A 137,545-nucleotide genomic window follows, 5' to 3' on the forward strand; every position below is an offset into this window, starting at 1 on the left:
TCACTTAATTTGAACATGAGTGATAAAGAATACAAAAAAAGCCTGAATAGTTTTCATTCTTGCAGCTCCATACAAATTCCTTTCTCCCTGGCATTCCTCACCAGAGACCTCAGGTGCCTTTGGAGTTTATAATGATCCTTCAACATTTGTAAGTATCCACTTAATCTTTGTTTTGTTCTCCTTAGTAAGAAATCAGATTCAAAGGGTGCTTCTGCTGAAACACCCATAGTGAAGTCAGTTGAGTCGTTGGTAGGTTAGAGAAGAAGCAGAGTCAGCTTTAAGGGAAAGCCGGCAGGGTTCTGTCGGCTTTCTGACTACCTTGGAGATGGCTGGGGAGTAGCAACACAGTCCTTCTGAAGCAACTTTTTGTTTTTAGAGGTCTTGTGATCTCGGAAGAGATGAAAAGCAACAGATAAAACTGCATTCCAGTTTCCCTGATTGCCTACAAGGCAAAGGTGGCTTCAATTTACATCTCAATATCTCACTTGGTCACAGGAATTGGGGAGTGATGAAAGGAACTGCCTTGCAAGAAAGAAGGAGGGGGGAGATCTATTATCACTTCTTCTTCAAGGTTGGGTTTTCTCAAATGCCTCAAATATTAATTTCCTGTGAGTTTTTCTCTTGAAGTTACATTTGTATGTGTGTAAAAAAATTTTTTTTTCTTTAATCTGTATTTTTTTTAAGAGCCTAAATACTGAATCATACATGAAATCAGCACTTGAAGCTTTAACCACTCTGTAGACTCGTGCACCTGAAAATGCGAGTGTCAATTAGCTAGATTCCTTAGTCTTCACTCAGTGTGTCAGATTTCTAGCGGACAGTCATTTCTGAGCACTGTAAAGTTTGTTCTAAAAGTTAACTTGGGGAAATGGGGAAGTATCATATTAACTTGCTAATATTGAAGTTTGCAGATGTAGAATCATTTTCACATCAAATTGGTGTTTCTCTAAAACTTAGTGAATGTTGATGATTTTTCTCCCTTGTGTTAAAAATGTTTCTTTACAAGTTTCACATGCAAGCAGTTACTGTTTCCTTGCTATCTTAAAAGTTTTTATTCTATCAAGCTGGATACTGCAAATCCTGTCTGTGTTGTAAGGTTCCACTCACTAAGACTGAATTTTTACTACCCATCCTTACTCTAGAGATCACAGTGAAGGCATTCTAAGAAAATTCTTAGAGGGCTTGGCGGAGCACTTCATATCCATTTGAATTTAAAGAAATAAAAGGCCAAAGTTTCTGTTTTCTAAAGGAAGTAGTAAAAAAGTTCAGAGAGGTATAAACCTTTAAGCCCCTGAGTGCACCTTTTGTGCTTCAGCAAGATGTTGCAAACAGTTGCAGAGCGTGAAAGAAAATCTGTTTGTCTGTCTCCTGTTCTCAGAGCAGGGCTGTCTAAAGGGCAAGTTGACATGCTGGAAAACATTTCTCATGATAAGGTTAGAGACTGCGAGGAATTATTTTTAAACTTAATAGCTACAAGCTGGACTTGATTAACATATCATGTGAGGGAAGGTTAAATAAAAGCTACTTACAGAAAAGAGAGAGGCAACTGAAGCAATCAAATACTGATTTAAACTTTGTTTTCCTTACAGTCAGCTATGAGGAAAAAGAAATGAGTTCACGTGCTTTTTGGGTAAGAACAAAGGTGACTCACAGTCGCTTCTATTCCCCCTTGACAAATGGGAAGAATGAGGGGAAAAACAAAGCAGTTCTACTGTTGGCAGTGAAGTAAAATGAATGACCCATAGATTTTTCACTCAAGGCTCTTCACAGAGGCATGTTAAATAATGATGTGTTCCTTTTTCTCATCTTAGGCTAATAATAATGCATGCAAATGTTAGCTCATTTTGGGTTTGCAAATAGATGCGGTACAAATGAATGCAATATGCATTGCCATGCTTGTCTCTGAGGTCCTGCTGAAGCAAGCTCAGCCAGTTGCACACCAGGATGCTGGTAACTTCTGCCAAATTGATGTAATCATTTCAAATATTTTAATCACCATTTCTGTAATCGTTCTTTAATCACTGTGTCCTCAACAAGCTACACCAGAACTTTTGCCGGACCTTTATGGTCACCAAAGATTTGTTTGATGGGAATCTCCTCAGTATCAATGGTGTAGAGTCTCCTCTGTCCTCGCTATCTTTGATGCACCCTCAGCCAGTGGTGCACGGCTAAACATACATCCTGAAACTTCAGGACAGCACAGCTGGAGGAAAGGGAAGTCTGTGCTGGTTCCTATAGAGGCTCTGGAAGTGAGTAAGCATGAAGGGCCATTCATCTGGATGTGAGATGAAGCTGAAAGAGTTTTAAAATAGTTTAGTTAGTGATTGGCATTAAAAAAGTAATGTCCTGATGACTCCGTGACAAGGCAATAGCACAGCCTTCACAGAGCAGAGAACTGAATTGCTGCTCCTCCTACTTGTCTCAATAGCAGCTATTAGCTCATGCAATTTCTTCTTGCTCCTTATGGAAACATTCACAGGGAGTTTTCTAGACATTACTGCTAGGCCTGCAGAGGAGAACAGTGAGTGGCTGACACAGTATTCATACAGTCAAATCTCGTGCCCACCACCAGTCTTTCTTTTCTCTCAAAAAAAGCAATTTCCTGATGCTTAGTTGTTCAGTGCTAGGAGAGTGGGCTTGCACAGGGTTATTGCTGTGGTGCCTATGGTTCCACATAGCTGTGCTGGACTGTTGCCCAGCTGTCTAAAATTTGAGCTTGCTCAAATATGCATTTCACCATTCATGTGCCAGCATCTTTTACTAGTAAATCTCTCCCTCCTCAGGCAGCATTTCTGGAAGCGAGGACCTCAACTGTCAACCAAGTAGACTGTTTTACACACTGACTTGCAATAAACTCATTACCTGCAATAGCCTTGATTTGATGCAAAAATCCAACCTTTGTGCATCACTGGTAAGAGGATTTTCCCAATACCATGTACCTGAGGTGGCTCCTGCCCCCATTCCCCTGACAGAGCCCCATATACTTCCCATTAGCATGCTGGGCAGACAGCTGAGCACACAGTGCAATCCAAACACAGTGCTGGCACTTCCCTGCTTAGCTTCTGTTAAGGAGTTTGGATTTGATTCAACAAACAACTGTTCAAAACACAAGATCTGTGTGAGTGACGCCAGCTTGGGCTACTTCAATTGACAAAGCCATGCTGTGGGGTCACAGAAGTGGAGGGGGGAAGAGTGTCCTCTCAGAATCACTGGGATTAGTTTGCCTGGCTACTCCAGCCACCACTTCTCTGCTCAGGGGTTTCCTGCGCTGCAGGCGCTGGCACTTTGCCCTGGCACTCAGATCCATAAATGGGTACGTGCACAGCACAGACTGACCACAAAAGGTTACTCCCCAAACTCTTAGATGAGAGAGTCAGGAAGGAAAGAGCTAACAAACTATCAAAGAATTTAGAAATCCAGAATTTGTCCATAAAATCTAATTTTGTGGCCATTTTTATTGTATGTCACATCTGAAAATTAATGATTTGCCATTTTTGCTGTTTATGATTTCCAGATGTAATTCTACACAAGATAATTAGAGCAAAGTCCTTTAAGAGTCATCATTTTGTCTAATTAATATAGCTTCCAGATGTACTGCTTATCTATGATAAATTCCTAAGTACTTGTGCCTGTATAACAAGAGCAGCATTCTCTAAATGGGGGCTCAAATTAAAAAAAACTAACCAATCAGTAAAAATTAGGTGAAAACTAGGTGTCCTTAGAAAACCTGTAGCCACACATAGACAAAATGAGAGGGGGGACATCTCTCCAAATGACCACTGAAGAACTCCGCATAAGCACAGAAGACTATGTTTGTGTAATCTTGTAACTGTAGTAATCTCATGAATATGTAATAGATAGATGTATCTTATGTATTAGCTAGATGTGTATTGAGAACTTTTGGATTATAAATAGCAGATAGTGAGATGACTCGGGCACACTTGATTTGTGAAGATAAGAACCTGGTGCCCTGCACAGAAATAAAGCATTGTCTCCTCTCCAAACACTTGACTTTTCTATGTGTTTCAGGAGATTCTGAAATTGACAACATACATACAATGGTAAAATATAAATGCAAATGCAAAAAACGTTTTTTAATCATTCTTTTTTTCCAAGCAAGAATAGTGTTTGTTGAATTATGTTTTCTTTGTGTTTTATTTTTGTTTTGTTTTGTTTTTTAGGCATGAATAATAAGTGTTTCATGAAATAGTGTATACATACATAACATTACAAACTTTGCTTTGTATTTTGTTCCATGTGCTGAATTTGCACTATCCTAAACCACTCACAGAATGCGTATGAAAATTATTAGAAAAAAAGGTAAGCCATTAGTGTAAAAACACATTTTAACAGCATTCTGTACTTAGTATACTAAAGATGATTTACATTAAAATATTCCTCCAAAATAGTATTAAAATTTCCACACCTTGAAACAGTTGAACTAAAACCTACCACGTTCTCTACCCAAATACCAGCATTAGACTTGGTTGATTTCTAATAATTAATAGGGGTGGCAAAATCTACCTGAGACAAGCCCACTCATCCTTCAGCACTTGTCAACGTTATAAACGGGCACAGGATGCCCACTGCCTGGTATTCATGCCTTCAGTTGCCTGCATTGTATGAAGGGGACTGAAAATTTTAATCAACTTATATAAAGCTACTACATCAAGCCTACTACACAGGCTGTCTTTAAAAAGTAGTTGAGGTAGTCCAGGCTCAGGCGGTTAGCCAGCATTCTGTGTTTGCTGTTTTTTGCTCTTTTGGTTGGTGTCCTTTGTGAAGGACACTACCTCTGCTGAGGGACACACACCTGAAGACCATAGGCTGCAGCAGGCCCTAGGCTTCCACATGGGAGGCTGCACACCTGCTGGACTGTCCCTGCCGAGCACACCAGACCAGGTCTGCAGCAGCCTGCTTCCACAGCACATCCCTTCTGCTGCCACCTTGCTGTGGCCTTGCGTGACGTGGCACATGTGTCATCAAAATGTTGCCTAAATTTTAGAGATGAATGCCAATTCTCAAACTGATTTTCTAATTTTTTTTAAAGATAAAATGTTAGTACCCTCTTTGAAGAAGGCTTGGAACTATTTCATGCAAAACACTGGAAACATTACAAGAGTTCCTCAGCTCAGTTCATAATTCACAAGCCCAGATCTAGTTCAGCAAACTGAATTCAGTACAGACCCTGGAGAAGGAGGAAGCAGCAGAACTGAAATGTGCAGGTCTATTGAAGTCTTGGCTGAGCTTCTGGTCTCCTAAAGCAGAGGATGTGGAAGACATTGGGTCCATGCCCTCACACAGTATGGCAAAGATACATCTGTACAGACCCATGTGCAGAGTGCAGTGTTTTTTTTTGTCATGATAAGACTGCAGATAGACAGACTTACAGACTTGGTTGGCTCTTAATAGGTGAGACACTTTTTTCCAGTAATGTTTTGCCCTCAAGTCCTTGGACAACCTTCTCATCCTCAGTTTTGTACTTGCAATTGTGTTCATGCATATCTTCCTCACCTGTGCTTTGCTGCTTTCTGTGCTTTAATTGCTCATCCCTCTCTCTGGTTCCAGGAACAGCCAGCATTACCTCACCTTACCTAAAGAGTTTTGAAGTTACTAGCACAAGTGTTTTTCTCACTGAGTTGAAAGAAAGTGTACCACAAACCAAGGACTTTTTATAAACAGAGAATGCAAGCAGAAATTCACCAATTCACCACAGTTAGCTTTTTCCATTTTCTTGTTTTGGAAGGACAAGAAAATACTCAGTCTCATGTGAATCACAGCAAAACACTCTGCTTTTTACATCCATATGTAGGCTTGATAAAGGCTGGTTTGTTTAGCAGTAGAGATCAGGAAATCATTTTAAGGGTCAATATATTAGTGTAACAAAAGGAATCAATGAGTGCTAGTTCTAAAAGTTTCCATTTCAACTTTGCTTGGTGTGTGAACAGCCTTTTGTTTTCTCAACGATTCTGCTTCACAGGGAGCACTGGAGTCAGATTACTTTTATCTTTGCATCACAGGTGCAAGGACTTTTTCCCTGGACTTCACATATATTGTTTTGGAAATTGCTCATTATGGCCTAACAAGCAATGGAAGTTTGCCTAATTGGGGAAAAACAGCTAGAATTTAGCCAAAAGTCTCTGTGATTAAGATGGTGATGGAAAAATGGGCAGAAAGTAAGTGGACATAGGACCACCTTAGATGCAGCTGTGCATGCCCACAGGGACACTAGCATATAATAATGAATTCTTGGAAAAGAATGAATATGTATGCCAGTGTTACTGCATATGTATGTCTTAACCATTTAAACGTAGAACTTGAACTCTGAGAGCACATGCTTGTTTTGTCTAATTGCCCAGTAGATATCATGAGGAATAAGGGAATGCCACTTCTTAACATCACATTGGAGTTAGAGAGTTTTCTTTCTGGATTTTGGATGACTGACTGAGCTCAAAGAGCAGCAGCATGAGTTTGATAGGTAGCCAGCACAAAATAAATTGTGAGATTCATGCTTGCCTTGCTTATGCTTCCTTCAATCAGATCACCAACACTTTCTGTTGTTCTTAATCTTGTTCTGCTAAGAATACGAGACCTAGGAGCTCAGATCATCTGTGTGCCTATTTCCATCCTTATGCTGTTGAGCAGAGTGGCCAGGAGAAGAGATCTCCATCTTGCCCTGAAGGTGAGAAGAAACCAAGAGAGAGCCTTCTCTGAGTGGAAGCCAGGCAGACAGCAGCTTTCACAACACAATGCTTGGCAGATACAATCACTCACCATCCAGACTACATGGCACAGCTCCCACTTGCTCAATGGGAATGGGAAGACATATAGGAAACAAAGGATTATGATATCCTAGGGAGGAACAGAGACAAAAGAGGGATCCAAAGATAATAAGAACTGTTCCCATCTGGCCTGCCATCTCTCATTATACAGAATCATGTTCTGCTTTCATTCATGTTGTCCAGAAGTCTTCTGGACTGGTTCTACAGCTGGTTCTGTAGCTGGTTCTACAGAATCAGAATCACAGAAACACCAAGGTTGGACCCACAAGATCATTCAGTCCAATCATCCACCTATCACCAATAGTTCTCACTAAACCACACCCCTCAACACAAAATCCAAACGAACGCCTCCAGGGTTGGTGACTCCACCACCTCCCTGGGCTCCCTGGGCAGTTTTCTCAATTACTTGCACAAGACTGTCTATAGCTACATCTTACTATTGCAGACAGATTCCTGAAACAATTCATTGTAGCTAGGAAGAACAAGAAAGACATACTCCTACTGGAACATCTCCTATAAGGAAACTCAACTGTATTGGCTAGGCAGAACAATCCTTTCCTTTGCAAGCTGGTAGTCTGTGGGGGGGGACAAAGACATCCTCAGTTATGCTTTTGTGCTTGTCTGGTTTTGACTTCTTGAAATCACTGTAAAGACTGAGCACCCTGTGACTGCCAGGTATGACACAACAATTGGTTCCCATCAGTAGCAGAAACCAATCAAGATAATGATATCAGTTGCTTTTTCAAAAAAAAATCAAACATCTTAGAGGAGTAGCTAGACTGAAATGATCAACACAAAAGAGCAACATGTTGGTTGAGGAATCACTTATTTAATACGGTTTTAAAAACAGGGCACTTTCTGTAGATGCCACTTCTAAGACATTTGACAAGACTCTCCAGCCATTTCAGCTCTGAAGGCAGTGACAGATCATGCCTCTGTTATCCACAGAGGTAATTTCCAGTAATTCTGCAAACTCACTCAAATCAATAAGCCATAAGTACATATTTAAATGTTTGCAAGGTCAAGAACTTAACACCTAACATACCTGCTTCAGAGGGATTGCAGAATTAGTCCTTTTTATTTAGGAACTAGCTGGTAAAACCAAGTATTTTATCCACTCTTAATATGGTATTTGATTGATTCTGTGTGATTCTTTACAGTGAGGTGACGGAGCACTGGAACAGGCTGCCCAGGGAGGCGGTGGAGTCTCCTTCTCTGGAGATGTTCAAGACCTGCCTGGATGCCTACCTGTGCGACCTGCTGTAGGGAACCTGCTTTGGCAGGGGGGTTGGACTCGATGATCTCTGGAGGTCCCTTCCAACCCCTTCAATTCTGTGATTCTGTGGTATCTCCATTTTTTTCAACTCTGTAGCACTAAATTTTCTTAAGACTATAACACGAAAAATGATAACAATTAGGTTATAGGCACACACCTCTAGTCTTACTGGAGAAATTATGTTTTGAACAGTGTATAAAGTAAGACAGTATTTTCCAGAGGAATAAATGGAGAGTACCTTGACATTTCTGTTATGGATGCACTGAACTTCAGACACCAGCAATTTATAAGGTTTTGTAAGCACTTTATATGCTATGGAGGCCCAATGAGACTGCTGAGAAGAACTGCTCCTTTTGCCCCAGCACTGCCATTAAGCCCATGCAGCAGTTTTTTGCAGGTGATATGCTCTCTGCAGTGTGCAAGGATCATTATGTTTTGTACTGACCTGCACAGCTATTGCAGCAATATTTCATAGTTCTGTGCAACCACTTTCCAAAAGATCCAAATTGAGGGCTTGAATTAGGTGCACCGATGGTGGTGCTGCTTGTGCACAATGGCACAACACTACATCTACATACCTTTTAAATCATCATCGAGCCTTTCCTTACGTACTTTCTTCTACAGCGTCTCTGGAGTTTTCTGTTGTCACCTGAAAAACTTAATCTTTTCTGAGTTTCCTCAGACTGGAATAAAAAGGTTTTTTTTCCTTCTTTGATTAAATAAAGCATTCCCAGTGCTGAGTGCTGGCAACATTACTGAGAATTCTTGCTACTCTTCTCAGGTTGATTCTCCTGTCAGAAAAGCTTAGCTATCTGTCAGTATGGAGAAGGTAACGGTAGGAGGAGATTCTCCTCTACTGGGCCTGAGTAGAAGTGGGTGAATTCATGCCTCTGGGCATGGATAGTTGCAGGAGCCAGAGTTCTCTCTGAAAGATGAAGAGCTTTTAGACACATTCCTGTTAAGCCGAGCATTTACAGAGATGTGCAGGTATGTTGAGTAGGGGCCCTGCTAGAGTGGTAGCACATGACATATTTGGCTTGCAGCTAAGGCGATTAAACAAACCTTGCCAGTAACTTGGGTTCCCATTAAATAGTTCACACATGCTTTTTTGATTGTACTTCTTACTATGGCTGGCAGATAACCTGAAGGCACAATATTGCAAAGGGGCAGTGATGAGAGATAGGTCCCTTCTGCCTTGGAGCTCGTGCTGCAGTGCCCTGCATGCTGCTACATAAGGGGAAGGGAGAGGGGCTGAGGCATGCTGCACTCTGCATTTCAGCAGCTGCAGGACCACATCTCAGGGCAGAGGCTGCAGCCCATGCAGCAGTGCATTTGGTGCCTGTGGCCTTCTTCCCCTGTGCCACCAGGACACATCACACACTGGCCATGCAGGAAATAGGATGTAATAAGTATGTGGTTGTGTTGTGAAAAGTCTCACCTTGTGCAATCGCCACATTTGTTTGTCCCATGAAATGGCCGGATGAGAGGTCCCTCACCTCTTTCCATAGGTGAATTGAACAGACTGTGCCTCCAGGGTGGCAGAGACAAACCCAGGCAGCCCCTCTCACCTTCCAGAGTCAAATACACTCCATGTAGTCGAGGAAGTGCTGGCTGCAAAGCAGCCAAACAAGGAACAAATGTTGCAAGAGGCATTTTGAAATAAACCTGTTTGTGACAAGCAGTGACTGTGGTGATATTTATGTGACAATTCATACTAAAGTGCAGCACCTGCAGGTTTAGTCTGGATGGCTTATAGGACAGAAACTGCAGCAAATACTCTTTTAACATCTGGGAATGAGAAAACGAGCATCGGTGCTCTAGGACTGCTATGAACTTAGTGTGGGAGGCAGCAGAAGCACCCCCGCCCACAGGGTGCAGCTGCTCGTGACTGATAGAGAGGGGTCCGTACTGTTGCTATGCTTCTCACTATCTCATCTCCTTGCAGCATCACTGCACCACATGAGAGCTACTGGATGCCCTCAGAAAACCCCTTGCAGCATCTCCTGCTTCTTCTCGGTGACAGATAGGGCTGGACATTCTTATCTGTGTTTGTTGGGCTACTGGTTACAGCGTCTGTCACTGTCTGTGGGCTGTGGGTGCCCATCAGCAGCCTCTTCACATCAACAAATGCTGGAAAGCACGTGTTATTTCCCCCACATTGCTGATAAGCAAACTGAGAGGGCACAGGGCTGCTGCCAGGTCAGTGCTGCCCTGGGACAGCTTGGGTGTCTATTTCCAGGGGCACATCAGCTTCTGGTGGGCAGCCAGGGGGGTTGAGAGTGGAACAACTCTGCAGAACACTGCAGACACCTCTGCAGTATCTTTGCAGACGTTTACAGAAACACAGCCTGGAGCACTCGGGCCAGAGGAGCTGCAGAGGCCCTCACTCCTTGTCCTGCAGTAAGGCCACCACTAAATGTCTTGGTGGTGAAAATTCCTGGTGAAAATGAGATTGAGAGAGGAAGCATCTACAGACTATTTCCTCCAGGAAGCAAAAAATATTAACATATTACCATCTCTGCATTCAGTCTTCAAGAATAAGCTTTTTTTTCCCTACAAGTGTTTAAAATACTTCAAACTGCAGTGGATAATCTTCACACACCCTTGTTGAGTGACTCCTCATCTTAGCCCTACATGTGCTCCTTTGCTGTTGTTTTCCTGTACTTGGCCACTGGAGCTAGTTTTTGAACAGTTTAAACAAAGCATGCTTACTTAAACACTTAGGTGAAAAAGAAAGAAAAAAAAGAGAGAAAAAAAATAATTTGATTACACAGACAATTGCCTGCCCAAAATCCAAGAAATTTTTGCTGTGGGGAACTTACTTGCCAGCATTTTTCCCTTCTCATCTGACTTCTTCTCTTTTAGAATTTTTTGTTTCTTTTTTCATTTCCATATCAGACAAGGAAAATGACCTTCTGTCTTCCAACACAAAATGTATATCAGATCCCAGCCAGCGATGTTTTTTTTGTTTTTTGTTTTAACCACTGATAATGTAAAGATTGTACCTCAACACTTTGGAAATGGATGTGAAAATCTGTTACACACAGCTGGAACAACAAAATTTCCCATATCTGTACCAAGCTCAATGGCTTTTCATAGAATCATAGATCATAAAGGTTGGAAAAGACCTCTAAGACCATCTAGTCCAACTGCTGACTCATCAGTACCATGCCTGCTAACCATGTCTCTCAGTGCCACATCCACACATTTCTTGAACACCTCCATGGATGGTGACTGCACCACCTCCCTGGGCAGCCTGTTCCAATGCCTCACCATATTTTCTGAGAAGAAATTTTTCCTAACATCCAATCTGAGCCTCCTCTGGCACAATTTGAGGCCATTTCTTCTTGTTCCATCACTGTTATCAGGTAGAAGCCGACTTTCACCTCATTACAATTTCCTTTCAGGAAGGTACAGAAAGCAGTAAGGTCTTCCTTGAGCCTTTTATTCTCCAGAATGGACAATTCCAGTTCTCTCAGCCACTCCTGGTGAGACTTGTGCTTCAGATCTTTCACAGCTTTGCTGTCCTTCTCTGGACACACTCCATGGCCTTGATGTCTTTTTGTAGTGAGAGGCCTAATACTCAAGGTGTGGCCTCACCAGTGCTCAGTACAGGGGGATGATCACCTCCCTAGTTCTTCTGACTACACTATTTCTGATACAAGCATGGATGCTGTTGGTCTTCTAGGCCACCTAGGCACAATGCTGGCTCATGTTCAGCCAGCTGTCAACTGATACCTTCAGATCCTTTTCCTCTCTGCATTCCAGCCATTCTGTTCCAGGCTTGCATTGCAAGCAAGCTGTTGTGACTGAAGTGAAGGAACCTGGCACTTGGTCTTGTTAAAACTCATACTATTGGCCACAGCTCATAAATCTAGTCCATTTGGATCCCTCTGAAGAGCTTTTACATCTTCAGGCAGTTCAACAATTCTTCCCAACTTGGTGTCATCTGCAAACTTACTTACGGTGGACTCAATCTTCTCATCCAAATCACCAATAGAGACATTAAACAGGGCTGGCCCCAGTAATGACCCATTAGGAATACCACTAGTGATCATTTGCCAGCTGGATTTAACTCTTTGGGCCTGGCCATCCAGCAGAGTATACACCTGTCCAAGCCACAGACTACCATCTTATAGGATAATGCTGTGGGCTTTATGGAAGTCTAGATAGAGACTCTCTCCACCTCCTGGACCGTGTCCATAGTCTTTCCTTCACTCACTTGAAAGATCTGCTGTCATTGAAGATCAGGTCAGTCAAGCAGGACCTGCTTTTCACAAGCCCACACTGATTAGGCCTGGTCCCACAGTTGTCCTGCCCATGCTGTGTGATCACACTCAGTATCATCTGCTCCATGACCTTCCCCAAAACTTAGGTCAGGCTGATAGGTATATAGATCCTCTCAACTCCAGATCCTGCTGACTCTTCTTGTAGACAGGCATCACACTGACAGGTCTCCAGTTGCTGACAAATGGTGGAAAGCAGGTCAGAAATCACTTTTGCCAGCACCCTTGGCATTAAATGAATCCCATTCGGCTTCATGGACTTAAGAGAGTCCAGGTGGAATAGAAGGTTACTAACTGTTTATTCCTGAAATGTGAGGGGTTTATTCTGCTCCCAATCAGAGGATAATTGGTCTGATTATTAAAGACAGAATTAAAGAAGGCACTGTGAAGCTCAACATTTTCTTCATCCCACAGCATAGGCCAGTGCTTCTCATTTATTTTGATGTTATATTTACTTTAGAAGGGAAGAGGAAAATATTTTGCAAGTACAGGCTCCAAAAGCTATACTACAGTAATATACCGAAAGATACAGTTTTGTTTGCATACATAACAGAGCAAATAAAAGATAAATCCTAAGGATGAAGAGAACCACAGTCATCTCTGTGCATTCTCCATTAGTATACATACTGATTATCTAGAGACACAGAGACTCCAGAAGCAGTACATCAGCTCTCCTCCACATGCAGAGTGACTGCCTCAATATGAAGAGTACAACCAGTGCCACTGCAGGGAACGTCATACCTCAAGCCTATTCCTGCCAGCAAAAGGAATGGTACTGCAACCTTTTCAGAGAGCCAATGTGGTCATCTCAGAGAAAATCTCTCCACCACCTGTGGTAATGGCTTGTCTCTGACACTGCCTGGAATTCAGTACCCAGCTACAATACCAAGGAAAAACCTGCCCTTGATTTGTGTTACAAAGCACCTAGCACTGTTTTTTGCTCTGGCTTTTTGGGTGGTCTTCTGGAGAAGGAAAATGCTAGGACAGCCTATACTGTACATCAGCCACTGTAGGGCAGTCTGGCCACCCTTGGAAAGAATGGGGACATTAAATGAAAACCCCACTTCAAAAGCAGGAACAGAGAACATCCTTTAAATTCAATGGGGTTTATCAAAATACTAGACAAAGAGCTTCCTGATTCACTTAAATATTTTTTGTTTAAAATTAATGCTGTTCCAGGCAGTGTGATCTAGACTTAGGTTAGAAACCCAGTGGTGATATTTGGTATGTAACAAATGGAAAATTGAGGCTCACTCTAGAAATCCAGAAATACTTTGATTTTTAATTAAATTTGCTCATCATGTATGTGTAAGAAGCAGCATTTGAATGGCTGCTGCATATCTATATAATTATTTATTTTTCTTCTTTTCTGACTGAAAGGAAAGCAACAAACCCAAATGAGAATAGATGAAGTAAACGGCTGCTGAGTATAACGAAAGAGGCAGGGGTCAGATGATTTGCAAACTAGTTTTATTCAGAAATGTTTGTGAGAAAGTAGCACCATATTTCTTCTTCGCCTTATGTGTCTCCAGCTGTACCACCAGGTAGCCCCCTCCTTCTACCTGTGATACAGGTTTAGAGCCCAGCCCTTTGAGCAGACAGTTTTGAACCACGTCTATATGGCCATGATGTTGCTGTGGGACTGTAGAGTGCCCTGTGATGTTCCTACAAGGGGGCAGAAAAGTATTCTAGGTGATGGTGAGGTTTTTTACGCATCTTCTCTGCCAAGGGCCACTAAAATCTGACCTCATGGCCTTTGAAAATCTTTCTAGCTCAAACAAATATTGAAGACCAATCCTGATGGGGCTGTTCCACTTTCAGCAATGATGTGGATAAAATTTTAATTTGAGGCAGAATGGAAACTGCTTATGAGTGTTTTCCCAAGGAGCTTAGCTTGATTTGGACCAGCATTACTGTTGAAAAGAGGCCACTTTGCCCTCTCCTTGCTGGCAGCCCCTTGGCTTCTAGCCATAGCAGTGAGCAAACAAAGCCAGAGGCCAGGCCTGAATGGCCAGCAGCAGTCTGTGATGCCTGGGCACATGGGCCCTGATACAAGGTTAACGAATGGGGCTGCAGTGGAAGATGGAGGGGTCAGGACCTCACTCTCAGCACAAGGCAGCTTTTGCCTTGCTTAGGGTATTTAGGCAAAAACACCTCAAAACCTTACAGTGTTGAGACTGGAGAGCTGACCTGAACTATGCAGGAAATTGTTCAGCACCATGCCAGACTGTGCAGGAGTTCAGACAGCCTGTCAGTAATTTTGCCTATCTGCATACACAAACACTCTCTTTAGCTCTCCCCACAGCTGCAAAAATATCCCAAATGAGAATAAATGTAAAAAGAATTAAAAACAAATTGGAAACACAGGTGTTACTGCAGTGGGGCACCTAACCTCCGTTGGCTGTCCTTACTATAGTTACAAACACACATGGACCTGTGCATAAACTGCCCAGCAAACATGAGGCATTAGCCTTGGACAAGTCTGCTGGTTGGCTGCCAGCAGTTTCCTGACTAAAAAGCGTGGACTGTGGATTGAAACTGTGGCAGTGACCCAGCAGAGCACCTGCTCCTTTCTCTCTGCCACAAACATATGCCTAGGCTGACTGCTGAAATACTTGATGTTGTTTACTGCTTCCCATCAACCTCTGCAGTGTGTCTGCAGGAAAGCTAAGGTGAGATGGAGCAGGATGCCTGCCAGGCCAGCAGAACAGGATGACCAGTTGACATAGCTGGCTCTGCCAGCACAAGATGTGCAGGGCTCTCCAGGAACTTGCACAAGCACACAGGCCCTCTCCTACTTAGAGAGACTGCCCCCATCGTACTTCTGTGGCCTGCCCAGTGTGTGTTGGCAGCTTGGCCACTCTGAGCCCCCCCTATGTCACAGTTTAAGGTGGGTAATCATAGACTCATAGAGTCCTTAGAGTTGGAAGGGACCTCTGAGGGCCATCTAGTTCAGCTCCCCTGCAATGAACACCACATCTAGATCAGGTTGCTCAGGGCTTTACTCAGACTCGCCTTGAAAGTCTCCAGGGATGGGTCATCAACAGCACTAGGTAATCAGTTCCAGTGCCTCATTACCTCCACTGTAAAAGATTTCTCTTTATATCTAACTTAAATTTATCCTTCCTGAGCCTGAAGCCACTTCCCCTTGTTCTATCAGCACACACCCTGCTAAAGAGCCTGCCCCCTTTCCTACAGCTGCCTTTTAGGTACTGAAAGACTGTGATCAGGTCACCTTGCAGCCTTCTCCTCTCCAACAGCCCCAGCTCTCCCAGCCTGCCCTCATAGGAGAGGTGTTCCATTCTGTGGATCATTTTTATGGCCGTCCTCTGGATGCACTCCACCAGGTCTACATCTCTCTGTCTCTCTTGGACACAGTACACCAGGTGAGGCCTCAGAGCAGAGAGGCAGGATCTCTCAACCTGCTGGCCACACTTCTTTTGGTATAGCCCTGGATATGGTTGGCTTTCTGGGTTGCAAGAACACATTGCTGGCTCATATCCACCTTATCATCCACCATTACCCACAGGTCTTTTTCGGCCAAAAAATAATGCAGAATGGGAAGCAGAGCAGTTTGTCTCTGCTTCCCAATGACATCTAAAACCACCTCTTCTCCCTACAGAAAGCAGTGTAGATGTCTCACAAAGGAGAGTTCCATCAACATGCCTTCTAGTCTGGCTATTTCAACACTTAATTATTATTGCATTCCTGGTGTCCAGAAGGTTTTATTTGCTTAGCTCCAGTCATCATAGAAAAGCCTCTGGCAGCAGAGGTTAGGAAAAGCATTATCTGGCTTCTTGAATTTGAAAATAGTTCCTGAAATTTGGACTAAGCTGGAAGGAAAGACTGCAGATATTTGTGATACAGGTAAAACCTGTCAAATCTGTTGGAGGTAGTCTCTATCAGTAGCTTCTATGAGTAGAAAAATGCTCCCAAGAGTTATATTTCTCTGTTGGGGAAAAAATTTATTTCAGAGATGTCATTCAAGTCACATTTCAGAAACAATGACTAGAAATAGAGATGGAAAACATATACTGAAAACTTTTTTCATAGAAACCAGTATTACTTTTGGGAGTGAAAAAGAAAATGTGGAGACCAAGAAGCACCATAATGTTTAGTATTTCCATTATTGCCTGATGCAGTAACGTGGCTGCATGCAGACGGACATGCAGGCCTGAATTTCTGAGACATCTCCATGTTCTTACACAGCCTGTTCCAGGGCTCTCTGAGAGAAAGTGAAAGATACTTTAAGTGAATTGCACTATGAAGAAAATAATTTAACTCTCCCCTCTCTTGTCTCCAAGAGACACGGTATTTTGCATTGTTATTAAAACCATGGGTGATCCAGGATGGACACATCCACCCCACACAACAGAGTTTTCTAGGACCAAAGAGGGTCTATGAGAAAGGGAAGATGTGTGAGGAGCAGCTGAGGTCCCTGGGTGCGTTCAGCTCAGAGCAGGGCAGGCTGTGGGAAGACCTAAGGGCGGCTGCAGCTCCTCACAGGGAGCGGAGGGGCAGCGCTGAGCTCTGCTCTGTGTGACAGCGGCAGGGCCGAGGGAACGGCATGGAGCTGTGTGAGGGGAGGGCAGCTGGGGGTTGGGGACAGTTCTGCACCACAGGGCGGTGGGCATGGGACGGGCTGCACAGGGCAGCATGCACGGCCCCAGGTGCCAGAGTTCAAGGAGCCTTTGGACACCACGCTCAGACATAGGGTTTGGATTTTGAATAGTCCTGAGTGGAGCCAGGTGTCTCTCCTGGTTTGGGATATTCTGTTGTTCTGCAACTGGGCCAGGTCTATCCGGGGATTGAGGCCCGCAGACTCACTGTGCCAGCAGCTAGTGGCCTCAGCAGCACCTCTGCGTCCACCTCATGCTGCAAGGTGCACATCGCACCAGCTGTGCAGCACCACTCTATATCTTCAAGCAGCTGTCCAGTAGGACAGCTGTGAAACCACCATACTTGTACAAATGTATGAGATTAGCAATTTAAATAACTGGATATCCTTAGCGCAGCTCAATGCATTAAAAACAAACAAACAAACAACAATTTCTCTTTGTCACATATGCGTTTCTTTAGTGGCTATAGGAGCTTCTGTAGCCACAGTAGTCAGAAACAAGATAATCCGAGCTGCATACTGCAGAATCGTGGCTGGGTAACCAGTTCTTGTTCTAGCACTCCTTGACTTTCCACTGTTCTTGAAAAGTTGCTCTTCTGTTAAGAACAAAAGAACATTGATACCTAGAGAGCTAATGAAGTGGTAACTGTGGCTTTGTGTGGCTGAGTCTGGTACTTACACCTGCCTCATATATCCATCCAAACCGCAGCCAGTTATGTTCATTTTCCTGTTTTCTCTAGCAGGCAGAAACCACTGCCTTAGCTAGATTGTACAACCTTGGATAAGAAGGCTGTACTCTGCATCTGGAAACCCCTCTCTTCCCAGCAGCACTTCCAAGCTCTGGGTCTTGTTCAGTTCTTGGAGCATGCACTAAAACTGCATTAATCCATGAGTTTAAGTGTTCACATGACTCCCTTAAGAATCTCTGTAAGCAGCCTGCTGCTGTACGTCCCTGCCTCAAACTTCCTCTGAAATCCTTACTACTACTTGACTGCCGGGTCTAAAAGCTGCAAGCAGTATTTCCTTCTGCCTATGAGCATCCAAGGAAATTAATCCCATCCTAATATAGTGCTAATTTGGTTGCAGAACTCATCCTATTTCACGATTTCCTAATTGTTACAACACTTTCCAGCTATCAATAGTCCCCAGAAGTCTGTAGAAATGTTTGACTCAAAACACATTAGTGCTACAGGGTGGGGGTTTAACTCAATAATGAAATAATCTAGCCCTTGCTATCAAATGGATGAAAATGCCTTGAAGCAATCTCTTTCTTGCATGTTCTGAAGATATGTGCCTTAGCAATGATGAAATCATCCACACAATGGGCTTAGAAAAGAAGGAGCTTGTTCTGTCCTGGATCTCATCTGGGTTTGTCTCCAGCTTTCACGTGCACAGACACTGCCTTTACCGCAACATTCAAGACCTATTGACCTGTGTTTTTCAGAGGAATGAAAGCTTTAGCTTCAGCAGTAGCTGACAGTGCTCAGCACTTTGCAGAGTAACTATTCTTTGCATTTAAATCAATAAAAAGTCAGAATTAAAAAATAGATATATAGATGCCAATGCTGTATAGCTGTAGGACTTTGAATGCAAATATAGAAATTACAGGATTTATTGATATCCCTTACTTCCCAGCAAGTGATCTTTCTCCTTGCACTCACTTTACTTATCTGATCCTCTCTGCTACAAACACATGGGCATGTAAACTGGCCCGCTGAGGGAATGCCCCTGTGAGACTCATTTATCTTTATGGGACAACAGACTACAACAATGAAAGTATTCTTTGTGGCTGTGCTAAACCAGCAGATTTTGCAATGGAAGGGGCAGCTGAAAAGTGAGACACACGGTGACTCAGAGAGTCACACACACTGCGCTAACTGCATCAGTGCGGGCTGACCCCCCTGACATGAAGCCCTTCTTTCCCATGCTTTCTTAGCACAGTTTTGAAAAGTGCAACTTCTTACTCCCTGCCACATACCACATGCTGGTGTCTTATGTCAGCCCTTACTCATTCACGCAAACATCACTGAAATGCAGCAGGAGCACCTCTGCTCTCCAGCACAGACATCCTGAGCTGCTTGGGCTGGTGAGGCCCAGCCGTGGCAGTGTACAGGGAAGGCACCTTTCAGCTTTGCCACGTGATACCCGTGCTGAAAGGAGCAAGCACATATTCCTGAACCCAGACATAGAGCTGCCAGAAGTGCCCCAGCACTTACAAGAAGTGCCCCATTTCTGTTGGAGAAGACAGCATGGCTCTGGCTTCCAACCTCTCTGGCAGCAAGCTGCAGAGTGTGTAGGCATTTTTTCAGCACCTTTGCCAGCCCCAAAGGACTGCCTTCAGTCTTCCTTTCTGCATAGGGATGTGAACACATGTTTGATGCATGGTGACCTGACACGGTGAGAGTAGGACTCAGAGAGCAGGTGGGGCGTTCTCAGTGCAGGGTGGTTGTTCTCCAGGTTTGCCCAGCTGAGTCAGCAACATGGCTGCATTTTCAAGAATGATTGTTAAATGGGCATAGTTTGGATTTGAACCTCATCTCAGGGCAATCTGGGTACTGCAGAAATGCTGTTCATTTGGTTAATGCAAACCAGGGCACAGGGACACTCATTCAGCTTAGAGGCAGCATTTCCCACTGGCCTGCTGTTCCAGTAAAGCTTATTAGGGCAAACTGTTGCTATGCAGCCTTATGTCTACATCTCCCCTGGCTGCTGGAGATCTCTCAGAAGCTAAGTTTGAGCCGCTTAGCCCTTTTAGAAAACAAGTTCCTCAGCATTGTTTTCTTCCTTTTTTTTTTCCTCCTACTTCGCCTTCCAAATCAGAGAAAGACTGAAAAGATGGAAATGAACCCATGTAATGTTATTTGTGAATTTTAACAAGCTAGTTACAGCAAAGTAGAAATATTTTAATTTGGTACCTAGTACAGTCAGGCCACCTTCAAAGAAGATGCTGCACTGCTCCGTCTGCTGAAAACCTAGACAGGTTTCAATGCACTGCATGCTCCATTTACTTTCTTTGGTGTTACAATTTGTGCATCATTCTTCAATTTCATTTGCAAAACTAAAACAGTGACATGATTCAAATCAAGGAATCTTTTTTAAACAATGCTCCAACACAGCTTCTTTGGAATACAAAAGCTGTAATACACCAACACATAACTTTGGCTAGGGTTGGAGAATGCAGCCAGTGCAGGATAAGTTTCACCACTACTCTAGAGAAACACAACCACTTACAAAGCAAGTTTCTGGCTCCTTTCTGAGCCTCCTGCCTCTTAGTCCCTTACACTGTAGAGTTGCTAAATCCCGTAGTTTCATAAGTCTTTCTCAATCATTTGAATCATAAGGTTTCTGAAACCTGTGGCTGTCTCTGGTTTACATTCTCTTAAGGTGAAAAGAGTAATTTATACCCATCTCCACCCACTGTCACCTCTAGATGCCCTTCTTGTCCCACCCTCAGTAATTTGCATGGAGACACTGATCTCACCAGCTGGTCTACAGCAAAACTTCCATGAGATATAAAATCAGCTCCTAATACACACAGCAACATGAAGTACTCCCCTATCCCATGCATAGTGCTACGTATCTGGGAAAAGATACTTGGAAAAACAATTTTTCAGAATTTAAGTTCAGATGTCAATAACAAATTTATGAACTGGAGAACAATCTATCATGTGTCTTGGTCTTGAGTAATTGCATTGCATTTTTGAATTTGTCTATATCACTGATGAACACTAGGACTAACCTCTATACCATCAAATCATGCAGCTGTGAAGAGGAGTCTAATGATCAGTATCCAACTTTACTTGTTTCACTATAAGCAGCTAAGTTTACATGGTTAGTATGTTTATGTCACAAACAAACAAAACTACCAGCCAAAGTTTTTTTTTTTTTTTTTTTAATCTTGTAAGATGCCACTGCCCATGTTTCCAGAGTGAGTCAGGGCTACTGCCTTTCAAACACACCCATAAAAACTGAGGAATGAAGCTCTGCTTTTTGTTGCATTAAAACAAAACAGGGAATCAGTAAAATTGAAGAGTGCTAAGAATGCCCACTTGTATCACTTTGCTAACCTTTTTCTGTTGAAATAATAATTTACAACTATGATTTTTTCTGGAATCTCAGTAATATGGCACATGACTTATAGGGACGCAATCCAAAGCTACCCTATGACAGTGATTCACTTTCCTGAACCTATTACCATAAAAGCTGGAAACGATGCATGCAGTAAGCATTTTCCACTACTCAGAGAACTGTTATAGCATCCACTACTCCCAGGACTGCATTTTACAGTAAATGGAAGCAGAGAATTGACAAGAATGTACTATTGGGAAGGGTAGAAAACCAGAACAAAATAAATTAAAAAAAAACAAAACAAACATAATACTCCCAAATTTGTAAGTCAAACATAGATCGGCAATGTCCTTAAAGCATCAGGGGAGGTAGGCATGTGAAGATCTACCTGTCTTTCCTCTCCACCATTTCACCACTGTACAATGGTGAATGAAGACTTAAAACAGCAGGCACTGCTGGCAGACCTGCACACCAAAAGCATCTTACAGCAGCCTGCACTCTCACACAGTTTCTTTAGCTGGTCCCAGCCCTCTGCAGCCATATAGTCTCAGCAAAGCTAACTCAGAGGCTGGACTCACCTTCAGATATGAGGCTGAGGATAAAGAAATGAGCTACACAGGAAGAATTACAAAACAAGCAAGACGCACATATCCACAGATCCAGGACTCTTCAGTGAGCAACTCACAGCAGACAGGGGAGGGAGAACCTCAGCTCTTTGTCAATGGTAGTAAAACACCAGAGCAGAGGTACCTGACGGTTGGACTGCTCATTAGGTACGGTTCTTAGTGCAGACTAGGCATTTTGGAAAAACATTCAACAAAGGAGCTCAGTGATATCAGGTGAAGGATGTAATGAAGACATGACAAAATACATATAGAAAGCAGTGGGAAACAGCAATTAGCTTTTTTAAGACCTAGTGCTGTTCTGCAGCATACACAGGGATGTCAAAATGAACGCACACCTACTCCACAGCAGAGGAGCCACCTAATAAAATATAAATACTTCCACAGCATACTGAGAGAGCTCCCTGGTGTGACACAGGAGGTGGTCGGAACGTCAGAAGTCAGGCACTGCCTCTGCAGGACTGTGGTTATAAGGAAAAGAGGAGGCTTGGTCCACTTAAGGTACAGGATACAGATAAAAGTGATGCAACAAGCAACAGTTTATTTGTAGAAAAATGCTTTAAAATTTTACTACATGGTAAGATTAAGGAAAAAATAGTATTAATATATATACATACAATATATATATACACAAACACATTGCACCATTAAAATTACATGCTTTTTAGAACAGAATGCGCTTTATCCCCTCATATCAATTTTAAAGTTCTCACTGCAGGAAATCTTGTGTCCTTTTGTTTTTATCCCCGTTAAAATTTTCAAGTACAAGAAGTAACTTAGGATCTAATAGCAGAAAACAATTTGGTATACACAAATTACAACTGACAGCCATACAGTATTATTCTGCGGTATCTAACACATGTATATCCTTTTTGAACTCCATAATGAACAAACTTTTACCTGAGGTAAATGGTAATAAAGAAGCATGGTAATTGGCAAGGTTAAGAGGTTTTCACATTATGATTTGACTGTAATCAAAGTTGACAGGTATCACACATCTGTACCCACAGTATTGGCACATGAACGCTCTGCATGAGTCATTACCAATGTCTTAGAAATAAGGGAAAAATTAAAAGGCAAGCACCACTTGCAATGATAAGCATGCAGACAATTTCAGTGAAACAGAGGTAGCATGTTCTTGTAACTCCAGCAGGGTCATTCAAACCAATGGAACCCCCCTCTTCTGCAAAAGGCACTCGCTTTTTCAGCTAAAAACAATGTGGTGTTATATTCAGGCAGACTAATCACCAATGTAGGTGGATTTCCCTCCTTAAAAAATATAAAAAAGTGTTAAACAGAGGACAGCATTTTAAAGAAAAAAATGGACATAAGAAATACACATTTCATGTACTATGTGCTATTCTTCTCCCCTTTCCTTTTACAGGGAGAATTACTTCATAAAACAGTTGTGATACATCCAGAGTTGAAAGACTTTCCAGTTAAAACATCAGTATTAAGCAGCACATTATGTATCTGTAATAACTTTTAACACATCAGAAGTACACCAGCCTTTAAGAGGTCAAATAAAAAGCAACAGTTCAGCCAGAAGTAGAAAGCTTAAGCACAAAAAGGTGCTGCTGAAGAAGGATAAAAATCCTTTGACGTAAAACCTCATAATTGAGAAGGTACAGAAACTCTCGCACTTTTATCTTTTCTGCAATTTGAAAACATATCTATGCAAAACACCTGTTTCTTACCGTGATACTACAGAGCTAATTGAATTATAAGATGTGCCACTGTTGCAACTTGAAGCATAAGCCTCTTGACCATTAGCATCAAAATTTATTTTGAATACAGAAGATGCCTTGAGTAAAAAGTCTGCTGCATCTCTGCGACCTAATTCCCTCAGCTTAGACATTAGGATTCCTACAGTGCTCTCTGGAGCATTACTCCACTCCTGCAGCAGGGCATGGACTGGGCTTGACAGAAAGTCATTTTGTGTTCCATTATTTGTATTGTACTTTGCAACCAGATCAGGGAGGCCCAGGTTCATGGCCAGAAGGCACCAATCTTTGCCCATGGGATCAGGTGGATCCAGAAGTCGGCTCAGTTTTCTCCTGGTGAGTAGATTCAGATCTGAAACATGAATATCCATTCCTAGGCTTCCTTGAGAGTAGACATCAAGACACCCAAAACACAGTATACTACTAAAGCTCTCTTTATATCCCCCCATGGTGTTAGTTAGTGATGTCTCCTTTTGACTCTGTGCACGGAAGAAGTCTCTAGGCTGATAGACCATTACTGGTTCATGATGTTCCCTCAGCTGCTGAGGACTAAGGTAGTATTTTACAGTCAAAAGGCCTGGTAAGGTTGTGGCTATTAAGTTATCAATGGTGCTGCATACAGAATCCAAAAGTAAACAGCACTTGATCTTCTCTGTTTCCAGTCCTCTAACTTGAACCTCTATGCCCTGACCATGGTTGACAAGCAGCACTAAAAGCTCAGCACCACGATTCATGATCTTTGATCCATTTACCCACAGACGTATATCAGCATCTCCCTCGGTGCTTTGTTGATGAATCCACCTGCAGAGATTCACCTGAACTTTATGAAAAATTCCACAAGGAAATGGGGTAAGATGTTCCACAGGAACAATTCTAACACCACCATAAATCAGTACCTCATCCTCTTCCTCTGTCCAAGACCTGTGGAGATTGTCAGTCTTGATGAGAGCAGGAATATCCACCATTGCTCCACTGCTAAGGTCTCTTGCACAAATATCCATAGCGTCCAAAATCTGTATCAGTTCTTCCACATCACTATCTGTTACCAGACGCTGTATGTCCTCTATAGTGTATCGACCTCTATAGTGATGGAGAGCTTTTGGGCTCTCTATTGACAGGATTTTTCCTAGGACATTTGAACAGAGCCAGCGAGGATCCAGAAGAACAACGTCTTGAACTGTTTCACTCTGCATAATGTTAATCTGTTTATAAATAGGAAAGCTATTATCGGTATTTTATGGAGAACAAGATGGTACTCCACATTCTGTCTCTCCTAACCTATTGACCAAATCACTTAAATAACACAGCTGACAGAGCCTGAACTGCATTTTAGTTTCTTGCAAATACTCAGAACTAAGAACTGACTCTTGGCTTCCATTAATAATAAAGCCATCAGAACCCAACAGCATTACAGCCTAGCCAATGCTCTGCAAGCTATTTATGCAAAGGTGTTTTCCTACAATTCAATTTCTAAGAGACAGACAAATTTCTCATCTCATTTCACTACCTAATTTCAAGATGCTAACAATAGCATATCCTATGTATTTTATGATGTTACAATTATAGCAATGAACTGCAGCTCTTTCTGTCTCATAGAAATAATGTTGAATAGAACACGTACACCAAAACAATAATGATAACAAAAAGCATTATTAACTAGTCTATTACTTATGATGTCTTGAAAGGACAAGTAGAAGGAAATAACTACAGACATTTACTTACATCCTATTAAGCAATATTCAACCAGAGAAGTACTTTGATAGTAAGAATACATAGTTTAGATAAAAAGCACTCACTTCTCCTATGCTATGCAACTGCTGTGCAATGTGCCGCAGGTCATCTTCATTTGCTAGGGGATTAAGCTGCTCCTGTACATCATACACAAACTGCTGCAAGGACATCAACTGGTTGGGTCCATTCATTTTTCTCCATGAAGGCAGCATGGAGATAATTTTTTCACACAGAAGAGTCATAGGTGGGCAAGTCTTACAAAAAGCACAGAAAACATCTTGTAACTGTACTCTGCTAACATTGAGGTCTAGTACGTACATGATATATATACACATGTCTAAAGGGTCCCCTTGTGATGGACTGTTACTCTACCACCTGTTACGAACTTAGGAGAAGATCTACTTTTTCTTAATGAAATATATTCCTGAAACAGCTGCGCAATTAACTGAAGTCCGTACTCACCACTGTCTGTTCTGGACATTTCAACAGGCGACACTGCAGAATATAAGATAATACATACAGATAGCATATTTATCTATTGACTGTTCTGGACATTACTGATGACTATGTCTTGCAGTCTCCAGCCACAGCACCCAATCAATCTGTATGCAATAAGGACCTCTCAAATTTCATCTAATGGAAACTGCTACAAAAAAAAAAGTTCTGTCAAAGAAAAACTTATTAAAATCAAGACACCGTTGAGAACATTAAATAGGCTACATTTTTTAACATTAAAAAAACCTTCTTCCTTGAATCTGAGAGTGAACTCAGCAACACTTACCTTTTATTTCATTGTTTCTTTTACACCTAACAGAAGCAGCCACAGAACGTTGTGTTGGCATGTCATACAGTTAAGAAGGACTTTAATATGAAGAATTTAAATGATAGACTTCAAAATTGGTCACCCTTAGTACTGAAGTTTGTGTAGATCCATGGTAATTACATACAGTTAGGGGCAATTTTACCCTTAGTTTCATACACAACTATGAAAAATCTAAGTACATAATTTTTCAATAAAAGAATCTATATATTATCTATATTATAAGTTTGCACACCAGTATGTAAAGTGTTCAACCCTGGTCTTTTTGAAAAACATCTGCATCAAATACATTCAATTTCTTTGTCATACTACTGTGTCACATAGTATAAAACAAACAATGGCACAAGCACTGGAGTCCAATCTCTGTCAACTCAAAATATGAAAATATAGCTTTAAACTGAGAATCCCAATAATTTCTTTCAAAGAAAGGCTATTTTTGGTATCTGTACAATATGCCAACAATTTTGGAACTGCTGACAGAATCCTTCATGTCAATAATTTGTTGTTTCATTTCTAATTCCTGAAATTAAGTAATAAGTTTACAGAAAAAAAAATTCCTGTCCTAGGTTTTCACATTTTGGCTGGCACAAACCAGACCATTGATATTACTTACAGAAATTATTTGGCTTCTTATTTCTTGTAAGTGATTTCGAAGAAGCTTCATATCTTTAGATCCAGATGCTCCAGCATCCAACACAAATAACTTCTCTGAAATCTGAAGATCATTTCCAAATCTTAAAGATAAAGAGAGACAGCATTGTTTACTCAGTCCCATATCTATTTTCTTAATCCAGTGGCATTCCTTTGAAGAGTAATGTGTATGTGCAGTACCAATTATGGTAAGATATTTTGTAAGGAAAGACAGAATAGTTGCTCTCTAGTTTTTTTGATCCTAAGCAGATAAATTGACAGTATATTATTATCTTTCCAACGGAAGAAGGCTGAGGAGTCCTAAGTGAAGTTTAACTCCATCCCAGCTCTTGTAATAACACATTTTACTAGATAACGGATAATAGGAATTCATTTTTAAAGGTCTTGAAATTTGCTGTTTAATTCCTACTCAATTAAAATAGTTTAGTTTCCATCAATACAGACACTAGCTCTATTTCTCACTTTTATTTAACTTTTCAATCGCACATACTTATTTTCTTAGCTCTGGAATGATCTGCATTTAAACGGATGTAAGCTTTGATGCTGAAATCTATATATATTGTGATAGTTCATTTCAATTGATTGAGACACCACATTATCCGTTTTGTGGGTAACACAAATATGTGAATACTCCTATAATACTCCTTAGTTTGTAGAAGTCTTCTGTTGTATGTTACTGACAATCAGACGTGCTCAAGAAGCTGAAAAGCTTTTCTGACTACTGAATACCTTTTGGTTGATCTTTTGTTGATCAAAAGATTTTATTGATTTTGTATGTACTCCACCATGTCCAGTTCTTCACAAACTGTGTATGGGTACTGCCTCCAGACTTGGCTTAATTTTTCTCCTACCAATCCTGAATCAATTCAGATTAAAAGGTGGCTGCCCTGTGAAACTTCCTCTTTCACTCCTGCAGGCTGCAGCTCAGAAAAACTGCCCACTTTTCTGAGACTGGTGCAAAACTGACACAAGAATGTTGACACTGGCTACTGGATCTAACCCATCTTCAAGGTGAGACTTCTGAGCCTCAGTCATATTATGCATTATTTGCTCATGTGAGCTCACTTAGGGCAGCTCACTCACTGAAAAACAGTATTGACAATTTTTTTCCACCTACTCCCTCACAGACTAAGCTTTCTGAATATTTTCATTAAAAAAAAGAAATCTTCAAAATAAGACACTTCTTTCTGTGCTAATATCAAAGCTTTAGCCAAATAAAAAACCTTTTCCATGTTCTCGTATATTTTAGTATACATTCTTTGAAACTCACACATACACCACTACCAATAAATATAATCCCTCCTTACCTGTTCCTGATTTCTTTCAAGAATGACGTATCCTTGTCATACCAAAACTCCCCCCCGGCAGGCCGAGGAAGATTGACTATATCAGCATGTGTGGCAACCAAAACAACACGCAGGGGAATTTTCAGCCTTCCGCCAAATGCTAAAAAGGAAACAAGAACACTTCCTTACTATGAGATATGTCCAGGAGGATGGGTGCCTTACAGAGCCGGGGAAGGAGCAGCACGCATTTTGTTCTTGATAACGCTCACTTCTGCAGTGGATTTATGAACTTCTAAGCACAGCTACGTCTATTCTATTCAACAAAACCACTGCTGTTCTGGCTGTTAGCCACTTACAAAGTCATAACATTCAATTGTAATAGCGGGAATCTTTGAATAGTATCAGAAATACTGGTATCACGTGACCTTACTGCTTTAACGAAACCATTAATTAATAACGCTACCAATATATCTATTAACTACAGTCTATAACAGTGTAAGGAAAAATAATTAAGAAAAATAAAAGCGTTTTTAATGGGTTTCTCATTACCTCAACACTACAGGTAAAGCTTAGGGAAATGCAGGTAGAACACAAAATGTCTACAACATTTATATGTTGGTATGAATGCTATTTTACAGTACTTACACAAACAGTGACCTCTCACCTAGGTGAGAGTTAAGTAGGAAAGCCTGGCAGATACCATGAAAAAGAATGAAAAAGAAAGAAAGATACAAATGGCATGAATGAGGAGACAGCATGGAACACAGAATTTTCTATCTCTTCTCAGACTGATCTTCCACAAAAGAGGAGACATTATTAGACAATTATTTCAGAAGAATGACAGAACATCCAGTTCTAGAGTTTTTGTCTGACAAAAACAAGTCAGAAGCACGTTTTCATTGATTAAGCTGCAGAATGTGGATTCATTCTTAAAAATAGCCATATTTTCCATCTTTGTAGCATTTCGAGATAAGACTTCTCCAGATTTAGATTTTTTTTTTGTTGAGCTCAAGAATTTAGAAGCTGTAAGTAATACCAGAAGTAAAACTTATTCACTAATGTCAAATACTACAAATAGACATAAATATCCAAATAGAGCTCATCAATATAAATACTGATTTAAGCAAAGTGCCTAAATAATGGTATTAACTCAGTCAAACTAAGTTTCCTTACTAGACCAAGACATGAAAAGCTTTTAAACACTGCAAGTTAACTATATTTTTAGCTTAAATGTTTTTCTGCATATTTCTGAGCTTTTAATTTCAGAAGTCATTGCAAGTCAATTATACCTAAATGGTTATATTCATAACGTTGTGTTGTGGCCTAAAATGCAATATGAAAGACAGGCAGGTGTCTGAGGTGAAAACTGAAGGTCAGCCCTTTAGCTCATCATTATCACCGGTTAGGCTGAGATCATACATACAGAAGAGAGCAGTAAGCAAAAAGAGAGGGGCAATACTCTGCACTATGTAAGCATACAGTATTTTTGTCTGGCTAGTCCCCAGCAATTTTTATAAACATCCATCAGTGCTGAGTTAGATCCTCTGGTGGGCATAATACTTTGTTAGTGAAACCAGTTCTTCCACAAAACTGCAGACCAGTGCTTAGCTACAATCATGATCAAACCTTACAGTGTACGTATGCCTTGACCTACAGAGCTTTTAAGGAAAAAAAACCCAAAAAATTAACTTAAAATCAGTTTGCCTGTTGCATAACTCTACGTTATGTAACTTATATGATTCTATGAACTTTTAACTCATTGAAGAGCTTGAATACAAAGTCATTTAACTTAAAACCCATGCAAAGTCTTAAAAAAATTGAAGTGAACCAGAAGTACTGGTTTCCGTATATTCTGATGTACCAGAAGTTAAAGCTAAAATACACCTCTAATTAAAGGTTAGAGTGGCATGTAATGAGAGGTAATGCCAGTCTACAATATCATTCTTGTTGGAGCAGGTCCAGAAGGGGGTCATGAAGATGATCAGAGTGCTAGAGCAGAGAGAACTGAGAGAACTGAGGCTGTTCAGCCTGGAGAAGAGAAGGAGGAAACTTCATAGCAGCCTCCCAGTACCTGAGGAAGTCCTACAGGAAAGCTGGGGAGGGACATTTTCTAAGGGCAGGTAGCAATAGGACAGGGCAAAATGGTTTTAAACTGGAAGAGGGTAGATTTAGACAAGATATTAAGAAATTCTTTACCGTGAGGGTGGTAAGACATTGGAACAGGTTGCCCAGTGAGGCTGTGAATGCCCCTTCCCTGGAAGTATTCAAGGCCAGGCTGGATGGGGCTTTGTGCATTGTGGTCTAGAGGGAGGTATCTCTGCCTATAGCAGGGGGGTTGGAACTAGATGGTCCCTTCCAACCCAAAACATTCTATGATTTTATGATTCCTGCTGACATTCACAAAATTAATTTACCCTGTAAAAACATTTAACTGGTGTCAGATTTAACTGCGTTTTAATCAACATGTCCAGAACTTGCCTTAAATGGTTTCAACACTCCTAAAACACTTTTCCAGAACACTTATCTGATATAAAACTTCATTTGCCACAAGAGCTTGTGCTGTACCTCATGACCTTTTTCAAGTGGATAACTGGTGCATGAAATTAATTCTTCAGGTTTGTCCCACAAATAGAACTGTCCACTGTTGAGAAACATTGATTCAGTTTTGCTTAAATAAAAGGGGATGAAAATGCTTAATATCAGTCAACATAGAGGATTTAAGAGCTGTAGAGAAATGCTTGTATTCCTGTGATATTTCATTAATAAGCAAAAGAACATACCTATTGGCTCCTCAACAGGGACTAATGATTTCAGGAAACTAAGCCAAAAGGTCACTTGGTTTAACTGGATTTCATAAGGCTCCTCAAGACTAAAAAGCACTATATGAATTGTGGTGGGATCATTTGCAGCAAAATAATCATAACAGCAGAAATACACAGGATTCCCAGAGAATTCCCAGATGCTGAAATCACCAACTCCTAAAAAACAGACAAACACACGTCAGTAAGCATGAAGCCTTACTCATCACGGAAAGACAACTCAAACAGTCTAACTTAAACTTTCTCAGAGGAAGTGCATGCAACTGAGAAGGCAGAACTGTAAATGCAATCATGAACAAAAGGAATGGTGAAGTTTCAGACCATCTCAGAGTTTGAGAACTTGGATCCTCACAATTTGTTCCTCTCTCACATTCACTTCTCTAAGTCATTCAGCTGGAGGTCACAGGGAAACACCTGCATTTTACATGCTCTGCAGCCTTACACATTAAACTGGCTTGTGTCTTGTATAGAAGTGATTACTTGCAAAATACAACTGTTCTTTTCTTGCTAATCCCAAAAAGCATTTTAATGATTTTTTTCTTTTGAAGGACAACTGCTGGTATTAAAAGCAACCCAAGAACATTCTCAAATAACCCACTTCACTTTACAGTATTGTGTTACTCAAACCACATTTGCAAGTCAGGACTGAAGAATCACTATATTAGGGGCAGAAATAGCACAACACTTGTTTCTATGATCTGCTTTATTTAGCTTTAGGTGAGAAAACCATTAGCATGTTGTACTGCATTGACACTTCCCAGACTCACTATCAGGTTAGTGTGAAATTAGATACAATTATACTACCTTTACTTAAATAAATGCTGATTGAGATGCACTTCAAATTTCCAGGAGGAAAAAAAGCCAGAGACCTGAAATTTACTGTTATGAGTACTGCTATTCAGAGTTCATTCATGTACACAATTTCCTTCAAGATCAAGATAATAGAAAGAAAAAAAATTGAAGAGTTTGTGGCACAACTATTTCACTGCAGAATTTGACCTGATTTCAAATTATAACGAAAGAAGAAATTAGCCCATACAAAGAACAAGCTTTAGTTACATGCCGAACTCTTCAGCATCTAGGACAAATGTTTTGTCACAGTATGTATTAGTGTACATAGCTAAATTTATAGATAGGTTTCTCTCTCCAAATTAAAAGCTTGATTAATTTGAACTCAATTGCAATCTGCTAAAGCATGCAGAACATCATCCTTACCACAGAGAGATCTTACCACCTCTATGATTATTAGTAAGGGTGTTGGTATTAGTAAGGGTGTTGGTATGCACCTTTTGTATGATCTTCACACTCAAAAGTGTTACACTAGGATCTATGTGTACTGAAGACAAAACACAGCTACTGGATGAAGACTACACATCTTTTGTTTTGGAAAAGTAGTGAGCGGTTCAAACATCTTCTAAGACAGACCTCTCTTCCTGCTAAATGGTTCCAATTGCAGAACACTTAACTTGCTTTCTGAAAAACTGAAACCAAAAGTCCCAGTCTGCTGCTCACCGGATGTGTTCCAGCCCCCTCAGGGGGTAAGAATGGTTAGGTCCTTCATAGAGATGGGAAACACACCTGGGCCTATGGGACTGAATTAAATCTGACAAAAATCTCTATCCTAAGTGTCAGAACCTTCAGATGGTGTCCTAACCCACTCCTATTCCAACAAACCTCTTCCTCCCACCCCACTTACTCGTCTCAAAAATATTCCTGTGTGATAAGTATCTGACACAAAAGATACTGCGTGTCTTACAAGCAGAGAATTTCACACCGACATACTTTCTACTTAAACACTCCCCACCCCCAATATTGAATTCTTAACCAGTCACTACCATACCAAGTCATATATAAGTCACATATATAAGTCATATATTATGTTTTTTACTTCTAAAAACAAGAAACAAGCAACATGGCATTACTTTCTCCACAGAAGTGAGGCATGCCAGCTCAGACCTCTGCTTACCATTCAAGTAGGCATTCTGAATGTCAATGGCCTTGGTGGACTGATCATCAGCAGAGAAATGAGACTGGTGAGCAGGTGAAACAAAAGCTTCTAATACCCCTTTTGTCAGGCCTGGCTCAAACATCATACTTCGGCTTCTCACACTGACATTCTCACAACCAGGATAAAGATTCGTAATGCTTACTGAAACTGAGTTGGAGAAAAGGAAAAAAAGATTAAAAATCATGGGAAAGTTACAATCATATGACTTCAAAATAAGTATGCCAGGCAAAAAGAAAAAAACTGATAAAAAATTTCAATTTTTCTTCAAAAAAAGATGATTACCAAGCTGTGTGTACACACAACATCTTTATTCTGAATGCTGAAAGGGAAAATTTAGAATGATCCCATTTGGTGCTTAGTGCACTGTAGCGCATATACTACTGGGAAGGAAGCTAGGAAAGGAATAATTTGGAAGTAAAAGACTTTAAGAGTTAAAGCTCTTCTACACCACAACAGTATACTTTTTTTATAGATAAGGGTTGTAATTTCATAGCATGGGCTACTTTTATTGGCATAAAAGTGCTACACATTTGAATAGTTAAATTCTGTAACTAAGGATAAAATTATTATAGAATCAGTAAGGTTGGAAAAGACCTACACAATCATCCAGTCTAACCATCCACCTGTTGCCAATAGTTCTCACTAAACCATGTCCCTCAATACAAAATCCAAACGTTCACTGTACACCTCCAAAGATGGTGACTCCACCACCTCCCTGGGCAGCCCATTCCAGTGCTTGAGCACTCTTACAGAAAAGTAGTCCAGCCTGAATCCACACTGGTGCAACTTGAGGCCATTATCTCTAGTCCTATCACTAGTTACATGAGTGAAGAGGCTGACCCCCAGCTCACTATAGCCTCTCTTCAGGTAGTTCTAGATATATATAGTTACAGTATATTAACTGGAGTGATTTGACTTATAAGCAATTTGTTTAGTTCACGCTCACTGCAGATTCCGTAAATGAAAAAGGGCTTTTTAATTAACTTGCACCATCTACTGGAGAAAGTAAATATTTCTTTCCCCTATTAGAAGCTGAATTCTAATACGAGTTAGAAGTATAATAAAAACTTTCATGTTTTAATCTTTTGGTAGACTATTTAAATCTTCAGGCTCACATGAATTAAATACAGTGAATTCAGACTTCTTTTTACTGAATTTTTTAAAACAAACATGTTGTCAAGTACCCTACAAACTGGACTGTTTTAAATGTCTCAGATCATAATGTTCCGTTCAGAACATTATTCATGACTTACATAATGATTTGCATCCAAAATGACCAGATACTGAAACATAAAGTGATGTCATAGTAGATTCACTTGAACAGTGCTGCTCAATTTTTAAATGTAAGTTCTAGAGAAGCTATTTTCAAGTGAATGCTTCAAATTCACCATTACTTTCATATTGATTTTTCAAGCAGCATGACAGACACATCATCTTTCAATTGATGATGGTATGACAGCATTTCGTTACTCTCTGATTCTTGTATCAAGTGATCTAAAAAGTGTCTTCAGTCAGAACCTTCATAGAATCATAGAATGGCTTGGGTTGGAAGGGACCTCAAAGATCATCTAGTTCTAACACCTTTGCTGCAGGCAGGGCTATCAACCGCTAAATCAACCACAAGATCAGGTTGCCAAAGGCACCATCCTGCCTGGCCTCAAACAACCCCAGGGATGGGACAGCCACAGGTTCTCTGGGCAGCCTCTTCCAATGTCTAACCACTCATTGAAAATTCTCCCTGAATGTAATCTAAATTTTCCCTCTTTTTTTAGTTTAAAATAATTCCTGCTTGTCCTATTACTATTTACCTGTGTAAGATATTCCCTCCTGTATGTAAGCTCCCTTTAAGTACTGGAAGACCACAGTGAAGTCTCCCCAGAGCATTCTCCAAGCTGAAAAAGCCCAACTCCTTCAACATTTCCTTCATAGGAGAGGTGCTCCAGCCCTCTGATCATCTTCATGGCACTCTTCTGATCTGCTTCAACAGCTCCACATCTTTGTTGTGCTAGGGGCCCCAGATCTGGATGCAGTACTCCAGCTAGGGCCTCACAAGGGCAGAGAAAAGGGGGACAATGACATCTCATGCTCTGCTGGCTACCACTCTTCTTATGCAGTCCAGGGCACAGGTGGACTTCCAGGCTGCAAGAGTACACTGCTGTCTCTCACTGCAGTTCAGCTTTTTGTCCACAGCGATCCCCAACTCCCTGAGAGCAGCTCTGCCAAGAAGGACTTCTTCCCCCAACCTATATACATCTGGGATTGCCCCAACCCAAGTGCAGCACCTCACACTTGGCTTTGTTGAACCTCATTAGGTTCATATGGGCCCACTCTTTGGGATCATTCAGGTTCTTTTTGATGGCATCTCTTTTTTCTGTCATATTAACTGCACCACTCAGCTTACTGTTACGCTCCTCTCTGCCTCCAGGAACCGATATTTGTGGTGTAGTTAGTCTCCCATCGAAAAACACAGTGAGTTAATAATCCAAGAACATCTGATTGACAGAATATTTACATATTCTCTCACCACCACAGGTATTAATGCCTTCTGATAAATGAACAGCAAATATAAATGAACGGTAAGTGTAGTAATCTGTGTTGGGTATCTTGACAAATCATAATAATTACCTTAGAGTTTCCAAAGATGACAGGAGAGAAAGTGGAGGTGAAATCTATTGCAAGCACTTGCTCTAGCATTATGTGGAAATAATAATACCTAAAACTGCAAGCAATACCCAAGGGTTTTTAAAGAGAAAGACAACACTGACCTCATCTGAAACTTAGGTAATAAGATTATTTCTGAGCAGCAATTTAAATTCAAGCTCTTCAAATTGCCTGATTAGCTTGGATACATTGCACAGTATTTCAATGTTACAGCAAACAGTCCTCTCTTTCTGGCATGCTACCACAACTACAGGCTCTTCCAGAATGAGGTGCATGTCGATGTGTAAATCTAACTAGTTTCTCCACATCCTGCAGCTCTTTCCATCTTACACAGGTTAACTTCATGAGCAAGGTTTCCTTACCATATGCATACTTCAGTTTAGAAAATCTCCTTTTTCATCTTGAGTAGAAACAGTTTTAGACACCACTTGGCTGATCCAAGTGCCTTACCAGAAAGCTTTTTCGTGTATCTGTGGTTATACTTAATGATTGTCAGAGGATGCAGCAACTTTTAGTTTTACACAGAATTTACACTTAAACAAAAAATGCTGACAAAACTTAAGTCCAAAACCATGATGGTAGAATCTCATTATGGCAGCAATATCTGCAGCTTACGACTTTTTTGTAAAAATAAATACAGTTTTCAAAGTACTGTCCTCTGCTCTCTCAAGCTCACATACTTACCACAGTAGTAAACAGAAGCTGAACTATTTTTCATTCTCCACAACTGCTGCTCCTCTAATTTCTTATTTTAGGCAACAGTTCGCATGCAGAGTAGTCAATACCATCTTTGCTTTGCTTTGATTCCTTACACACATAGGCTATTCTGTCTTTTACACCACAGTTAATAGGTGCTTGTTTGGACTTCTACAGATGAAAAATGAGTTACTATTTAAATGTTTATAATGTTAAAGCCATACCTGAAGGTTTGGAAGACAAAGGAGATGGTGGGAACCTGGTTGAGTTCGTGGAAGAGAGTCTAGGCCTACGTCTTCGGAAAAAGCTTCGGATTAGGCCACATTTGAGAGACTCCACAAGGGTTGTTTTTCCAGAGCCAGAGTGTCCAAACAGCTTCAGTTTAATCCGTGGCTGTGGGTTCTGTGTGTGTCGCAACTGCTGGATAAAAACTGCCCTGTGCGTATCCTAAAAATGAGTACAAACAAATCAGAGTGCATGGCAGAGAACTTCTGCCTTCCAACAAATGTAAAACCTAGGATTTAAGTAGAACTTCTTTGCCAGGTTAGTGTTCATCTGGATCAGTTCTCCCCCTGCTGCTCCATGCAAGTGATCAATCACTGGCAGAGGAGGAGGGATACGTAAACAAAACACAGCTAAATCACTGCTGTCCAGAAAGAATTTGAATTGTCATGAAAATCATGCATACTTTCGGGATCAACATCAGTGAACGGGATCATTCTGACACATAATTGAGGACGAATGAGAAAAGAATAGGTTCTTTTCACTCCCCTTTTCCTTACCCATCATTCTCAGTAGCGTAAGCATTACCTTTAAGCTTATATAATATATATGCAGGTCTGAAGAATTTTGCAATAACCACCATCTGAGCAATCTGAAAACTTGGCACGCTTCTCCATTCCTCTTTCTGTTATCTTTTTCTATAGTTGTTGTGCTTAGGAGAATTCTCTCCACCAAAAGCCTGTTTATTTTCACTTCACTTTTTTGCGAGCAAAATATTGCCTTACCCAGACCAATCTTACATCTCAATTCCCACAAAGTTCTTCTCTCCCATTAAAGACCTCTTCCAATCTTCGAAATTTCTATCCTTCTACTGCAAGCTTAAATCCTCTATACTTGTTTCCCTTTTTACTCCCAAGCCTCAATAAATCTGCTTCCCTACTTAACTGTCCTTTCATTGTTTGCCCTCTGAATGCATTCATTAGCACTTCCCCAGCTGCAGTCTCCTGCTCATATTTAGGCCTTCTTCAAACCTGATCACAGCTTCTGGAGAAGAGCTTTCCACTTCAAGCTTACCTTTCACGACTCTGTTTTGCAACAAGAATAACAGCCTAGGACAAACAAAACACATCTTGCTTTCTTCCTCCAGCAAAAAGCAATCAGACATAGATGCTCTACTCATGGGAGCTGAACTTTAAAATCAACCATCAAGACAAAGCAGTGGAAGACAGGAAAACCATTAAATGCCTCTCAGTAAAGAAATACCTGTTTTAAAATAACTGAAGGAGCAAAGGAATTTGATTTATGCTCCCTTCCTTCACTCACCCATTTGGAGCTGAGAGAGGCTCTGTTGTTCAGCATTTGTACTGGGAATTAAGGTGAATTAAAAGAGTACCCACTGCATCAATCCCTAAAATAAGAACATGCAGCAATTTCACTGAGAAATTGCTCAGAGATAGTAGTGTATTTAATTTATTTTCTTCCTCCCTAACAGGTATGTACAAAGTATGTTCATCACAATGCAAATTTTGCACCCCCTCATTGCTAATATTCAGTTATCTGTAAGAGCTACTAAAACAGGAAGTTCTTTATATGTGTGCTTTTAGGAACAAAATCCTCTAGAGGCATTGAAGACAGAAAAATGTCAGGTGCACTCAGCACTGCATAATATCACCCATTTTAAGTGGTTTGTTGTAGATTATTAATTTCAACTTATGAAGTTACCTATTGCAAGCTCTGATCAAATAATTACTATACATTTTCCCTACATATGTAGTCAGCCTCCAAGAACTAAGTATACTCCACTGTCAAAGAGCGTTAGATAAATCTCTTCTGAAAGAGATTTTAGTAGCTCTATCTTGTTCCTTTTGTTCTAGGTTGATTTGTACTAGTTCCATGTCTACATCAGAGATATTTTTCTACCTGCATGCAAAAACAGTCAAGAGTTTTTTTTTGTTTTGTTTGATTGCTTTCTTTTGAGAAATACTGTGCCATAGGGTAGATATATGTATATATATATATATATATATATATATATATATATACATACATATATACATATATATATATATACTATACTATGGATCTTGTTATGACAAGCGTACACAAAAGCAATCACTGCAAAGGAAGCCTCAATTTTGTACCTTTCTGTCATTTTCACTGATATATTTTACAATTCTAGCAGGTACAGATTTACTGGCAGGACATGATTCTACTTCCTCCTTGGCAATGCCTGGCACACATACATTTCCACTTCAAAATTATGTGGAAAGAAGAGCCTGATCATTTACTGTATATCTCCAAATATCATTGGCATAATTAAAACAGTACTCTTAACTGCTTTGGTTGTAGCCTGAAATCTCCAGAAAAGTGGCCTCTGTATCTTCACAGCATGATACTGCGTATTTGGAATAATCAATCTATATCAGACTTCTCAGGCTTACTCCCTTATGAGAAGCCTAGATCAGCTCTATGTTTTAAAAGGTAGAGGATTTTGAGCTACTGAAATTGCAGAATTAAATAAAGAAAACTTGCACTACTATTCCAACTGATATTATAGCTTCCAGAGAACTCCTCAAAGTCATAACTCGAATCTAAATAAAATGGTAATGAAAGCAAGTCCTCCGGTAGGATGTGCTAACTCTTGATAGTCTTTTAGTTTCTTATAAAATCCTTACAATATTTGGTAGGCATTGTTAGAGAGATAAGATGGAGTGTTGGTGTTGTCTATCTTGCAGCAAGGATATTTGTAATGAGTTTTCTAGAGTGACTTTTGTGAATGATCTTATAATTTCCTATATTCAAACTGCTTCTACCATCTTAAAAACACTCAGAAGAAGAGCTCAGTTAAAATTTACACATTCCCAACCTTTTTAAGTCTTGCAAGCAGATTGGCTACATGTTCATGCTGCTCTGCTCTGGCAAGATCTTCTGCTGTTTTCCCATCCTGTTGAAAGACAAATCATTAACTGCAGTTTCTTCCTTTTACCCACAATAAAAAGTTACGTGCAACACAGATCAATTCTGGTTAAGGCAATAACAGAATAATTACTGTCAGACATAGATGAGTCAGAGGGAAGAGAAAAAAAATAAATGAAGCAGTACGCCCACTGGAATTCCTGTTTTCTTAAGTAGTACAAAGATACACGCTGTGAAATACACCATAGTATTTCGTTTACAAATGAGCATCTGGCTGTCATTGTACAAACACACTTTGAATTCAGAGCCTTATAGTGATGCAGTACTCTCTTTCTGTATTCTTTTCTCACCAATTAGTAGATTATAGTAATTTCTATATGTATTTCTAACAGACACTATTTTCTAAACAGATTTCAAATGGTTCACAAAGAAGACATATTCACTTGCATGAATAGCAGGAGAATTTTGTTTGCTAATGGATGAAGAATGATGACAGCATATAAGTCAGTGGAGGTATAAAGAAAGCATGAACAGTAGAAAGGATGTGCTTTAAACTGCATCAGCGAATTCAAAAGGAGAAAAGCTAACTTCAGCATCCTATTCTTGACATTTAATTACTCATGTTTCATACATCAGCAGTTTAATATGAATAAGCTGAAAGAAAAAGTGCTATTTTTCCTGTTACCACCAGATTAATGGTGATTTTTTTTTTTTTTTTTTTTTTTTTTTTTTTTTTTTTTTTTTTTTTTTTACATTTTGGCAGCAGGTAACTAATTCACAAGGATTTTACTTCTGGAGAATTTTACTGGAGAAGTAAATTTTATTTTATTTTTATTTTATTATTTATCTTTTATTTTTAAATGAAAGACCTTTCACATATTAAGACAAAGTACTGGAAAATTAAGACCTCTTTCTTGGACTTTTATTTTTATGTACTAGGTTTTCATATGGGGTTTGCATAGTCTTAAGTAGTTTCTGACAATCCTGTTAACTATTGCCTGATATATGAAACAGGCATCTTTGATAACTGGGTATCTACATACAGGAGCCATTTTCAGTTTTCCATAGAAGTTACTATGTACTCCAGAATTTCAGATAATTAATACAGAAAAGGAACATCAGCAGGTAATAGTCAGAATCATGGGTCATGGTATGAAGAGACTAATTCTGAACAAACATCTCGCCCTTAAATTCCTTCCAAAATTTAAAGGTGTCTTCAATTTTACTGAAGAAACACCTGAATTTCTTAAAATCCTTTTCCTTAGAAAAAATCCTTTTCCTTAGAAAGATGTAACAAAGACAAAGAATTTTTGCATCTGCACTGATCCATATTGCATGGGTAGATAGTGATAAGACAAGAGGGAATGATTTTAAACTAAAGAGAGAAGATTTAGGTTAAATGCAGGAGGAAATCTTTCACTAAAAGGGTGGTGAGGCACTGGAACAGGCTGCATGAGAAGCTATGGATGCCTTATTCCTGAGGATGTTCAAGATTGGATGGGGCCCTAGGCAGTCTAATCCAGTGACTCACTAGTGGTTGACAGCCCTGCCTCAGGGGTTGATTTGATGACCCTTCACACCTAAGCCATTTTATTTTTCTATGATCAATGTATATTCAGTGTGTTCTTCCTGTCGGGGTTAGCATCAGCACTATTTATTTTGTCATCTCATTCACACTGATACAAGCTACGGAGATAAAAATTACAAGGAATAGATGAACAATTATACTAACATAGTTATTTTGACATAAGGAGCTCAAACAGCTCATGAATCTCCTATCCACACTTTTTTTTCCTTTATATCTCACCTCTACAGTATGCAATATTGACAACAGAAATACAGAATGAGAAAAAAAAACCAAAAAAACAAAAAAACAAACCAGCAAAGGACAAAAAACAGGAAGCAAAGAAAAAGCTGTAAAATGCCCCACGAAGTCCACTGCATGCACGTTTCATTGCTGATTAATAGAGGAGATAGCAGTCACTGACCTAGTTTTCCAGATGTCATTTTTAGATACTAAACTTCTTCAAGCCACAATTTCAATGGTTTTAATGACTACTTTTGAAAGGCTTCTATTTGTCATGTGAGATACATACTCAGAGGAAAAAAAAAAAAAACAGTGCTCAATGTATGGGAAAGCAAAAATGTAATTTCCATCAAACGGCTGAAGTAAATGAGCCGTTCTTCTCTCTCCATTTTTGTTGTCTCAGGGATACTTCACGTGAGCAAAAACTTTGAAAAACAGTAACCAAATCACAGTCACGTGATTTCAATATATAGAGAAACAGTTATTTCAGATTAAAATGCAGTGATTAGAGCAAGGAGCAGCATAAACCAATGCAAGTCTTCTAAAAATAAATTACGGTGGGTGGGCAGGTAAAGGTGTGTACAATGCCTTGGATGTATGGAGGGTGTATGAGGTATTTAGGAAGAAGGATATTTAATTTCTTTGGTAGATGTGCCAGGAATGACATTGCTGCTCAAAGCACTAAGAAAGAAAGATATTTTGAGTGCGAATTGCAAGCAATAGTACTGATTGATCTGACATAAATGATTTTTTTTTTTTTTTTTTTTTTTTTTTTACAAAGATACTTGCATGCTAGTTCAACTCTTCCATGCACCCACACATTTATGACATGAAAATGAAGCTTTTGAACTGCTCCAAAAAACCCCAAAACCCAACAGGATACATACTATACATTTGTACAGCAACTGTATATGGTATGAAATATCTTAACATAATGCTGTAATAGGCCACCATTGTTATCTGTACGCCTAACTAATTCATAAGTGAAGAAACTCCACAGATGAAGTGGTAGCTTCACTGTACCCAGTTTCAAATTCAGCTGTAAGAAGGGAACAAGTAGACAACAGAATTATTTTCAAGCTGCGGATGTTCTAGTACCTACTACTTTTTCATTTCAAAATGTAATTGTATTTAACCCCCACTGCTCTCCCTCGAGATTAACTTGTTCTAACACTGTATATAAAACATGCATGAAGCACTGTCTTAATACTTACTGAGGTCAGAGCTTCCACATTGGCACCCGTAAGACACAGGAACCGGACAACTTCAAGAATGCCATTGTTTGCAGCAAGATGTAAAGGTGTTCTTCCATACTATTGTGGAGAAAATAAAGGGTCATATTAGTCAAAGAATATCATTCCAATGGTTATGATTAATAATAAAACATATCATACAATTGTTATGCACTGATACACTGCAAAGGTACTGTGAAAATTTTAAGAAAAAGCCCTTAGTTCGTAAAGCTCTTTTTAAAGTTCAATTTATTTCAAATCAAGCATTACTGAAGATGTCTGAACATGTTTGCAGTGTCCTCCTAGCGAGGAATAAGAGATGAACATAAGGAGCATGCATGAAGGGATCTATGATTATAATGACAAAAAGAAAGTGATGAAATATTCCTCATCCTGTTTTTGCTATTTTCTCCAGATATTTCTCCTGACAACAGGTTTTCATATCAATCACTTTTGGTCTTCTACGTTCACAGCTAACATCATAAATAACTCTACTATATACTGTAAATCCTTGCATTACTTGCAAATTCTCTTATCACATCCTCTTATTACTTCATATTCTCAATACAGTTCTCCCTGTTTTAACCCTATATTCAGAATTTATTTGCTTACTTCAAAAAAGAGTACTTGAAAGCAAAGTTAAGTTTTATGCTGCAAACTGGAAAGATGCTTACTTGTCAAACTCAAATGTTCACGACGTTTTTTACTGCACACAGTCTGAGAAAGAAACTAGCAATACCCTCAAATGGTATTGGATATGCATTGGACAATGCTAGTTTTGAGGACCAAGGACAGATGACCCTTAATTAGTTGACTCACATCACCAGTTTCACTGCTGAAGAGGACAAGTAGAAATGAATGTCCTTTACTTCATAAGACCTTTATTTACTCTTTCAAATAAAGTGTATTCTTAAAAATCACTCCAATGTACTTGACTACTGGAAGACTAACAAGACATGAACTTTAATTGCACCTCCTGTGCCATGATCCCATATCTACTGCATACTTGAAGACTGTTCTTTTCTATGGTATGCTTGAAGTCAGGCTGATCCCAGCTGAGCATTTTCAGTTATGAAAAGAGGTGCTAAACCAGCCTTTTGCTGAATTAACTCACTTCCCCAAATGTGTTCTCAGCAGTAGGTCTAAATTTAATTGCCTACTCAATAATACTTAAGCTCAGAGTGCATTACTGTAAGTTTCTTGACTTTGCAGCTGATTATTTTAATTATTGAAACCAAGTGATTGCACTGGGTAACTTTCAAGCCTGAAGACCTACAACTTTAATTAGCTGGCTAATATAGAAAAGGTCAGTTTTCATAACAAATGTAAGTATTAGTAAAATGTAACTGTATGAATATGCATTTTTTCAGGAAGAGTGAATTACAATATGAGCCAAACAATTGATAAGATATCTACAAGAAAAAACTTAAGTTTCAGAGCACATAAGAATTCAACAGAGCAGAGAAAGACTGCTTGTAGGTGATCACTTGTAGGTGAAAGAATAACCAATAGGCCAATTTCCCAAAAGCACCTTCCTCAGTCATCTAACCACAATTTTTGAAAAGTTTTACTTTTAACATTTTGATTCTGAGAATTCACATACTCTACTGCTGGCAACTTTTTATATACAAAGATATTTTATTCTAAGTTAAATGTTTTATCATCGTTTATTTCAATAAATGAATTCAAGAAAGAAAAACATAAGCCAGCTAATGTAACATGCATTTTTATAACCAGCAGTAGAATCCACACTTGATTCAATTACTTGTTCAGATGACAGTGCAGATCTGTACTGAATTTAAATTTAATAAAAATGCACCAGTCTTCAATTTTGCAAGCAATTTAATGTTATTAAGATATTTCAAACCAGTGTCTGTTCACCAGAAACACACAACCTCTGTTCTCTGGTGCCTAGATATGATCTACACATCTGAAGAAGATTGCTGGCACAGACTTCAACATTAGCATTGAGTGGCAAAGTGCACTGTGGTAATTAATTCACTTGGATCTTTATGGATCTTTAATCCATGAACTAAACTGAAAAAGTTAAATCTGCAGCATGTGTCATTCAATGTTTTACATTTGGCCACTTAAGAGATAAAAATGAGGGAAAAATAATTTTCTGACTAGCAAAGTAGAGAAGGTCATCCAACGCAACAGGTGACCTCTTCAACGAAGCAGTTCAGTGCCATATCCCATTTACCTTATTAGCAACATCCAAGTTACAACCTGCTTCACAAAGTGCCATTACAATAGGGACGTTGCCATCTTTGCAGGCTACATGGAGAGGAGTGTTGCCATGTCTGTCTTGGAAGTCTACAAAACAGCCTTGATTGATGAGGGTTTTAACTACTTCTATCTGACATCTTCTTACAGCAAGGTGTAGGGCTATATGACCATCCTGAAAATACAAGAGAGTCGAGAGGTGAGGTAAAAATAAAAATTCTATTATTTTTCAGAGTCACAATAATTTTCCAGTAATCGTACTCATTTCCTTGCCTCCAGAATTAAAAAAAAATAAAAAAATTGGGGGGAGGCAAAAGGGAAGGGCAGGACTGGAAGAAGGGAGATGCTCAATATCTGTCAGACCAAATAAACAACAAGTAGAAAGCCAAATTTTTTATTAAGCCAGCAGGCTTTGCAGTGGAATGGATGAATGTAAATATACATTCTCTAGTGAAGACTTCCCCAGAAAGTGGGAGCATGACCAACTGAAAAAACAAGCTCAGTACTGTAAATCACAGTAGTATTTAACAACAAAAGTTAGGGCTGTAAAAGTCGAGCAATCTGTAACTTTAGAGACAGAACTTGCTTTCTCAGTGGAATAACTTACAGGCAACCTGGCTAGAAAAAAAATATATAAAGATCAGTTTACTTCTTCTGTGGGGAAAAAACAAAACAATACTGCACTGAACATGCTTTAGTAACAAGTTTGTAACTACCATCAATAAAGCTAGCTATGAGGACAGACATAGCAAAAGTATAATCTAAGAAATGCAAAGTTTATTTTTTTGGATCACATTGTGAGAGAGAAAACATGATTTTGGATGAAATGCACTTGTATTTTTAAATAGATTGATTTTGGTGTACTAGAAACAAATGTCAGGAATCACAGGAAAACATGAAATTCTTTTCTCTAAGTCAGTAGTCTGTTCACAGTTACAGAACCAAATGTTCCTTCCATTTTCCTCAATATTATTCATAAGGTGACAACGAATAATCAAAATAATAATAATAATAAAAAAAGTAAAAATAATCAGCTAGCAACTTAAAAGATTAGTGTAGCCAACCATATTCTCTGTAGAAACTGCTCAGAAATCCCAAATAACAAAAACAATGCTGGGATGCAGCATTCAAATAAATCAATTCAGAGGTATGGCTCTGTGACACCTCTGAACTCTGGAGGCAATTCCTGCTAAATGAAATCACTCACCCATAACTAACCTTATCTGTTGCATCAAGGTCAGCTCCATGTTCTGACAAGCATTCCACGATATCATGGTATCCCCTAGCAGATGCTGTCAAGAGTGGAGTCTCTCCTTCTCTGTTTTTAATGTTCACATCACAGCCTGCTTCACAAAGTGCTTTGGCAACAGAGTAGTAACCATGCCAAGAAGCACAATGCAATGGGGTTTCTTCTTCCTAGAGACACAGAATAAAAGCCCACAATGAAAAAAACAGAAACAAACATTACAAGAAGCAATTCACCTCCTTAACTTAGAGAGAAAGCAAGATGGCAGGAAAAAGACAGTCTGCTATATAAGCCTTGTAGAAAGGGGATAATTTCAAATGCTGATGTTCTCAAGCGGTTCCTGCTGACACACTAAGGGATTACAATGAAGCAGTAGATTTGCATCATCACCTGGATTCTGGGAGTCTATATTTCTCACTGTAAGGCTATCTGTTGACAACACTCTGAATGTGAGTAGTACTAGATTGGACATTTCTGTGCCATTAAGGCTAACTGCCTTGGTTCTCCTACTAGAAAAGTGATTCTCATTCATAAACACTTTGTACATCCGCATCTTGCATGCTAAGGGACTAAAATAGTGTTTAAGACAGATAAGTCACCAAGGAGATATAAATCTCACAAGACTTTTAGCTTGAGACATTTTTTTGTTTGTTTGAACCAAAGAAGATTTAAAACGTTATTTCCAATATCTCTGTACTTTGAAACAATTGGGTGGAACATCATCAAGAAATCAAAATGTTTCATAACAATAAGTTATTGAAACTAATGGTTGTGTATCCCACTACAAAACAAGAACTGTATCAAAGATTTTTTTCAAATTCTAAGAAATGAAATATCCTTTCTGTACTCGATTAATAACAACAGACAATTAGTGCTGATACTAGAGGACGTGGGCTGCAATCAAGTTTTTGTAAAAAAGAAAAAAAAAAAAATCTAAGGAAGGAAGTAAAAGTTGATTCTGCTTAAACAATACAAATGTAGCCCTACGGGATGCCAAATTTCGGTTCCACAAGTCAACACCCATGCACAAGAGAGTATCAATTAATTTAGGGTTGAACACGTTTTCTTTTTCAGTTAAAACTTTTCTTTCATCTTACAAAACTTGACAGTTCAGAGCTCACAGAACAATAAGCATCTTTAAAGGAGCCCTTCTGAACGCTTCTTCTGTTTTCAAAAATGGCTGATTGACACTTCTGAACTCTCTCATGCCTCATTAAAAAGCTACTGAAATCAAACCAACAAGTAATGAAGCGTTAGCTGAACTCACATACCACCAGCTGGACCTTCATGATGTGAAGCTTCTTCATCTTTAAGCTTCCACTTCTAAGCTAATTTGCACTTTCTGAGTACAGCAGTGGTTTATGCACTGTTTTTTGAGTAGCTATTTATTAAGAGGTACCAAGACCTCCGTGATTTCAATTTTTTGTCTTTTCCAAATTCACAGAATCATAGAATGATCCAGGACCTTTAAAGGCAATCTAGTCCAACTCCTCTGCAATGAACAGGGACTCCTACAGCTAGCTCAGGGTGCTCAGAGCCTGGTCCAGCCTGGCCCCGAACGTCTCCAGGGACAGGAGCCTGTTCCAGTGCCTCACCACCCTCACTGTGTAAAACTTCTTCCTTGTACCCAATCTTAATCTCCCCACTTTTAGTTTGAAACCATTTCCTCTTGTCCTGTCACAACAGATCCTCCTGAAGAGTCTGTCCCCTTCCTTCTTACAGCCCTCTTTAAGATACTAAAAGGAAATTCAAACATATTAGAGGCTGCAAGGAAAGGCTTAGAGTTTTGACCACTTACACTAAAGCTGTGTTTCTGTAGGAAAAGCAGAAAGTACTTCACCTTATCTTGGAAGTTTGGATTGGATCCAACACTGCAGAGAAACTGAACCACATCCACATGTCCATATCGAGCTGCAACATGAAGAGCTGTCTCTCCAGACTGCAATTACAGAAGAACATAACGGTGTAATTTTGTATGTTGCCCTAAATTCACACCACTGTACACCACACCATGTACAGTTTGATTGTCTATACTACTTGGGGCACACCTTTCTTCCTGTACCCTAACAGCTACAGTTAGCAGAGGTCTCCAGTTTGCAAACTGTAGTTGTATGTGACAATCACGATACCACCAGACAAAAGGTATTTCTTCAAAGGCAATCCTTCTCTGGAACTTACTTTCCTATTTCATTTGCTGAAGATTGCAGCCACAGTGGAATTTCTGAGTAATGTGAGGAGACTGATGTGTGCATAGCTGTCACTGAAACAGGTATCCTATTCCTATTCTTGCTATCCTTCCCAACTTTGCATCCATACATGTAAGGAGTTGACCTAACATTTAATTATATCCTTTGATACATGTATTTTGGTTATTACATAAAGTAATTTGCAAACTTTTTTTTTTATAGTTACATTACAAAGAAACAGTATTTCTACTAACAGTGTAATTCCTCTTCCAGTATTTCTATCAGCAATATCAGTATTCAATTCCTAGCATGCCTTTCCTTTTGCTAGTTCAACGATCAAAGCACATTTCACAACTACATATATTTCACAAGTATAACTGCTTCTGTACTGGAACTTTGGCTAACATGGAAACATTGCTATGGTATAAGCTTTTAACAGCAACTGGCTTTTCAGGCAAATGTTGCTGAAATAACTGTGAGATACAGGCTAACACCTCATCAACTTTAAGTTCTAAACCTCTTTTATACTCAATAAAGTAAAATCTATTTGTCAGACTAAAGTGATATTCAATCAAGATGAATGAAAAACAGAATCACGATTTTACACTGAGTTCCAACGCAAAATCCAGTGTTCATGTGAAAATTAATTTAGGTTTGTTCTTCTCCACCTGCCCACCATGTACTCACCACATTTATATGCATGCTTGGTTAACATCCATGAGAAGAATAATCAGTACGTTCAGCTACTTAAAAGCTGTGTTATTAAGCCCTATATGTCAGCTTGTAAAACCAAACTAAAAAATGCAGTCATTTTGTAAAGCTATAATGTGATGGAAAACAGAGCAATAACGGCAGGATAGCAGAGTCCCAGGCTGCAGCAAGTGAGGAGAAGTCATAGTGCCGCAGCCGTAAATGTAGAAACAAAAGAAAAAAAGCTGCTTACCTTCGGAAGGCCTCAGGTAGGCAGGAATCTCTTACAAGATACCCTTGCCTCTGCTGCCAACCCTTAAATGAGGTCTGGGAGGGGGTGGGTCCTGGCTCCACCCCTTCTGGTCACTCAGGTGCACTGCTTGCACCTGAGCTCCTTTGGGTTGGCTCTACCTTCCACCAGGTGCTCAACCAACAGCGGTTTCAGGCTGTGACTTAGCATTTTTGCTACACACATGAAGAATCAAAAAATTCACAGCTCAAAATCATTTCAGTCCAAAGACCTCTCTCTTTGCAAAGGTAAAGCTTTATGAAAACAAAATACCAAACAAGCTGTCTCCATGAAATATGGAAAAAATGTTGCTCTTACCTTATCCTTAACATCCAAAGGACATTTATTCTCATTCAGAAATTTCAGTGTTTCTATATGACCATGTCGAGAAGCCCAATAGATTGCGTTAGATCCAGCCTGTCCAAAATTTTTTATTATAGGTGTCAGCAATCACTTTAGAATCCTGGTTTTAGACATTTACTGAGGTAAAAATGCACATACATGTATACTGATACACTAAACAAATAAAATTCATCACAGTAAATTTGAGCTTATCACTTACATCAACATTTTTATATATATACTTTTTTTCTTCAAGTTGGCGTAACAACTGGACATATCAATACCAAAAAATCCACCACACTCTATACATGGATAATTAACAGGATAACTAGCTTTATGCATGGGATAATCCTCTTCACCCTTGCAAGTGAGATTATGGAGAAGTCATAAAATAAAAACCTCTGTTGTGCTTATTCTTCCATTTATTAGGTAGGAGCAGACAGTGCTTCAAGTTCACTTTAAACAAGACCCAGATCATTCAAAGATATTTTGAAGAAGCACTAACTGCAAAGTGTACCTGAATTTTAGTTAGTATCTTTAGATTAGTATCATTCAAATTACCACAACTAATAAAGTGATCAAAATGAGGGTATATGCATTAATAACAAATGAAGGTATAAAAAATTTGCATTTATCTTTTTGCTATGGAGACAAGTGAATACCTTACAAAACAAGCTCTACAGCACGTTCTTTTTCATCTCCAGTACAACCTGTTCTGAACTGCCTGTCCCCTGCTAGCTGTACTGAATGTGAAAATCTTATATAGAAATGGTGACAAATCAGAATTCTTACTTTATCTTGGACATCAATACGGGATCCGCGCTTTAGAAGCAACTGAAGCATCTGAATGTTTCCACAGCCAGCAGCAATGAGTAGTGGAGGTGTTCCATGCTGATAATGAAAAATACAAGCAAGAATAACCTATTTAAATTTTGAAGGATTAAGAACAGAGATTGGAATAACAGAAAGACAGTTAATGGCATCTCTGAGTGTCCAGTTTTAAACAAGTCTTTGGGGAATACTGTACAGGAAACAACTACACCTTTGTCCAACTAAATTTATTATATATCAGTTTGCTGCATTTTTTGCAATGAAGTCACACTAGCTAAATGACACAAAATATTAACAGCACACTTTTCAAACTAGGAATAATAATGTTAAATTCTCACTAGCCCAGTTTTCAAAAGATGGCCCCTTTCACAATTTCTTTATAGCTGCATTTCAAACAGCTTAGAAAAAAAGAAAAGAGTATAAAAAGAATATTAAGTTTTTGGCCACAATATCTCAAAGACTCACTAACAACATATTAGGAAGTTAAATGTTACTGCAGCATTTGAACAAAAATGCGTATTCAGGACTCCTTCACAGCAAAATGATAAATGCTTTACTTTCACAGTATTCTTCAAGAATACTTCTTGAAGTGTTTTTTAATGAACGTTATAATCATTTAAAAAAAAAAAAAACCTGAAAATCAAAGCTGAGATGATTTATCTAAGGTTTAACAGCAGAACCAGCAGTGGAACCTCAGTCTCCTAGGCTCAATTATAAAATACTCCCACTCAAGCAGCTGCAGGATACTAAAGTTCTTCAGCAGGCAACTCATTTTGTTTCTGAAAATGAATGGCCCTATATAACATTGTGTTCGTATATACACTTTCTTCTGTATGGAACTTTTGTTTCTGAGAGCACTTTGCAAAGCTGGTTTGTCAGTCTGGTTATTTGTACATGTTCAGCCACCTTTATGTGTTCTAAGAAACAGTTGCAAACTGAAGCAAAGGCTAATCTCTAATATAACAAAGCTCTTTTATATAGATATGATTAGTAGTTTTTCAATGGCTTACTTTTTCAAAAGCATATTTCAGGCTCCATTTTCAGGTAGTCTGAGAAGACTGCAGGCAGAACTTACTAAAATTTTTCCTAAAGAAAGGCAGAACAATTTCCCATCCACTTGACATTTCTTTTTCATTTCATGTGTTACATTTCTATTACAGCCATACTGACATATTCCACAAGGTTAGAACTAGTTTGCCACCCACCTCATCACAGACCCACACTCTACCTTGTTAGGTTGATTGACATCGTAATTTGTCAGAGATCCCAGAAGGTGCTGTAATCCAGGAACATTATCATCATTGATGGCATGAATAATAGCTTTCATCACAAAAGAATCTTCCTCGTCCTTGTAATTAAAGACAAAGAAGAAAAACTGTTAGCTTCAAGAAAAACAACCCCTCTCAAACTCAACAGTTGCCAAGACACTGTAAAATTTTAAAAAGTGAAATTCTGAAGTCTTCTGATGAAAGTAATCCTTTGTGAAGTTTACAGATAAAATGTTTGAATGTTGTTTGAAAGTCACACCAAAAAGCTCTGCACCTTTTTTAGTTCAATAATACTTAATCTATAAACTCATTATTCACTAAGATTCCAGACGCAGAACTAATTAAGACAGAACTAATTACACTCATCTATCCAAAGGGAAATGGTCAGCAGCCTACTACGCCTCTTGATTGCACAAACTTATAGGGCTGGATAGGATCTGCTCAAGGGTGCCGATGGAGCTGGTTGAAGTGCTAAACAAGCCACTCTGAAAAATTTACCAGCAATCTTGGCTATCCAGGGAGCTCCCAACTGACTAGGTACTAGCAAATGCAATGCCCATCTGCAGATAGTGCAGAAAGGAAGATCAGAGGAATTACAGGCCTGTCATTTTGACCTTGGTGCCAGGCAAGATCATTGAGCAGATCACCATCAAATGGCACATACAGGACAATCAGGTGATCAGACCTTGTCAGAATTGACTTATAGTTCTGCCTGACTAACTTGGTCTTCTTCTACAACAACATTACCCACTTAGTGGATGAGGGAAAGGCTATGGATACTGTTTACTTGGATTTCAGGAAGGCATTCAATTCTGTTTCCCAAAACCTCCACCTAGAGAAACTCGCTCCTCATGACTTGGGAGGATGTACTGTTCACTGGGTAAAAAACTAGTTGGATGGCTGAGTCCAAAGGGTCTTTGTGAATGGAGTTAAATCTGGTTGGTAACTGTTCACAGGTGGTATTCTCTAGGGCTAAGTATTTATGTCAGTTTTTATATCTTTATCAATAATATTGATAAGGGTATTGAGTGTGCTTTCAGCTTTACACCACGTTGGGAAGGAGTGTTATCTGCTTGAGGGTTATCCTTCTGCAGAGGGATTTGGATAGACTATATGTACAGTCTGTATTCAACTGTGTGGCATTTAACAATGCAAGATGCTGGGGTGCTGCACTTACGTCGTAACAACCACATGCAGTGGTATACATTTCAGGAAAAGTGGTTGGAAAACTTCCTAATAGAGAAGGGGGTGCTGATCAGTAAGTAGCCAGTTGAACATGCGGGTGCAGTGTCCCCAGGTGGCCAAGAATGCCAATGGTGTCCTGGCCTACATCAGAAATAGGATGACCAATGGAAAAGTGATTGTCCCTCTATATTTGGTTAGACTGCACCTTGAATACTGTCTTCAGTTTGGGGCCCGTTAATACAAAAAGAATATTGACTTGTCTAAGCATGGGAAAAGAGCAACAAACATAACGAAAGGACTATGAAACATGACACACGAGGGGTGGCTGAAGGAACTGGGGCTATGTAGTCTGGAGAAAAGGAGGTTGAGGAAAGACCTCATTACTCTCTACTACAACCTGACAGGAGGTTGCAGCGAAGACAGTGTCAACTCTTTTCTAAGGTGACATGTGGCAATGGCCTTAAGTTGTGCCCTCCCTCCTTTCAAGAAGTGGTTTAGATTGGAAATCAGGAAGAATTTCTTCAGAAAAAAATGGTGGTCAGGTATTGGTCAGTTATTGCCCAGGGAGGCAGCAGAACCACCATACCTGGAGGTATTTAAGAGATGTGTGTATGTGACATGGTTTAGTGGCACACTTTTCAGTGTTAGGTACATCACTGGACTTAAGGATCTTAAAGGTCTTTTCTAACATGTTCAAGACATTAAAAAAAAAGATATACACAAATACTAAAAACAGAATAAAGTTTTGTGTTATCCAGGGATATGCTGTAGAAGAGGTACTTTGGATCCAGCTTTCATACATTCCTATGGACCAGGTAGGAATCTACAAAATAAATAATGAGCCTAGGTATGTTTGCGGACATAACTTTATTTTTCTCCTATGCACTAAAATTCACTGAGCCAAATATCTGAACCTCTTACTTCCTTCATACTGTGATTTCTGACTTTTTAAAAATCTAACATTAGAATGTGCAGAAGATGATCTCTTCTGCTGCAATACAGGTATGGAACGCTGATGGAGTGTTAAAAGACATAATGACAGCTGATAAGCTGGGGTGGGGGAAGTGGGTTAAGTGGAAAAAGAGAATAAGCAGCGTGGAAGCAAAAAGATAGGAGAAAACGGAGACAAAGATATGTGGGGTTACAGAGGAGGGACACAAAGAAGATAACAAGAACAAAAGAGGCTTTGTGAAATTTTTGAATGTGACTCCCATCTCCCTTTTGATGTGACTCCCATCTTCAAGAAGGGCCGTAAGGAAGATCCGGGGAACTATAGGCCTGTCAGCCTGACCTCAGTACCAGGGAAGGTTATGGAGCAAATCATCTTGGATGAGATTGCACAGCATGTACACAGTGTCCAGGGGATCAGGCCCAGCCAGCACGGGTTCATGAAAGGCAGGTCGTGCTTGACCAACCTCATCTCCTTCTATGACTGGGTGACTAGTCTGATAGATGAGGGAAGGGCTTTTGATGTAGTCTTCCTAGACTTTAGCAAAGCCTTTGACACAGTCCCTCACAGGCTTCTTTTGGGGAAACCGGCTGCCCATGGTCTGAACAGATATACACTTCTTTGGGTAAGGAACTGGCTACAACGCCGTGCCCAGTGGGTCGTGGTGAATGGAGTGAAGTCCAGATGGCGACCCGTTTCAAGTGGTGTCCCCCAGGGGTCGGTACTGGGGCCCATCTTGTTTAATATCTTTACTGATGACCTAGATGAGGGCATTGAGTGCACCCTCAGTAAGTTTGCAGATGACACCAAGCTGGGAGGTGGTGTTGATCTGCCTGAGAGTAGGGCGGCCCTTCAGAGGGATTTAGACAGGCTGAACCGCTGAGCTGAGGTGAATGGGATGAGGTTCAACAAGGCCAAGTGACAGGTCCTGCACTTTGGGCACAACAACCCCATGCAGCACTGTAGGCTTGGGGGTGAGTGGCTGGATGAGTGTGAAGGAGAGAAGCACCTGGGGGTGTTGGTGGATGCTCGGCTGAACATGAGCCGACAGTGTGCCCAGGTGGCCAAGAGGGCCAATGGCATCCTGGCCTGCATTAGAAACAGTGTGGCCAGTAGAAGCAGGGAGGTGATCATCCCCCTCTACTCAGCACTGGTAAGGCCGCACCTCGAGTACTGTGTTCAGTTTTGGGCTCCTCACTACAAGAAAGACATTGAGGCCCTGGAACGTGTCCAAAGAAGGGCAACAAAACTGGTGAGGGGTCTGGAACACAAGTCTTATGAGGAGCGGCTGAGGGAGCTGGGATTGTTCAGTCTGGAGAAGAGGAGGCTCAGGGGAGACCTCATTGCACTGTACAACTTCCTGAAGGGAGGTTGTGGTGCGAAAGGGTCTGGCCTCTTCTCCCAGGCAAATAGTAGGACCCGAGGAAATGGCAAGAAGTTATACCAGAGGAGGTTTATGTTGGATATTAGGAGAAACTTTTTCTCTCAAAGGGTGGTCAGGCACTGGAATGGCTGCCCAGGGAGGTGGTGGAGTCGCCATCCCTGGCAGTGTTCAAGAGGCGTCTGGATGACGTGCTAAGTGATATGGTTTAGTACTAGTGGTGGCAATGGTGATGAGGAGACGGTTGGACTGGATGATCTTATAGGTCGTTTCCAACCTTGTGATTCTATGATTCTGTGATTCTATGAAGTATGATCCTATTAATGCTCAGGAAAAATGAATTTACCCAGCTCTAAACATATTATTGCTGATCACATGGGATTTCTGAATAGGGAGAGTAAGATAAATAAGATGCTCCTGGATTTATGAGAAAGTGTTAATTTCAAAGCATACAGTTGCTACTACTTAAAATCCAGTAGATATATACAACCCGAAAAACTGAATACTGCCAACTCTAAAATGTTGTCCTTAAGTAACTGCATAGTATCCTTAGTTTGATATTGCTGTCCAGCATTTATCATATTATGGATGCTCAGTAATTCTGAATGTTCTGTTAAAAATACCAACAGTATTATTTTATGCTACACTGTGCCATGAAAAAAAATCAGATGCAACTTTTCCACATTATAATTGCTACAGTACTAAAATTCCCCCTGAGTAAAACTGAAAAAACTGAGACAAATGAATTTCAAGCACAAGCTGATCAGTCTCAATAACTTGTGGGATAAAGAATGTCGAAGTATTGCTAATGAGTGGTAAAGCTCAACAATAACTTGAGCCAGACATAAACACCCACAGCGCCCAGCCCTTACATGTAACCAGACTTGGCTGCACGGGAAAACTGTCTGTTGCGCAGGTATAAAAGGTGGTAAGCACCGCCAATAAAAGTCTTTTGTTCTGCAACAGCGAAGGACGCAGCATCATCTCTTTCGCCACACCTGCAAGGGAGCTCGGTGACCTCTTGCAACAGTAACTGATAACTGGAATTTCAAAGTTGGTGTCACACACAAAATCAGACTGTGGATAATTGCCCTTTGTAGATTTAAAATCTATTTCTTCCTACATCTGAGGATTTATTAATCCTGCACATTTTGTCCAATATTTGCCTTAGAATCATTTCAGAAAACATTATTCCAGATGTATAAAGGCATCCTAATCATATAGGTATACACTTACCAGAGTATCATCACTCCTAGTAACACTCATATTACTTCTGGACAAGAAGGACCTTGATAATCTTTGGCACAAGGATATCAAGCGTACTGATTGCTTTTTAAAAATAAGAAGAGAAAAGCTAAATTAAAACAAGAATCGAAACAGTACTTGCGATAGAATGCTATATGCCTTTTAAAGGAAGACTGTCTACTAATAACACAAGCAAGTTTTATTCCAACCTCTCTCCCATCTCTTTTTGAAGTTGCATTTGAATCTTCAACTGTAGTACAGATAAGCTATTTATTTACACTAGTAGAACTGTATAATATTTTTGGATTGGTACTATTTCTAAAAGCCATTCAGATACAGAGCAAAACGTAGAAAGTATTTAAATGCGTAGATTTTAAAGCACACACAGAAAATCTAACTGGGCACAAATTAACTGACAACATTCCCCTAAGCTGTTATTGTAATATATATTTATATATGTATATATATATACATGTGTATATACATATATGCAGTAACATAGACTTATAATTTAATATTAAGGAAGAAAATTAGTATTTCAGTTTAATAAACACCATAGATATTTTCCAAACAGTGACACTGCACTGTGGCAAAATAAACAAATAAATAAATAAATAAAAATTACAAGTATATCTGGATAGTTTTTGTTTCTGCTCAGTGGCTTAGCAAAATTACTGTACTCCTGGACTCTACTGAAATCAGTAAAACTCTTTTTCTAATATTACAGACTTCTGTTGTGTTATGTTTCACTCTCCTCGTATAAATAGTAGTCAGTCCTTGCTTACTATCAGTTTGAACTCCCTAGTGTGCACACAGAAGGAAAGAACTGTCATTAAGTGTTCCCTGCATTGACCAACAACTTCAGCTAATACCCTGCCTCATTTCTGAGAATGATGTTTTCCTGTAAACAGACTGACAGTATCAGAGCAAAAGCCCTTTGCAAAAGAGATTAGCTTTTACTTCCTATTCTGCTTCGTGTTGGCATAACTTGGTGGAACAATAATTCTGTGAGGCCTGCTTAAAAATGGTTTGATTTACCTGTATTACTGCCACAAAAACATGAACCTACATCTGGGAGTGCCTTTCCTCTATAAATATGAGCAAGATAGGTGATAACAACAAACAACTAGACACGTAAACACTCCACACACATGAGCACTTCTGTGCAGATCATTAGCAAGGAAGTCTTCTCACTATACTCAATCTCCTACTTTATTCCAAATGACAAAGGAAAAGCATGTTTTTCTGGAGCAGGTAGCACTATTGTATTTATATGTTACCAGCACTGAGATGATTTATTGAATGACTTACTTTCCATTTTCGCCGTGCTGCAAACTTCTTGAATTTCTCCATATTCACTGCAGATGCTTTCCTACTTAGTGCTTGCTGAGTGTCTTTAGGCTGTGAGCAAAAGTAAAATGTAGCTATGAAATATCCCACAGTTACAACCAGAATTTTCATAAAACATCTTCCTTTATGTAAAACTTCCAATTACTTTATTATATTATGATGATGTTTTTATAGTGTAAGCATGTATTTGAATACCCACAATCTAGTGAGGCATGCAGGTGGAATTCCCTATGAATACAGTCTAAAGAAAATCCAGGTCTAAGAATATTTAATGAAATACTAAGTTGGGTTTTTTGTTTCTTTTTTTAAACAATAAATCAAAAAACCAAGGAATGTTGATTTATCATTCTAAAGATAAGCTTCATTATTATGTATCACTGTGATGGAAGAACTGTGTATTATTTCCTACACAAAACATGTCTTCTAGGAAAATTTCCTGGCTGAATTTAGTCAACCTTTGTTCTGATCTCAGAGTCAGTAGCTAGATACTGCTGGAACAAAATAATAATCATACCCTACCTACCTATGCAGTAAGTTCAGCCTTTGATATTTCTCACAGGCTAATGTCAAGCACCAGTCACCAGTGAAACATACGTAGTTTTGCAAAGCATGATGCTGTGTTTAAAGTTATTTTTATTGGGAAGTACGGGTAAAGGTAATGATGAGAAGAAGGAAGAGAGGATATGAGCAGTGGAGAAGGCAGAAGGAGAATATTTGGAAGGTTAAGATTATGAAGGAACACTGCAAGGTACAAAATATAATAACTCCTGTTGCAGGAATGGAAAATGAGTACGTGAAACACAAACGTAGTGCTTGCTATCCTGTTTTCAAAATCACTTCAATATGACCCCAGATGTCTATTTCACACCTGTACTAGTTAAGATTAACTCAAAAAAGTCAGCAGAACAGAGAATACTGCTACTTTTTCCTGTCAAAACTGCAGTTTGGCATATTGCTGTGGAAGTATATCTGCCCAAGGATGCTAAACGTGAACTGGTTCCCTGGAAAGTGGAAAGAGGCCACAGTGCAATCTCAAGGCTTGGGAAATCATTGTTGCTAAAGACATTTACTATTCATAATTAGAATTTGATAGGGTATTGAAAAAAATCCATGACATGCATTAGTGCACACTTTAAGAAGAGTGACAGGTCCACTTTTTCCCTTTCAGCCTAGAAACGCTACAAAAGCTTATCCTTAAACAACCACTGGAAGACTGAAGGAAGTTGAGGACTGCCCCACATCAACTGCCTTCAGTCTAAAGGGGGAAAAAAGACAGAAGAGAGAGGACTCATCTATGCCTGATCTGAATAAGGAGATTAGAAGACAACAAAGGGACTGGGTTGAGATAATGCATCTTTGTCAGTACAGTGCTCTCTGAACTCTCGCTTCTCTGGATGAACATGAATTTTATCTTAACAATAAACTGCCCTTCTTGCATAAATTGCATATGTAAATGAAGTCCACAGTTCACACACACTAGTACTCATACAGATAGCCTTCAAAAGCAGTAAGATATATTTAACAATTAAACCAATTGTCAATTTGAAAGATTTGCTGAAGAACTTAACATGTGAAAGTGGAATAAGAAATCAAGAATGATTAAAAAACAGAACAGAGAATGAACTGCATGCTCACCTTGATCCAAGGATGCAGCAAACTATCTTGAATAGTCATTCTCTTCCTATAATAGGAGAAAAGAGAATTGTTTCAGGTAGTAAAAAATAGAAAATACTATATAGTAAAAAAATTAACATTGCAAAATATTCTGTAATTTGAAATATTAGAGACATTTCAGACTGCAACAATGCATATGCAAGAGGAACAACTCACTTTGGATCCTTGACTAGAAGTCTTCGTATAAAATCTTTAGCTAGGGCACTGGTATTACTGAAGAATTCTTCTTCAAATTCATAATTCACAGCAGACACATTTGCTAATGTTTCCTGCTTGGTTTCTCCAAGAAATGGCGATGCACCACTTAGACTGCAGAAATACAGAACCCTCCTCACATTACATGTTGAAACACAGCTGTTTAACTCTCTCAGCTCAAACAACAGCAGAAAGTGAACATTTTTTTTCTTGCTTTAAGACTGGAAATACTATTTTCAGGAAGGTTTGATTTAACAGGGCAAAAAAATTCTCTGCAATTTTAGAGAGTATTACCTACAGATTTGAAGATAGCTTCCCACGCAATCTCAAGGCCCACTAATGACCATTCTAATCAATAATTATAATACTGCTTTTGTGATTATTCAACTTGAAACATCTTCTGCAATCAAAATTAGTTGATTTGCATAGGCATCACCAAAATCCCAGAGAACAGATTAAAAATCTAGCAATTCTAAGAACTGCCCATAGATTTTTGTACTTACAGGATGTAAGTTATGACACCAATGCTCCTGGAATAAAAAAAGGGAGAGTGGAGGGAAATGGAAAAAGAGAAGGAAAAATGTAAGTTTAGAACACATAAATAACCATAACATTTATTTCAAATAAGATCTACTAACTCACCACATATCTGCTTCAAGTCCAAGAGGCTCATAATTTACTATTTCAGGAGCTAAAGGAAAAAATAAATAGATCAGAATATAGCCCATGAGGAAATCTATTTCAACCTATGTAAGTCAGAGATAATAAACTAAGACGCTGATAGACTAAATACCTTTAACATATTTTATAGTAGGAATGAGTGCTACAAACTGCTTAGTTAAATTTCAAAATATCATAAATTACCAAAAGTAATGCCTTCTATTTATTTAAGTGGAAACTACAACAGATACAAGGAGTGCAATAACACAGTTTGAGAGATCAAATTCTCAGCTAGAAAACACTACTTTTCAACACATTCACAATGATTTGCTATGCATTTTCACCAGAAATGGACAAAATGCATGCCACATTCATAAAAATCTGCACCAGAAGAGGTGACCCACTGTCGCTGCTGTCCCAGCTGAAGTAGTCCCATCCCTCACTGTGCTCACATCCACTATTCAAGTTCCATAAACATTCAGCAAGTCAATGAATGGCAGTGGGTGCAATATTTTCCACAGAGGAGTTATACACCTCTGCTTCATACACGCTTCCATGTCAAACACAGTTTCATTAGAATGCCTCTCTGCTGCCACCTCTTACATGGCAACAAAATGTAATGGAATATTGTCAGGAATATTAAACTTCCATTGCCATACCCCCAGCATGTGTCTCTGATGAAATGGATCAATATAATAATACAGGAGGCATTACTTTTGGAGCAGCCACCATATAAACTCTATCTCAGTCAAACCAAGCTAAACCACATTTATCGTTTCACAGACTGGGAAGGAAGAGTTTTAACAACATCAAGTTTCTCACCAACAAACTCTGGTGTTCCAAAAATATTTTTGAATTCATTTCCAAAATCAATTTTGTGCGCTAAACCGAAGTCAATAATCTTGATTCGAGGCTTTGGTACATTTTTGTCCAACAACATTATGTTTTCAGGCTTGGAAAGGTAGGAAAAGAGAGAAAAAGGAGATTACATATTGGTACAAAATGTCTGATACATTCCAGTGCTATTCAGTGTTGAGCACTTCCTGTATATTCAGCAGAGAAATCCTGCTTTTTCCTATCACAATTTAACATGATAAAATCAGCAGATCAGAGTTTCACGCTGATGACAAACAGCTGATTACTGCAGGCACAAAATTCTACTCCTTATGGATACAACAGTTGCAGTTCGCATTTGGAAAGATCCTGGTGAAACACGTTCTCTTCAGTAAAGATCACAACCCCTGTTTATGATCACTGCAGTTCTGCTAGAAGCTTCAAAAAGACAAAAACTATTAAGGAATATTTGATCAATATTACCCCCTGAAAGAGTTTTTTTTTCCACAGAAAGTGAGGAAACAACAAATCAGGGAAGTATATCTCTCTGCTTTTGGTTCTCCAAGAGAAACTTTAGGAGTGGTCCAGCTCCCAGACTTTAAGGGTTGAAATCCTTTCATAGATGAATAGCAGGTTCTTGTATTTAGCAATTACTTTTTAAAATACAGCAGAAGATTCTTTACAACACAGAATCACAGAATGGCTTAGGTTGGAGGAGACCTTAAAGATTATCTACATCCAACCTTCTGACATAAGTAAGCTTGCTACCCACCTGATGTCATTTACCTGGACCTGAGCAAGGCCTTTGACATGGTCCCCCACCACATCCTCATCTCCAAATTGGAGGGAAGTGGATTTGATGGGTGGACGACCCGATGGATAAGCAATTGGTTGAAAGGCCGCAGACAGAGGGTGGTGGTCAATGGCTCTATGTCCAGGTGGAGGCCGGTAACAAGTGGTGTCCCCCAAGAGTCTGTCTTGGGACCGGTGCTCTTTAACATCTTTATCAATGACATCGATGAGGGAATTGAGTGCACCCTCAGCAAGTTTGCTGATGACACCAAGCTGAGTGGTGCGGTTGATACGGTGGAAGGAAGGGATGCCATTCAGAGGGACCTCGACAGGCTGGAAAGCTGGGCTCGGGTGAACCTAATGAGGTTCAACACGGCAAAGTGCAAGGTTTTGCATTTGGGCCAGAAGAACCCCAGGCACCCATACAGGCTGGGAGGAGTGGTCCTTGAGAGCAGCTCGGCAGAGAAGGACCTGGAAGTCCTGATGGACGAGAGACTTAACATGAGCCAGCAGTGCGCTCTGGCAGCTCAAAAGGCAAATGGGATCCGGGGCTCCATCAGGAGAGGGGTGGTCAGCAGGGACAGGGAGGTCCCTCTCTACTCGGCTCTTGTGAGGACCCATCTGGAGTACTGTGTCCAGGTGTGGAGCCCTCAGTACAAGAAAGACATAGAGATTTTGGAAAGGGTCCAGAGGAGGGCGACTAAGATGATCAGAGGGCTGGAGCACCTCCCCTATGAAGACAGGCTGAGGGAGTTGGGCTTGTTCAGCCTGGAGAAGAGAAGGCTGCGGGGTGACCTCATTGCAGCCTATCAATACCTGAAGGGAACCTACACCCAGGAGGGGAGTAAACTCTTCAAAAGGGCTGACAATAGCAGGACTAGGGGAAATGGATCCAAGTTGAAGGAGGGAAGATTTAAGTTGGATGTTAGGGGGAAGTTCTTTACAAGGAGTGGTTAGGCCCTGGAAGAACGGGCTGCCCAGGGAAGTTGTGGATGCCCCATCCTTGGACGTGTTCAAGGCCAGGTTGGACGGGGTCCTGGGCAACCTGATCTAAATGTGTATGTTTGGTGGCCCTGCTAGGCAGGGGGGTTGGAACTACATGATCCTTGAGGTCCCTTCCAACCCGGGTGATTCTGTGATTCAGATCAGGCTGCCCAGGGTCCCATCCAGCTTGGCCATAAATGCCTCCAGGGATGGGGCAGCCACTGCTTCTCTTGGAACCTTACAACCCTGTGAGTAAAAGATTTCATCCTAACATCTAACCTAAATTTCCCCTCTTTTAGTTTAAAGCCATTCCCCCTTGTCCTATCACTATTTGACTTCATCTGCCAGTTCGCTCAGAACCTGTGCATGGATCTCATTGGGTCATTAGATGGTCTTGAATCTGATCCTTACTTACAGGAGGCAGATCTCACTTCTTCCAGTTCTTACCTTTGCTTTCTGCAGCTGGGGTGGTGTGGCTTAGAGCCCTTGCCAGTGAAGACTCAGGCAAAGAAGTCACTGAGCACCTTAGTTTTATCTATATCCCTCATGATCACATCTCCAGTTTCCTTACAGAGAAGGTTTACACCTTCCCTGGCCTTCCTTTCATTACTGACATACCTGTAGAATTTCTTCTTGCTCCCTTTAATGTCGCTGGCTAGATTTAAGTCTGGGTTTTAGCTTTCCTAACCTGGCTGCTCAGAGAACTCCTCTGTAGTCCTCCCAGGTAACCTGCTCTGCTTCCACTCCCTACAGACTTTCTTTTTGAGCTTAAGTAAGTCCAGGAGCAACTTGCTGATTCATGGAAGTCTCCTGGCATTTTTGCCTGTCTTCCTTTTTCCTTGGACTGCATCAGGCTTAGAGAAGATGGTCCATGAGTACTGACCAGCTTTCTTGGGCCCCTCTTCCCTCAAGGGCTTTATCCCATGCCACCCTGCCAAGTTGTTCCCTGAAGAGTTTCAAGTCTGCTCTCTGAAGTCCAGAGTGGCAAGTTTGCTACACAACCTCTCTCATACTCCAAGGACTCCAAGGCTGCCCTTGAGCTCATTACTCACCAGCCCCTCTTTGTTGGTGAGGACAAGGTCCAGAATAGCACATTTTCTTGTGGATTGCTGTACCACTTGGAAGAGAAAGCTACTATCAACACATTCCAGGAACCTCTTCAACTTCTGGTGCCCTGCTGTGTTGTCCCTCCAACAGATATCAGGGGGACTGAAGTTCACTATGAGGACCATGTTTTGCGAATGTGAAGTTGCTCCTATCTGTTTATAGAGAGCCTCATCCACTCAGTCTTCCTGATCCGGCAGCCTGTAGCAGGCTCCCACTATGATGTCTCTCTTCCCTGTGTCTCCTTTAATCCTAACCCATAAGCTCTCTGTCAGCTCCTCATCTGTCCCCAGGTGGAGCTCCCTGGACTCCAGCTGGTGATGTAGTGGGCAACACCTCTTCCCCTTTTCCCCTGCCTGCCTTTCCTAAAGAGTTTATGCCATTTATACCATCCATTCTATCATGTCTCAGTGATGCCAATGACATCACAGCCGTGTAGGCACGGACATGCCTGCAACTCTTCTTGCTTGTTCCCCATGCTCCATGCATTAGTGTACAAGCATTTGAATTGGGCTCCCATTGAGGCTAATTTACCAACTGGAACTCCTTTATCTTTCACCTTAGGTGCAATCTTACTGGCTTATGATCCAATTGTAGGTCCGTAACACCCATTATCATCATCAGCCTCAAAGTGGGATGGTTTGAAGATTCCCTTTCTCAGAAACTCTGGGTTAAACCTTCCTGATTAAATTGGAAAGCTTGTTGCCAAAGATGGTCTTCTTCTCTGAGAGATGAACCCCATCCTCCTATAGAAGACCAGATTTCTCAAAACTAGTTCCATGACATAAACAGCTGAAGCCCCATTAACGACACCACCAGCCCTGTTCATGACACTAGACTTCAATGGATGTTGCTCACAGCCGTGTGCATTCTTATATGCTCAACATACCTTTAAATCAAAGTGGGCAATTTGAAGAGAATGGAGATACTGAACACCATTAAGTATTTGCTTGAGAAATTCTGTGGCTTCCTCTTCTGTAAGAGACTCTTTTTCAGCTAAGAAGTCGAAGAGCTCTCCACCTGCAACACTGGGAAAACAGGATTAGAGTTATTGCCAAGCTTGTTTTAACCTACAAGCTCCTTTAGCACAGTTATTATCAGACCAACCTCAGAAAGCATCCAAAAGCTTATAAATTGTCAGCATCAAAGTAGAAGATGGAAAGCACTTAATTCAGTATCTGAAATAATAATTACCCCCAACTTCCCTGAAGAGAAAAGATTACAATAGAAAAAGTTCTTTTTTTTTCAACAAAAAAAGGTTGGAACAACTAGACATACATACATTTACAGGAGGCTGTATCTAAATTTAAGTAAACTAAAACCCACATACTCAAATCATACTGAATATCTAGAAAATAAAGCTTGTCTTTGCTCATACACCCATATGACATCAGGTTCTGTTCAGTTGTATTTTATTGGAAAATACAAAATTCAAAACTTTCTTTATAATAATTATTAGTATTGTTTTTTTCATTGTTCTTTTAAAAAATGAATTAAAGAACACAACTTCTCCAAAGTATTCAACTCTTGAAAAACATTGTGTACTCTCTGAAATAGTGTTATTGCACTCAGCATGCGTGTTATATTTCTACTCTAATCTACCACACAACTTCTCTAACAGGGAGAATCTACAACTGCTCTTAAAACAATTTAGTTGGCTTTCTGGGCTGCAAGGGCATTGCTGGCCCATGTCCAGCTTGCCACCCACCAGTACCTCCAAGTCTTTTCATCAGAGCTGTGGTCTGTCTTTTCATTCTCCAACTTGTAGTGACAGTGGACATTGCGATGATCCAGTTGTGAGATCTTGTACTTGGATTTGTCGAACCTCATGAGGCCCTCCTGGGCCCACTGCTTGAACGCCTTTAGGTCTTTCTTGACGGCATTCAGTTTCTCAGGTGTGTGACTGCACCACACAGCTTGCTGTCATTTGCAAACTTGCTGAGCATGCACTCAATCTCACTGTCAGTGTCATTCATGATAAAGATACTTAAAAGTGTTGGCCCCAGTACTGACCCCTGAGGGACACCGCTCATCACTGATCTCCATTCAGGCATGAGCCAATGATCACTATTTGCTAGTTATGATCTTGCAATTAGTTCCTTGTCCAATGAACAGTCCATTCATCAAATCCTTGTCTTCCATTTTGGAGAAAAGGATGTTGTGCAATGTGTGTGTCAAGGGCCTTACTGAAGTTCAGACAGACAACATCAGTGGATCTTCCCTTGTCCACTGACACAGTTTCAGCTTCAGAGAAGGTCACCAAGTTGGTCAGGCAGACCTGCTCTTGGGGAAGCCATGCTGGTTGTCTTGCATCATCTTCTAATTTTCCATGTGCCTTAGCACAGCTTCCAGGAGCAGGAGCATCTGCTGCATGATCTTCCCTGGCACAGAACTAAGGCTAACAGGTCAGTAGTTCCCTTGGTCATTCTTTCTATCCTTCTTTAAAATGGGTGTGGTATTACTTTTTTCCAGTTCATCAAAGACTTCACCCATTTGCATGATTTTTCAAATATCATTGAGAGTGGGTTGGTGACTACATCAAATAATTCCCTCAGGACTCCGGGATGCATCTCATAATGATCCATATATTCAGCAATGTTCAGTCTCCTCTGGTGGTCATGAAACTGATCTTCACTTACAGCAGGAGCGGCACTGCTTTCCAAACCCCATCATCTGATTCTATCTGCTCAAAGTGTGTGTAAAGAGCAGCTGCCAATCAACACTGATGTAAAAAAATTGCTGACTACCTCAGCTTTCTCCTTGTACGCTCTTACCAGTCTGCCTGTATAGCTCACTAGGTGGGGAGTATATACCCTCCTAAGCTTTGCTTTTCCAGTTAATGAACCTGTAAAAGACTTTTTTATTCTTTGCAATCCTTGCCAACTCCAGTTCTAATCTGGCTTTAGCCTTCTTCCCAACTACATACCTACACAATGTAGCAGCATCAGGTTACCTGTCCCTATCTTCACTGCATTTTCTTCTTCCTCTCCAGTTTGACTAGTAGGTCCTGGTTCAGCCACACTGGTCTCCTTTCCTACCTTCCTACACTTGGAGATGGAGAGCTCTTCTGCAAGAATGAAAGCTGCCTTAAAGATCTGCTAGTTCTGCTCTGCTCCCTCATCCTTGAGGACAGATCCCCATGGGAGTTTTGTTAACTTCACTCCCTGAGGAGCTGGAATTTGCCTTTCCTAAAATTTAGCATCTTGATTTTACTTTTTATCTGTCCTATATCCCTCAGATGTGTGAACTTCACCATTGCATGAAGTGAACAAGAAACAAGATTCACAACTTTTCTTAAAAAATAATCAAGCTTTCTTCAGTTTAAGAACACCTACAGAAGTAACTTGCCACTCTACAACTGTTTTTTCCTGTTTATAAAAACTGCACTATTACACAGAAAGGTGTTAGAGACAGCAAAGAAAGTCACATTATCCCTTGTATTTTGTACAATACTGATAATTTAAAAATTATATGTATATATATCAGAAAGCTCAACCTAATACAGTATTTATAGTGTCTTTCTGTAGGGAAAAAATAATCTGTGCATGATTTAAAGTTCTAATTATGAAAAATAATGAGATTAACATATAACAATAGTTAAACAGTCTAGGCAAGTTTCTGGAAATGCATTTGACTTACTTTATCGTGTCTACTTTTCAAGAGACTTAATCTGCATTATTGTAATGCAAATTACATGAAAAGTGTATTTTAATGAGTTCTTGGAGCCTTCACTGAGCTGCCTAGAAGACAATAACAGTATTGTTTTGGGTATTATTTGGGGTGTTGTAGTATTTTCTTCATGAAAGTAATTATTAAAACAAGTGCAAAATGAAATGCCAGAATTACATTACTTCAAGGAAGAGAGATAATTTCAGTAACTTTTTTGTTTGTTTGTTTTAGAAACATTAAAATGAAATTGCTGCAGATTAAATACAGTTGATTATGTTATGCAGGCTGGTCAGAAAGATCTTACATATGGATGCATATGCACATTCCCTCATTCTTTGCTTCCCTCTGAATTAAAGTAAAAAATTTCAGAGAGCTTAATAACGCAGGTATTGTTTATTAGCTTCCTTCTAATGCTTATTAGAAGAATGTTTACTCTGTTACCTTCCTGCTGACCCTGGTTAGGTCTGATATTAAACACTATCACTGTAGGTATACAGAAAATCATTGCATCATTACAAGGTAATTGTTATTTTAAAACAACTCATAGAGTGCTAATGCATGTCTGCACTCAACATGCTTTACAAGCTAAGTTTTAATTCTGCAGTTTATTTACTGGCTCACAGTTCCCTTGATCAGTGGAATCTACTCTCACAAATTACATAATCACTTTATATACTTAGATTCACACTGGATGATCTTGAGTGGACTTCCAAAAATTTCGGATTAAGAAACCGCTTTAAAAAAAGCCAGTCTAAGACACTGGTTCTCAAACCTATGTCAGTCCTCACAAATCTAAAACTGTCAGGTTTTCAAGTCTAGTCCTGTGCTTCAGCCAGGATAATGTGTTCCCATACTAAATAAACACAGTGTAAACTATTCTCCCATGTTTAACTTTAGAGGTAAAGCTGCAAGCCAGAACTATAACAAAAGAAAACCTTACTCACCAAAATACCTGCACGTAGCCTTTCTGCTGCATGGCAGCAGTCTCAATCTAAAGGATAAGAGGCAGACCATTCAACTCCTAAGACTAACCTTGCAAAACTTCAGCCTCTCCCAAGAACAACACTGGTTCCACTGCCATCACAGTGACCCAGCACTGTTTCTCATGTACCAAAAACAAGTTAGGCTTGATACTGCTGGTGAATGAATGCCCTGTTTAAGTCTAGCTGAAACCAGATCACTAGACAGGCTCCCTGCTGCTGCCAGAGCCCTGCAGCCTGGCTTCTTTAGACACTACATCGGGATCCAGGCAGCATTGCATAGCTGACTGCTGCCAACAGACTGGGTGGGAATTGCTTTCCTCAGGGTGCGGAGGAAACGAGTTCACTGAGCACGAGGATTTCCTTCTGCAAAGCACCTGGGAATAATGATATATTGTATCCTCTGAAAGCGCATAGCTTTTTCTCCATCTTCTTTTTCTCTGTGCACTTTTTGTTTGCTAGCAGGAGTTACAGACAGCTTTCTGAGCAATTCACCTGTGCATTGACAACTCTTCTCTACAAACTGCTACCAAGTGACAGGTCAGCAACAAGACATATCTCTTCATATTAACATTAACAGCTGAACTTTAGTGACATCTGAATCCCATTACAGTTCCAAAACCTTTACTTTCACCATTATGTAACTGTTTCCTTTGAAGCATTAACTCTTCGCTGTTCCTGAATTAAACCTTTCTGCTTACCTTTAAATTGGAAATGTTCTGCAGTTACAGTAAGTAGGTTGTTCATATATTTGCTTCAGTAAACTAAAACTTGTGACTCACAGGTATCACATTTTGATCCTAGAGGCCAGTTTTTATCATTTTCTGTGCTGTAACACAGAAAGCTGCAAGGACTGAGTAAATCTATTTTCACTGCCATAACATCACTTCACTTCATATGTTTCAAGCAGCAGTGCACTTGTTTTTAGAAGCAGCAACAGCCCTGAACTTGAAAATATTCTATACAATCATTTTTACTAAGAGTAACACTGGTATCACTGCATCCCCAGCACAACTAGGCAGCAATGCTAGCTTTCCTGAACCGGTGTAAGTGAAACAAAGACTTGGGTCTGCTGCATTTACATAAATTGCAGCAGTGGTAAGCACAGTTCCCTGTCTTTCCAAAGGAAGGCTGACAAGATGTTTTCGCAGATCACATATTTCCCCTGGGAACTGAAATAGATCACACCTGCCAAAAAAGGACTTCCAGATAGTACTGTTTCAAGTTGTCAGGTCTCCTCAACTAGGAAACATCGCTAACCAGCAGACCTTGGAGGAAGTCATTATAGGAACTGGCACAAGGAACTTAAAACCAATTAACCTTCAAAGTCAGTGTGGCCACCTCATAATGACTCAGTCACATGCTGGGTTGATCACATTGCTTATATGATAATATTGCCTACATGATAATTAATGATTATCTAACGATTTCTCATGAAGTCAAAGAAAACAAAATATAAAACACTAAGCCCTTGTTTCAAGCAACTTAACCCAAGTTTAAGCTTAAAAGATTTAACCAGATTTCAAAATAACGTGAAGTAGAAAAGCTAAAATCCAGAATCAGTTTACTCCAATTTTTAAAGCAGATTTAACTTGGGAAGTTATCTGAATCGTTTTCTACTACAGGGATTGGTGCCCTTTCCTAATCCAAAATATTGTGTTATCACTTGCAGAAGAAATGCTCTCTTCTGTAGAGTCTGGTTGTCTGTGGTCAATTGTCTCTCTTACGATTCCTTGAATTTTTTCAAAATATGAGTTGTCTGTCCAAGACTAGAGTAAAATATTGCTACTCACTTTTTTTTTTTTTTTTTTTTGATATCCTATCCTTGCAACACTGTCATACTTAGTTTACTTAGTTTATTTTTTTAAAGAAACAAAAAGAAAACAACCAAAGGCTTATTACTGCATTACAACTTCTTGTCATTTCATTGCTCCAGTCCATAGTGGAGATACACACTGTTGTGAAATCCTCTTGTCTGAATTCTGCAAGTATACAGACCAAGAATCTTTGGCTTCAGAATAACTAGCCAGAAGAACACGTGCTCCGTAAGTGGGCAGGGTCAACTTCCAATAAGATGGAGACTTGAAAACATCAGTACATCTTTCTGCACCCAAACACATCTGTTAAGTCTTTTTTCCTAGGTGTTGAAACACTCCCTGTAGTTCTATCTGACAGCCTGCAATTCAGGATTTTGAAGTCAAAAGGTAGCACATCTCAAGATCAGCACTGTGGAGCATGCTTACCTGCTGTTATCTCCCACTAATCTCTGAAAAGCCAGTACAAGGCTCTCAAAAACAACTTCTTAGCAAGTTGCAGGTAAATTTAATAAAAATATCAAGGCTATTTTAGTCAAAATATAATTAAAGAAACTGTGCTGACTTCAAACCTCAGTGGAAGTCAAGCTATTTTAAGCAAAGTAAGTTAATTCTGATGAGATACAAGAGAGATTCCAGAGTTCATTGTTATTTGTACTTATTTTTTCGATAAGCAACTCAAGATGTCATTAGAATTTTATATATGGATCTACTGTCCACTCTTTGCTGTGTTCTGTTTTGGTGAATATTATAGAGGTGCCAAGAAGGTAGCAAGAATGGCTTGGCTGGAAAGGACAACAAATATAATCTGGTTCTAACCCCCTGCCACAAGGAGGGCTGGCAACCACGAGATCATGTACTAGATCAGGCTGTCCAGGGTCCCATCCAACCTGACCCTGAACACATCTTGGGGTGGGGCATCCACAATCTCTCTGGGCAGCCTGTTCCAGCACCTCACCACCTTCTCTGTGAAAAACTTCCCTCTGACATCTAACCTAAATCTCCTCTCCTTTAGTTTAAAACTATTTCCCCTGTTCTGTCTCTATCTACTCATATAAGAAGATGATAACTCTCATATTTATAATCTCCCTTTAAATACTGGAAGGCCATACTGAGATCTCACTGGAATCTTATCCAGACCCCTTGGATAAGCCCAGATCCCTTGGATTTTATTTTAAAGGAAGTACACAGGAACTAACTTCCGAAAAGCACAAGCCTTTATACTTAATGTTCAATCACTTGCAAGTAATAAAATTCCTCTCCCGAGCTGAGACTTTAAAACCATTCTTCTTATTTTCTAAATTTTATAAACAGATTTTCAACATTCAGCAATACGTTACAAGAATTAAGATTCTTAAATTAAGATTCATAATGCTCTCCATTTCTATGCTCAACATTATATTTGAAAAATCATGGCTGTTGGGTGAAATCTCTGGTGACTGGAAAAAGGGAAACATTACTCCCATTTTTAAGAAAGGAACAAAGGATGATGCAGGGAACTACAGGCTCATAAGCCTCATCTCTGTGCCTGGGAAGATCATGGAGCAGATTTTTCTGGTTACCATGTTAAGGCACATATGAAACAAAGAGGTGATCTGAGACAGCCAGCATGGCTTCAACAAGGGCAGATCATGCCTGACCAATCTGGAAGCCTTCTATGATGGAGTGATGGCACTGGTGAACAGGGGAGGGCGGTGGATGTCATCTTCCTGGATTTCTGCAAAGCCTTTGACATGGTCCCTCACCACATCCTTCTCTCTAAATTGGAGAGTTATGGATTTGAATGATGGACTGATGGATTAAGAACTGGTTGGCTGGTTGCAGCCAAAGGATTGTGATCAATGGTTCTGTGTCAGAGTGGAAGCCAGGCACAAGCAGTGACCCTCAGAGATCAGTCTTGGGACCGGAACTCTTCAGCATCTTCATCAATGACACAGATGATGGCATCAAGTGCACTCCCAGCAAGTTTGCAGATGACACCATGCTGAACAGTGCAGTTGATACACAGGAGGGAAGGGAAGCCATCTAGAGGGACGTGGACAGGCTGAAGAAGCGAGTGGGCCCATGAGAACCTAATGAGGTTCAATACGACCAAGTACAGGGTGCTGCACTTGGGTCAGGGCAATCCCAGGTATTTATACAGACTGAGGGAAGAACTCCTTGAAAGTAGCCCTGTAGGGAAGGACTTGGGGGTCCTGGTGGATGAGAAACTGGACAAGAGCCAGCAGTGAGCACTTGCAGCCCAGAACGCCAACTGTATTCTGGGCTGCTTTAAAAGAGGAGTGACCAGCACAGACAGGGAGGTGATTGTCCCCCTCTACTCAGCTCTTATGAGGCCCCATCTGGAGTAATGCATCCAGGCCTGGGACCCCCAGCACAAGAATTCCAAGGAATGGGCCCAGAGAAGGGCCATCAAGATGATCAGAGGGCTGGAGCACTGCTCTGATGAGGAAAGGTTGAGGGAACTGGGCTTGTTTAGCAAGAAGAAGAGAAGGCTCCAGGGAGATCTCACTGTGGCCTTCCAGTAAATTGAAGGGAGCCTATAAACAGGAGGAGGAACAGATGTTTATGATGGTGGATAGTGATGGGACAAGGGGGAATGGTTTTAAACTGAGACAGGGAAGGTTTAAGTTAGATATTAGGAGAAAGTTTTCACACAGAGGGTGGTGAGACACTGGAACAGGCTGCCCAGAGAAGTTGTGGATGCCCCATATCTGGATGCATTCAAGGCCAGGTCAGACATAGCTCTGGGCAGCCTGATCTAATGGTTGGCAAGCCTGCTGGTAGCAGGGAGGTTGAAACTTTATTTTTAGCAAAGTATGAATGGATAACTCTACCCATAGCTTTCCTGTGTGAAGTACTCCACTACTGCTATCAATCCGTTTTGAAAAGTGAAGCCAGTTGGATTTTTTTTTATTATTATTCTGAGCAATTGTTATATAGGATTTAGGGTAAAAGCACTTGTTCTTTTCTGGTGCATGTAGAAAGCACCACACATTGATAATATTTTGCAGGTCTGCAGCCTAAATGAAATCCTAAGGAAATGGAAGGAAAAACAAAACAAAGTAGTCAGATACGGTGCATCCAGTTACCAGCAGGCCAATGAAAAGGTAACCAAAAGTGTCTGAGGAAAGAATGTAAACTTGCTGAGGGTGTACTTGATCCCAATGTTGAAGTCATCGATAAAGATGTTTATGAGCACCAGTCCCAAGTCAGACCAATAGGGCACACCATTCATCACTGGCCTCCACATGGACATAGAACTGCTAACCACAACCCACCAGGTGTGACCATCCAACCAATTTTTTTCAAGCAAATAGTCTATCCTTCAAACTTCTTTCCCCAATTTAGGGATAAGAATGGGACTGTGTCAAAAGCTTTGCAGAAATCTGGGTAAATGCCATCTGTTACATTTGCCATTCCCTTGTGCAGTGATGCTGCTACTCCACAGAAGATCACCAGATTGGATAGACACAACCTGCTCTTGATAAAGCCATTGTGCTGACAAATATTTCAGATTGTCTCCTCATCCTGAATGTTCTCAGCACATCTACCAGGACGATCTTTTCCACGATCTTCACAGGCACAAAAGTGAAGCTCACTGGCCTGTAGCTCCCCAGATCTTCCCTTCTATTCTTAAAAAGGGGAGAGTTGTTTCCCTTTTTCCAGTCATCTGAGACTTCATCTCACTTCTCAAGCACAACTTCTCAAAGATTTTGCAGAAATGGCTTGGTAGATAAAACAGCCAGCAGTAAGACAAGGAATGAAGTAGACAAGAAGTGATACAACAACTATCAGTCTGGGACTTGACATGTAAAATATTTATTTCCCTACTCTGTCAATATATTTATTTGAGATTGCTAGCAAATATCTTAAGATGCTTTCCACTCTACAGCACAATGGTAGTAACTTCTACTTCACAGGCTGGATAAAAGAATTATAAATACGAAGTGCTATACTATTAAGGTGAATATTTCTCACATACACCTTGCAACATGAGGAAAAGCTTTTTACTGAGGTGGTGATCGGGTACTGTAGAAGGTTGCCCTGAAAGGTTGCGAATGCCCCATCCCAGGAGGTTTCCAAGGTCAGGCTGGATGAGGCCCCAAGCAGTTTGATCTACTAGCTGATCTAGCAGCTAGCAACTCTGCCAAAAGCAGGGGGATCAGAACAAGATGATCTTTGAGGACTCTTCCAATATAAGCCATTCTATAACTCTATGATGCATGCTGTTTGGCCCCAGAGACTTGTACACTTTTAGTCTCATGAGGTGGTCTTGGACTTCCTCTGCTCTTAGGGTGAGGGGAATTCTGCTCCCCTGATGCTCATCCAAAGGTTCAGTGATGTAAGAAATGTGGGAAACCTGACTACCAGTGCAGACCAAGGCAAATAACTGCTTGAGTGCCTAAATCTCTATATCTGCTGTTGCCATTTCTTCCTTCTTGTTTGTCAGAGAAAAAATGGATTACATAGTTAAGTATTTGAGTATACGATTAAAATGACAATCTTCCCACATTTTCAATGGCTTTGTGTAATACCATAGTGATTTTGAAGATAGTAAAAGTTGTTTCTACAGCAATTACAGCAATTCAGTTTATAAAGGGTTGGCTAGTGTATCATATACCCTCTGTGCTACCTTTTGACACAACAAATAGCACTTCTTCAGATTAATATTCATGTAATAGTTTTGAGAAGTGGAGAAAAATCTCTGACACTACATTGGGATTATTAACTTGGCAATATGATTAGCTGAACAGCTATACAAATAGTCTGCTGTGCTTCACATTATCAGTTTTATGAAACATTAACTCACACTGGATGCAGTAACTGTTTCCATTCAATAAAAGTCAGGAGGTACACAAAGACACGCATGGTAGCCTTGCCACCAAGGGAGCTTTTATTCCATGTGAACAATAAAAGAAAAAAAAGAAAAAAAAGAGAGGAATAGCTCCATTCCTCCTGCCACTATCTGCAGCTAGTGAGTTTTCTTCATGGCTCAAGTACAGGACACTGGACTTTCATGTAGACAGACTACAGAACAGAAAAGTGCAGAAGAAGCAATATGATAACAGTAAACTTACATATAAGAAGAATGTGAGAGCAAGGGGAGGGAAATCAAGGTAATTTTTTTTTTTTTTTAAAGTATTTATTACACTTTTTTTTTTAAAGAGCTTTGAGCATCAGTAGTAGTAGGTCTTCTGACAGAAACTACAAAGTTCTTACTTTTTACAAGTTGATTATTCAGTTTTTTGCAAGAATTCTCATCTACACAAATTCAAACTAATGCAAATGTGTAAATCTGAAACTAAAGAAGCCAACACCCAGACAATAGCAAGTATTACAATAAGCAATCATGTGCTGGACTAAAAGAAGCGTAAAAATGTTTTCATGTGTTACAAATGTATATATTATCGCTAACAACTAGAGCATAACTCCAGAAGGTAATCTGCAGTTTATGAAATCTCTACTGCAAATCTACATGTACACTGAAACTGAAAACATGCCACACTGAAGTATCCTTATAAGGTATGTGGAATTATCAGTTATGAAAGCCAGTAAACAAAAGGATGTAATGTACAAGAAAAAAAAAAAAAAAAAAAAAAAATCACATGAACAGCAAAGGAAAAGAGAAGTATTGCCCAAGATTCTCACAAGTCACATGCATTTGCTTGCATGAAATACACATTCTGAAACATTTAAATGGTATGGAACAAATATGGCAATAATAAAGCCTGTGTTAGGCATCCAAACAACTTAAAGACATGCATATCCCACAAGCAGACACTGACAAGCTGTGAAGGGTAAATACTGATTAACTAGAGAACTTGCAGCCTTTGATGAACCTGAGCTCAGGCTCCAAGCAGCAGCAAAGTGATCTCTGCTAACACAGTTACTTCAGTCAATTAGCAAATAACTGGATAAAAAAAAATGGGAACTAAAACAAGGATATGAAAGTTCAGTTTACATTTCAACAGGAAAGAACCGTGAGAATTCTACTCTCAGTTATGTGGGCAAAATTATAAATAAATTCAGTGATGCTGCTTTACACCAAAACAAAATACCACAAAGTTTGCTAAACTAACCTCCATCCAGAATCTGTACTTCCCTCTGCTCTAATCTTAAAATCATTGAGCTCTACACTGCTCTGGATTTAGAACAGTAATGATGATAAAAATAATAGGTTCAAAAAAATATTAAGTATACTGTACTTATTTAACCACAGTAACACACTTAGAGTGAAAAACAGATGTATAAATCACGAAGCGAGAACTCCAATATAAAGAAAAAGAACCCTCAGGTTATTATCATTCACCTTCGGGTGGTAAGAAAGACTCATTAAATCACCATTCTTAAAAGTACCTTCATTTCTTTAAAATAACAACACAAAAAATCTGTCATTCTTCCCCATACATAGAGTCACTTACAGTTCCAGAATAAGAATGACATCTGTTTTGTTCTCATAAACATCATGCAGGGTGATCACATTAGGGTGTCGAATCTCCTTGAGAATGCTGACTTCTCGCTCAATATCTTCGCGGCCCACGCCACGTCGGCTAGATTTTGTTCTCCGTTTCTTGATGAATTTTGCTGCAAACTGCTGACCAGTGCTTTTCTCACGGCATTTTTTCACTACAGCAAACTGTCCACTGAAAAAGAAAAAAGGAAGAGAAGGAGATTGTTAGAACTGGAATAGTTTCTACTTGCTACTACAGGGAGAAACAGCTGTGACTCCAACTTACTAACTGCTGAAATATATATGTTTTTTGTGAAAACCAGAATAATACCTGAAAAAACCAAAGCCACCCTGGAATTCTACAGACATGTGGCATGCATATATACCCACATTTCAGCATACGTAACTAAAAAATGCTGCCTGTGCAGGCCATTAGATTTTTGACACATATGTGCTTTGGGAATTAGTGGGGGAAAGTTCTGCATTTCTCCGTCTTCACTCATGCTGAAAGTAATTTTTTGTTCCCCAAGAATCTAGTGCTATGTTAAAGCAAGAAGAGGATTTCTAATACTATTAAATATTCTTCCTAAGTTTTTTTAAACTCTCGCTCAGGGTTCTCCAGAAATTTTGTTGGTTTTTTTGACTGTACAAAGAATTACTGGATATCAATGAGAAAGTTTTCTGAAGTTTTTCAATTTCTAAATTTCTGAAGTTAAGCAAAAAAGTGAGCCTTGAAGTAGATTTATAGCAAAGGATATAAACCAAAGACAAGCTTAGTAGGATCGGATATCTGCACAGAGGTGTAACATAAGCACGCGCAACTCCCATCAGTACCTGAAAGGTAAGCTAACTTGTACAGGTAGTTGATTAATTACAACTGGCAGAGATCTGCAAGATGATCCATCACCTGCTGAAAGGGCATCACTTAAGTGATGCCAAGTGGGAATCTTTCATATGTGAATACAATCCATTACACCGTTTACATCACTGAGAATCTGCTCAGGCAAAGTACACTAATGAAGTAAGTAGACAACTAAGAAGTGTATGACAGACCGAAAATAGCCAATAACTGATAAAAGCAGTATTATATAATTAGCCAACTTCCATGCTAGGTGGCTAGAAGTACATGATCTTTAAGTTCCCTTCCAACTCATATCATCTAATGGTTCCACAAATCAACATAAGAGCAAAAATCACATTTGTGTTTTACGAATTTGAAGAGCTGGATCCTGCTGTTGGGTTGCCACTATCACCACACTTAAACCTGAGTGACAAAGTATCTTGAGCTGGGACACGCTATGGGGCAACACTGAGCGACTCCCTTGCAGAAGACTGGGCAGAGACATCAACCTTCACCTTCTAGAAAGGCTTTGGAGTAGCCAACAATTACAGGGGAGACTTTGAAATCTGCCATGGGCAGCCAGAGAAGTAAACATTGAGAGAAGCATTCCATTTAAGTTTCAAGATTTGGATTTACTTCAGTGTTATCATCAACATTTCATGAAATCAATTTCATGAAATCATAAATTTGTAAGATGACATTATGTCCCTTGAGAAAAAAATATTTACAGCAAGGATTTTTTAAAAATTCTGCTGCATACTTTGTTATTCCCCTGTATATCTCTGTTCTAAAGATAGAGCTGTACTACTCAAACCTGTCAAGGGCCCGATTTGCCTGACAGGGCCTGAAAACATTCAAATGGTAGTGAGCAGAGCTGTGCTTTGGGCTGTGCTGGCTGCATCCTCCTTCTGATTAGGCATAAGATGTACATTATTACCCTGAACTTAGCTAGTGAGAGTCATCTGAGATGATCTTGGACACTCATACAGAACCAGGATACAAGGTACAGGACCTCTGGAAGATCTGTGTTGTCCTAGACCAGCAGCAGAGGGACAGAAAAGACACTCTAAGGTACCTCAGCCCTTTTTGCTTAGTTCAGTTCAGCTCCACAACAAGGTTTGGTCTCCAGGATCAGCACAGTTTTGTGTACAGGGCAGCAAGTCAGGGCAGAGCATGCACTCAATTATCCGTTCTGCTGTGGTGGAGTGCATGCACGGTGCCCGATGCTGTTGCTTATAGAAAAGAAAAGCTGTAATTCTCTCACACAACATGTACATGTTCAGAGATAGAGGTATTTAGTATTATTGAAAAAGCAAGCCACATTTCAGAAAATTCAAAGCTCCAGAGCAAGTGCGAAGTTAGGCATCAGACACAAGCATTGCTACAATACAGTCCAACTCAAGGGTCACAAGGAAGTAAGAAGTTCCTCTTCATATTTTGGCCAACTGGCTTTCTGCCTCTAAACCTGAACTGCGCAACAGAAGAAACAAAATATTTCTGCTTATGATTCATCCAAAGGCTTGAGTGCTATGCAGACATCTAGGGAGCTGATCATGGGATAAAAATGCCGCACACCACATAATATGTACACACAAAATTAAATGACTCTGTAAAGAAAGACTGCCAGCAGCAACCAGTAAGGGTAAGTAATTTTTGGTTTAATCCCAATGGGCACAAAATTCCTGTTACACTTTCTATTCTACTTTTAATTTATTTTAATATTTTATATTTATTTTCCTGGGCTCTACTAAAGTACTTAGAAGTTATATCCACCAAGCTAAACAGAAAACCAGACAAATTCTGGGAATTGTATTCTTGTCACGCTAGTTACTCCTTTAAAGGAGAGCTTATTAAAAACACCCTCATCTCTCCATAACATAGGGAGAAAAATACTAGGGCTAGACAAAAGCATTCTCTGCCCAGTAACAAAAAAATGCCTTTTTTTTTCGTGTTTTAAAAGAACGCCAATCTTTGCATAAGTGAGACACCTACAACATGATTTTAAGCTATTACCATTTTTTTCCCCCACAGATTTGAAGTTTTATCTGCGCTCAAACAGCACATTAGTAATGATTTTGCAGCTAAGTGATGATTTTGCAGCTCCAAGAAGCTTAGAATTTACACTGCATGTGTGCACACATAATACTTATTCTCCTCTTCTAACAGCAGGTACCCACTGCAAAAAAGGAAAAAAACCATTTTACTCTCAAAACAATTGAATAGTCATTAGTCAGAGTAAGGAAACATACAAGACCTTTTCAATCATAAAAATATTAAGGTTAGCCACTTTCTTATCAACACTCTCCTCGGAAGTTTTACAACAGCTACTGCTTTACCATAAAATAAATAAAACAACAACAACAACAACAAAAAAAACAATCACTACTAACATCAGGCTTAAGAAAGGCTGCAGCTAAAAAGTAACACTGAGGTATGTGGATATACAATACATTTTGGTATCTAAGAAGATTTAATAAAATTGAAAAACAGACTGGGATTAAGAGTCATGTACATAGGTTGCTTCAAAAGTAATAACTTCTAGTTATTTCCATGGAAATGACAACAGATACAAAAGAACACAATAAGACTATTTCAGAGAGTTAAGTCCCACCTACAAAACACTATCTTTTCAGTATAGTCAGCACACTTTTTACCAGAGATGAGCAAGCCTTCATGCCACCTGTAACAATCCGCAAAGATGTTCAGAACAAGGGGCCACTGTCATCACCATTTAGCCTCCACAAATGTTCAGCAAGCATCAATGAATGTCAATGGGTGTCATTTTTTTCTATATAGAGGAATTCAGTGGCACCCCTTTGCTTCAGATATACATCCACTTTGTCAGACTGCCCCACTGTTGCCATCTGTATGGCAACAACATATAACGGAATACTGGCGGGAAGGTTCAACTGCTACTGGCATGCCAACAACATCCAACCTCTGACATCATGGGCCAATACAATAAAACAGGAGGAACCACTTTCGGAGAAGCCCTTCTCACTGAAAAGACTTGCACTGCTGGTGTTTGAAGAATTCTGACACCTGAATTTCTGATATTTTTTCCTTTAGTCCATATTTTTTTCTTTTTTTGTTTCTTCACTGAAGATAGCAATGCATTTTGGACTTCTTTCTAAACAGAAAACATTCTGCACATAATTTTAAACATGCAGTAGTTGTAGATCTGTAAACTAAAGAAAGATAATTTCTCTGTGGTGTCAATAGATCTTCAATACCCCCCATTCCACAAAGATGCATCGTGCTTATGATGCCTTTAAGGTTAAGAGTTCTTCAATCTGATGTTGGCGATGAGTCAACTATTGTGTCACAGCATGAGGCTGAAGCACTGAAATAAAGGAGATCAGCTCAGGCTAGTAGATCTCCTCTCTTCTGAGCTATGTAGCATTTTCAGTCTTTTTTTCCTCAAGCTGTAACTGTTTCAAGGACATCTCCACACAGGGTATACCACAGTAAAAAAGTGTTATCAGATGGCCAGTATATTGCTTGAAATCAAATTACTTTGAAGACTGCTCCCATCCACAGTTCATCAGGATGTGGGGTTCTGGGAATCTTTGCCAGTACAAGAAAATTATCAACAAACAGCTATCTAGATTAAGTGCCAGTTATTCAACAGCCTTCTTATTGCTATTCAGCACATACCCCACAATTAGTTGTTTGTTATTAAATGCTCTACTTGCAGATCACTTTTAAGCTGCAATCAAAGGGGCTATTCCACTCCAGAGTTCTCTAAGCCCTGCTATTTTACAGCTCCCTTAAAAGCAAAGGAGGTGTTAAATCAAAGGGTATTTACTGGACTTTAAACTGTAGAACTGCAGCAATAGAGCTGGTGTAAGTCAGCCCTGTATAGGCTATATTCATATTCCTACACGTTCTCCTGCTGATCTTTTATTTCAGATCCAGCATTCATTCATTTAGCCTCTTCAAAGACAGAAAAAAAGCACTTCAGTTTTTACAGCTTCTATTGCTTTTGCAGGTTTGATTTGAAGTGGCCAGGTCACAAAGACCATTGTCAGTACAGGGGACAATTACATTAAAGGAACAAGCCCTCATAGAAAAAATACCCGACATTTTTTTCCACATGGCAGAAGCAGGTTCAACAGTGAAAATGACAGCTTGACAAGAGAACAAATACTTCTGCTAATAACAGTAATTTGTTTCGCAATTTTGTAACTCTTACTCAACCAATAGCTAATTGCTAGCCTGAATCCACTCTTTTCAGGACACTTGGCATGAAGCTTACACATCCAGTGAATTTTCTGACTCACTCTTGAACAAGTACTTATCCCACTGGCCTATTCATCATTATATTTCTCTGTCATTTTTATATCATAAAGACAACGCGTGCTATCCTTTATAATACATACAGATAAGTGCAAAAATTATGGAAAGTGACAATATCCTCAATACAGCACACACACACCACTCTTCATTGGTCCTGGATCAGTGAGATCACAGAACAAGCACTAGCATGAATTATAAATAGTTTTAATTGCAGACACAGATGTTTTAGAATCTATTTTCCTTGGAAGGAGGTTCAGTGTTATAAGTGCCTTCCCTTTCAAAGGGATGATCGTAGTGATTAGGGGTAGCAGACTCGTCACCTGTTCCAAACCCTGTACTCTTGTCCAGCCCCAGCCTGCAGGTTTAGACTAGCTGCAGATTAGTTGCTTCTGTAATGAGAAAAATTCTTGCAAGGAGAACCTTCCAAAAGAGGTGAAAATTGAGTAAGAAGGTACTGAAGCAAGCCCCAGAGTCCAGTTTCTAATACTTATTGCCACAGATGTGCAGGTGTAGAGGAATTACTCAATCAACTTTCTGAGATGGACTGCACTAATGGAAGCAGAGAAAGTGAATAAAGAAGGGACATTACACTGATAATAGTAACAAAATGTCTCAGTACGTTCCTAATATTTAGTGCTTTTTTTTTTTTTTTTTTTTTTTTTGAAAAAAAGCATGTTATAAACTTGGTATTCATTACACAGCTCTGACAATGTGATGTATCAAGATTCAATTACTTCTTTCACTATTTGACTGCTCTCCTTTTAAAAATCATACTTACCCAATGAAAAGACACTCAAATAATATTATTAGGTTGCAAGTCAATCACTCAGCTACTTGATTCCACACAAGAACAGCTGCTAGCAGACTACAAACATCCTCACACCTCCTCTCTCTTCTGAGCTCTTCTTGATCTCTACTTCAGATGTTTTCAGAAATGGAAAAGCAAACATCCTCTCCCCAGTTTTTATGTCCTGTTCCTGGAAAGCTGACATGCTACTTGTGCTGAAGTAGCCATCCACAAATTCAAAACACAGCTGGCAATTTCTCTCACAGCACTGCAGCAGGGAAGGCCAACTGAGCTGGTGATTGGTTTTTAGCCCTTTCCCTCACCCCCCCCACCCCCCATCTTCACCCCAAAGAACTGAAGATAATCTGAACAAATGAGAAGTCTCCTCAGGGATCAGTGGATCTACTCATGTTGCTTCAGAGAAAGGACGCTGATGTAGGATTAAACAGGTACTTCAGATAAAGCAAGTGTCTTGATAGTAGATACCTTTTAACAGAAACTGCTTCCTCCTATTGCAGCTACTTATGTAAAACCACCACAGCATTTGAAGCGTACAAAATGATCTCTATAGGATTTAAGTCCAGAGATGTTGCACATTATACTTCCATGCGGTAACTGCATTTCTGTTTTTTGCATGTTCTGATTTTCACTGCTGTGACTGAAACAATTACCTACTGGTATACCTCTCTCTAACTTGAAACCTTTTGTAATGTGGAAACACACCTTCAATTTTGAGAGTTCTGTATTTTTCATCATGCCAGATACTTTTGCAATACGCTGTCCCCTGCACAAAGAATGTCTATACTGTGAAGATACAGGCTTTAAAAACATTATATTGTGGACTTGTGAAAAACAATGTTTATTGCTTCATTACAGATTGAAATGAAAGCAGTTATATAATATAAACCCAGCAGAATCACCTGCAATATTGCTTCCTAAACTGGTGAAGTTTATTTTGTATTTTCAATTTCCAATTACCTGCCTAGATCTGCCATGGGTTTTATAACCTATGCAGACATCAGATGCCTCTGACTGTTTCTTTCTTTCTTTCTTTCTTTTTTTAAGAGAATTTTTAAAAATGTATTTTTATAATTGTCTTTGTTCTAATGGCTTAACATTCTCTAAGGCTTCTTCTGAAAATAAACCGTAGGGAATATGACAAGACTAAGGGGAATGCACAACTGAGCAAGGGAACTCATCCTTCACTTGCTCTTGCAAACAACAGCCACCTCCACATCTTTTTGTCAGCTCGGCCCATCAGTCAGCACTACCTCTCATGTTCTGTCACGGTAGAGCACATCTGAGTTTTTCCTGCTAAACAGATTAATTCTCACCAAACTCTGAGGAAGGTATTAGCACCTAAGTAAGCTTTTTTCAAAGGAAAAGCCAGTTTCTCTAGAAATTATAAAGGGTTATAAATACATCAGATCTCTCTCCATGTTCTAAGTCTTGCATATAATGCTTATGTTTTCAGCTCCGCTACAATGCCGAATTGGAATCCAGGTGATTCTTTTCCATTACCACTTCTTTGCAGTTTTGCACAAAAGGGTAAACATTAAGAAGCACTTGAAAGCTTGTCCTGCATGTGAGCCAGTGACTCTTAAGTACAAAGTGTTAGACTTGCCCAACTGAAGAGATAAGCTACCACCAACACTAATAGGGCAGGGTAAGTCATCTGCTGAAGAGAGCACTCCTGGCAATCACCGCAGGAAAGCGGTGGTGGCAGTCCGCATTCACCATGCTCAAACACAACTACACTCACTGCCAGCATTATGCCTCAAGGCACAATCTTCTCTAATCTCGATGGATGAAGAAGCTGAGATACATGTGCATGGACACATGGAGGGCAGAGCAGGGGGGGGAAAAAGGGCACAATTCCCCTGTTTTATCTCCAAACCACATTATTAATTTTGCAGCCACATGGAGAATTAGTGTAGGACAGGCTAGTTTACTCATACTGCGTTTGCTTAGGCTCTGAAAGGTGGAAGTGCTTATTCAGTGCTCAAAATGCTTGCGTTCCTTCCCTTGCTCTGCAACATTTAATTCACTGGTAGGGAAACAGAAAATGGCAGTAGCATTTAGTCTCCCAAATACCAGAGCTTTGAACAGAGATGGCAAACAAAACAAGAGAGAGCACTGCAGGGTGTCTGTATCTGAAGGATGCTGGACAGATGATTAAGCTATTTCCTTTTCTTTTTTTCTTTTTTTAAACTTCCTATGAAAACCAAAACAAACAAAACAAAAAAAAATCGAAACAGCTCTGGCTAAACAATCCTTAAGTAACAAGCTTACACTTTAAGTACTCACAGACACAAATCTCTCATTTGACAGTGCAGTTGTCTACTCTGCGTCTCTGGCTTAAAAAATTATTTCCCAAAAACTGCCCAGTGCCTAAGCTGGCAATGCACTAAGTACTTGGCAGCCTTCTAATATGGAGGAGCAGTACCCAATCACCACATGCATATTTTTGCTGCACACAAAAACCCGCTCTGAAAAAGGGTGCACTGGTCACAGCACAAAGCCAGAAGTAAATTCAGGAGACATGTGAAACAGCAGTACATCAGAAAAGAGCCAGAAGAGGAGCTGAACACTATATAGCATCTCCTAGCATCAAGCTGAAGAGAAAATAATGCTGAAACACTACATGAATGAACAAGGAGGAGAATGAGGCTGCTGAAATCCAATGGTTTGCTACGAAGACAGCCTTTTCCAGCTACTACTGATACAGAGAAGCACATACAAGAATCTAAATAAATTTGACCATAAAAACAGGAGTACTATAAGTACAAAGGCAGAAGAATGTGTTATGTGATCTTGCTATGCTAATGTTTCTGACACTTAAAGAATTTAAATTAAGTTGTAACTTTTACTCATCAGTAAAATAGAAGCTGCAATATTTCTGAGCATTCCTCAGAAATATTCTAGAAAGCAGCAAAGCTAAAAAGAGCAAGAAGAATAAGGAAAGGGAAGTGCATCATACCCCTAAAGCAAAGCAAGTGTTCTGATGTGAATTATTTCTAACTTTCAAATTCCTTGTTACACATAGATGTGTTTAGGTACTTTTTAACTCAAGAAAAATCTCCCAGTTTTCCTGAATTTCTGACTTTCAGGGTCAAATTACAGCATCTTTCAGGGTCAAATTACATTCTTTTGGAAGAACCCTGATCACAATACAATAACCCAGCATATGTGACAATGAATCATTGATCATTTTCCAATAGGAACACAAATACTTCAGTTAAAGGTATTACACCAAAGCATCAGCTTTCTTCATATGACATGCTAAGCAAAATGAATAAACAAACAAACAAATAAATAAATGTAACAAACCCACTTTCAAAATAATCTGTATTATTACTATATGAAATACTTCCAGACAGAGGGTGCATAAAAGTCAGCTGCAAATTTTTTGCCCAAATCTACTGAAATCTTTGCTCCACCACCTTTTCAAATACAGAGTGAACAGTGTAACTATAAGCTATTAGTAAAATTAATGGTGAGAGAAGCAGCCTGGCATTATTTGTGATAGATGATGGTTAAGATGAAACAACCAAAATTTGATGTTTCAGATGCTGTAAAAAGCAGATGGGGTAGAGTTTAAGCGTACACATTTTTAAAAATTAAAACTGTACTTTAAAATTACATATTTCAAACATATCCATAGGCAAAAGTACACAGCAGAAATTTGTAATCTACCCTGAAATTAGATTGAACTGAAGTTCTTTATTGTTTTCTATTTTTCTACAGTTTCATTAGGCTGATAAAGACTTCTCTAGATTTTTACAATGCTTAAAGAAAAGTGGTTTTTTAATTGTTTTCTTAGAATCCTGAAGAGTCTCTAGTCCTAAGGAAGGACATTAACAACATAACAGCATGAAAGCGCACTTCAGTATCCATGACAGAGCAGAAGAGAGATACCATATTTCTTACTGTTACCTATACTTCTGCCCTTTGTTTTATCTGACTAGTGTATCAAAAAATTCTAGAGGAATAATTACAAGATCTTGGAGTAAAATAGAGAGAAAAAAATGGAAAGAAGGGGACTTATTTTTGAGCCATGTACATGTATGCATAAGCAGTTTTAAATGAAATACTTATGCTACCAAGTGCCTTCACAATACCAGATTATCACACAGTATTACAGCACTTCACAGGCCTCACTATAAATGCAAACAATAAAATGCATGACTGGTACTGCCAAGATTCACTGCAAGAAGTGTTATGCATGTACAACTTCTGGTATGACAACATCTCGCCCAACAGGGTGCTCCAGAATAACAGCTATTGTTAAGCAGAAGCTGATTGATCAGTTGGGTCTGACTGCAGGTGATTCAGAATCGTTTGAACTGGGATGGACCTTTAAAGGTCACCTAGTCCAACCCACACGCAATGAATAGGGGCTTTACTGAACAAAGCTTTACTGAGGCCCAGATAGATGACATCAGCCACCACAGAAAGCCTCTAGGTTAGTCAGGCAGGACTGGTCAGTAATAAAGCCTTGCTGGTTTTCTCACATCACTTTCCACTCTTCCATGTGCCTCAGCATAGCATCCAGGAGAATCTGTTCTTTCATCTTCCCCAGCACAGAGGTGAGACTGACAGGTCAGTAGTACCCCAGGTCATCCTTCCTACTCTTCTTAAAAGAGAGTGTGGCATTGCTTTTTTTTTCTGTCATCAGCGACTCCACGTGACTATCATGAAGGAAGAACTAAATTCGGAGTATTTCCAATATATTTTTCACATATATTTCACCCACATGTTGAAAGTAAAAACAATATATCTTCCCCAGGCCCAACAACACTGTTTAAAAGGAAGATGTTGATCTGCTTAGGATTTTCTCCTTCTATTCACAGAACAATCACACCATTTTACCAACACAGCCAATGAAAAACAAGTTAAAACCTGTTTAGGCATGCATGTACATACCTGTGCATACAATCACAGCACCAAAAGTACTTATTAACTAGTACAAGCCATAAGGCAGAGTCGGATAAGTTAATTCTAAGTATCAGCAGTTCGATAGTAAAATTCAATTGTAGATGAACAGGGAATTGCTCACATCTGAAAATAAGGAGTTTAACATAAAGATGTAGTCCTGTGATGACTAGGCTTAATTTTGTGTGTAGAACAGAGAACAAATTTGAAAAAAACTCAGCTTATTCCCACCTGTTCACATCCAACACGTGTAAACATTTTTACTTACTCTTTATGCACATGTAAATGTGCCAGCATCTCAGTATACTGCAACAAGAGCATTGTAGAAACAGGACAAAAATAAAACATGACTGATATATTTTTTGATATTTTGATGATATCTTGCGCATACTATGTTGTGGAGTGAATATCTAGATATTTGGAATACTCCCTCTTGGCATGCAGTAACTAGGTTACTGTCCTTGGAAGGGTTTTAGCTAGAAATGCAGAATCTAGTGGGGGGGGAGGTGGATAAAAAAAATTAAAAAGTACAAAACCTGTATTATTTGCTTTCTGCTGATGTACTTAGCCTGAAGGCTAATGCACAGACCATGCCAAGAGTGGCTGCTACTAACTAAATTAGGCTGTACTCCTCTCTTCCATCTGAGAAGAGAGCTCCAACATTTTCCCCCTTTATACAAGGCTTTGTTTCCAGCCAGAGCTCTCAACAGTGCAGTGTGCAGAATGTGCTCTGAATAACACCACATCTCCCTGTGAAGTTGCAAATGCTTCTGCTCAGAGCAATTCCTGGCACGTTACTTTTTATTGGGGAGCAAAGGGGATCATGAAACTCAAAGCTGTAGATACTTTACTGCACAATTCAATGTGAAAGCAGTTATGAAAACACCTCAAAGAAGAGCAGCATGTGTACTGCTTGGAACAGAGGCTATTTATATTTTCTTTATGCAGGCCATCTCCTTGACATATAATCAGATGTTACTGAACTATATTTTATTAAAGGAATGTTTACATATTTGATTAATGTCATATAGCATAAAATAGGGAAGCGTAAACTGTTATTTACCCAAACATTACCCAAAATATACGCATATTAAATTATAATTAAATCAGAAATACAAATAACAAATTTAATAATTACATGAGGCATACCACTTCTGAGTGCTTTATCTGCACTGAACACAAATTGGATTACTGAAAGATATCACTGGTTTTCATTGAAACAATGAAGAATCATAGAGGAATTACAGCACAGAAAGGAAAGCTCTGACAAACTAAATACTGCACATATACACAAGATTCTTACTCCAATAAATATTTTATTATCCAAACTGCCAAAGAAAGCATATCATTATAAGCCACAGTCAAGGTTTATATGGGCATTTCATCACAGTTTGAAGATATTAAGTATTGAAACTTACCCAAGACTTTCAATAAGTTCACACTCGAACACAAATTGGCAGATGACAACTCAATAGTATAAGAGTGATTTCAGTAAGCCCTTCAAAAGTCACCTGCTCGGGAGAAAATGCTTTGAAAGACGCATCTTAAAACTTCTACACAGCCCCTGGTCATTTCAGAGTTTAAGCTAGAAATTCTGCTTTTTATATGATCTAACATCTAATCTTAAACTCAGCTTGACCAAACGGTGTGCTAAGTCGAGGGCTTGCAATGCGCAAAAAATACTGCTTGTTGGCCTTTTACTTCTGTTGAAACAAAGATTTTTGAACAAGTGGCACAGGTCCAAAGGCTCATCTCCAGTATTCAATACCTTCACTTTCTGCCTGATCCTGTAACACAACTGAGCCTTCTCCTCACTCTTCTGACAGTCCACTGTAATTATTTTCCTCACTAAGTTCCTCTTAATTCAAAACTTCTGTAATCCCTACCTTCCCTTCCAGCCTCAAGGTCCACCTCTCCGATCCCTGTCTGGATCTAGGGAGACAAAAAAGATACAGTGTCCAAAACACGGAAATGCGACGAGTTCTTTCTCATGCTTTCTGGCCCTTTCTCCTCCTCTCAGTGCTCCCTGGCATGCTGAACACCAGCAGGATGGCCAGGCACTAACATCCCCTCCCCAGCCATAGCTAAAGTCATGAATTGGAACTCCATCCCTCATAGGAGAGAGATCTTTTTCACAATTCTTCTCTTACTGTGCACACAGTGTTGTATCCCCAGCACCACTTGGCTTCCTTCCAACCTGCCCTTCTTGTCTTCTCAATGAAATGGCACAGCACAAAGAAACATACTTTAAGAAATACCAGACAAAGCCAATCAATTATGCCTTATTTCTAGATTAAACTGAGTGCTGTCTCCAGGGTTTGCCATTTCCCTTGGTTTAATCGAAGAACTGCACCCCAAACATGGTCTTCACACTTCACCAGCACATTAAACTTGTTACATGGAGAGAAACTTGCTTATTTGTTCCATAGAGAAAAACAGTGAGACTGGACCTATTACTTTCTCAACTACAGACCTACTAATGGATTCAGTTTAGTGCATGCACAGTTAAAATACAGTTTTAAGCAAATCATTTGCTGTAACCTAAATAAAAAAAATTGAGAGTAAATTGTAAATAAAGGACTTAAAATGTTCTACATACCTCATTTAAAAATTAAATTCTTACTTTTTCAAGTTATTTCCTCTCTTATTTGATAGCTGAATAACACTTGTAACAAGTGTCTTAAAAGATAAATGAAAAATAAAAACATGCATGGACAATATCTAAATTTAACATACCAGCTAGGTAGCAGATGGCATCATGTGGTTACCCATCAATCTGCAGCACTGGCAAACAGATTAATCTACAAATCCTGCTGTTTAACAATAAGAAGCAATAGGGATATCATCTGCCTCTTCCCCCCCCCCCTCCTTGCTGTGTTCTCCCCAGATCCTTATCTCACATACACAGAAAATTCTGTTCATGAGGCAATGGTATTTCAGCAGGAAGTTCTTGCATGTTTACCCACCTACTTTTGGGCGCAAGGCCAGAATTTTTGAAGCGTAGCCCCATTTAAAGCACAACCATCTGAAACTCCTATACTTGCCAAGATACTTTCACTTCCAGGAATTCTGCTACGTATGATGTTTCACATCTTTTCTAATTCCTATAGAACATTCTTCCAAGAATGCAAATATAACTTATCTTTATTTTTTTTTTTCCTTCCATTTCTTTCCTATTCCCTTGATAAGGATTGGGATCAACATTTTCCCCATAACAAACTAAATGGAACAAGCTATCCTAAAGTGGCGCATTCATTTCCCTTGGGCTTACTCCATATAAGCCCTTACTCGCAGTACCTGTATCGTTCTGTAAAGGTTTTTGCAAAGACAGAACAGGCTGAGGCTTTACACTTTCTCCAGTCTAAGTACATGGAACAGATCCAATAGCTGGGATACCAAGGGCAGGATAACCTTTTTAAAAAGGTTTTTGTTTCTAAAAAGAAACAGAAAACGAAAACACCCATAACTCCCTTAACATAATGCAACTACAACAATCTCTCCTTCCAAGAAAAACAGACTGCAACCTAACAGCTCAGTCTATATATTTTTACGTTCAAACATACTGTGCTGAAACTAAAACTGAAACTGTGCTGAACTAAAGATCACTGCTCCATGTAACTTTGACAGTGGATTTCTTTAGCACTTGGATTATTTTAGAATATTATAAAAACAGCAGTCATAGGGTACTTGCAGAAGTAATGGATTAAAAAAAACCAACACAACACTTGTGCCAAAACCAGCCCCTTCATTTAAAACAGTGTTTTTATCCTCTGGTAGAATCTGGTAAGCATTGTTGTGAAGCACAAAAGAGACAGCAAATTTGGAGCACAGCTGCTGAATAATTAATTACACAAGCTCAGGTTAAGCATACATTTTCCTTGTGTCAGTGCTACTTGTAGAACAAGAATGAAACCTTCAGTTAGAATTCCAGCTGCAATTAGACAAAAGAGGAGAATGCCATTTCTTCAGAGGGCTGACTGGTTAGCTCTTCCAGAATCAAAAAATGATAATAGTAAATCATTGAAAATTGAAAAATCTTGTATCTGATTAAGAAGAGAGATAGGTATGTCATCATTTTATTCATCTACTGGCTCAGTCTAGTTGACTGAAATAAAATAATATCCCTCCTACCATCCTTTGGGGCTCAATCCATTTGTGATCCAGGCTTTTAATAGTATGCATATCCTCTACAAAACTATCTTATTTTTCTTGTCTGATTTTAACAGACATGCTTTTTGCCTATAAGTGCTTGCTTTAACCTGTGATCAAAAAGCCAGAGACATCCATTTAGATAATAAAAGAATGTTAAAAGCTTCAATTCTCAACAGTAGTGCTGCTATCCAAAAAATGACATTTTTTTCTATACTTGCAGGCACCCAAGTTGATCTTATTGAGGCAGAGAAACTGCTTAAGCCACCCATACTGAAATTACCATCTTTTAATTTCATACTGCATATAAACCTGCTCATCATTAAAAACAAGTATTTTTTCAAATGCTCTAAACCCATATTTTACTCACTGTGCGTAAGTAGAAAAATCACATCTCAAGAAAGACAAGTAAAGACACAGTAACCCAGATTCAAGGTGAACAAAAAGGACCTCCAGAAACACTAGCACTCCAGTACATCCAGATCTAACCTGAATCTCTGAAGTCTGAACTGCAACTCAGACTTTTATACTTCCAATAATTATCTAAAGTACTTAAGGATTAAGTTCCACGGTGGTAAACTGTTGCTTATTTTCCAGAAAACCAGCGTAAGCTGTATTTGGATGAAAGATAAATGTGCTACGTAGCTCTTAAGGAAACTTCAGCAAACCAGAGGCAGTCACTTGCTTATGCACTGCAGGACTGGGGCTATGCTGCAAGGCAGCACATGCACAGACAGTCAGCTATCTGGAGCCGCAGCTGTCTCACAATATTTCCATTGGTAATGAATGCATCCTCTGAACCTCAACTCCACTCCAGCTGCATTTCTGCAAGCACATGCAGAGCACAGAAACTACCTTCAGACAGCTTTGACCTAATAACACTGATGGTCAGTATCATGAAGCAATCCAAAACCCACATGCATATTTTGATGACACTTCTAAACACCATGAAAACTGTTTCGTTAGTAACAGTAAAGGAATATGTAAATATGTAAAGGAAAGATTGGGGACCAGTGTAAGCAACATACGTATACTTTCATTAATTCATGCACATTTTACGCTCAATGAGTAACAGTGAGAATAAACAGAAGTAAAAAAAAAAAAACCTCTCAAATTCACATCAGCCTTGCTAAAAAGAGTTGTTTCCTAAAATTCAGATTCTGTGCCAAAAAGTGTTTTTTTTAATTTGGCTTTGAATAACAGGATGCCAGGAGATCTGTCATTCAAAACAGTTGCATATTTATAATCAGTAACACTGCAGAGCAAAAGTTTCACTTCCTACAGTAATTCAGCCAGTCTACAGAAGACTCACACATCAGCCACAGCTTTCAGCAATACAGCTCTTTCTACTCAGATTGAGTTAAACCTCAGAACAAAAATGTAGCCATAGAGACATGAGCATAACAACCACTCCGAGCTGCAAACAGAATTCTTTCCTCCCTTCATTAAAAGGGATGAGAAGTGCATAAATGACAGAATTTGTTTCAGAAACCTTGCTCTTCATCACAGAGCATATTTTTAGATTTTTCCACTGTAGAATTGTTATAACATGGTCTTGTTTCACTCTATCTTCCCTACCTTCCTCATCAGCTTCCAACAAGAGCCTGCATGTCATGCTCATAAAAAACTGTACCAGTGGAGACAACCCACTGTTTCACAAATGCAATGACAATATAGCTGCTAGGGGGAAAATGTTGCCCACATAGTCCAACTTTCACCGTGCTTACATCCACATTTGGTCTCCATAAACGTTCAGAAAGCAACAATGAATGTCAGTGGGTATCAATTAAGCAATTCAATGATGCACCTTTGCTTCATACACACACTTTCATGTCAGACACCATTTTGTCAGAATGCCTTCCTGCTGCCATCTGTCACACAGCAACAACTTTGCTGTCATGACTTCTCAAAAAACTTTAACTCATCACTTGCTAAGGGCATTTACTCTTTCAGTCATTAGTTTCAGATATTTCAGAAAGTTACGGAGTACTCCTCTTGATATGTTGCAAGGGTACAAAGGGCATTCAGCTAATTTTAACTATACATAGACACGCTCTTATGAAGTTTTGGTAAGATGTTTCTGTAAATGATATTTCTGTAGATGACAATAATAAAAAAAGTTGAATATAAATGACAGTCTTCTTTATTAAAAAATGTATTTGTTTGAGCTTCAACTTATTTTGGCATGCAGAAATAAACACAAACAACCCTGAATTATTTCACTTCAGAAACCATAGCTGGCTTTAATATTTGATTTTCTACATAAAGATTTCTCATGTAAATACCTGAAATATTAGATGGTACTAACTACTGAGCTCTCCTTTATGTCACTTGTTTAAAAATTGTTTTTCCCATACAGAATACAAAAGGAAGTACACGGAACTGACTCAAGGTCTTGTAGTGCAATCAAAGTTGCAACTAATTCTCCTTGCATTTCTGTTACGAAAGCAGTTTACCAAGACATTTCTTCTTAGCTTCAAGAACACAAATTCTAATTATACATTTCTTTCCCTTTTCTAACATAAAAAATCATTCCTTTATGAATTATGTGAAACCTTGCCTGAAGCAAGGCTCCTCTTAGGAAGGTCTGCTACAGTTTCTTTCGCAGAAAGAAAGAAACTTTCTGCTACAGTTTTCTTTCACAATCTCAAACAAAAACTGTTACATTAAGTTACCAGGTGTTTCTCAGCATGCACCTATTTTCTATACAAGCAGTACAAGTACCTGCCTTTTCTAATGCCAGCCACCAGCTTTTCAGTTCAACACAAATGTCACAGGGAGATGAACACAATGACCTCTGCCCTCAGTGTCATGCTTCATTTTTTTTTTTCCTTTTCATTTTAAAGTGTCCGATTAAGAAAAATTGCCATGATTGGAGGTTTCTCCCTGCTCCCTTTAAATGGAAGAGAAAATGTCAGCGGGGAAATACAAGGAAGCAGAGATGAGTATGCTAGTGCATTTGCTACATTTCACTCTACAGAAGAACTGGATGAAAAATAAATTGTAATTATCCTCTTTCATTTTGAGAAACAAACTCTTCATGGATTTAGGACTACCAGAGAACACGCCATGCCAGGGGCAGGGTCTGGACAGAAGCAGGCTATTGCTCTGCCTCACACAAGGGTCTGATGGGATGCGGGACAAGGCAGCCACTGCCACGCCTCGTGACATCAGCACTCAGGCATAGCTTTGTGGATAGTGGTGCCAGCTCCACATTGCCTCCAGAAGCCCAGGAGAAAGTGCACACTACATGCCTAATGAGAGGCTCTGTCCAGTCTGCACCACAACTTGCCTAGGCTCATCTCGCAGCAGACCTTTTGCCTATGGCTGCCACCTAAGACACTGGCATTCAACATGAGAGCAAAGAACAGCACAGGATGTATCTCACAAAATGGGGGAGATGCTCTACTGATACATAAATATGGGATGAAAAACAAACTCACTCTGCCCCAAAGGAAAGCCTACATTTCCAGAAACATCATCTTTTTCTCCTCTCTGATCCATATACCCTGCCTTCCACCATGGTCCACACAGCTGCTTAGGGCCACTGAGGTGGTGAAAGACAGATAAGGAAGCAGCTGAGGTTTCTGGGTGTTTTCAGCCCAGAGCAGGGCAGGCTGAGGGGAAGCCTCATGTGGCTGCAGCTCCCTCTGCTCTCTGCAGCAACAGGGCCCAAAGGAATGGCATGGAGCTGTGTCAGAAGAGAGGCAGCTGGGGGCTAGGGACAGGTTAGGGCCCTCCAGGCTGCCAGCTTTCAAGAAGCCTTTGGGCAATGTTTTCAGATACAGGGTTTGGATTTTGGGTGGTCCTTTGTGGAGCCAGGGGTTGGACTCAATAATATTCTTGGGATATTCTGTGATTCTATGACTGACTGCTTTTCTTTCCCACTCACAGGACAAAGGCAGCTCACATAACACAGGAAAGCAAATATCAGAACACAGCAGAAGTGAGCTGGCTCTATCTGCTGCTCTGCCAAGCACACCAGCCTTTGCTCATCTACTGTCTGGGACTTGACTCATTGCAACTGACCTGGAGCATAAGGGACTTATACAACTTTAGAAAGGCAACTATTAACATGTGAACAACATTCTGGATATATACCTTCTCACTTCATGAATACAGTTTTGTTATGAAAACCTGTAGGATGCACCCAATGTTTTCAGCCAGGAGCAACTATATGCAGTACAGTCCTAAGCAATGACAAAAAAAAAAAAAAAAAAAAAAAAATAACAGAAGCTGCTTATGGTCTTGGCAGATTGTCCAGAAAATGTGGTGGTGGGCAAGTTTAAATCTGCAGAGTGGCAGCCATCTGTCAGAATTCCCCTTCCCTCACAAAATTGGGTGTTTCTCTCATACAATAAGAATTGCTACAGACTCACAGCCTCAGCATGGCTGAAAGGTGGCTGCTTGGTGTAAGGAAGGGAAGTTTTGTAACAGAATTGCAAGAAGCGGAAAAATGTGAGTTCATCAAATGAAGACGCCTCCCAGAGCAATACCAACAAAATTCCCTCACAATTAATGAGTTTGCTTAAGTGCTACTCCAGTGTAACCTTCAGGCTGCCTATCTGGCAGAAACATAGCTGAAGTGATAGCTTGTTGGTGATGACAGAGGAAAGAGCACAGATCAGCTGCCATAACGCATAACAGCTTCTGCAGATTTGGCAGTCAAAAATCAGCTTGAAAATTTGATACAGATATCTGTGAAATGGAATACGGAATCCCTAAATACCTTCTGGTTTAAAATCATACAGTCACATCTTCAAGTCAGAAAAGCTTTTGATTTACTATTCGTTATATTGGCAGCACTGATTACCAAAATAAAGACATCAGCAAGCCTGAGCTGTTTTGGAGCATTTGTTAGACTTGAACTCACTCTCATTCTCAATACACTCACTTCACATGGTTTAAGATATTTACTGCTTGTTTCTGAAAGCTGTCCCCCAAAAAATAGAAATGAAAAAACCGTTCATCAACAAAGGAAATCCATCTCAAGCTTTTTTGCTTGTAAAGAACATTTTGAGAAAACAAGTTGAAACTCTGGTAGGTGTGTGAGTTCCAGACTTCCACTAGACAGTGAACAAGGTAAGCATAGACACTGCTTTGAGTAATCAAACATAACTGCATCAGGGACACAGAAATAAACAGATCTCCACAGTACAAACTCCTTCCAAAAAAAGTTCCTGAAAAAAATATGCCCTATTGGCAACAGTGGCACAAAGCAAGCCCTAGTGCAGCAGAGACGCAGGAAAATATCATACAATGATTAAAAAAGAAAAAAGGTTATTTCTAAACTTAGGCCTAGGGTAACATAGAACCAGCACAGGAGCAAATAATAGTTTAACTGACAGCTTATATTCAAGTTGCAAGGAAAAAAAGAAAGTTACTCTGCAGCAGTAAACAAGCCTGCACAAAACCGTTTCACAGAGATTGATAGAAGGTGGTTTTGTTAGAGACAGGAAAATGGCTGCAAGATGAAACTAAATGACAGAGTGTCTTAAAATGTCACCCACATGAAAGATAGTGCCATCTCTGCTGAGGCGGCTGTAGATAATACGACTAACAGTACCTGAGCATAAACATCACTTTTTTGTAACTGGAAGTAGAGGGGTATCAGAGTTAAAATGAGTATACAAGATAATACCCACTTCCAGAGATGCTATGGGAAAACCACTATCATGGAGAAACAACACTGACATCTAGGAATAATTATATTTTTTCTAGCCTTACATATTTTTTCATGCTGCGATGCTGAAACTCTTTTCCCCAACTGCAACACTACTAGTAAGTGCAATAAACCTTGTCAGAGTGAAATGAAAAACGTCAGTGCTGGAACTCATAAAATGAAGGCAGGAAAGGTAGTACCTTTTGAACTCTAAAGCTCTTCCCTGAAGTTAGAGCCTGCAGAGGCCACACATTAACAAACACAAAGTAAACTGGGACAGCACATAAGACTAGTTTAAAAAATGATATTATGAAGTTGAGTAATTGATTTGTCTATGCAATTGATTACGAATTTGTAATTTTTTCCCTTCACAGTTTTCCTCAAATATATATTCTTTATAATTCATTAATGTTAAAAATCAGTTAAAATATCACATGCATTACACACAGGTTTATTGTGCTGGATTGTTAGCACAGTTGCAGCTCTGTAGAGCATGGCACTGTGGGAAGCATCTCCTCTGCAACACCTCTTCTGTCTCAGCAAAGGGTCAGCAATGTCTATGCACATACTTACCTACACTCCTGCATTCTCAACCACTTGTTCCTGCTGTCACATTTTACCTCCAACTGATCTCATAAAAATCAAAGCTTATTTCTAGCTATCAGAACTCTAATATTCATTTTAAAAACAAAGCATTCACACATGCCACAGAGGAAAAAAGCCACCATACACCTTAGGATCAAATGGTAACAGACTGAAGTTTTCCCAAGGCTTTTGTCCCTTACATCCCAAATCTGTCTCTTGCAGATTTAGAGAGACAATACCCTAAAAAAAAGGCAAAAGAGACTACAGGTAAGTAGGCAAACTAGAATGTAAGTACATCTGAGATAGTTTTCAACTTTATTTATACTACTGTTCTTTAAACAAGAAATGTGTGTTTTCCAACACCTACAGCATTTTTATTTTCTGCTCCCTCAGATTCCATTCATGACAGCAAAACCACTGCCTTAATTTAAATTTTCTGCTTTGCCAGCCACATACTAATAATTAACGTTAGCCAGAGAAACCCAAGAGAAAAATATGGAGTGTCAGATAAGAGCTGTATTTTGTCGTTGTTTTTGACTTCTCAGTAACAAGTAATTTATTCACTGCAACCTTCTGAAATTTGAATTCCTTTAAGCTGGCCTACTGAAAAGAAAGGTGAAGTTAATAGTCATGCAACATGATGTTACCAAGGAGCAATTTACTAGCACTTTTAATCAGTCAAGAACTCCAGTACTTTTCCATGGTGCACGGCTTTTCTCAACTACAGAAAGTCCATTACTGTCAAGGTAAAAAATGAAACTGAATTAAATTCTATATAGTTCACTACATTTAGGATACTATTCTAGAAGCATCAAATTTGATTTTACATAGCTAATCCACTGTAATTGTACTAATGTGAAACATAAGTTCACTGTTTTGAAATAATGCAGACAAAACAAAGAAGAAGACAGGTCAGAAAATCTTCCCTATATATGATTTCCTCCCTGAATTATGAAGTAGAAAAAAACCAAAGTTTAGAAGACTAATACATTTCAATATTTTCACTTGCCAGCGGTAGCATCAGATCACCTATGCTGAAAAATGCAAACACTTAACTGCTGACAAACAACATTCAAATCCAATACAAACAAGAGGGCTACACTGCAATGGTTGCAGAGGCCATTTCAAGCAAATGGAATGGTCAAAACAACATAGCTGTCCCTGTAATGTGAAATGCAATACAAACGAATAACATTTATTTCCCATATTCTCCTTTACCACTTAGCCTTCCCATCCCAGAGAAGAATTGATTGGCTTGGCCACTTGGGAATTTCAGCTAGGAATCTGTATTGACACAGGATCGACACTGGTGCCTCCAAAGAAAAAGTGATTAATCAACCGAGTTCACTGGAAATTTCTGGAACAACGTGAAAGCAGTCATGACACCATAAATAAAAAATAAAACTTCAGCTGATTCACAAAGTATCAAGGTGAGCTTGTTATCACAGAAGACAACTTTATGACGTAAATGTTACAGCCAGGATGTTGGACAAAGGCTAAGAGTACATCACATAAAGAAAATAGATTATTTTAGACTTAAGACATTCCATCCTTTCATAACTGCGAACATTCTGAAAAACTTCAGCTGCTGGCCAGATATTCAGGTACTAAGAACAGGCCAGTGCATTTTGACACACTGAAGTGTGTGAAAAAGAAAAAAAATCCAACAGGCATCAGGAAGCAAGTACTCAGTTGAGGTTGAAGAGCAGGTAAAGTGCAAAGGACAAAAAGCAAATATGAAAAAAGATAAACACCCAAGACAACATAGAACACAGTGATGTGTTGTTTTTGTTGGGATACAGAAGCAACTGAACCTTGATACAATGATGAAGAAAGAGGCAGGAGAATACAGAGTAGTTAAGCAATCTGAACCAAGCTGCACATAAACAAGCTGTATATATTTCCAACATACTCTGCAAACTAGCCCAAGATTTACAGAGATTAACCACACTGTGCAGCCTGGGCTGTGGGGAAGCCGCCTAAGAGAATGAGGTGAGCAGCAGCAGCCTCAGGCAGCAATTCTCCCTGTGCCACAGTGCCCTGCGTCACGACCACACGGTTCCAATGGCCAGGGTAGGCAGAGCCCACATGCCCTTGTCCCAGCACAAGACTGCCCTGGATGAATAAATGACCTCTGCCTGCTGCTCTGAGGCACCACCTGCCCTGCCACTTGCATACACGCTTTGCAAACACTGATACAGAGATACTAATTGAACACATCCACAAGGCTCATCCCTTTCCCTCAAGAATGGATTCAATAAAATTGACTTCAAAAAGCATTGTGTTACAAACTTAGATTTTTCCTGTGAGCTTTTCAGCACTGAGCGTATGCAAGAAACAGTATCAAAAAAGATGCCTCTTTTTTTCTAGGTCAGTATAGGTTGTCATCACTAAAAGTTACTAATACATAAACGCTGTTAAAAATATAACATTATTTGACAGGATTAAGAAAGGTGTGTTTAAATGAGATCGTTTGCAATGCTTTTAAACTTCTTAATCCTCCAAAAAGTGAACACCATAATTAGGTGCAGAAGAAGAATTTTATTATTAGATCATTTTATGCAGCTGACTAAACACAGGACCTCTCAAAAAACACCAATGACAACACAGTTTATATGTGAAGTAAAAAAGGAGTAAAAAACATGCATAGAAAACCAAATACCATATATCCTGTACATCCACACAGACAAACAGTCTCTTTCCTCTCCTCCTCCAACCTTGTTTTAAAGATAAAAGCCATTAGGCTCCCTAATTTCACCTAACATTACTAAACTTGCTTGAACATCACAGAAGAAAGGGTATCAGCAAAACATTAAGAGGCTTAAGTGTAGTAACGCATATTTTGGTTTAAGACAGCAAATTGAGGGGTGCAGATACAAGTTTTAGAAACAAATTCTGTATTCTGCTAGGAGAGTACCCAAGCTAAAAATGAACAAACAAATGAACGGTTACTCCTGCAGCAAAGCTAAGCCAACAGTTCTGGGCATGCTTCAGGTACTCGCTTCACACTCTCACCAGTGTTCTGGCAAGATGAAGCCCTATCAGGGCTAAAAAAAAAAAAAAAAAAAAAAAAATCCCCCCCAAAAACACTGAGTTAGTTTCATCACTCAAGTACTAACAGCTCTCTGTTCCACAGAGGAACACAAAAAGCTGCTGCATTGCTTATCACAAGGATGGGCTGCATCTCTCCTCATAAACCCTGCCACATGGATTCTTTGTTTTTTCCACATTTCCTCATGTGGGGACAACGAGCCCCAACAGCTGCTGTTATAACTACCAGCAAAACAATACATCAGTAACATTTATGGGTGTATGGTTGACAATTTTGGAGCTTAAGACTGTATCACATAAACTACAGATCAATGGAAGCGCACAGAAGGAATGATAGCAATTTATTATTTATTTATTAATTTGCAGTCACAAGGTATGCAATACACATGACAGACAGAAGGGCAAGCAGTCACACTGCTTTCTGAACTTGTTCTTTTGGTATTACAGAATACAGAAGAAATAAATTATATGTAAGTGGGAAAATAATACTGGACCTAGCACAAGAAGTACCATTAATAGAAAGTTAGTTTTCATCCCTATTTTTGTCTGAAAGTGAGAGTTCAAAGAGCCGTCCAACATCAGCTTTCTTTCTCCCATGAAGGAGTGCGGTGATGGCATTGACGCCTACCCAGCACTCCAGCAGGGGAGTAAGAGCTAGCAGGTACCACGCAAGGACACAAGTGTCACAATTAGCCCTCAGAAACAGTTCAAAACCGATAGCATGCAATTAGTTTACCTAAGAAATCCAGACACAGCTAGGAAACTCATGCTTTTATTTGCACCATACTTTTCAAAGGGCTAGTTTCACCATCAACCAAGTCATTCTGTGAACTAGAAAAACCCCTGCACCCCCACTTAATATGACTTCATTTATCATAAACAGAAGTCTAACTCCCGATCTGTCCATGCACAGCTATCTGCCTCACAAAGGAGCTAGGGAAAGCAGTTCTCCCCTTGGCACTCAGGGTGGGGCAAGGGCTGTGACAGGCCTGGCAGCCAGCACCCACAGCCCAAGCGAGCCGCAATCAACCTCACTGGAGGGGTTTGGGAGTGAGAGGCTGACAGCAGTTACCTTTTAATTCTATGTGTTCAAGTTCAAGCTGCATTCACACCTAAATTGTCTTTAGTCTTCAAGGGAAGATCACACAAGAAGTCACACCCACATTTTTTATTTGGGTAGAAAAGCAAAGCAGGGTTTCGTGATTCAGTTGGACACCAATTTTCTGTCTCTTTTTTAAGTGCCTTGAAGAATGAAGGGTAAGTGGTTTTCAAGCAGAAAAGGTGGCACTGTCAACGGTGCTTCAAACAATGAAGAAAAGAGAGATCATGCAGCTGCTAAATCCTCCATGGACAACATCAGCACACAGACTTCCCATCAATGCACTCTGTCAAACGAACACATGATTTTAAAGAAATTATGACCGCAGGGTTAGCAGACAATATATGGGATTTCTCTGTGATCATACTCTGTTAAGCAATTAGGGCAAACTGTGCCCTTTAAAATTAGTTTAACACAGCTGAAGGTCAAGGGAAGAAAGCATGTGGCGGAAAAGAGGATGTTAAAAAGGTGCAGGAAGATTTATTTTAACTCTCAAGAACTTACAAAGCCCTTGCCAGAAAGAGGAGTTGCACTGCTGCTAGAACTTTTTAGTGGATAAAAGGAACATTCCTGGCACAGGAAAACTGGCATCTGTGTACAATTAGAGAAAGTATTTTCGAAGGTCCAAGCTACACACACACACACACACAAAAAAAAACCACCAAAGAGAAACTTCTTCACATCAATCTGTTCACTAGTACTGCACTGATAAATCTAAATTACACTTTTGTCAATGGATTAATGTGGCTTAGTAGGCAGGTAAATAAGTTAATTCGTGCTGTTATTGATAATTAGAACAAAGAGATACTGCATACTGATGTGGAGTTCTTAAAACAGATTCCCTTGCTTGAACAGGAATTCTCATATCAATTTTTTTTTCCTATTCACATTTGGGTTTTGAAATGCAAACTGGACTGAATGGAAGTATTCTGGATCTATGCTGACAGCAGCTGTTTAGAAAAGAAGGTGCACTGAAAAAAAATAAATCAAAAACCATTACTGAAGGTCTGATGGTTCTGTCCTGCTGGAAACCCATAAGTTACTGCAGATACAAAACAAAGAGCTACAAAGAAAACTTATAGCAATCAATAAACAATTGAAATCCTAAAGTAGCCATTTAAAATTAAATTTTTTTTTTTTGCATTTTCAAATTGTTAGGATTGTTAGAATAGGTGGGTGTGAGGCACGCAGACAAAACCTCCCTCATTTCCTGTATGCACACAATTCAGCACTATCTTCAGTTTCACATCATCTATGTAGCAATCACTTATATGGCCTGTATAATGCTAGAGTTGCATGTTTATTGCTGTGCCAGTAGACAGGGCAAGAAATGCAAGTTATCAGCACTGAAGAAACTTTATACAAGAGGCTGAGCAATGCCAAGACATTTCTTTTTCCTGATCAAATTATTGCCTAGGCACAAGAACTACTGCAGCATTATTGGGGTGTGTGTGTGCAGAGGGGGGCGGGGGGAATAACAAATTGATGGATATCACTTTGTAAGCATAAGCAAATACATCATTCTTTACATGTTTACCATTCTTGTGTAGCTTGAAGGTAATGACAACAGAAGAGGCCTTGTATGTCAAGTCCCTTAATATTAGCACTTTACTTAGCAATTAAAAAACTCCAGAACAGGAAGAACTATTATTTTAATTGCCCAAGTAAGGGCTCAAGAAAATGCTTCAGACAGAAGCCTACACATAGATACAGTGGTTTAAAATACCAATGCGAATCCATGACTAGACATAGCAGTATCTACTATATAAGCTAGGGGAGTATGTATGGCTGTAAAACTTCCAGGCCAGCTGGATACCAGCCATTTTGTAATGATGATGCCTGCACTGGAGCTTGCTGGAATTCATTGGGTCTGAATATATGTACATCTGTTAAAGCCTTTTCAGAAACCATCTTATCATATGAAAAACAGGGTACTCACACTTGTAAACAGTTCAAATAATAGCTACATCTCTGATGGAAATGAAAAAGCCAGAAATAAGGTGAGACAATGCATAGATTTATTTTTTTAAAAAGTGCTACGCTAACCACCATTTAAAATAATGAAAAGGAGCCTGCATGTACAGGATTGATGCCTAAGTAAATAGCAATATATACAAAGAACATAATTTACTGTGCCAACCCCTACAGAATTTGAATCTTAATACTGCTATTACTGCTATTGCTCTTTAGGAGTTTATTTTTCCCTTAGGATTTTTCATGAAATTTGTAAACCAGCTCAAATTATCACTACTTCTTAAGTTAGCCTGCCTAAATATTGGAAGGCATTCACAGCAGAGAAACAGTCATTAGCTATACAAAACGGCTACGTTAAGGAGTTGTTTTTCCATTATCTTTGAAAGAGAGATTTAATAGTATGACAGCATACTGATTAATCAGCAAAATTTCTAGAAAGACAATAAACACAAATGAAGACAGACTGCAAAGCCCCCAAATTGGTTATGCTTTCTTAAGAGAAGATACGATTGAAGTTATGATTTTTACTTCCCATTGGGTATGAATAAGCACTGCAAAATCTACAGGTTTTATTAAATTCCAGTACAAGAACATGAAGAAACACATAAAACCACAAGCCTATACTTGGCTTGGAAAAATTTTTACTTTTCCCCTTTCAGTTATTAATTTGATGTTATCTACATACAACAAGAAATACACCAAGCAATAAAATCTATAAGCGCATCATTTTTTGATACCTTCCAAGAAAATCTGCGTTGGCAAATGTGATGCCTCTACTTGACTGAAGTAAGTTTTTTAGGAAGACACCAAAACCTGTTATTAAAAGAATGGCAAACGAAGCTCAGTTTCTGTCACATACTCAAACCTCATACCAAAAGCCTTAGTAACTGACTGTATACATTACTGTTTTATGAGCTGCTATTTACAACCAAGTAATTGTCTGCTTTCCCTGCCCTTTAGTCTTTATTTACATCTGTTCACACTCACAGATGAGCTGGAGCACTTAGGAATTCAGAACATTTAAAAGAAAAAAAAAAAGTTGCAAATGGCCCCCTCTGACCTCCACGCAAAGGAAGGCCTGCCTGTCTGCCCTATAGCTGCTGTGATGAGAAACATGCTCAGACCATGCAGTCACAGCCCTTGTAACCTGGGTTTAATCAGCCAGGCTTCTCCCCCTGCGCAGAGCAGCAATTCCATGAAGTGGCATGGAGGTCCACATGCTCCCCTTCCACTCATCATGCCAGTGGTCCTTGCAGGGGTAGCGTGGCAGGTGAGGACAAAGACCATCACAGGTCTCTCCTTGGGACAGGTTTGGCCACACTCTAAGGGCACCTCAGCAGGCTAAGAGGGAGGCACTGCAGTGCTCCCCAGGAGCTACTTGATGGCATCCATAGAGGAAACATAATGGAAAGCAGGAATAAGAGAAACCAGAAATGGACCAGCTTCGTAAAATGTAATCTGGGACTATCTGTTCCTCAATTAATGCTGTAATTAGTAACAAAAGCAGAAAAAGCAATGCTTTTCAGCAGAAACATGAAGTAGTATCAGAAGGCCCTTTCAAATAGAAAGCAACAAGAATTACAAAGACACAATGGACTAAGCCCTTCCTTGGCACGCCTTCCTTTCCCAGGGAACATACAGCAGATCTACACAGATTGCTGCTCCAAAAGTAATACCTCCTAGTTATTTCAATGGAAACCACAACAGTTACAAAGAGCACGACAACGCTATTTGATAGAACAAGTTCTCAGATACAAAACACCATTGTTCAACAGTTACCACCATTAGCTATGTATTTTCACCAGCTATGAACAAGAGCCTGCATGCCACACTCATAAAAATCTGTAAAAATTCAATTGGGGGTTAACCCAACATTTCACAGATGCTATGACCCAGACTGTCATATATGTGGTTTTCTTAGTAAGTAATAAGTTGCCAATTCATTTGGTGGAACTACTGGAAGTCATGGGATCTTGGCCAAGAACTTGTTAGAACTAAAATATCCAGCAATATTATTTCCCAGTCTGGACAAGGAGAAACAGATTCCACACCACTAAATCTCCACTGAACTTGGCAAAATAATTTAGCTGCAAGTAGTGCCAGAAGAGAATGCAATACAATCAAGTAACACAAGAGTTACCTGTGCCTAGTGACACCTACATAAATAAGCACAGTAAACACCAAACAAAGTGTGCACTCAAGAGAGCACAGGATCTCAGCAGTTTAATTTTTTAACACTAGTTTTCTTCCTGTCATTTAGAAAATGAAGACTAACAGGCACCATCTCAGAAATAAAATACAGTCCTCCTAAGCTGTAGACAACCTGCAACACAAATCGAGACAAAATTTCAGCTGAGACCAGAGAGATGAAAGGAACCATCTCACTTCTCTGTAATCATGTCTTGAATGTCACCACAGACTCCAGAAAATGAACACCTTTCCTCTTTTCTCCTGTAAGGGTAGTAACTTCAGAACACTGTATATCCAGATCTTGGTCCTCCTTATCCCTGGCCCCACAGGCACGCTCACAAGCAAGGCACTCTCAGCAAACACTTTCAGAGGCACACACCATCCCACACCTCATGCCTTACAGTGAGTCTGCGAGAGATGCTCTTTGAGATAAAGCTGAGAGAAGTACAAGAGCCCAGAAACAAAATGACATACTAGACAGAAAGCAGGACCACCTCAGGTAAATGGCAAAAATTTATAACTGAACTGATAGCTCACTAAAAAAGATACAGTAGAAATCAAATATTAATAGTAGATTACTTTAGTTAAAGGCAATCCTACCACTGAGCTGAAGCAATAAATGCACAAATAGCAGGGCACAGCATACAGCAATGCTTTTTTCCTTTTCAAACAGCTCATTCCCCTGAACAGCTCAGCAATGAATCCAATAAAACTATCCTGACCAGGCTGTAAGCACGGTTATAATTTACACTGACTGCAAACTCTCCAGAGGTGTGGATATACCCTCGTATGCTCACCATCACCTGGTAAGAGCTAGTTTTCTTCCAAAGAAGTACAGACTACACGCTCTGAACACCTGCAGCATCTTAAATGTGCAGGCAGGCTATTCAGGGAGCAACCTACTCCTTTAAAAAGTGGCATACCACTGCTCTGCAAGTTCTGTGCTGGTGGTGGAGAATGCACACACACAGTCTGGGCAGCCACGCAGCAATGCTTCTTCCTCCCCATTACTGCATCTTCAAGCAGAAGTTGTCATCCGTCACATCTGGTTATGCAATCAATGTGGAATAAGGGGCAGGGGATAAAATATTAAAACCAAAACCAAAAGGTTGCAAACCATCAAATGGATTACTCAGTGCAGGGCTTCACAACAATGCCAAACTATGTAAACTGCTCTGGATTAGGGGAAATGCATCTGTTAGAATACATTCACCATGACATCAATGCATGAAGCAACCAAAAAAAATACATAATATTCTAACATGCTTAAAATATAATAGCCTTCATAAAGAAGGAAACATCCTCAAGGACGATAACATGCCTGGATAGAAGAGAGATTGAAAGCTGATCTGAAAGATCCACCAAGAATAAATACTTATCAGCTTCCTCCTTCCCCACAACAGTGTCAAGATAAACACCCCATTAATTTAACAAGCTCAGTCTTCGAACAATTTAAGTTCCCTGTTCAAACCAACTTTGTTTCAAAGAGAAACCTGAAGTTCGCTCTCCTGGAGGCCAGCAGCATTTCAATTTCCAGCCTGTTCATTTACCTTTGAATACTGAAGTGTAAATCTAATTTAGATCTTTCAAGATCAGAGTTTCTTCATTTTCTTAAACGTTTTCATCCTTTCAGTGCACTTAGAAAAATCGCATCCTTCTACACTGTGATAGGAATGTTACCCAACAACTTGACCAAGACAAGCAGGCTCCACTATTGCAATATCAGCCCCAAGTTATGAGATCTGACTGCAGCAAAATTACCTACGTTAGGCTATCTCACAGAGGCTCTCACAGTCTGCTCCACTAACTTTCACACCATTTACATTACTCTATTCGTAGTACATTATGAAGATACACAAGGAAGTACTTTCAGTTCCAGAACCCTGAGATGCAAACTTTCATTGTCCACTTCCATAAGCTAGTGTTGATTAAGAAAGATCTACTGTGCTGGTGATTAATGCTTTTCAGATTTGCTGGATAGTACTCCTTGGAAGAAGTACCCATCTTCCTGCAATGGTGTCAAAACACAGTTTGAGAGAAGTTTTACTTGAGATAAGACTACTATGCAAGACACTATCATTCAGGAAACAGAAACTACTAAATCACTGCTCTAACTGACATATGTTTCCTCCATAACACATAAATATGCCAAGAAGTTGTGTGTGCTTGCTGCAAGGCTAACAAAAATCAGCCAAAAACAGAACACTGGTCATAAGGACCAGCTGTGGCTCTCACAGGAAATATGCAATTTCCTCCAAAAACTGATAGACCTTTTAATGTATTACCAACTTTAAAAACTGCCTGGTAAGGTTTCCCTGCAGCCTCAGTACTCTCCATCATTCTCATTATTTTCAGCTTTATTTCCTGGTTTACAGCTTATGTTCTGCCTTCATACCATGGTTCTTTACCTCTGTTCCTCCCATGTGTTTAACTAGAAGCAGATTTCTAGAGATTTCCTTGCAAGTTGAAATTTCAAAGGGCTTTCAGCTGATCTGAGTGTGAACTGTGGCCGTAAGTTAGATATAAGGTGTTTCTTCTCTTTGACAGCATCTTCGCATCAAAGAAGTGGGTAGAAACATTCAGCAGGGGAAAGTGATACTACTCATGTCAGCTACAATCAGCCTGGACTGGGCCTGGCATACAGCTCTCAGGAAAATGGAGCCTCAGCCTCCTCCTAAGCCAAGCATGCCAAATTCTATTTTGCACACACAGTTCTAATAGGGGAAGAGATTTACCTGAACATCTGTAAAGGCAAATAGAAATGAGAAAAAAAGTCTGCCAAAAAAACTTCCACATTCACAGAAAAACAAAAATGCAAAGCTGGAAAGAACAAATTTAAGTTTAAACACACTCTCAGCACAACAATTCAGGAGCTGACTATACTTCACTGAGCCTACCTAGAAGACAAATCAAAGACAAACATTTTTATCTACTTCCTGATGAGTTCAGATTTACATTCATTTAGATGAATGAATAATAATCGGTAGATTTGATTACACTTAGTTTTAAAAGTCTTGTAAATCAGACACTTCTCCAAACAGAAAAATGCACTAAGAATGAAGCTGTCACACCAAAAAGCAGCTGTACTTCCTGTGGTTTTCCTGCAGCAACACCTCTCAACACGTTTTAAAAGGCAACAGTTGTTAGTGGCTGTGCTGCATGCAGCCTGCATGATCTGCAGTTTGCAGTTTATTATGCAGTTCCAAATAGAGCTATTTTGGGGCATGACTTTGAGATAAAGTGAGATGAGATCCAGAAGAGTAATTCCTACAACCATGCTCTACAGCTAGAGGATTATTTTTTCCGTCCCCATGCAACCACCAGGGCTAGGACTTGCTCTACTTGGTGTTACCAAGGCAAGCATTAAATATTCAGCTTCTCAAAGCTTACAATACTGATACAATACATACACAGCTCAGAGATAGCACTGAAATAGCTCTTTGCTGCAAGCTGGGCTTCATCAGCCACTCAGGTGTCTTACACAAGTAGCAGCTCTGGGACCAACAGTTTGAGACCATTCAATTTATTGCAATTCACTATCATGTATTACTGGAATTTGCATACATAGTTACAAAAGTACTGAATTTCATATTCGCAAAGCTTACGCAAGTAACTTCGGAAACACTGCTCCAGGGGTTTGCTTGCTACCCATCTTCAATATTCAGTAGTATTGTCTCTGCACAAAAATGAAGGTTAGCATGTCTTTCAAGAGAGCAAACTAAGTAGTGATTTGATAGGATTATGTGATGAAGCAGAAACTGAAGTTTCCACACACATAGTTAAAAATTTTAGACAAATGTAATACTTCTAGCTTTCTTTACGAGACCATCCTTCAAATTGCTCCTCTCCTTATCATGACTTTCTAGTAGGATAACTAAAGGGAAAAAAAACATCACCCTATGACAGTATTAAAAAGACAGCTGGCATGGTTCTCAGCTTGGCCGTTTGAGAGGAAGCATCATCTTGAAGGAATTTCACATGCTGTGTATCTCATAACGGAACTTGACAATATGTACACAATTTCTGCAAATCAGCTTATTAGTATGAGTTGTTCAGGTTGGCAAGCCTGAAAAGCACCATGAAGGTCATGTTATAGTTGCCATCCAAGCATTTTTTGTCCACTGTTTTCTCTTTCCTCTCAACACCAGAGTGCAGTGTAATTACTGTTCCAGTGTATGGATAGGTGAGGGACAGCCTCTACAGCCCTAAAAATGAGCATTTCTGAAAACTGAAGCATGAACAACCAGAAATATATATATATATATATATTTTCTGCCTACGTACTCACTGCTTACTACTGAAATCAGATCCCACACGGCCTAAAAAAGATTTCTCTAGCTGAATGCTCTAAAGGTAAAGAACATTTTTCAAATCATAAATATACGCTTCCACAACTGCCTATTCTCTCTTATCAGCACCTTCATCACATTACCCTATGCATTTTCCTCTCTGAACTGGTGAAGTGATTAGATACCTTAGATAACAGCAGAAAGCAGTAAGCTAACCCTGGCAGCTCCTCCGCTTACTGAGCTACCAAGCAGAAGCATGTTGATTCCAGAGCTGCTGAGATACATTGTTTTGTTCAACAATGCTTGAAAGTGTTTCACTTGTGAGTTCAAAAGATCCAAACAAGTGAGGTTTCAATTTGCCCGATATCTCTTCCTACTTTTTGAAACAACAGGGGTGTCCTATTAATAAGAAGCAAACCAACCGTGCAACACAAATGCCATTCTACAATTCCAAAACATTTCAGAAATCTGCAGCTCTTTCAGGAAACACTCAAAAGTTTAATGCCAAAAAAAAAAAAAAAAAAGAGTAAAAGTAGAAACAAGAGGAATTCAGTATTTAAGACTATTAACCAAGCCATTTCAATTCATATAAACAAACATGATGTACGTAGTGTAGCTTTGCTTGGATACCACTCCCAATAATTTCCTGAGCAATGCACCATTTCTCACAGCAACTGCTTCTGGGCAAAGTCAATCACAGAAGAGTAAGAAAACTCATTTTTATTAGTCTGATCTGGTTTCAAGGTCTTTCCTCACATCCTCCCCACGGTAAGGTTTTTAATACTGATGAACTTTAATCTCCATCTTCTGGGCAAACTGAAGCAGAGGCACTGCAGCAGGGTATTTAAAATGCACAGTCAGATGGCTTGCAACTGCAGGCAGAATTAAAATGAATAAACCTGCGTTAGCAAATCTGTTGCTCCGTCATGATCATCTTTAACCCAGCAGGATCAGAACCTCCGACATTCTTCGAAATATCACGGTTAGATGATTATTTAACACAATAACTTACACCAGGCTAATAGACTGATACATACCACTAAATCTGTAAGACGAAAAAAAGCGTACACAGAACAACGCATACAATGGTCAAGAGCACAGTCTCCATGTATGATGTTCCGTCCCAAAGACAGAATTTGATTGGCAAAACTCAGGATACTCAGTACAACAGCTAAACATGACAAAAGAAGTAAATCTACTTCAGCAATCACAAAGCTATCTGCACAATTAATGTAGAGGCAAGATGAAAAAAGTGAATGATCACACAAGTATTCACAATCCTGAACTCTTTTTCTCTTATTTTCTGTAATGATAAATCAAAACAAACTAAAGAACTGAATAAAACTCAACACTTTAGCGAGAGAATGACTGTTCATTACTTTCGCAATGCCACTGAGAAATAACATAAAACTGACTAGTGCATTTTTTCAGCCAAAGCATGCCATTATCTCTTCCCTTGTTTCAGCCACCTGCGGGTTTTGTGCAAGCAGGTATTTAAAAACTTTCTTTACTAGCTTAGATCAGAAATTTCATTTACACAATCCACGTATTTTCTTTAAGAGACCTTTGCTAGAACAGCAAAGCTACTTTTTATTGTAGTTACTATCTGAAGTATTACAAGGCAATAGAGGTAGCAAAACATATTACAAAAAAAAAAATAGTGAAAACATTAAGATACGAAAGTATTTGCATTTTCATGAAGCATTGTCAAAAGGCAAGTAGTCTAGGAGCTTCAGGACCCATATATGAAAATACTCCTTAGTGGAGAGAAAAAAAAAAAAAAAAAAAGCGAAACAACCCAACACTAATCTGTTTGCTTACCTACTTGTTTGTCTCACTGCTGCTGTGAACTAAGTGGAAATAAATGAATTCATCCCTAACAAGGGAAAAACAGACTGATTTAGGGGGAAAAAAAAACAAACAAACAAACAAAAAAACCTTTCATCAGCGCTTAGCCAAATGTTAGATCATGACTCAGGTGCTCATATAAATACAAAAAAATTTAAAGTCTTAGGTGCTTTTAATAGTCACTTGATCCTTCAGTTTTAAGCCTCACTCAGGGTTGATATTTGCAAGTACATTTATTTGCAAATATAAGGTGATGAGCCTAAGGGGGAATGAAGCAAGAGAAAGAAATAGGATTTACAAGAGTATTTCAAGCAACCCTGGAAGCTTAAGTTCAAAAACGAATTAAAAGCATCAGTGAACTAAACTGCTCAACAACTATGCTGAGATTTCTTTACCCCTACTATTTTATGGCAGCACTTAGCTATGAAATGATGTGTATTTGTCAGAGTGGTACTGACGTAAACTCCTTCAGCCCTTTTATTTTTAAAGCGAAACCCACACATCTGGTTATGTTTATAATCAGCATTTTCTCACAATAGTCACTAAAAATCAGCAAGGTTCTATGTTACATTCACTTTACGGAGAAACAAATAGAGTTTAAATAATTCATTTAAATTCTTACATGTTATAGGTTTAAACTGCATGCCAAGGTTATAAACCACTAAAATGGAGAAAAGCAAACAGCCTTGATACTGCAACACCTTGTTTCTAATTCATCACATTAATGCAACAATTTTTGTTTTTTACAGAACTTTATTACATGATATTCAGATAATTTAAAAAACTCCACTTGATTTTTTTTTTAATACTATATAACATCATTCAGTGTTTGCACTTCCCCATGCTTCAAAAATGAAATTCCCCATCTTCAGTGCTATATTCTGGAGTTAACATGAGACTTCTGAAGCATGCTTGTACGGAAAAATCCTCATATTTTTACACACTGCCTCTGTGAGTGTCCTTATGGAACCTCTTCTGTATGTGAGCATTGTTAAGGAAGCAGCTCTTTATCACAAACAGGTGTTGGTGACCAAGGGTTGCACTGACACCTTCCCTCTAAAAGGAATACATGAGGGGTTATATCAAGCTCAGCATTTCCACAACTAGCAGGCTAGAACCGTTTTCTCTGTGAAGAATTTTAAGAAAACACAACAGATAACTTCTGATTCTGTCTTTATTTTCTCTTGTAAAATAAATCAGGTACCAATGTCTGTAAGCACAAGCATGGTGCCAGTTTCAGTAGTCCAGAAGCTGAAAACTGAATTCCAGAACATTTCACACATTCTTCCCAAAATCTTTTGCAAGCCCAAATAAAGAATTCGGACCTGAAATTTATGGTTCAGTATACCACATACCATTCTACCACGATATCCAACAAGTCAGTACAAGGCTGTCCAGCAGGCACCTGAGATGTAGAAAAAGGTTCTGCATGTGCCTGCACAACGAGTACGTTACTGTTCCTTTAAACGTCCCTGATAACATGCCGCTCCTTTCCATCCGCAGTCCCACGGCTGAGCCCCACTGGGCAAAGCTGGGCCGCCAGACCGCCACCCCCGGGGCACTCAGGGCATCCCCTGCCCTCGGCACAGCCCTGCAGTAACTTGACACTGTCCGAGCTTTGCAATCGCTGACATCACCACCGGACACAGATTCGGCCCTGTGCCGCCAAGAAATGCCGCAACCCTATCCTACAGGAGCGGGGAGGACGATGAACTCCGAAGGGCTGAGCCGCAGGGCGAAGGAACGGGTCTGCCCGTTGCCCACCGCGCCCCAGCACCGCTGCCGGCCCTGTTTCCGCCGCTCCCAGACTGGCCACAACGGCACAATGAGAACTTCTGTCCCCGCCGCCGCCGCCGCCGCCCCACACCCACCTGCCGAGATCCTCGCCGGTCTCATAGTGCTCCTCCAGGTTCTCCTGCCGGAACACCGTCATGGTAGCTTCGCGCCACACCGCTGACCACCACTTTCAGCCCCTGCTCCACACCCTCATCACCGCCACGCCGGGGCCGCCCTACGCCCTGCGGAGGAGCGCGGATGTGAATGCCCGCCCTCGTCCGCACCGCCCCCGCCTCCCGCGACCCGCGACCCCCGCCCCTTCCCCGGGGCACCGCCTACCCGCCCGCCGCATTCCACCGCGATTCCGCTACCCAGCAGCGGCTGGGCACTCCCCGGCCTCCCCGCACCTGACCCCGGCGAGGCGAAGCGGGAAGGAGTTTCCCTGCTGGCTGTCGCGCTAGGACCCGCCTGGCGGCAGCACGCGTTCTTCACGACCGGTCGGTCGGAACTCGATCGTTCGATCCCCTGCCTCCTCGTCCTCGTGGCACGGCGCCCCAAGCGCTACGCGGTCGCTCCAGGCACAGCGCAAGGCCGCCTCCCCTATGCCAATGGGAAAGTGCCGCCGCCCCGCCCCCGGCCCCGCCGAGAAGAGCGGGCGGCGGCCGCGGCGCTGCCCGGCCCTGGGAGATGGCGGTCGGGCACACGCAGCCGCCATTGTGCGGGGGCGTAGGCCGCGGCCCGTCTGTACCCTGCTATGCCGAGGCGGGAAGCTGTCTACGCGCCGGGTGTTGGCTGTAGGGCTGTACCCGGCGTGGGGCGCTGTGTCGGTGGGCCACGTGAAACCCGTTGCGTTGTTGCTGCCATGCTGCCTGTTTGTTGCCCGTTTGCCCTTCCCTGGCTTCCTGCGCTCTGTGGCTACATGGTTTTGGCCTGCCCTGTTCTGTAGCGTATAGCCCAGTGCTGGGTTGGAACTTAGCTGCATACGTTTCTTTATAGCTGCTGTGTTCCTTTCATCTTGTGCTGTTCAGCCCTGAGGGAGTGCATGACGTCAGGTCACAGGGCAGCTTTCAGCTCCCATCTGAGCTTTGTGATTCTCGGAAAGAGGATTGCTCATCAGAGGTGAAGAGTTCAGCACAGCTGTGCGTTGTCACGCTCACTCCATTTAGCATTTGTGAGAGCCCAGCCTTCTCTAAGCTCAGCACCAGGTGGGCAAAGGCCTGAAATCTCATGAGAAAGTCATGATGTGGGCTTGGATGAGCGTCAAAATTTTATGTGCCTCAAATGTTGTCGTCCATAAAACGGAGGCACAGGCATAGGGGTTGTGAGGTGCAGTTCCATCATGTTGCCTCCAAGGAGTGCACCGCAGGCACCGCACCAACCAACATGGAAGCAGTCAGAGTAGCACTGCTCTCCGCTGTGTTATACAGGAGCAAGGTGAGCAGACCTGTGCACATCCCATATTCTATGTATTTGTCTCTAATAGGTTCTCATGACTCACACATTTGAGGTGGTTGCATTGTTTGCACTGCTCAAGAATCTTGACAAGCATTGGTAAAAGTTCAGAAGTTCCTTTCGGCTTTGGAGATTTCTTCTTTGATGGATGTAAAGACAATCGCTGCAGCCAGCCGAAGAGTTTTTTGGTGATTAATCTTCACATTTTTTCTTGTTTTTGTGATGGCCCTGGGCTCAGCAGGAGTAGCACCTGTTGTCACACATGTATTTTGCACTACCATCACTGCTCATGTATGCAGCTCAGGGTGTTCCTTGCAACACAGCCCTGCACCAAGTAAAGCAATTGGAAACTCAGTGTTGGTTTAGACAAGTGCTCACAGTGGAATCAGTGCACTGTTTCTGAGAAAATTACCTAAATATATAGCATCAGCAGAAAAAATGCCTTGCTTACAGTGCTTGTCTCATTTATTTAATAGCTCTATGGAAGGCTAGGCTGCTAGGCCTGGGTTTTGTTTGCGCTCAGGCCCTTCACTTGCAGGAACAGCTGTGTCTGAACACTGTTGCAGCAGCAGTGCACCAGCTGTGCTCCGAATGGTGCATGGGGGCCTAGTGGCCAATCTGTGCCAGGGCATGTGTGAGTGCAAAGGAGACATTTGCCACTCAGAGCACCATCTCTGCATCTTTAGGGGGATACTCAACAGGTGGCACCTGGTGCAGGCCATTTCAGAGGGTGTACGTACTATGCTCTTGGCGGCATTCCTGCAGTCCTTGGTCTAGGTAGAAGACCAGCCTGCCAGCTGCACCTTCAACATTATTCTTGGCTTCTGGAGACAGGTGTTGGATTGCACATGTGATGAATGGGAAAAATAATGTACAATTGCTGACAAATGCAGTTAAGCAATTTTGATTGCAGTTTATGCTTTCAGGTTTTACACTGCATTGGATGAAATGTAGCTGACATTCTAGAAGACTGTGCTGCCATTCAGCAGGAGCTGGACAGGATGGAGAGCTAGGCAGTAAGAAATCAGATGAGATTTAACAAAAGCAAAGGTAGAGTCTTGCACCTGGGAAGGAATAACAGGATGTATCAGTACAGGTTGAGGGATGACCTGCTGGAGAGGAGCTCTATGGAGAAGGACCTGAGGGTCCTGCTGGACAACAGGTTGGCAATTAACCAGCTATGTGCCCTGGTGGCCAAGAGGGCCAAGGGATCCTGAGATGTATTAAAAGAAGCATGGCCAGCAGGTCAAGCGGGCTGATCCTCCCCCTCTGCTCTGCCCTGGTCAGTCCTCATCTGAAGTACTGTATCCAGTTCTGGGATCCTGATACAAAAAAAGACAGGGTTCTCCTGGAGAGAGTCCAGCAGAAGGCCACAAAGATGATAAAGGGCCTGAAGAGCCTCTCTTATGAGCAAAGGGTGAGCAACCTGGGTCTTTTTATCCTTGAGAAAAGAAGACTGAGAGGGGATCCTATTAATGTTTATAAATATCTAAAGTGTGGGAGACATAGGGATATAGCCAGCCTCTTTTCAGTGGTCTGTAGGGACAGGGCAAGGGGAAATGACCATAAACTTGAGCATAAGAAGTTCTGCACCAATATGCGACAGAACTTTTTCACAGTGAGGGTGACAGAGCACTGGAACAGGCTGCCCTGGGAGGTTGTGTAGTCTCCTTCTCTGGAGATAATGAAGACCCATCTGGACACCTATCTATGCAACCTGATGTAGCGAGTCTGCTTTGGCAGGGTGGTTGGACTTCATCTCTAGAAGTCCCTTTAAACTGCTACAATTTTGTGATTCTGTGAAATGCGGTCTATCTTGGCTTTAGCAAAGCCTTTGACTCTATCTCCCACAGTATTCTCCTGGAGAAGCTGGCAGCCTGTGGCTTGAACAGATACACTCTCTGCTGAATAAAGAACTGGCTGGAGGGCCAGGTCCAGACAGTTACAACCAGCTGTGACCAGTCATGAGTGGTGTTCCCCAGGGGTCAGCACTGGGGCCTGTCCTGCTCAGTATCTTTGTTGATGACCTGGATGAAGGGATTGAGTGCACCCTCAGCAGATTTGCAAGTGACACCAATCTGGGAGGAAGTGTCAATCTTCCGGGGGGTAGGAAGGCCCTTCAGAGGGATCTGGACAGGCTGGATAACTGGGCTAAGGCCAATGGGATGAAGTTCAACAGGACCAAGTGCTGGATTTTACACTTTGGTCACAACAACCACAACAGGACTGAGGCAGAGTGGCTGGAAGGCTGTGTGGAGGTAGAAGATCTGGGGGTTTCAGCAGACAATAAGCTGAACATGAGCCAGCAGTGTGTCCAGATTGCCGAGAAAGCCAATGGCGTCCTGGCTTGTATCAGAAATAGCGTAGTCAGCAGGACCAAGGAGGTGATTGTCCCCTTGTACTCGGCAATGTTGAGGCCACACTTTGCTAACAGAACTAATAAAGTGAAAGTAACTCCTTGCTTATGTTGCTGTAAATCAGGAGTAGCACCAACTCCGGTAAGATTACGTTTAAATAAAAGAGGGTTACGTACAAAGATTTATAACAAAAAGTGTATTTGCGAAGGGCTGGATTGTGCCTGCCAGTTTACTGTGTCAACTAGTATGCATATATTTTGCTATGTATAAAATAAGCTTTCTTTTTCTCAATAAATATTATGAACAACTAGAATTTGTAGAGAGCCCTTGTGTGTCCAAGCACTGTTTAGTGAAAGGAAAGCTACAATATTTCTGCAAGCTCCACGATTCACAGCACTTCTCAGACACTTTTCCACTCCATCTAGGCAGCCTTTTCTACATTCAAACAAAGAAACAGAAACAAATACAATAACAAACAATCAAACAAAAAAACATCACTAACAACAACAGACAAGCAGGTATGCTAAGTACATTGTTGTACAATAAATATTATTGAGATTACTGGCTGGTCTGTTTCCATCAACCAGGTAAAATGCCTCCCCTAATAATGTAAGATAGAACTGACAGTGAAAGATGTGAGTCACTTAGAAAGGCTATTGTTTCTTTTGCATATGGTTTTCTTTTTAAGAGATCAGTGTTTGCTTCTGACATGACTATAAAAACAATTTCCTGGGTAATGTGTGATGTTTTCTGTGCTGATTCACAGGTTTTCCATACCTATTTTCATTTCTCACAAAGCACACTATGTCAGCCCCAGGAAGTTGCTATTCTGTATGCTCTGTATAGTTGAGACACACAGATTGGGCAAACCCAGGGCATTGCTATTACAAAAGGAGCTCCAAACATGCCAAATATTCTTTTTACAAATGTCACAGTATAGTGGAAAAAGAAAAAAATATATATAAGCAAGGAGCTGACAAAAAGAAATTGATTCACCAAGAAGTATTGAGCAAGGCCTTTGACATGGCCCCCCACCACATCCTTATCTCCAAATTGGAGGGATGTGGATTTGATGGGTGGGCCACTCGATGGATAAGAAACTGGCTGAAAGTCCGCAGACAGAGGGTGGTCATCAATGGCTCTGTGTCCAGGTGGAGGCCGGTAACGAGCGGCGTCCCCTAGGGGTCTGTCTTGGGACCAGTGCTCTTTAACATCTTTATCAATGACATCGATGATGGAATCGAGTGCACCTTCAGCAAGTTTGCTGATGACACCAAGCTGAGTGGTGGAGTTGACATGGTAGAAGGAAGGAATGCCATTCTGAGGGACCTCGACAGACTTGAAAAGTGGGCCTGGGTGAACCTGATGAGGTTCAACATTGCAAAGTGCAAGGTTTTGCAGTTGGGCCAGAGGAATCCAAGACATTTATACAGACTGGAAGGAGCAGTCCTTGAAAGTAGCCCTGCAGAGAAGGACCTGGGGATTCTGATGGATGAAGAATTTAACATGAGCAAGCAATGTGCTTTTGCAGTTTGGAAGGCAAATGGTATCCTGGGCTCCATCAGAAGAGTGGTGGCCAGCAAGGGACAGGCAGTTGATTGTCCCTCTCTACTCTGCTCTTGTGAGGCCCCATCTGGAGTACTGTGTCTGGGTCTGGAGAGGGTCCAGAGGAGAGCCATAAAGATGATCGGGGGGCTGGAGCGTCTCCCCTACAAACACAGGCTGAGGGAATTGGGCTTGTTCAGCCTGGAGAAAAGAAGGCTGCGGGGTGACCTCACTGCAGCCTTTCAATACCTAAAGAAAGCCTATAAACAAGAGGGGAGTAAACTCTTTGAAAGGGTAGATAACAGCAGGATAAGGGAAAATGGTTTTAAGTTGGGGGTTAGAGTTAGGGTTGATGTCACAGGGAAATTCTTTACAGTGAGAATGGTGAGGTGCTGGAACAGGCTGCCCAGAGAGGCTGTGGATGCCCCATCCCTGTAGGTTTTCAAGACTGGGTTGGATGGGGCCCTGGGCAGTCTGGTCTAGTATAAAATGAAATAGTTGGTGGCCCTGCATGTGGCAGGGAAGTTGAAGATTTATGATCCTTGAGGTCCCTTCCAACTGTCATGGTTTTATGCAGCAATGATCTTGGAGGAAAACTTCTTTCACTAACTATGATATTGGAATGCAAGATAACACTATATAATACAATCTAGTTGAAATTGAGACTAATAAATCAAATAAGATAGGGGAGAGAGAGAGTTCCTGAGACCAAGTCAAACCTGAAAATCTTGGAATGGCTAGGAAAGCACCCTCCAGCACCCATTGCAAGGCAGTAAGAGACTGCCCTACCCAGAAAGGCCAGATCCCATGATTTCTGTAAATGTATAGGGGAATATGTACCTGGAATTGGAGCATTAACGCTTTAACTCCAGTGCACTACGTGATGTTATGATGCAGAATACTGAAAAACAAAAAACAAAAGCATGACACCAACCTGGGCCATTCTGTGATTCTGTGTATTCAACACTGTCACTGCACTCATGTCAGTGGACAGGGTAAACTGGACAGGCTGCAGTAATAGCTACTTAGTGATTTAGTTAGTAAAATATGATTTTGTTAAATTTTGTTGTAATTTGTCTCATTGCTGTGTTTTGAAAACCACAGAGATGACAACATAATGACAATGATGGGATTTGCTCCTCCAGAAGCACTCCAGAAAGATTAGTGCCTCCTGTAATTTCCAGGTATATATGTAAGTTTCTCATAGAAAGAAATGTGCTCCATCACCCCAGAGAGTTGAAGCAAATCTAGGAACTGCTAATTCATGTGTTTATTCAGAAGGGGTTGTATCACATACATCCCCACAAAGCAGGTCTTTGACAAGATAATTGAATGCCTGACTTGAGCTGCAAGTAGCAGATTATCTAAGCTACTTGAGGGTCTAAATGCACATGTCAGCATCTCCCTGTGCAAAAGTCCAGACCCAGAGTCCTGGCAGAGCACTCCGGGGTTCAGGTTGTCCAAAAGCTGAATGTCACTCTCTTTGTGATGACGCCCTTGACACTAGCTCTTCTCTAGTGGAAAAATTGAACTACAAGTGGAAAAGGAAGGTTTGTATCCATGGTAGTTGTGTCTTTCCATGATTCTGAATTAAGACTACAAAAACATCTTCCAAATGACCCAAGGATAACAACTAACTGCAATTAGAACTAACCAGAAATTATATATCTTTGGCTTAGCTTCTTTGCAAGTATTCTTCCACATAAGTCTGTGCTATTGTGTATTTACTTAATAGAAATCCACAAATAATAAATTTTATTTTTGCCAGACTATGTCTTTCTGAAAAGGTTTACTCAAAACATTTTGACAAAGATTTCTTAACAAGCAATTTCAGCAAGGTAAAATGTGTAATTTGTAGTTGCATTTAGTTAAAATATTGCTCCTAATAACAATAACTCCATGTTGCATATAGAATTAGATTCTCTGGGAGACAAAATATTTGTCCTGAGGTATCATGAGGATGTCCTCTGGAGTTTTGACTTCAGGCTCAAACAGGTTACTTCCCTGCAAGAACAAAACCCATCCATTATATAACAGTGTTTGTTTAAATTTATGGTGAATTTTACTGTTAGGGAAGAATAAACCTACATTGGAAAGAAGAAATCAAGGAAGCCTATTCTGCAAGTCATTGGCAATGCTCAGTCTATTTCATGAGCTCTTCAGGAAAATTGAAGATCCAGTTTGTCCACACAGTACAGTAACAGTACAGCACACTGCACAGTAAAACTCTAGTTTGGATGACCTGCTGATATCTAGACGCACATGCTTAAAATTAGAAATAATCAGTACTGCATTTTACTATTGTAAAATGATAGGTGATATATTGACTAGTTGCACAATATGAACAAGGCAGCACATGCTGTCCTACCTTCATATCTGTTTCCTCCTTTTCCTTTTCTAAGAAAATCTCTACTATCTCAACCATGAACCAAATGAAAAATTCAGAGTACCCACACATAAAGGAAAAAAAGTTAATGTGGATAATGAAATATCTCTAAAAGCTTTCACTCAATGACCACAAATGCTTTACAAATATCAGTTGCTTTGATTGTCCTTCACACCACCTCTGTAATAGCGATGGCTGTTAAGAAGTCACACTTATACATGCTGCTTGACAGCAGCTGGGACCAGAGCCACACCAGCAGCTGGAGGTGACACAGTGTCATCCCCCCACACTGTGTCACATCCCAGCAAACCTCCATATATCAGGCATCTTCAGGAATGGATATTTCCCTTCCTGATCAGGACTCATCTCGGGTGGAGCGACCTTTGTCTCTTCTGGTGCATCACTATGATACATCACTGGGCCTTCTGAAGCTCCAAATCCTTCTGAAGCTCTTTTTTCAATGATGACAAGGACACACTACTCCTCTGACTGAGAAATAGGCAACCCACTGTGCCACTGTCCGTGCTTGGGCCACTCCTGTCTTAGGAAGGTGGGTGAGATCTTTCACCCACCCCTGAATTTGCAAGGTCATTTTAACTAGAATTTCAGCTGTTTGGGTTATTGGCTGTACTGCCTGTAATGAAGAGTAGTCAGCCAATTGTTTTTCAGGGACCAAAAAATAGTTAAGTTAGCAAAGGGCCTCAGTTCCCATCTGGGTCCTTGTATGGGAACTGCTGAATCATGGCCTGAATCTCTGATTGACCACCTGAGGTGAGCAATGAGTCAGCCCTGGGAGCACAGGTGAATTCTGGCTCCACCCTCTTCTAGATGCCATTTAAGAGCTGACAACCAGTAGGGAAGGATCTTTTTTGGAGATCACTCCTCTTGGAGTCTTCTCAGTGAGCTGAGGATGAGGGTAAGTTTTCATCTGTTCTTCTTTGGTGTGATAGCAAGTTTAACCTGACTTTTCTGAGTATTTCCTAATAATAATGTCCGTATGTTCATTGATTATACAGGCCTCTAGATGCAGGGGAGCTGGCATCTCTTATCATACAAGTAACCATGCAACCTCCAGTTCTTTTCCTTAGGTGGCTTGGGCATAGTGGTCCTGATCACCTGAGGAGAGTTTTTCCTTTTGTTAGGAGCTATGAAATCTTCTGAGATCTATGTTCTTGTTGGTACTTGTTAAGTAACTCTTACCCCTGCTTTTTCTAGGGGTGTTCTGAAGCTTTTGATTTTCCTTCAGCTGCCTCTATATCTGAAGGACATGATTGGGTGGGCAATCAATCTTTGCAGATTGAAGACTAGCCTGGATTAAATTGTTGAACATCTGTTTTTGGAATACCTATGTGGATTCTGATTGAGAAGCCCCTAGGGTGGGTTTCCTAGTTTTACTTATACAGAAGACCTCTTCCTCTTCTGAGGTCAGGATATTGTGCCTGGTCTCTGGTGCCTGGTGCTCTGTTTGTTCTAGATCAGCCACCAATTGCACAGCTTGTTGGAAAATGGCCTCTGAGGTTACCAAAGGGATTAGTATGTTACCAAAGGGTTTAGTATGAACACTAGTGTTCCATACTGATGGGAAGGAGCTTATTGTAGGATGATGTCCCTTGTCCCTGCCAAGAACTTAACCAGGTCTGGACTCTTAAGGGCACTATCATAAATTGTCTCCTTCATTCCCAGTTCTCTGTTATAATTTGAAGTTCTTCCATCAACATTCATAGACCAGTATTTATTGAGACATCACTTTTATTTAGCCATGTGATTCTACATGCAGCCATTATCCATTGAATAAGAGAATGATTTTCTTCATTATGCATTACAATCACATATAGACTTTGTCTGAGGGCCAGGTGTGTGGTGATGGATGCAAGTTCAGAAATCTCTGGTCCATTAATAACCACGCTTTCAGCCCCCATAACCTTAAAAGTCAAGCTGGTATGCTCTGTCATACCAGCTCTGTCTATTCAAATTGTTGTAAAAAATTCATGAGTTCAGCAGCTGTGTATGGGAATTGTCATATTAATGTGGGCAGGGGCTGCTGCTCAGGTGACAATTCTACTGGTCCGTCTTGGACTTTCTTTGTGTTTTGAGTAATTACTGGTCTTATTTCTAGAGGATCTGAGGTTCCCATATCCTCTTGTTGCATTTCAGCCTGCTTAATTCTCTTTTTATATTTAGATTCAACTAGGATCCAAGGATCCTGTTGATCTAAGTCCTTTTTCCCTTTTGATGATATAGTCCTTAATTGTAGAGGGGAAATGCCATACAAAGATGAGGCAGTTTGGCCCACCAGAAACGTGACTTTATTTTCCAACTATCTGATATAGTCTTTTAAAAGCTCCTTTTCATCTTTTGATCTTTGCTTAGGAGAATGATACACATTAATAGTTAGTAGCAGCAGCCATGCTACAGCAGATACTGCTACTACTCTTTCCTCTGTTGTTAGGAATGTTTGTTCTAATTTATTCAAAAAATCTGCCATCTTGGAAGGGGTTTTAATTATGGATCATTATCCCTTATAGGTCCCAATTCTACAATAATCTATGCAGCAGTCTGACACTGGGAACCCAGGCTTTCCCCCAGGAGTTCCTCCTTTTGGATATTAGGGGTCCCAACGACTAGCAAATGCAAGAAATAAAGGGATGAAGATGCTTACACTCAGAAGACCTCAGGTGAGCAGGAATCTCCAGTAAGGTATCCTTTCCTCTACTGCCAACCTTCTAATGAGATCTGGGAAGGAGTGGGACCTGGCTCTACTCACTCTGGTCACTCAGGTGCACAGTGTGCATTTAAGCTCCCCTGAGTTGGCCCTGCCTTCCTTACAGGTGCTCAATCACTGTTGCACCTCTGTGTGAAAAACTTTCTCCTAATATCTAAACTAAACATCCTGTCTCAGTTTAAAATCGTTTCCCCTTGGCCTATCACTATCCACCCTTTTAAGTGGCTGTTCCCCTTCCTGTTTATGTGCTTGCTTCAAATACTGGAAGGCCACAACGAAGTCTCCCCAGAGCCTTCTCTTTTTCAAGCTAGACAAGCCCAGTTCCCTCAACCTTTCCTCATAGGAGGGGTGCTCCAGCCCTCTAATCATCTTAGTAGCCCTACTCTGGACCCATTCCAAGAGCTCCATGTCCTTCCTGTACTGGGGGCCCCAGGCCTGAATGCATTACTGCAGATGGGGTTTCACAAGAGCTGAGTAGAGGGGGATAATCATCTTCCTCTCCCCGATGGCCACCCCTCTTTTAATGCAGCCTAGAACACAGTTGGCCCTCTGGGCTGCAAACACATGTTGCTGGTGGATGAGAAGCTGGATAGAAGCAAGGACCCAAAAGCCCTGAAGGGCTTTTCTACTGGAACAGGTTGTCCAAGGAGGCTGTAGATGCCCCATCTCTGGAGGCATTCAAGGCCAGGCTGGATGTGGCTCTAGGCAGCCTGGTCTAATTGTTGGCGACCCTGCACATAGCAGGGGTGTTGAAACTAGATGAGCACTGTGGTCCTTTTCAACTCAGGCCATTCTATGATTTCCATTACATGCAGTCATTGCTTTATACTTAGAAATAATGCTGAATAGTATTTAGCATAATCTGCTTACACACAAGGCATGGAAATGCAGGCTGGATGTGGGGCATAACCCCAAATGCGTGTATGTGTATTTAATTGCTGGATGTTTTTGTTTGGGTGGGTTTTTTGTTTTTTCTTCAGTTAAACACAGTTAAACTGAGCATGCAGAATGTCTGTAGCTGCAATCTGTCTTGCACAATGTCACACCTGAGGTTAGCAATGATAACTGTACAAAAACACTACCCTGAAGCTTAACTTCCTTTCCTTGATAGTCACAGATACTGCCTTTGTCAGGTCTGTGAGTCCAGACACCCATATGGAAGTGTTGCCTGTGAGGATGCGCTGTGAAAATCTGGCTGCAAAGTCATTAATGCTTTCAACAGCTCCTCCAGATTTCACATTTCCATGTGGGCTGGCATGGCGAATATACTGCTGGGGAGTCCATGTTAAATTCTCATCTGCTACAGCATCATTGTCTTTATTGCAAAGCAACATTTGCTATGGGAGCTTCAAAATCTGTATTGATCAGGGGCCATGTATTCACACTGGTGCCATTATGTTTCTATCACCCCTTTTGTTGTGGATTAACTCACAAAGCAAGGCCTAACTAGCACTGAGCCAGAACAGGTGAAGCAGGTGTTATTTTATGGTGAAGCTGTGGGAGGCTCCTTTTGTTTTGAGATGCTGAGGAGCCATAGGCAGTAGTTTGGAACTCATGGAATGGACTGAGTTTACCTAGTGCCTGGCACCTTGTTCTGCAGAACAAGTGTGTGTTGTGGAGGACTTTCTCGCCTTTAGTGAAATGCTTGTGTGCAAAATCATTAGCATAGGAAGAAATGCCTGTTTGTTTTGCAGCATTTGCTTTACATATTTTCAACCCTAAGTAAAAGATCACTAAACACAAATCCCTAACAGATATGTCTGCATGAAGATGTTTGGGAAACGGAGTAATCACATTTGACTCTTTTCATGCCTATGCACTCCATCTGCCTGTTTTGCCTATTTGTACAGCATGGAATTAAATACTTCTACTGCAACTTCTGCAGAGAGAAACAAAGTTTGAACTCCATCTTTTTTGTGTGCGATTCCTTTGTTCGAGGGCTGCCAAAAACAAACCGGAACCCTCCAGTGGATTGTGTACGTGCTATGAAGATGATGACTGTGAATACAGCAGGGGGGTTGAAACTAGATCATTATTGTGGTCCTTTTTAACCCAGGCAATTCTATGAAGGCATGGTTGGAGCATTACTAAACATTTGTGAGCAGCTGACTCCACCAGGCAAAGGGGCCTGGAAAAAGTGCAAGAGGTTTTTGTTCTGCAAGTGACATTTGATCTTGGTGGGTAGATTAAAAGATAGTGAGTATTGTTCAGGTACTCTAATCAGGTCAGTTGAAGTTCCCTGTGCACTGGAAAAGCCTGCTGTCCTTCTGAAATGCCAGCTTCTAGGGCTGGACTCTAGCTGCACCTGGGAGATGAGCAGTAGGAGTCAGTAATTCTTCAGTAATTAGTGTTGCCTGGCCTTCTCTTTCTTCTTTACTTCTCTGGCTTTATTGTTAGCTAGAGATCATGCAACCTAAGCATGTTCTACCTCACTGTGGATGGCTGCTGAGACCAACTGGTTGCAGCAGTTTCTCTGACAGCTCTTCTGTGCTGGGAGTAAACTCTGGGCCAAAACAGTAATCTCCAAAGCATGTCAGGGTGTAGTGGTGGTGTGAAGCCAGCAGCACCTCCCTTGCCATAGGATGCAGAATATGCTAATAGGAGCTAGGACCATTTTTCCCTGCTGAGGTAATCCCTGCTGGCATGCACTTAATTGATTTATTGCTGTCTTTTATTTCTTACTGTATCAGATAAATCTGAGTGGGCTCTGTTGCGAATTCAGTGTCTGGGATGGGTCAGTTATTTGTTTGATGTTTCGGTGACGATTTTTCTTGCACAGCTTTCAGAGGAGAGGTAGCTGCTACATGCCCACATACCCAATTGTCTTATTAGGCTTTTACATCCTTAGTCTTGCAGGGGCTTTCCCACTGCTAATACCTTGGAGGCTCCTCAGCTGCAATAGAATGTGTGACAAGCAGTGTTCTTACAGTCAGTGCTGAAAATAATATATATTTTTTTTTCCCTCAGTGACTGTCACAGTTTCTCATGACAGCAGAAAGTTGTTGTGGGAATCTACAGGTTCTACAAAGCAAATCCAGGCTGCCAAACTGTGCACGAGCACTGAATCTGTCAGAGTAAGGCCACTGCTCTTCTGGGTAGGGGCTGGCAGTCTTATAACCATGCTGCTGGGTGAGCAGTGAAGTGCCTTGGGGGATGAAGCCCTTATATTCTTGCTAATGTGCTGAGATAAATGGGTTTCTGTTCAAATGCAAAGTGTTCTGGCTTTATGACATAAAGAGGAGCTTAGTTTTGTCCACTGTTAGAAATCAGAATGCAACTTTAGTATTCCCAGCATAGAAATACCATCAGCGTAGAAATATGCCTCAGTTATAATTACAGTAATCATACATTATTTACATACCTATTGCTTAAATAGGTACTGCTGTGTCTATAAGGAATTACTAAATTGCCAGTGAGCTATCAACCAAACCATCCTGTTCTTAGATTAATAAAGGTGTGCATTAACAATGCTCTCTTGTACCTGAAACCATATTTAGTAGCTAATTTCACTGACAGACAAACGTAAAAGGTTCTGTTATGCATCTTTTTTCCTTTTGATTTTCCAACAGCTATATGCTGTTGGAAAGACCTAACACATAACACTTTGCAGGTGTTTTGCAGTGTATTCTACTCAACCAACCAGAAACTTTTGTATTTATTAAAAAAATTTGCTCTGCAAGAAAGCTGCCAACAAATAGGAAACATAAATATTTTATAAGCAGACCAGTAAGGGAAAAATGTAATCAGGTTGTTCAGAAGAAAAGATCTGGCACACTAAGAAATTCATCCTGAAGATTGAGAATGACTACTGAAAGCCCAGTGCATGTTGACTGTGGGGAGGAGAGACCTCAGCTCTAAGCAGGCTGGAGGCTTGTCCTCTGGCCAGAGAAGGAGCAGTGCTGGTGGAGGCAGGAGGAAGAAGCTGATACCTGTCTATCCTCCTGTAAATCCACAGCAGCACTAGCTCCTTTTTCAGATGAAGTAGAGAGCATTTAGTAATGTTAAACACACAAAAATTGTCCTGGGCTGGTGTCAATCAGTGCAATACACTGCCATGCTCCCCCAAGTAATGTGACCTGGATCATTCCACAAGGCCAGTTTTTAGTGTGAATTATCTGTTTAATTTAACCACTCACTTTGATTTGGGGGATTTAGTGTTAGGATATCATGTAGGAATTCATATTTGTGAAAGTACTCATACAGCTAAATTTGAAGCTGGGTGCTCAAGTGGTGACTGGACGTAGTTTCAAAAAAATCATGACCCCCCCAGTTGTGCCATGTGCTCTGTGTACTTCGCTGGCCCTCCAGACTGCTGCAAAGGAGCCAGATTTTTAAGATCTATGAATTGAAGGCGTGGTGTCATGCTGGATTAATTAATGCAGCAATGCTTAACATCAGGAAATCAAGCTTCTGTTCCAGACCTGTAGTTGCTTTGGCAGTGCCAGCCCTGTGCTGGCGCCTGCTCCCGGTACAGTCTGTGGGCAGTGAGCGGAGGCACAGGCCTAGGGTTGCAGCTGGAGGAGCACCCCCAGGTGGAGGGACCTGAGCGGAGGATGTGGTGTCAATACGCCCCGCACATCCTCAGCATGCTCAGACCCGCTCGGCTCTGTGAACCTGCCAGCATGACAACTGCGACATCCCCCGCCCTGAAATGTGTGGCCAGCACTTGGGGGGCGGGAAGGGTGGGCTTGCTGATTATTGATGTCTAGGACAGTGAGTGGTGATTGCATACTGCGGAAGGCTAGAAGAAAGGCAGGTATGATATAATTTCACCCTGGGAATCTATTGCTATGGCAACAAATACTAGATTTTTTTTTTTTTTTTTTAAATAGAGTTCAATCCAAAAGCGTAATAAAAATCACCAGAGGTGATTTTGAATGAACTTCTCTTCTTTGTTTGCTTTATTCATTTGTATTGTTGCTGAGGTGTTTATAAACATAAAAAATAAGTGGTTGTGACCCACAAAATTTCCTCTAAATGAAACAGTATTATTACTGTAGCTTTATTTCCTTAATCTGCAGCCACACTAAAATTTTCAGCTACAGACCTTTTACAGTTTACATTCCATTCCCAGCATTTAAACTGTTCCTCCAGGATTAAACAGATGTAGCTGAGATCAGGGCTAAGCATGCATAATTTTTCGTTTCGTAGACATAAAAGATTCAGGGAGATGATCACTTTTCCTCACAGCCTCTGCAGTAGGCACTTGGTGGTCACACTGGGATGTGCTGCTAGCTGCATTTCCCTCCTATTAGTGCTTCAGTGATATGATCAGGATGAGATGGCTAGCAAGGACATCTGCAGCAATTTCACCTCATTTGTGAGAGAATTGAAGCTCTGAAGTGACTCAGGTACAGCAACAGAGCTGACCACATCTCTGCATGAGGCAGCTTGGCCTTTGGTCAGAAGACAAGCAGGATGCCCAGGAACAACATGCATGCTATGGGGCTCCATGCCCGGCGTTGATATCTGACATGGGGAGCAGTGGTCAGTGCAGCTTCTTTCCCTCCATAGATTTTCGGTGAGAAGTTGGAGCTGCTTCCTTGATGAACCAAGGGTTAGCCCTACCCATGCTCTGCTCTTCTGATTCTCCTCGAGATACCACCTTCATTTCATCCTTTTAGGCTTCATTCTGCCCTGTTTTCCTGGGGCTTGCACTATGCTAATCACATTTGCTATTTCTTTGCTCAGACATGATATCTATTTGAATTACACGCTTGTGTTTATGCTATTTTAGTGCTACAACAGAAGTGACAGTGGTTTTTCTTTACATTGTTCATGTATTTCACAATATTTGGAGGCTATTTCTGTAGTAGTTAAATACATTTTTAAAAGCATTTTTTACTTTTTTTTCCAAAATAGAACATGCCAAGAGATTTCTGCTGCCATGGAATGCCATGAGCTCCATGCACAGAATCCTCTGCGAGTGTCAGTCACAGCCAAACAACAGCCAAATTAGAACTGTGGTAAAGAAAGGCAGCATGCCTACAGCAAGAGGAATCAGTTCAAGCAAAGCAGTTGTGATCATTTTGCACAACAAAAGCACAAACAAAACAAACTCAAAAGTAAAACAAGAAATAGAGAAGAAACTAAAGAGGACAGTGGACTGATTTTGACAGAATTTGATGGTATGCAAAGAGATAGGACACCACAGGATGCTAAGGGGTCTTCCCCCTAACATGCAGATGAGAGGAGGCAAGGATGCTATTTGTTTAAAATTCACTTCAGAAGCCACCTAAGTTTGTCTGTTAGGTGCTTGAATGCTGATGTCTGTACTTTCACTGTATTTAGCATACACTTTTAGAAAATTACATTGCCAGGTTCTTCTTCACCTTTGGAACTTCACTTGGGAAGTTGCCTGGGGACTTCTATTGCATGTGACAGACTGAGGTTGGCACTGACCTTACACAGGCAACTCATCAGCACCCTATTCTTCATCATTGCTGCCAAACGAGGCCTCAGTATGTATTGGGTGTCCTAAGATGAGAATATGCAGGTCTTCCTAGGACATATTAAGATGCATTAGTCTGATTGGCAGAGCAGCCTGAGAGGAGTTGTTATGCTGAAAAGCCTTCTGAGACCAAGTCTTACTTCTCTCCTTAAGTGTCTTGTCCCTAGTTACAAATATACAACGAAAGAACTGTTCAGCAGAGAAGACTTCTACCACATAATAACTGCTCACATGAACTGTTGTGCTTGTGTCTGGATGGCAAGTGACTGAATTACGTTTTCATGACACTGAAGAAGTGCAGATTGGTATCATGAAGATCAGGAGTGCTCTCATGCACCTTTCTGGTATGTGCTTTTAAAACTTGCTGTTCTTCTTTTCACAGCATACCCAGTTCTCTTATGGACAGGAGACCTGAACTGAAGCCTTGGCACTGCTGCCAGTGGCAGCGCAGCGCTGCCAGCTTCTTCTCTCTTGTTGCTAATGGAATGTAAGATGAACAGAACATTCCTGGGTATTTAGACAGTAACTTCACAATAACTGATCTTTTTATAATAACTTTTTTAACATTAATCAGTAGGAGCTAAATTCATCTTTACTGTTGCTGTATTGCAAGCAGTAACCTTGTGGCAGGCATAAATCTACCCTCTGTGTTCTTCTAATGCTAATATTTATTGGAGAATTCTCTGTGAATATTGCAGTATTTTTATTTTGCTGTTAATTCAACCTAACATAATATATATATATATATATTTTAAAGCTGTGTTTAGCATGAATTGATTTTTGTTGTGTATCACAAGCTTGGAAGTTATGAGCAGTGACTTCTCGTTTGTAAGTAACAGAACAGAAAAGTAGCAATTTTACCTTCTTTTAAACAATACAGATTAAATGTCTTGTATCTGTGTAGGCTGCAATAAAAGTTCACTTGTTCCATGGAAGAGCATTATTGAGTTGAACAGGGAAGAAACAATTAAGATTCCACAGAAATTTAGCAGCTGATAGGTTTGCTGAGAATTATAACTCTGTTGTAGCACTCTTTGGGTTGTTCTAAGCATTCTACAGAAAGCTCATAACCCACCTATTAATCTCCATAGAAATTTTTCCATAAATAATGTTTTTTAATATTTTGGGGCTGCAGGAAGTAGACCCCAGGGGCTAAGGAGCACAATCCATTTGCTAGACTGCAAAAAGATACCATTTAGTTTTCCTTATGCCCCATTCATCCCTCTGGGATAGCAGTGTAATCTAAAACCTGAGTGACATTAAAGCAGTGCAGTTAGCCAGCATTGCCATTGTATCGAGAGGTATTTATTGCAGCTCTGCCCTGAAAGAAAAGAGAAGCGAAATGGGATCCTTGTTCTTACTTTTTCCTCCAGATTAAGGTATGTAGTGATACGATCCACAGTATATGGCAAAGCTACTGCTGCAGTTCTGAGCACCCTTCAGAGGCCAGAAAATTAGATGGCTGAGTTTTTATGCTCTCTGTAGTGTAAGTGTTGGAATTGTTCCTGCCTGAGAGCTGCAGGAAATCTTATCGTACATTCAGGGATTGCACTCCTGTGAATGGCACTGAGCTGTTGTGATTCAGGTATCATAGCAACCTTTATGAATCACTATCTTTGTTTATCTGTGACTTGATTTTATTAAAAAACAAAACAAAACAAAAAAACAAAAAAACCCAACAACAACAACAACAAAAAACAGCTGGCTTTGGGCCCGGCCTTCCACTTTGCACTGAAGTGAACAGAAGGGCTGCAGGAGTGGTCCCATGAGCTTCAGCATGAGTCACAGTGGGAGAATCAGCTCCTTTTGTACTGACTTCTCTGAAGCAGGAGATGTTTCATGCCATATGTCTGCATAGGAATTACCACCCACTGAGTTTATGACAATTATTAATATTTAATAATTAAAAGGCTAATTTTTGCAATTACATGGGGATTAAGGAAATATCACTTGAAAAAATCCTTCCCAAATATGTTACTCTAAAATAAATGAATAACTAAAGGGAGTGACTTATGGAGTTATTCTGCTTGCACGTAGTAATTCTGGCCTTCTTCTTTGTGCTCACTGGGATGTGGTGCACCCAGTGTGGAGAAGGAGCCAACTCAAGAGGAAGTTAAATTCCTTCAGTAACTGACAGTAAGCGACCTGCTTTGCTCTTGTTTACTGTCATTTTCTCTGGTGGGCAAAGGAAGGGAATGTCTGATCTACACGCTTCTCACTGAGCTTCGCACTTCTTCCCTCCCTGCCATTTGCAGTAGACTTAGGGAATGAAGACTTGGCTCCAAGTCAGGCCCAATAAGCAAGCAAGCAAAGAAGTGACATTAATATCCTGAGGCCTCTTTGTCCTCTGCTTTGCCTGGTAAACACAAAGAAGGTGGTGCTGGGATTTGCTCCTATGTAAGAATACAGAAAGTCAATGCCACGTAGAAAAATAACTGTAGTGCAACTCCTTAGGCTTATAACTTTTGCTTGAGCTATTTTATCCATGAAATTCCTGAGTGAGAGAAGAAGAGTCACTTTTTTTTTTTTTTTTTTTTTTCTCATAAAGAATTTTCCTGAGAAAAGATATTCTGCCCCAGTGTCAAGTATTAAACAGAAAGGGGACAAAGAAGAAAAATAATGAATCATTGCTGTGACCAAACAAGCTGGCTAGACATAAATTTCTACTCATTTTTTCTGCTTTCATTGGTATTAATTCAAGCATTTGTTGAAAAATATAATGTTCTTAAAGCTACTGTAGTCAGACAGTATTGGTCTGAAAAGTCAGAACATCCATTAAACTTTTGAAGTCCTGTGGAAGGCCACATGGATTTTTGTAAAATATAATGGATAGGATGACTAACTTTATCGTTACATTAAATATCTTAAAAATTTCTCAAGGCAGTAGAGCATGTTTAAGCTTAAATTGCTGATTCTGATAAAAGGCAACATAGATACTATTGCAAATATAAAAATACTAATAACTTTAAAGTTCAGAATCTCAGCAATCTGTAAGTATGGTAGTTATCAGAAAGCCTCAAGTATATTTGTACTTCATGCCGCAGATGAAGAACCTTTTATGGCTGCTGGGAACTTGAATATTTACAATCTTGAGTCAAAATGCAGCTTTTTGACAATAACTTGCCTTCAGTATTGAAAACAGAAGAGCTAAACCACGAGAGTTCAAATGAACTGCAATGTTTAAGATCAGACATATCACCACTCTAAGTGAAAGCAAATATTTCAGATCAGAACCTGAAAAGAAATGTAAATATTATTCCCAGTGCTATAAGAAAGATTCTGCTTGTGCATAGCTGGTGTCTCCAAGTATGCATGCATTAACCTTAGTTCCAAGATTTTGGTCTGGTTGGCTTCTGGGAAGACAAATGTTAGTCTTGCCATTATGCAGAATGCAAACCACCTCCACAGTTCACACATATATTTGTGGTGTTCACAGAGAGGCCAAAGATGTGAGTAATGCAGTGGCTGATCTGAACAGAAAGTGTTTTGTTTCCAGGGAAAAACAAGTGTACTTCACTGGCTGAACACTCTGGTGTGGTCACAGCTCTGTGTTGGTGTTGTTCTTGTTTTCTGCTGAAGTGTTAAGATGCTTACTTCCTTTTCTTTCTCTGTCATGACAATCCAAAAATGATAAAAGAATCATTTTGCTCACATGGATTTTTATCGTGGAGTGTCTGTTACAATCCAAAAATGATAAAAGAATCACTTTACTCACACAGATTTGTATAGTGGAGTGTCTGTTATGTTTGCAGCATCAGTTCATTTATTAAATATTGCAGATTCATTTAGCTATGGCTGGTAAGCTGTGGTAGCTTATGGTCTAAACTACCTCTCTTGTTTCTCAGTAAGGCAGGGATGTGCTCAGGTATCTATCAGAGCTCTTCCATGGAGGATCACGTGTCTTCCCCAAATTCACTGCAATTTTTTCACTCTGGAACTGCAGCTTCACTACTGAGAGAGGCCTAATGACATGCAATTCACCTTCATTGTAAACTTTGTTCTTTTATGTCTATAGCGTATTTTGTCTCTGTTCCCCATTCCTTCCTACTTTCAGCTGATAGAGACTTTCTGCCTCAGCCCATTCCAGTGGTGGCCATGACCCTGAGAGCAGAGGCAGAGCTACATTACAGTCTCTACTGTCTTTCAATGGACTGAGACCCTCAGTTACAGGCGGTACTTGGTCTACCATATCTGATAATAAATAAATAAAACAGCTCACTCTCTTGGTCTGAAATCCTATTTCTCTTTCCAGCAATCCTATAAATGAGAAGGAAGACTGAGAATGTCTGGCTGAATCTTCAAAAATCCTGATGTAAAGTGTGTTGTGCCTTCTTCTGTTTCAATTCTGCCATTCTAGTCATTTTTTCCAGAAGACAGTGATGAATTCCTTATTTCTGCTTTCCTCTGTTAGAAGGGCTCATTATAGCGACCTTGCAGAACTTGGCATAAAAGATAGCGGAACTTTCTTTTTCCTGATACTTAATAGTCACTTTAAAGCTATAATATGTTTACAGCTCTTGAAAACCTGTTTGCCTCTTTGGAAGCCAGTGTCCTTGATCACAAATAGAGGGCACGTTTTAGCAGCTAGTTCTTTATGATTCCAAAGGGAGACAAGGAACAACAGTACTGACAGATAAGTGGAAGTCAGGCAGATACATAAAATGGTGATGTTCAATAAAGCGGGACCATGGAAAAGTGTTGTGTCATGAGAAATGTAGATGATTTCCTGGAAGCTAACAATAACAACCAATCTATCAAATGAGGCAGAATTCTGTAGCAATTATATGTATTTTGAAAGTAAAATAGTTTTGGAGGAATTTCTTGCCTCAGATGTAATTGGAAAAGATGGAAATATACATCTCGGTTCAAGGTTCGCAGATTAATCAGAACACAGAGCCTCATATTTTCATTTGATCGTTCATGTAAGAATAAAGTTGTAGCCTCCAACATAACAAAAGATCAACAACTCATACAGAATTCTTGACAAAATAGATTATTTCCGGTGCATACATTATGTGGACCCAGTTTACAGCACAATGCTTTGGGAGTGTTCATGTATGAGTTGCTGTAGGAACAGAAGCGTATCTGTGTTCTCTGGTGCACACTACAGATCATAAGAGAGACAATGTCTTCTCATACAAATTCTGGATAAAATGACATGAGAACAGAAGTAGAAACTATGGTACTGATAGACACATCATTCAACTCTGGGCTCCTTTAGCTACCACACTCTTAGGTAAAGTCTCCTCCTGTGCATATATGTCTTAAAACCCCATTGACTTTCTGTAAGTAAAAGAATATTGTACTTTCCACCTCTAGTTCTTTCTAACTCAGACATTTGCCTTTTTTGATCACTGTAAGGAGCTGCTTATGGAGAATGCAAGTAATGGCTGCAGAGACAGAAATAATTCATCTTGTTTCAACATTTATGAAAAGAGCTGACTAGCCCTGCCCCAGTAAAACAGATACCTACTTTCATGTGCTATGTAGGAGGAGGATGGGAAAAGGATGGAGCTGAACAATATTTCAACTTTATTATTTTATTTTATCTTATGTTTTTCTAGCATGAGACAATGGTTTTTTCTTGCCTCCAGACCTAAAAACTACATAAAAGTCTGCAGGAGGAGGCATGCTGGTAACAGACCTCTGCTGTCTGTTCACAGGGCTGATGGGACATAGATCCTCTCTTCGCAGTTTCTTTGTCAGAAAAATTCTTTCAGTTTTTGAATCAGAGTACTGAGGAGTCAGGAGAAACTGTGACAGTGAATGGATCACTTCAGAGCTCAGCATCTTCAGCTCATCACACACCTCCTGTCTCCTTTCAGCTAGTCTACATTTTTTAGATTGTGTTTTCTTCTACAATCTGTACAGTCCATACTAGGAGACAGTTTTACTTCCAAATGAGCTAAAGTATGTTGGCTATATCCTTCTCTTCCAGCAGGAGAGAACTTCACTTGTTGAGAAAGCTGCTTTTCGGGGCTACTAATGTTGCCTTTGATTATTATTTTTGCCTTTCATCAGTGAGTCACTGTTCTTTCCTCCTGTGAAAGCTAATCTTAGTTGTTGTTTTGGGACAAATACTTTACAACTGCAGAGTTATTCACTAGCAATAAACTCAATGCATTTCTATTTACAGCAAACTTCCCACATTCTGTTGTCTTGTGATAGATCTGAACTTCACAGAATCACAGGGGATGGCACTGTACCCTTCTGTGCCGAAAAAGGCTTGAGAAAAAAACTGTGATACAAGAAGCAGATGAGTGGGAAAGGGTAATGGAACATAAAAATGCTCAGAGGTGTGTTTTTGTTTCTGAGGAGATGGGAAAAAAATCTGAAGAACCAAGAAGATGTGGAACTAGCCTCTTGCTGCCCAAGCTCAGGAAGTCCTATTTCCATGGTTAAGACCTCTTAACACAGCAGCATAACATCCCCTGCTGAAGAAGGGGAATCTATGTAAGGAAGGCAACTGTTGAAAAACTTGCTGTTGTAGTCAGTAATTAAATTGTATGACTGCATGAATACAGATAACTCTGTATATCACAAAAGTTTTGTATCCTGTTGGGAAAATCAGCA

At 40.2% G+C, this 137,545-nt stretch overlaps 1 protein-coding gene across 1 annotated transcript; it reads right to left on the reverse strand.

Moving 5' to 3' along the window:
• Positions 1-23,346: 23,346 nt before the first annotated feature.
• Positions 23,347-114,216, reverse strand: DAPK1 (death associated protein kinase 1; the record flags this gene model as incomplete). The annotated part of the gene is made up of 25 exons (XM_079548349.1): positions 23,347-24,579; positions 25,174-25,362; positions 26,542-26,662; positions 27,887-28,025; positions 30,646-30,843; positions 32,651-32,839; positions 36,274-36,496; positions 39,138-39,215; positions 42,209-42,307; positions 44,430-44,627; positions 45,671-45,868; positions 47,539-47,637; positions 49,182-49,280; positions 49,998-50,096; positions 51,265-51,384; positions 56,056-56,148; positions 57,376-57,465; positions 59,050-59,095; positions 59,245-59,397; positions 59,787-59,813; positions 59,926-59,974; positions 60,766-60,895; positions 64,547-64,685; positions 76,546-76,767; positions 114,155-114,216. 25 exons carry the CDS (start codon positions 114,214-114,216, stop codon positions 23,347-23,349), a joined length of 4,293 nt encoding a protein of 1,430 aa, XP_079404475.1.
• Positions 114,217-137,545: the final 23,329 nt, after the last annotated feature.

Source organism: Tetrao urogallus, assembly GCF_951394365.1.
Source record: "Tetrao urogallus genome assembly, chromosome: Z".
Lineage (NCBI taxonomy): Eukaryota > Metazoa > Chordata > Aves > Galliformes > Phasianidae > Tetrao > Tetrao urogallus.